This window comes from Nylanderia fulva, unplaced genomic scaffold (assembly GCF_048542155.1).
Source record: "Nylanderia fulva isolate GAGA-0341 unplaced genomic scaffold, ASM4854215v1 Scaffold205, whole genome shotgun sequence".
NCBI lineage: Eukaryota > Metazoa > Arthropoda > Insecta > Hymenoptera > Formicidae > Nylanderia > Nylanderia fulva.
In genome coordinates this window covers 64516-203592 of record NW_028190270.1, presented here as the reverse complement: position 1 = coordinate 203592, position 139077 = coordinate 64516, and the positions used below count along the sequence as shown (strand labels likewise).

Here is a 139077-nt window from a genome sequence, read left to right as displayed (position 1 = left end):
CCCTTTAAAAACAAAAAAAAAATTTGCCAAACCCAAAAAACCTTTTTCCCCAATTTCAAGGAGGGGGTTCTATAAACAAACCTCCGGAGCAGCAATGGGACCCCCCAATTCCCCTATCATTGCAAACATTTTCATGGAACATTTTGAAATAAAGTCGTAAAAAAAAGGAAATTTTTCAAACCCTCTACATGGTTTCAAATATTTTTTAATGACACTTTTGTCATCGGGAAAGGTCAGGGGCAGAGAAAAACCGTTTCCCTAAATTTCTGGGACTTTCTAAATTCCGGTACCGCAGTATTCAGTTCACAAGGGAAAAATAGAACAGAAAATTAGCCCCCTTTTTTTTAGACGGGTTATTTAAAAAAGAAAAAAGACCGGCACCGGGGGGCCATCGGGTTTATCAAAAATCCCACTTCTCAGTCAGAAATATAAGCAGGGAAGAAGCGAACTTAGCACCTCCTTAGTCTCAAACAGAATAGTAAGTAAGATTATTGTTCTTTACCCCGGCAGACAAGGGAACCACGGTGAGTTATGGACAAAAATGAATACTGCGACAAATCAAGGTCATGTTCTCAGACCACAATGTCTATAAAAAACTTAAACGCAACCCGACCTCCAGCATAGAGAAAAAAACTTCTTTGCTTTTCAAAAATGCAGGGCCAGTCCCTCCCCCAAACAACTAAAAAGCTAACCCTTGAGACTCTTCAGCTCTCAGACTTTATGGTCGTTCCAAAAATCCATAAAGATTCAGTTTCATTACGCCCTATTGTTAGCAATATCGGAGGAGCCGCACTTATTAATTAGCTCAGTTTCTTGTCAAACCTCTCCAAATCCTTACAGGACTCAATGATTCCCACATTAAAAACTCAACAGACTTTGTGAGCAGGATTACCAAACTCAAAACAAAAACTAATGACATTCTGGTCAGTTTTGATATATAATAGTATCTTTGTTCACGAATGTTCCAGTACAAGACACTCTAGATATTATTAAAAAATCTGAAAATATTGACTCAAAATTTTTCCCATTAATAAAACATAAAAGAAAATTGCCTAACCTTAACCTATTTCCAATTTCAAGGAGAGTTCTATGAACAAACCTCCGAGCAGCAATGGGATCCCCCATCTCACCTATCATTGCAAACATTTTCATGGAACATTTTGAAAATAAAGTCGTGAAAAAAACGCACCTTTCAAACCCTCTACATGTTTCGATATGTTAATGACACTTTTGTCATCTGGAGTCATGGCAGAGAACCGCTCCCCATCAATTTCTCGACTTTCTAAATTCTCAGTACCGCAGTATTCAGTTCACAATGGAAATAGAACAGAATAATCAGCTCCTCTTTTTAGACGTGTTGAGTTAAAAAGAACAAAGACGGCACCTTAGGCCATCGGGTTATCGAAAATCAACACATACGGATCGTTCCACCCTCCATGCCACTTTTCATCATCACCCCCGGCTCAGAAGAATTCTGTCATCATTTCATTAATATACAGAACCTTAACAATTTCTGAACCAATTTCCTTGAATGAAGAATTAGAACATCTTGACCAAGAATGGGTACAACACCAAAGACATCCATCGAACAACTGAAAGGCTGAAAAATAAAATTTCAAGTTCTACAAATATGAGTGCATCAAGTAGAAAAGAAGAGAAGAAGAAAAAGAAGATAAAAAACGGGACAATTCTTCCGTATTTTCAGGGTTCAACAGAACGCATTAGCAGGGATTCTGGGTAAACACAATATCAAAGTAATTTCAAAACCTTAAAATAAGATTGCGCAACTATTTTCTAATCCCAAGGACCGAAGACCACACTAGAGAAACACCAGGTGTATACAGGATTCCTTGCTTTCTGCGGAAGTGTACATAGGAGAAACTGGGAGAAAGATCAGTACACGAATTAAGAATAACCAACGGAGTGCCAGGTACTGCCATTTTAGTCAATCAGCCTTGGCAGAACATTGGATGGAGACGGGACACTCGGTACAATACGACAAAGCAACCAGACTCCCCCCCCTCGCAAAGCTATTTCGCCAGAAAACATCGTAAAGCCTTAGAAATTCTGAAACATCCCAACAATCTCAACCGCGACAAAGGTTATCAAACAAACCCTATTTGGCACACTGCCCTTAATATATACTCACATCACTAGGCGGCATCATTACGGAATACTTTTCCGTAGATGAAAGACCTCCCATAATATATATAAGGACCACAACTCAAGAAAGCTCAATATCGGAGCTCTCAGCCCTGAAGATGCAAACTGCAACGTTTGCGAAATGTCGGCATTACGCTGTTAAACCACGCGGCATTCATCCGGAAATCTTTTGCATTGATGAAGTATGTATGAATTTTATCTAACTGTGAAATATCAATAGCGAAATTATATAGTTTACTGAACTTCTTGTTCTGTATGTTTTGTATAGTTAATCACTTGAAAAGGACTAAAAAATATAGTCGAAACGTTGTGATTGTAAAATAATAAAAGAAATTAGCCAGTTTAGTCTAAACGATTTGAAAAAGAAGTTAAAATTCTATTAGTTTCCAAAGTTGGAATCTAGATTTGTATGTAGCTGTAAAGCTTATTAATGTAGCTTCTTATCGCATATTGTTATAATTTAATAATAAAATTTTTACAGGAAAAGAAACATCTTTTAATCTTATCTCTTGTTAAGTTAAACTATATATAAATTTTTCCTGATGTAATTCAAATTAAAAATGTATTTTAGAAAAAATAAGTTTTCTATTATCATTATTAAAATAAGTAATCGAATCATTAGGTTACTATTAAAATCTGAATCTATTTGAAGCAAATAACCCATTATATGTATATCTATTCAAATTTCTGTGGTGCAAATAGAGAAAAGATAGAGATCTGCTTGAGAAAGTGCAAGGTCTTTTCTTTCGGATTCCAAGAAATATGATAAATGAAATGAATTACAATAATTATCAGATTGTTTCAAACAATTCAAACTGATAAAAATAATTGAAATAAATTTATACTTTGTAATAGCGATGTTAGGATATCATCCAGGATGGATTTATTACAATTACATAACCTCAAATTTGTAACTAATTTAAAATAAATTATTTCATATAAATCTAAATTGTAAGAAGACGTGAAGAGCTAAACGCGGATGTTGCTGTGAAAACAAATCGTGCACAAGGCACAGATTACTCTAGTGTACTAACCAAGACTTTGAAAATTGAAATAATCTCTTACTTGAGATTTTCTTTCCAAAAAACCCCTTGACCCCCCCTATTGAAAGTTAAAGAAAATCTCTGTGGTGCATTAGCTCTTCACGCCTTCTTACGATTTAGATTTATATTTATATTTACAGAGCCTGTTATTGAATCTTAGTTGTTTAAATTATTTCATATATGTAATAAATAATATTACGTAAATATATTATAAAAATATTCTCTATAATTTCATGTAATTCAACAAAAATTTAATTAATTAGACTAAATAATACAAGCGCGCGCTTTGTGCGCGCCAAAGAAATTTTACTTCGCAAGTGTACATAGTTTTAATTCGCCGAATTTCAATTATTAACATTACTCTAATTCCCAAATTTCTATTATACATATACATAATTTTTATTCGCTGAATTTCTATTATGAACCTAATTTTAATTTGCCGAATTTTTATTTTTTATATGCACATAATTTTAATTTCTTATTTTTTATTATGTACATAACTTTAATTCTTGAATTTCTATTATGCATATAATTTTAATTCTTGAATTTCGATTATTCATTAGAGATAATAAAACAACATGAGCCTATTACAAGCTATGTGAATTCATGTCAAACATATATATTTCCAAACTTTACATCAAAATCGTATAAATCTACTTTACAATGAGACGTTACGACGCTTACTTGCGTCTCTTCAGTCATAATTAGTTAAAACATAGTGAAACGTTGGTTAAGCCAGTATGATGTGATCCGTATTAAGTCAATTCTTCTCTAATATGTCCTAGGTCTCGCGATTTCTATTATTGAAATTTTTTATTACATATAACACTTCTTCAAACAATATAATCGAAATTCAAGTAACTTATAATATAACTCTCACCATAACTTCTAAATTAAAAAACCATAGATTGACACTAGTCACAGAAAGATAGAACATCTTGATATTCATGTTGTAAATACAAAAGTGATACGAGTCGCGACTTGGCACTCTATATATATCTGCCGCTAATTGGTAAACATGTTTTGTAGAAATTGTTTGAAAAGTTTGTTAGGAAGACTCCAATAAAGGAAAATAACTGCTATCTAATGTATCTAAATCTTTAATTTTATTTAAAACCTCTGTTTTGTTGTTTTATGAAAATCATCTCTGATATTAATCATTTATAATAATTGGATTCACGATCAAGAATTTTTATGTTTTCCCAATCAATAGAGTGATTTTCACTGATAATATGTTATAGAGATATTACCAAAGGTTTCGTGTGTAAATATGTAATATTATTTTTATGTTCCTTTATTCTTGTCTTCAATTGTCTTTTTGTTTGACCAACATAAGTCGCATTGCAATCGTTACAATTAATTTTGTAGATAACATTATTGGTCTCCATCCTTGGTGCCGACTCCTTATGCACCGTAATAAATTTATTTAGACGATTGAAACATTTGAAGCCTGTGGCATATTCTGTTTTTTTGAAAATTTTGCATACTCCCTCTGATAATCCACCAATATACGGAACAACTATGAATTTTTTTCTCCTTTTTATTAGTAATATTGTCATTAACCTTAGCATTGTTTAATTTAGTGAATATTAAACTTTTTATTCTGGAAATATACGATTTTGATGTAAGTTTGGAAATATATATGTTTGACATCAATTTACATAGCTCGTAATAAGCTCATGTTGTTTTATTATCTCTAATTTATAAATTAACGAGCTTATTCATTCATTTAATTTATATTTCTATTATGCACATAATCTTAATTCCCGAATTTCTATTATGTACATAATCTTAATTCCCAAATGTCTATTATGTACATAATTTTTATTTGTGATATTTCCACTATTATAATTCGCCGAATTTCAATTATTAACATTACTTTAATTCCCAAATTTCTATTATACATATTTTTAATTTTTATTCGCTGAATTTCTATTATGAGCCTAATTTTAATTTCTTATTTTTTATTATGTACATAACTTCAATTCTTGAATTTCTATTATGCATATAATTTTAATTCTTAAATTTCTATTATACACATAATCTTAATTCCCGAATTTCTATTATGTACATAATATTTATTCCTGAATGTCTATTTATACATAATTTTTATTTGTGATATTTCTACTATTATATACATAAATATAATTCGACAAATATATATTATGTACATAATTTAATTCCCGCATTTCTATTATATACACAATTTTTATTCGTGGATTTCTGGTATGTTTATAATTTAATTTGTCGAATTTCTATTATATATATTATACATATAATTTTAATTAGACGTATTTATATTATGTACAAAATTTTATTGTTGAATTTTTATTGTGTACATAATTTTAATTTTTACATTTACATTATGTTTAAATTTTGATTCGCCGAATTTCTATTATGTACATAATTTTATTGGCCGAATTTCTATTAAGTACAATTTCAGTTATTTACTGTTATAATAGAAATTTGATAGGGGGTGGAGAGGCCGTTAGCCTACAAATTGCCAACAGCATCATTTGCTGACATCCCATTTGCCAACATCTCGTTTAACTACAAAAAGTATTGCCAACAGATCGATTGCCTACTAATGCTATTGCACACAAATGAAAAATGAAGAAACGGACGTACGTTTGCACACATAACAGTTTTGCGTACAAATTGTATTGCACACAAAAATTATCGCGTACAGATCGATTGCCTACAAGCTCTATTGCGCACAAACCGTATTGCACACAAAAATTATTGCCTACAGATCGATTGCTTACAAGCCCAATTGCGCACAAATAACAAAATAAGACCCCGTAAGACCCCGACGAAGTTCCGAAAAGTAGACTCGCAAAGCTTCTCGCCGCTTGACCACGATCGCTCTCGCGAAATCACAAACCCAAAAAGTATTCTTAATAACGGGCTTAGCCCGTACGCTAAATAATTACACTAAATTACACGATCGGGCCAGAATGGTCGAGACTCGGAAATCTACAATGCGGACGTGTTACTTGCGTGATTCGTAGATAGGGTAGCCTCACCGGAAGGAAAATCCTCTCTTGTTCTCGAGCCTCCCGATTCCAAGTCTTTCTCTTTCTCTCTCAGTTTTTGGTCTATCCTTATTCCTTCTCGAACGTCTCATTCGGGCCAATCTGCCGGATCTGCCGACTCGCTATCGGCAGCCGGGCGAATTCGGGGGTAGTACACGTAACAACCAATTAGAGCTTTCCACGATTTTCCCGACTCGCATGACAGTAACGAATCGTGTGGGGTACTTTCGGTACCCTTCGCGACAACAATTTTACAATAGAAAAATCTCGCTGAGAAGGCACGTTATCTCGAGGCTTGCGCGGCCTTGAACTGTGGGCCTCCTTATTACAAGTCGACCGGCGGGATTCTGGTGAGGAGGGAGCGGGGTTGCGGAGATTATAAGGGTCCTTAGCGCCCTTTTTGGTGCCTGCTGGTGGGCGCGCTCCTGCGGCTCCCTCGCCCCGCAACGTCTATTGTTGTGGATAACTTTCTATGATGCCACGCGTTCTGCGCGTGTTTTTAGCCATTTCCGGTTTGTTGTTGTTTGCCGTTCTCGATAATCTTTCCTGATTAAACAAATCCTCTTGGCAAGACTCCCGAAATACATAAAAATATAAAAATAAAACGCGTTATTAATAATATTCTTTCGCGCCGCTAACGATAAGTCTCTCTCTTTCTCTCACTCTCTTGGCGCGGCCGCTCGGCTTTACGGCCTCGCGTCGGGATGACCACGTCACAGTATATAATTTTAATTCGCCGTATTAAATAGAAATTTATGAATAAAAATTATGTACTTAATGAAAATTCGTCGTATTTTTATTTTGTACATAAATATTTTTTATTTTTATTATGTATATCATTTTAATTATCCGAATTTCTATTATGTAAATAATTTTAATTTGTTAAATTTCTATTATGTACATAATTTCAATTAACTGAATTTTTATTATGTACATAATTTAAATTTAAAAATTCGAATTTCTATTTTCCTTTCTAACTAAGAAACTGTAGTCGAAATCACTTAATCACAAAATTAACAAACACTTAGTTATCATATTTTAATAATTATTTACACCAAATCACTTAATATTTATAACTATTCCAATACTAACCCCTCGATACATACAATTGTCAAAATATGAATTTATCGAATATTCATTATGTACATAATTTTAATTTGCCGATTTTCTATTATGTATATAATATAAATTAAAATTATGTAAAATTAAAAAATCATGAATTAAAAAATTTATTATGAATTAAAATTATGTACATAATAGAAATTCGGTGAATTAATATTATGTACATAATAAAAATTCGATGAATTAAAATTATATACATGATAGAAATTCGATGATTTAAAATTATGTATATAATAGAAATTTGGTGAATTAAATTATGTACATAATATAAATTCGGCGAAATAAAATTATGTATATAATGGAAATTTGTTTACTTATATATATTCTATTTTGCTGTCCTTTTGGCAATAGCATTAGGTTAAATAATAGCAAATGTACGAATACCCGCACGAATGTAAAACAAAAAATAATTAATATATCATAATATATTTATATAAAATTTTGACAACTGTCAAACTGTTAATCTTTTCAACAACTGCTCGATGCTATAACAACGGCAAATTGAGACAGCCAAGCGGAAAGCGTCAGCATCGCGGAAAAGCGACAACAATATCAATATCATGCCCTTTTTAGAATAAAAAAAGAAAAAAGATTACCTTCAATTGAAGTTACACTATTCTTAGGAAAATCGTCCCTCGCAGAAATAACTGATCCACACAATTATTGTAGAAAAGATTCTACGGTAACTCCAGCTTAACACATTGCGAATCTCGCATGCGGTTTTACACATTTCACTTATATACATTATAACACTCACACACGCATTATGCGTGAATCAGAAAACACAATAGCTTAGAATATATTGTAAAAGCACAACATGTTAAGAACATATTGTAAGAGTACAACACCATAAGTGTCCGCCAGCAAGAACTAAAAATAAAGGTTACATTAGATTAGGTTAGATTAAGTTAGATGCAAACTTTTGGAGTCGAAAAATATGCGTTTAAAAAACGAAATACCGTGTAATTATTAAATTATATAACACATGTTTTAAAACATTTGTTTTAATTATTATATATGTATATACAGGGTGTCCCATTTTAATGATCCACGTAAATATTTCGAAAAATATTAAGAAAACAGATAATTATTTTAAAAAATATGTAATATTTGATATGCAACTGAATACTTTTTTTATAAGCAACTATGTGTTTTTTTACACCAGTTCATTGATCTCATTATTCTGTGTAAAAAAAGTATTAAGGTATGATTATCGAAAAGTTAATATTTTACAAGATATTTTACATTTCATGTCAAAAAATTGTTAGCTTTAAACCTAAATAATCCAAAGAGTACTCCATGAAAAAATACTTTATTATAAGGTTTTGGAAAGCTCTCGAGATAAACTACAAAAATATGTAATAAAAAATAGGATAAAATTAAAATCCATTAAAAAAATTCAAGGTGACCTTTATGTGACCTACAAACGACTTTCGAATGTCAAACCAATGATACCATCTTATGTCCCCCTCGAAGTCAAACAACTTTTGCTCGAAACATTTTTTTTGTATTTCTAATATTTTTCGAGATATTTGCGTGAATCATTTAAAATGGGACACCCTGTATATATACAATTATCTATATCTATTTATATATATAAGTACCGTCCGTCTGTCTGTGTCTGTCTGTCTGACCGCGAACTACTTCCACATTTGTGGAACAATTTTCATCAAATTGGTACCAAAATTTCGCAAATTTTCCGGGAAGTGTGACGATGGTGATTTTTTGTAAGTTTTACGCCTCCACCCACGCACCCACTCACGCAATCACATATTTATGGACCGATTTTTTTTTGGAGATGACGACAATGTGGTTTTTTCAAGTGTCACACCTACACCCACGCATTCATCCATGTGCATGCGCATTTATGGACCAATTTTCACGAAATTGATACCAAAATGTTGCAAATTTTTCTGAGAAAGCTGCTGTGTGATTTTTTTAAGTTTTATCCCACCCACGCATTCACATATTTATTCACCGATTTTTTCGAAATTTGTACTAAGATTTTGTTGGGGATGGCCACTACATGATTTTTAAAAAATTTTACCACTCTATTCACTCACCCACGCACTCACCTACGCAACCACCCACGCACCAACACATTTAGAGACCGATTTTCTCAAAATTGGTACTAAAATTTTGCATATTTTTCGGAGATCGCTAGTATGTGTTTTTTTTTTAAGTTTTACACTACTATATACGCATCCACCCACGCATTCATACATTTATTGATTAATTTTCTCGAAATTGGATATCTATATCTATATATACAAGTTGCAAATTTTTTGGGGAGTGATGAAATGGTGGTTTTTTTAATTTTTTCATTTTTTAGCATAGAGGAGGCTATGTTCCTGCGAAAAAAAATTTTTTTGCAACATCTGTTGCGAAAGTTCAATTTTTGATTGCTATTTAGTGTGCGGAAAATGGCTTATTTCTCAACGATTCAATGTATGCCTTACTTTACCACACTAGTGCGAGAAAAGCATTTTTGTATTACACGTGCAGGCAAAGTGGCACGGCTTCAGCCGTGGACAATGACTTTGAACGCGGCTATTCCCGCACCGTACCGCCGCAAGATGGCGGCGTGCGATCGGCCATCTCACGCACAGAAAACACGCACAAAGCCTCTTTGCCTGCACTTGTAATACAAAATATCGTGTGTATCAAGTGCGGATTGACAATTGTTCACTCGTGACCAATTGTCAACTTTCCGCACTTGGCACAATATACTATTATTATTTACTTTACCGCACTAGTGCGGTAATGTATTACTATAGTTACACTTTACCGCACTAATGCGAAAAAAAATCATCTTCTCGATTGACATAACAAATTTGAACGTAACGAAATTCACGTGAGACAAAACATCAATTTGTTATAACCTTCACTATTCAAGAAGGATTAAATGGATAAAAGAAACGAATATTCAAGACTGTCCACGCCGTTAGAACTTATAGAAGCAGCTGAATCTGCCACGAAGACTTTATTACCGAAAAAATCAAGAGATGAGTAAAAACATTTCAAATCGAACTTTTCCGATAGGCATTACAAAAAATATTGTATGTGGCATGTGCGGAGAACAACGAATACGTCGCACGTAAAGTTGCCGCATTCGCCTTAGCTTATGATGCATTCACACTCGTACTCGTGTGGTTACAGCACTCGCCTTCAGCTCCTGCTGCAAATCACACTCGTACTCGTGTGAATGCATCATAAGCCTTCGGCTCATGCGGCAACTTCACGCATGATGTAATTCGTTATTTTCCGCACTTGTCACATAAGATACTATTTGCAGGTTTTTATGCCAACGTGTTCGGAATTTTCCAAAATATCGAGAAATTACATTAAAAAAAAAAATTTTGTATGTAAAACTTCCATCTACGCACTCACACATATATTGATTTATTTTCGATACCAAAATCTTGAAAATTTTTGGGGATCACGACAACAGACAGACAGACAGACGGACAGATAGACAAACAAATAGATAGATATTAAATATTATTAATAAGTATCATTAAATATTATATATCTTTGGTTTTGTAAAATAAAAAATTGTGTGAAAACTAATAAGAGCGATGTCAGTGTTGAGTAAAGGCTTTGAGGCCCACGCGAAGCGCGAGCCGAAAAGCTAATATATCTATATCTGTATATATGTATAAGCACCGTCTGTCTGTATGTCTGTCTGACCGCGAACTACTTTCACATTTATGGACTGATTTTCGTGAAACAGGTACCAAAATGTTGCAAATTTTTCGGGGATGGATGTTATGTTTTTTTTTTAATAAAAGATAAAAAAAAACATTTCGGTACATGTTTCACGAAAATCGGTCCACAACAAAAAATTAAAAAAAATAATAAAAGATAAAAAAAATTTTAATATCTGTTTCACGAAAATCAGTCCATAAATGTGTAAGTAGTTCGCGATCAGACAGACAGACATACAGACAGACTTAAAAAGTAGTTAATAACCACATCGTCGCACACCCCGAAAAATTTGCAAGATTAAAGGAAATCCGAAATCTTTTACGGCAAATATTGTATACAAAGAGGTTTTGTGAAATGAAAAATTGTGTGAAATCTATTAATAGTGGGGTCAGTGTTGGGAAAAGATATATATATATATATATATATATATTGTTATATATATATATTGTCCTCGGGACGTCCTTGGCGATGTCTCGGAAAAGCGTCTCTCACACTCACTTACTCGCGCGCAAAATAATTAAGACACGTTTTGAATACAAAAATATTTAATGTAACGACCGTGGGAATACAATAACAAAGAAATACAATGATAATTAAGAAAATTTTATCAGTGGTCACGGAAAATGTCAATATCGAATGACAGCTTGACCAAGTCTGACTTTTTGAAGGAAAATAAAACAAAACTCGAGAATTGTTGATAAATAACTCTCTTGACGACGATCTCCCGGAAACGTATACGAGGTGATCTCAAGGATGAGGATGCAGATCCGAGGAGGCACAACACTGCTCCCCTTCTTCAAGATTGTCGTCCCGACAATCTTCACGGAGATTGTTAAAGACTCAGAACACTGACGCTAATCAGGGCTTCGACGCTCTCCCTGAGCTGCTGCTGTAAGTTACCGAGCAAAACGCCTGATCTCATTAGTTGCGTCGTTACTGTCCGAACGAATCCTGCCCTCCCTGAACTGCTGCTGCAGATTACCGAGCTTCGCTCTCTTCTTCTCCGTACTCGAACTGTGTTTTCCGAGAAAAGTTGGCCAGATTTTTCTCTACAACAGCCGAGTTGATAGAAAATTCCTGCTGTCCTCGTTGTTATTTTACTCCTCTTGCTGAACTTACTCCCGAAGAAACATCGAATCTTCAGACAAGGGGGGAGGGATATTTTCCGTGGACCCATTGTTCCTTGTGAACTCCCCAAGTCTCTGTCCCGGCATTTACCCTTTGTCTCGTAGGAAAACCACGGATCAAAAACCACGAAGGGGACAGTCTTTTTAATCACGAAAAATCAAGTAACCATTCTTCTGAAGATGAGACGGTCTTCTCAGTTGAAGAATTAAACGACCATGGAAAGAAAACGAATGGGAAATCTCCTTCTGAATGGTGTCACCTGTACTCGATGAGTCTCGGCCACAGGAACTTTCTTGAAGAATCTTCTCATATTGGGAATCTAGACAAACCTCCTCTCGAAGATAATCAACTAGAAAAGAAAATATTCCTTACGCAGAATAAATTCGACAATGAAAAATGCGTTTACACACATGTATACACACATACGATTCCGCTATTCTTAATAATCTTTATTCGGACTCTGACCTAATTCTAATTAACAATTAATAATATTCTTATCTATAAATGAAACTAATCTATTCGCGTGCACCACCTTTTTCCGATGTCTGGGTGTCTTCTGAATGCAATGCACCACATCGTTGAATTTCTTCACAATAGAGAAAGATCTTTCTCAATTACTTTATAACTTGGGAGCTTTGCCTTTAACTCTTCGAGGGTTATAAAACCAGACTCTCTCTCCTGAAATAGAATCTTTCTAACTCCTCTATCATACCAACTTTTTACTCGAGAAGATTTAATATTCAACTTTTCCCTGACTTCGAAATGAATTTCGTCTAGTTTTTCTCTAAGAGTACTAGCGAAATTCTCAATTAAAGATTATTTTTTTTCTTCTGACTTAGGAAGGTTTTCTCGTAATAAATCTACTGGAAGTCTTAGGTCTTGAGCGAAATATAATTCTGCAAGGGTCATTCCAGTAGTTTCATGTTATAGGCTAGAAGAAACATGAGAATTCACCGATCTCAATCCTTCTGATTTTGAGAAATATACTTTGCCAAATAGTTGATTATAGTCTGATGTTGTCGTTCGACTTGATCATTAGACTAAGGATGTAACGCGGTAGTTCGCATTTTCTTAATCCCAAGTTGTTTCATCAATTCAGCGATCTTAAAATCTAGATCTTATATTTTCATATCTATGTTCCTTTTGTTTGTAGGTTTTTCTTTATATTTTTATACAACTATTAAATCTTCAAATATAAATTTGAATTTAAGAGCCAGAATATCCATATATAGATAGTAGTATGTCGCAGTTCCAACGAAAATTAATTTTTTTAATAGTTGGGGGTAATAGTGTTGTTCACAGGACATAAATTTTATTAAATTTTTGTTGTGATACTGTTCATTGTACATTTTTTAATACTAAAGTAACTGAGCAATTCAACTTGTAACCAAAATAATTTAAAAATAAGGAGTATAAAAAGGCTTGTAAGAGCTGTGTAAATGGCAATTAAGTTTAATAAGAATCAACGCATATAATAAGAAATTATAAGATACAAGCAAAAAATTAAATAAAACATGGTTAATCGCATATATGGAATTTAACAATTGCAATAAAATAAATTAAATAAATAGACTCATAGTGGACCGTTAGAACGAAGTCAGAACGGACGTTTCGACTTGATTTTTCAAGTCGTCTTCAGCGCAAAATATAAATAATTACAAAAAGAATCAACTAAAACATTGTATCAAAACTAATAACCTACAGGAGTCATAATGTGTATAAAAATATTTTACAATAACCAGATATTAAATACGTTAGCAATAGACAGTCAATTATGTTTAAAAATAGTATATTGTGTATCAAGTGCGGAAAGTTGACAATTGGTCACGAGTGCGGGGGATGGACGCACGAGCCGAAGGCAGTCTCGGCTCGGTGCGCACCGCTCTCGGCCACGCCGCTTCATCCTCTTCCTTCGCTTTTCTCATGGCTACTTCTCTCTAAAACATTTCTCCTCGGGACCACTCACCTCGGACTCCGCCAAATAAATCAGTAATGGCGAGTCGACGACAAAGTCGTCGCTTGCCCGCAAAAATCGAAATCGGAACGCTCTCCGAACCCTTCCGGCCGAATGCGTCCGTCCTTATGACGGGCGCAAAATGCAACGTCACAATAGTATAATTTATGTAAAACATCTTTTGAATATTGGTAACATTGTTACAACATTTATAAGACTAACTAACAATATATAGGAAAAAATTATATTGACCTTTGTAATTTTGACTAAATCTGTTTTGTTTTAATATAATTAATAAATAGGTTTTAATATAATCAATGTATAATCTTAATATATAAAAACAAGTGTTCTGACTGACTCACTTATCAATGTCCAGCCCAAATCTTTGGACCTAGAAAGTTGAAATTTGGGATGTGTACGCCTTGCATGGCGTAGGGGCGCACTAAGAACGGATTTTGCTCTAATCAACCCTTAAGGGGGTGGAAAGAGAAAAATGTGTTTTTACGGATTTCTTAATATCTTCATGGTCTGATAAGATATAGACTTCGTTATTACTACAGATTACTCATATAAATACCTAAAAATCAATTTCTGCATTTTATTCTAATCATTCCTTAAGGGGTGAAAAGGAAAAATTAGTTTTTCCCAATATTTCCGAAGCCTCATAATATATAGACTTCATAATTGCTTACAAAGATTATCCATATAAATACCAAAAAATCTAAATAAGTGCTCGAAATCAGTTGCTCTTCTCAAGTCGATATCAGAAGCGACGCCTTCGATCCACGGCCGAGCCGCCGATCATTCGAGCAACGCTATGTCTCTTTCGCCAAATCGTCATTATTTTGTTAATATGTTAAAAATAGAATTACATTTATAATTATATTAATAATAGAAATTTTAATATTCAATTCTTATTTAATAAAAATAAAAATTATGTAACAAAAAAATAACGATTTAGCGGAACGTACAATCCCAGCATACTTTTTGTACACTGACAAGGAGACTTACGGAAGTGTAACTCACCGATTTTAATGAAACTTTGCATACTTGTAAAACATCGAAAAATAATCGACACGTATTTTTTTATTTCGGCTAAGGTGCGGGTTTAAGGGTAGAAACCCTTTGAACGTTGGGGTGGTCTTCAAGCATAGACAGAAAACAATCATTTAATTTAGAAGAAAAAATACTTGCAGAGAGGTTTTAGTATGGCTATTGGTACAGCTGATTCCGAATCTGACGTCAAAATTACAAAATTTAAAATGGCGGATCCAATATGGCGATTACATCTCATGACAAAAGAATGATTTTTAAAATAGAAATCAGAAAATATTACATAAATAAATTAATTGAAAAAATGCTTTAGAAGCTTCTTATCTGTAAAACTTTTTCTAAATAACAACGTATGAAAGTTATTAGTGGGAATTCGAATACCCTTGTAGAAATTTATCACTAGTAACGCCAATTAATCACTTATTTCAAGTACTTAAATATTAGTACTGATATACAGTAATTTAAGTACTCGAAATAAGTGATAAATTGGCGTTACTAGTGATTTTTTGTAAGGGTATTAAATAATTTTTCTTTTTTTATATACATTTATATGAAAGTAAATTAAATTGGTCGTTTTCATAATTGAAGTGTGAAAGTTCGGCAACATATATAGTTATTAGTGAGAATAGTGAGAAGTGAAGAGACATACTTTAATCAAGCATCCCGTTAAAATAAGTACAGAAAGGGGTTTAAAATCAGTCTGCAACCTTCTCGCAGTAAACCCTGAAAACTATAATTTTTATTGGCTATCTGCAGAGCATTTCAAACTAGAAGAATTTTTGTAATTTTAATCACCATATTGGATCCGCCATTTTTTTTTATTTTTGACGTCAAATTCGGAGTCAGCTGTACTAAAACCCCCTTAAAAGTATTTTTTCTTCTAAATTAAATGATTGTTTTCTGTCTATGCTTGGAGACTATCCCTTCAAAGGGTGGTTTCTACCCTTAAACCCGCACCTTTGTCAAAATAAAAAAAATACGTGTCAATTATTTTTCGATGTTCTACAAATATGAAAAGTTTCATTAAAATCGGTGAGTTACATTTCCGTAAGTCTCCAGCAATGTTTGTTACACGAGCAATCGACTTGACAACTGAGCCTTGAACGGTAGTGGAAGGCCGAAGGCGTTGCTTCTGATATCGGCTCGAAAAGAGCAACAAATTCCAAGCACTGATCTAAATAAATTCTATTCACGCTCGCTATACTTAAATGTAAACGAATTAAGTTTTTTCGTTTATTCGATCGAATGTAATGACTGTGACATCGAATCACATAGTAAGAATATAATCTTATAGTTATATTAACGTTCCCTTATCACGACCTCGCCCAAACTTTTTATGTATAAAATTTGAAATTTATAAAAGTTTATTTACAACAATATGTAATGTCATACGATTATCTACTTAAAGACCTCTTTGTAGACTACATTAGTAGTTTTTCCCTTAAGTGTCAGGATTACCAAACTACTGGGTGAACTTACTCGAGAGCAGACCACGTAAAATTGCTTATGTGAAAAGCAGCTCTCTTTTAAATCAATCCTTGCCACTTTTAGATATTGTCCTTAGGACTTATTTTCATAGCAAAACAGACTTTTAATGGGAACTGCAGTTTTTTAAATTCAAACGGGTAGCCTGATAGTGTGAGTGGTATACGTGGTATGAACACTGACTCTCCCTTAGTACAGCCGGTAAACACTATTGTTTCGATTACATTTTTTTGGAGGGTTTTCACTTGAGAAATTTTGAATTCTATACATGAAGAGTTCGAGCGAAGCCGTGATAGGGGAACGCTAGTCAATGTATGTTTATATTATTCACAAAATTACTATTCTATTATTTAGATAAAAGTTTGCCTTTTATTGATCAAATATGTCTTTCTGTAGAGCAATTTTTTCAAAATAAAACAAGAACATCTTTTTTTCTACAAAAAGATGTGAAAAATTTAAGAAAATGTATAAAAGCACCGACGAAGTATTATTAAAAACGGTCAGTTTTATAAGCCTTAGCGTGCCTAACAAATGAGCTTGTCATACGGTGTCGGTAAGGACCAAAGTCCTATTTTATATATATAAATATTTATATATATATATTTAATTATTAATTATATTGAATATAAAAAATATATAAATAATTTACAATTTAGCAAAATGAATGAAATGTTCTTATTAATTATTTATTGTAATGATTATCGACCGATGACAGGCCTACTTAGTAGAGACAGAAATTTACTCAGAACTGACGGTCTTTAATAGTACCTCGTCAGTGTATAGTATGTAAAAACCCATCTACTATAAAATTGTATAGATTAGATAATAATACTTAAAGATAGTTTCCGTTTCTGGCATTTTGAAGTAGTATCAATTTATTATATATAGTATATATTGTATATGTATATATACACATATATATACATATATATATATATATATATATATACATATATATATATATATACAGGGTGTCCGATAATTGTCGCTTCAACCGTCGTATGCAGGTAAAGTGAGTTAAACCGAATAGGAAAGTCTTCTACCGTTTTTTCGTGATTTTCGCAATAATTATTGAGTTATTAAATAAAAAATCCACGCGAATAGAAGCGCGCAACGAGAAGAGACGTCTTACTGTAACACGATACACGGCGCGCGGCAAAGCGGAGGGAGGAGCGAACGATGACTATGTACAAATCGCGTTCGAAAAATGTTCGTGTATCGTGTTACAGTAGGACGTCTCTTCTCGTTACACGCTTTTATTCGCGTGGATTGGCTGATCTTTCTTATTTAATAACTCAATAATGATTGCGTAAATCACAAAACGGTAGAGGACTTTCCTATTCAGTTTAACTCACTTTACCTGCACACGACGGTTGAAGCGACAATTACCAACCAATGTATACATCATATTTTTTAAGAAACACTTGAAATAAAAATAATTATTACAAATTATAAAAATCTGCTAAGCAATATAAAAATGATTTAAGAATTTTTTTTTCAAATCTTTAAAGACAAATATCTCAACAGAGATACAATGAAGAAAAAAATTTAATAGAAACTTATGAGATTATTATTTTACTTCCTTTATATTACGAGAAATTACCCATTCTTACCTAACATTCCATACATTCAAATTTATAAAAAAATTAAAATACAATATATAGTATAGAAATAACATATTATAATATATAATACTATAATAAGATAATGATAGAATATATGATAAAATGTATTATAAATATATTATAATAAAAGTTTTGTTATTTTTATACATTACTTTATTTGTATCTAGAAACATTGTAATCTCATATTTGATTTTTAGGTCGGTCGCTGCCAGTATTATGTGTCCATCTCTTTCATTGGTACGGACTTTTACAGTACTTCAACTTAGATGTTGTAACAGTATGGAAATTATTTGGTAAGCATATTTAAAAGGTATAAATATTTTAAAATTAAATTTATATATTAAATTATATTATATATCAAATTGGAAGCATTAATATAGATGGAAAATATGCATAGATATATTATATGTTTATATTAAAGCGACCCAATATTATAAACATACTATCACATTATATATAGTATTGTATTGATTATAATTGATTACAATTGATTTTTTAACTGTATATATTTAAAACTTTATATTTGATTTGCAAATTTTGACATTTTCAACATTTTTATTATTAGAATATTCAAGTATTTAAACGACTATAGAGTGCAATGCAATATTCAAATATTCAATAGTCTACAAACATTTGAATAGTTGTAATATTGAAATACAAATTGAATATAGTATATAAAATATCAAATAACCGGGCCTTTAAAATAAAGCGTTACAAATTTTTATCTCCAAAAATATTGTTTCTAGAGAAAAATGTTTTAAATAAAAGTTATATGACTCTTTAAGGGAGACATAGGATAGAGACAATGATTCGACCATGAATTTATTTGAAGGTCACATGAACATCACCTTCAATTTTTTAAATGGAACCTACTATTTTTTAATTATCGTATTTATCTCGACTAAAGAGCCAAACGCGATGTTATTGCGTCAGATTAAGATAAGAAAATTTGGAAACTAAGGAATTTGAATCCTATGATTGGGATCTCAGAAATTCCCCTTGTTCCTTCTCCTAACATCCCCTGTAAAGAATTAGACGAGAAAAATATTGGTCCGAAAGTCGGCTGAATCGGGAATCGAACCCGAGACCTTCCGCTTGCCGGGCGACTGCTCTTCCAGCTGAGCTATTCAGACACTTGCAAATCAATATTTCTCTCAATGTTTATAACCCCCCTCCCCCCACCAAGGCGTCGTAATTCGTCCAAACGCGATAAACAATAATAAGAATATTTTTAAGTCGACTCTTTAGTCGAGATAAATACGATGATTAAAAATTGGAGAGCCGACTTAAAAATATTCTTACTACTATTTTTTATTACATATTCTTGTAGCTTATTCCGACAGCTTTCTAAAAGACTGTAATAAAGTATTTTTTTCTCAAGTACTTTTTGAGTTATAAAGTTTGAAGTTAACAATTTTTTATAAATGTAAAATATCTTGTAAACTCCTTAAGAGCCGAACGCGGATGTTAATGCGTGCGTTTCACGAAAATAAATTTTTTGTTGGAATTAAATAATTGTGCACAAGGCACGTATTTTACTACTATCAAGAATTATATATATGGAATTTTTTTACTTGAGATTTTAATTTCATAGATCCCTCTCTGACCCCCCTAAAAAATTAAATGCGAGAGAAAAATATAGATCCGAAAGTCGCTGAATTGGGAATCGAACGCGACCAAGCGAAAGGTTTCGGGTTCGATTCCCGATTCAGCGACTTTTGGATCTATATTTTTTCTCGCATTTAATTCTTTAAGGGGGCCAGAGGGGGATTTATAAAATTAAAACCTCAAGTAAAGAGATTATTCTTTATATATAAGTCTTAGTAGTAGTAAAATACGCGCCTTATGCACAATTATTTAATTCCAACAAAAAATTCATTTTCGTTAGAATGCACACATTAACATCCGCGTTCAGTTCTTAAGGCCTTTCTCACTTGTATTTATATTTAATATAGCGGAGTATTGATAGTCTTAATCTTATAAACTATTCAGTTTTCGGTAATCTTACCTTAATACTTTTATGCACAGAATAATGAGACCAATCAATTGGTGTAAAGAAAACAGATAACTGTTTTTAAAAAAAGTATGTAATTTGCAACATGTACATCAAGGTAAGATTATTAAAAACTGAATATTTTACAAGATATTTTACATTTTATGTCAAAAAATTGTTAACTTTAATAACTCAAAAAGTATTTACTCGTAAGAGAAAAACCTCTAAAAATATTTAATTACAGTGTTTTGGAAAGCTCTTGAGATACAAGAACATACAATGAAAAATAATAGGTTCCATTTAAGAAATTGAAGGTGATCTTCATGTGACCTTCAAACGATTATCCAAAGTTGAATCACATTGTCACCATCTTATGTCCCCCTTGAAGCCATACAACTTTTATTTGAAACATTCTTTTCTAAAAACAACATTTTGAAGATAAAACTTTGTAACGCTTTATTTTGGTATGTATCACCCGGTGTATGTTATATTAATCTCAAATATTCAAAAATATAAATATTAAAATAAGAATATCTAATCAAATTCACTCAAAAGGATTATTCAATATACAATATACAATATATATTGTTATACAGTACATATAATATGTCTAATAAAATATTTTACAGTTTTTCAATATTGGCAAACATAATCAAAACATTGTGTTTATTTCGTGTTATAACAAAAAAGATCATTCATTATTAGAATTATTAATATATAGTTATGCTATGAATTGTATTACGATCAATAATATAATGCACGCAATATCATAAATATAGTTTATCTAATTTTAGCTTTGCATATGTTATACTATATCTATATAACGGATGCAAACATGGCGCGTTTGTGAATTTATAAAAAAATAAAAATTTATAACAGAGTTTGTACTTTGTTACCTTCCTATACTGTCTTTTCGATTATACGTCGAAAAGAGGATTACATACATACAAAATTCAAAGATGCTAAAAAAATTCTGATAAATAGATCAATAGAAAACAATAGAAACCGATACAATTTGTAAAAAATCTTATTGTTTTCTATTGTAATCTATTGTTTCACTTTTTAGATTCCGAAAGAAATGTTATCGTTTTTTATCGTTTTCTTTTATTATTTGTTAAACGCGGATTCAGTCGTTAAAATACGATAAAAATGTTATAGTGATATATTATTTTTTATCGTTTTGTTGGAATTTATCAAGAAAAAATTATTCAAAATCTATCATAATCAATTGTATATTTATAATAAAAAGACTTTAAGATTTTTAATGTACAATTACAAAAAACCTGTAAATATTAATCATGCATTAACAATAAACGATTGAAAACGTATTTTATTGTAAAATTACAACAGAAAACTTATCCATAATAAAAAATCAATAGAAAACAATAGGAATTGATACGATTTGCAAAGACTCTTATCGTTTTCTTTAATTCTTTGTTGAAAACGGATTCAATCGTTAGAATACTATAGAAATCTTACCCGTACAACACAGTACATATTGCAATTACATTGCAGCATACATGTTACAATTTTGCAAGTTGCATTGTAATATTGTAGGGATATTATAAAAACGCAATATTTTATGAAAAATATTTTATAGCATTTCAAAAATATTATAAAAAAATAGTATTCAGTAATTGTTAGTTCCTTCATTTAACCACTTTGTGACACGCGATTCGCTATCTATCTCGTAGTAAATTTTAGTCAAGAGAATTATATAAAGTTAATGGAATTGGTTCTAAGACACTAAAGGCATCATACTTGTTTCTTAACTTTAAATGTCGAGTAAATACTCAATTTTTTACGCTGTTATAACATGAATAATATTGTAGCATAACATCATCATAAACTAGCATTTATTTAAATTTAAAGTTAATAATTATAGAAATATATGTAATATTAAATTAAATTACTATAAGTAAACATAATTATGAAAACGCGTAGTATATAAAAAAAAAGTATTATTTAATAGAATTATATTGTAATTTTTTTAAAGGCAGACATTTTACTGTTGCCGTAATTTTGTAGGAACATTGCAGAAACATTTTATAATTCCTATGCAATATTATAATATTTCAATGTTAGATCTATGCAATAATATATGTATTTTTGCCATCTTTCGATGCTGTATGGATTAGCAAAAAGAAATGATAAGAAATGATAACATATTAATAGGATATTTACGAGAGGAAACGTTAAAGAATCAATCATTTACGATATTCTTTTGTTAATTTCTGATTCATAACTAATTAAAAACGATGCAATCGCGTTTTCTATTGTTTCTTTATCGATTTTTTTAATCAGAGATATGTATATTTACTAATATCAATCTACTATATATGTATACTGGATATCTCAAACTTACCAGATTATTCGTTAATGATAGATTTTTGGGATTATTTGGAAACGATTTTTTCTCAGTGAAAATGTTGAGGCACTAATAATTTTTTATTTATAAACGATAGAAAATAAAAAGTTTATAACAAACTAAGCCTTGTAGAAATAAAAGATTAACAAAATTACATTTTTTATTTAATTTCGAATTTAATATAATAGAATTTTAATTTAAGACTTATTGTTAGTTACAAAAATTTATGATAAAAATTGGGAGCTTGCAAAAAATGATAATCTCTCAACATTTTCGTTAAGGAAAAATCTCCAAATAACCTTAGGAACCATGAGTGATCCGGTAAGTCGGGGACATTGTATAAGGTACTTAATATTTTTATAAAATATTTTTATTTAAAAAAGAATTATTTTTTTACTTCTTCTGAGACAAAATTACAAAAATAAAGTATAAAAAAAATGTATTCATTCATTCATTACTTTATTTGCCCTCTTAGGGATTAAAGGCGCTTTTATGGAGCGTACCCAAACCTTACAAACTCTTACAATATTAACTTACAAACTACTCTTACATCTACTCTTACATCTAACTTACAATTTCTTTAATTCTAACTTCATTTACCTATCTACTAATTAAGAGAGAGAAAGAGTCGTCCTTAAACTATTACCTCTTTTCGCCTCGGCTTCCAATTCCCCATACATTCTCCAACACTTCATTCATACTTTCACTCATACTCCTCCTCATACCTCCTTCCTCCTCTTCCCCTTCATTCTCCCCTCCTTCCTCTTTTTCTCTAATTCCCTCATCCATCCTTCCCCATCTTCTCCTTCTTGCAGTATTTCCCTCATTCTTTTCCACCAATTTCCCTTATTCCCCTCTCCCCCACATTCTCCTATTACATGTTCCCAAGTTTCATCTTCCATCCCACATAGTCTACATCTTCTTTTCCCCTCTTCTTCCCAGTATCTCGCCCCTCTCATTTCATTGTTAATTCTAAACCTCACTATCCTTCTCCATCTATTTTCCCCCCATCCCTTTCTCAAATATTCCGGTAAACCCTCCTCCTTCCATTCTCCATACCATCTATTATATCTCGACTCTCTTATCTTCTCCCATCTTTCCTCCTTTTGCATTTCTCTGTCTTTCTGCTCCCATCCCTCGTATACTTCCTCTCCCCTTTCTCTTTTTTCCTCCATCTCCTTCCCTTCTATTCCCCTTTTTTCATAAAATTTTGTCCTCTCTTCCTCCCAAACCGTTCTCTTCTTTCTTTTCCTTACCCTCTCTTTCATATCCTCATAGCATTTCCTCGCTAAACTTTCTCCCATTCTTTCCTCTAATTTTTTCTCATACTCTACCGCTCTTCTTCCTGCCCTTATTCTAAATTTATCTTTTCCTATCTCTTCTCTTACCATATACCCCGGCGTACACCAATCCACTCCCAACGTCCACCTAATCCATCTTTCCTGCATTGCCTCTACTTCTCTTCTCTCCTTTCACCCCCATATTTCCGCCCCATATTCCAACACCGTTCCCACCAACCTTTCCATTAACCATACTCTTTTCATCCAGTCTCCTGCAAATCTTCTTTTCCCCATTCCCTACACCTGTCTTATCACCGCTCCTGCTTTCCTCACTCTGTCCTTTACCTGTGCCTTTTGTCCCCCATTCCTTTGTAACTTATATCCTAAATACTTGAATTCTTTTATTTCCTCTAATTTTTTTCCTTTCCACCTCTACTCCATTTTCTTCATTCTTCCTCCTCCCTTTCTAAACCTCATTACTTTTGTCTTATCCACATTCACCTCTAACCTTTTCTTATCCATGTAATTTTCTATTTTCCCTAACATATGTATCATCCCTTCCTCATCCTCCGCCAACAGTACCATGTCATCTGCATATACCTAGCAGTGCACTTTTTCCCCTCCCAGCTTCACCTCTCCCCAATCTCCTTTTTTCAGCACTTCCTCTATATCTGCTATCAATAAATTAAACAGGTGTGGGCTCATTGGGCAACCTTGTCTCACACCCCTTGCCGTCCAAAAGTTTTCTCCCTCCTCCTTCCTCACTCTTACCTTGCTCCTCGTCTCTCTGTACACCTCCTCTATCCTGCTTCTTAATCCTCTATTTCTCATTGCCTCCATTAACACGTCCCTATCCAGTCAAACGCCGCCTTCAGATCTATGAAAGCCGCTACTACCTTACCTCCCTTCTTATTCACTTTTTTATTAACCAGGTAGTTTAGCACATATACTTACTATTTATCACCCCCATTCCCTTCCTAAAACCTGTTTGACTCTCCGATAACATATTCTCCTTCTCTATTTCCTCCTTTAACTTATCTGTTAGAATCCCCACGTATACCTTATATAACGTTGGCATCAAAGTCACCCCTCTGTAATTTTCCACCCTATTTCCCGTTCCCTTTTTTAACAGTGGTACTATTATCCCCTCTTTCCACCTCTCCGGCCATCCTTTCCCTCTCCAGACTCTGTTGCACATTTCCCATACCCACTCCTCTACCCTCTCCCCTCCATATTTCCATACCTCACTCGGTATCTCATTCTCCCCCGCTGCTTTTCCTTTCTTCAGTTTTCCCAATATCCTCTTTACTTCCCCCCTGCTTATCTCCTGCTCCTCATCTCTCTCCCTTTTTTCTTTTCCTTCTCTTACAACTTTAACCTCTACCTCTCCCAATAAGTCCATGAAGTATTCCTTCCACTCCCCCGCCTTTATCTCCTCATTCACCCCTTCTCTCTTATTCCTTTCCCTGTTTATAATTTTCCATACCTCTCCTTCCGTTCTTGCCTCTATCACCTCCTTGTACCATCTTATCCTCTCCTCCTCCCTTTTTCCTTTACACATTAGCTTATATTCCGCCCTTACTTTTCTGTATTTTTCTGTATCCATTCCCTTAACTTTTTCCTCACTTTTTTCCTCTTCTCCTCACATTCCTCATCCCACCACCCTTTCTTTTTCCTTTCTCCACTCTCTTTTTCTCCTCTCAATTCCTCTTCTATCCTTCCTATTTTTTCCTCTAGCTCCTCTTCTATCCCCTCTTTCCACCCCTCTCCCCATTCTATTTCCTCTCTTATTCTTTCTCCTCCCCTCTTCGTCCATCTCCCCTTTTTTCTTATTCCTTTTCTTTCCCTCCTTTTTCCTTTTTCAGCACCTCCTCTTCTTTCTAACGTTACAATCAATGGGTGATGGTCCGATTCTATGTTATCTTCCACCTCCATTCTCTTTATCTTTTCCTTTACTCTATTCTCTTTTTTAACAGTGGTACTATTATCCCCTCTTTCCACCTCTCCGGCCATCCTTTCCCTCTCCAGACTCTGTTGCACATTTCCCATACCCACTCCTCTACCCTCTCCCCTCCATATTTCCATACCTCACTCGGTATCTCATCCTCTCCCACCACGTAATCTATCACCGATTCCCCTCTTCCTCCTGTATATATATACTCCGCCTTCCTATCCCCTCTTATCCCTCCATTAAAAATTCCTCATCCCACATCTTCCAGCTCTTTTATCAACTTCTTCCCCTCCTCGTTGATTTTCTTGTCCTTCGATCTTTTTTACTCTTCCTCCTCTCCTTCTATCACTCCCCCCCTTCTATCTGTCCTTGCGTTGAAATCTCCTAAGATCCGTCCATTTATTTTCTTCTTTCTCCTCCATCCATTCCTTCATTTCCTCCATTTTCCTCTCCATATCCCCGTTAATGTATATGCCTATTACCCTCCACTTCTCTCTTCCTACTTCTATATCCGCCATCATTATTCCCTCCCCCTTTTCTCCCATTCCTGATACTTTGATCTTCCCCCTCTCCTTCTTTACCCCCATGATCATTTTCCCCCATCGGTCTTCCTTTCTTCTTTCTCTTCTTTGCTGTTTGCTTCTCCCATCTATATCCTTTCAGTAATTTCTTTTTAATCGCCTTCCACCCCCTTTCCTCTATCCATGTTTCTATCATTACCACCACCTCCCAATCTTCTATTTCCTTCCAGAATTTTTCTTCCTTGTTTTTCAGCCCTGCCACATTCCAGAAACCTATTTTCCATTTCTCTCTTACTTCTGCTCCTTTTACCTTTCTCTCCTGTTCCTTTCTCCTTCCTGTCTCCGTCTCCCCTTCTTCTTCCTTCTTTCTCTTCTTACTACCCCTCTCTCCTCCTCCTTTCCTTCTTTCTTCTCTCCTCTCTTCTTCTAGCCCTTTTTTCCTCCATTCTTGTCTTCATGCCCCCTTCTTCCACTTCCATTTTCTCTATTCCTTCTCTAATTTCTCCTTTCCAGTTTTTAAGCACCCCTTCTTCCTCTTCCCATCTCCACCAGACGTCATTGATTTTAATCCTTTCATAGCTTGTCCATACATTGTTTCCTTTCCTCTTTTCTACCTCCGCGATCTCCATTAGTCTCCATTTCATCTTTCTTTCTTCCCATGTTAAGTCATCCTCTATCCTCACCTTCTTTTCTCTTAATAGCTTCTTCCTTTCCATTACCTATCTTTTTTGTTCTCTACTGCCTAATTTTACTACCACCATTTCACCTTCCTTTCCCTCCTTTCCTTTCAATTTTCTTATCCATTCGATCTTTGTTTTTGCTCCTATCTCTTTCATTATTTTCTCCACTCTTTCCTTTATATCTTTCTTCCCTTCTTCCATTCTTCTTATTATTATGTTATTTCTTCTTTTTTCTCTCTTTCCATTCTAATTTCTTTCCTATGTCTTTCATTTTTCCCATTATTGTCTCATTTATCCCCTTACTCCCTCCTTCACCCCCCTCTCTTTCTCTTTCTTCCTTCCTTCCTCTTTCCTCTATTCTCGCTTCCAAATCCATCACTTTTTTTTTCAAACTGTCTATCTTTTTTTTCATTTCTCTTCTTTCTTCTCTTTATTCCCCCTCCTTTTTCCAAATTTCTATCTTCAATTTCCTTATTTCCTCACCTACCTTCTCTGTTATCTTCTCTCCTATCTCCTCCATCATTCTCCTTAACTCCTCCTTTTCTATCCCCCCTACTTCTCTATTCAGCCTTTCTGTCTTTTTACTCCTCCTTAGCCCTCTCTCCTCTTTATCTTTATCCTCCTCTTCTCCTTCCTTCCTTTTCCTTTTCAAAAACTCATATATGCAACCCATACTACTCCTCCTCTCTTTTGCTAACTCATCTACTTTCCTCGGCCTCCCTGCCTTCTTTTTTATTTTCTCCTCATCTCCCTTCTTTCCTCCTTCCTCTATCATCCTATCTCTAATAGTCTCTTCACTAAAATTATTTTCCTCCTTATTCATTTTTTTCTTGTCACTTCCCTTACTTTGTTTCTCCTACTCTATGCTCCAACTCGCTAGTGAATTCCCTAGTGAATTCCCTATCTTTCTACTCTACCTACACTTACTCCCTACCTACTCTCTTTCTTCCACGTGTCACTCTCCGTTTACCTCTCTCACCTATTCCTACTTTCTATTTTCTTAGCTCTTTACCTTTTTTCTTCTCCTATCCTTTTTATTGGATCTCCCCTTTTTTCTACACCTTCTCACCCACTACTTCTAAATCTCCTTGCCCCTTTTCTCACTCTTTCCTCCCAAAATACCTGCCCCGCTTTCACACACCTGTCACTCACACTCTTACCGGAACCGGAAGCCTATAAAAAAAAAAAAAAAAAAAATTCATATTTATAATTTTTATTTTTTATAAGCATTTTAAATTCATTTATTGGCGCACTCTTTTTAGTATTATTTATACTTAATAATGAATGATAAATGATTTGATATTTATGAATAGGTTTTTCAAAATAAGTGTCTTTAGACAAAAATAATGGATAATTTAAACACATGAACATATAGCATCATATTAAAATGTTTAATTTAATATTCGCAATTTATGCTTGATTATTTCAAAACTTTATCACATATAAATGTTATATATGGAGCATATTCCACGTCAACTCGCGAGGAGGCAAACCTTGACCTTTTTATTTTTGGCGACTCGTTTTTTAGTAGATACTGTATACATGTAAGAGCGTTTCTATATAATAAATGTAACGCCTGAAGTAGTGCCTGCGCAAAATGAGGAATTTGCAAATCAATTTTTTCGCCTATTAGGCAGTGTTTCATTGTCAGAAAAAATTTATTCAACATAAAATACGCTATTTTGATCATATTTAAAAAAAATTAATAAATTTTTATAATAATATTTTTAAACAAATAACCTGCTAAAAAACGAGTTGATATCGAAAATAAAAAAATCGAGAATTGACCCCTCGCGAGTTGGCGTGAAATGTTTCGTATATATACATGTATGAATGTATGTATGTATGTATATCTATATATATATTGTTGCGTCCCGTGTTACGCCTCTGAATCTATATCTTTGTATCAGGAGATACTTTTCGCGGGATCAACTCTTTACGTCTCCGGGAGATTGTCGTCAAGGGAGTTGTTGTTAAACAACTAGGGGTCTTCTGTTTTCGAGTGACATGACAGATTTGGTCTAGCTGTCGCACCGTGCGGACGTATTCGAGACCAGAGCTTCTTTAGGAAAAGAACACTGGGGAGGAAGATAACATTAACTTCAAGTTTTGAAAAGCACCATCACACTCGTCGTTCCAAATAAATTTGATTTGATTCTTTGTTAAGGCGAAAAGAGGTTTAGCTGTCGAAGAAAAACCCCTAACGAATTTCCTATAATACGAGCAAAGTCCTAAGAAACTACGCAATTGTTTTTTAGTATGTGGTACTGGCCAATCTTTAACAGCAGTTATTTTTCTGGATCGGTGGTAATGCCCTGTTCGGAAATTACATGTCCAAAATATTTTACATTTCTTTGGAAAAGTAAACATTTCTTTGGATTAATTTTAAGATTTGCTTTCCGTAATCGCAAGAATACTTCTTCAAGGTTTTAAAACATTTCAACAAAATCTTTTCCAAAAATAATGATATTATCTAAATAAACTAAACTTTTTCGAAATCAATCCGTTTAAAATCTTTTCCATAAGTCTCTGAAACGTCGCGGGAGTGTTACACAAACTGAAGGGCATAATTGTAAATTGCCAAAGTCCCTTACCGATAGAAAAAGCTGTCTTTTCTTTGTCTGAAGGACGGATCTTTATCTGCCAATAACCACTTTTTAAATCAAGCGTAAAAAACCAAGTGTTACCTGATAACTGATCCAAGATGTCGTCAATTCGAGGGAAGGGATAGGAATCTTTTACCGTGATGGCGTTAAGTTTCCGGTAATCAACACAGAATCTCAAGGTTTCTTTTTAACCATAACAGCCGGCGAAACCCAAGGACTTTGAGATTTCTCTATGATTCCTTCTATTTTCATCTCTTCCATTATATATATTTTATCAACCTCATCTGAAAAGGAATCCTACGGGGTACCTGTCTTATGGGGAGAGAGTCTTTTACATTTATGACATGTTCAATAACATCGCAATTCCCAGCAACAATGTTACAGGAGAATAGATCTTGAAATTTATTTAGAAAATTTATAAAGGTTTCTTTCTGTTTTTCCTGCAAATAAATTGAGCTCTTTTCGAAAAATTCTTTTAAAATAGACGGGATTCCTTTTGAAAAATTCTCTATCCTTGAACATTAAAAATCTTTATTGTCAAAAGTGGATTCATTAAAAACTTTATCGAAAACGTTTTCCACATTAATCATTTTAAGGAAATTCATTCTCAAAATACATTGATCATTAATTTTAGCAACTAATAAAGGAATTTCAATCGAATAATTTCCGATTTTAATTTTTGCTTTCACTAAGAATTTAATTAAAAATTTATCTTCCGTCGGATATTTCAAGTTAACATCATTGACTCGAATCTTTTCAAGATTTTCTCCCACTAATCTACTATTTATTATGGAAATATCAGAGCCCGTATCTATTTTAAAAAGACACCCCTTTTTATTCAATCTACTGAAATACGAATAAGAACCTTTCTTAAAAATCCTTCTAACACTACAATTAATAAGATCAACTAAATCGAACGTCGGGGCGTTTTCTGTAAGAGTTGAATTTTCCCCGAAAAATTCAACTACTTTTAGTTTTCCTTTGCCTCAGGACATTGAAAACGCAAATGCCCGGTTTTCCCGCAAGACCAACATTCTTTCTCTTTGGTCGACAAGTTGTTCGTTTGCGCTTTCCCTTTCGAGTTAAACCGTTCGCTTTTCTTTTTTCCGGAATCGGTTCGCGCGTCGTTTCTCTCTCTCCTTTGATAATTTTCCCGTAATTTCCTTTATTATCAAAATTGTCTCTTTTTCTTTCAAAACTGTCCCCCTGAATTATTTTTATAGCCGTAGCTCTTTTTATAGCCAAATTTAAAGACGTAATTCCTTCCAGTTGAAGGGTTCTTTTGACAAACCCGTCTACCAATGCCGAGACAAATTGCGCGCATGCTATTTTATCACGGACTGCATATGGACATTCGGGGTAAGCCAAACGCGACAGTTTCTCAAGTTCAGTCTCAAAGGAAGCGAAATCCTCTCCATATTTTTGTTTCCGTGTCGTAAAAAGAGAGTAATAGCTTTGCGTCATGTTTCCGTCTCCAAAAAGCAACTTTATAATTTTGATTTTAATTCTGCGAACGTTAATTCTTCAAAATTCTCAACATTTTCTAAAACGAACCGAGCTTTTCCCCTTAAATTTGCAGCGAAAGTAATCGTTTTTGCTCTCTCATCCCAATTATTCGCAACGGCTATTAAAAGAAATTGAGAGAGGAACTCCCGCAGCGGAACCTTTGCATCGAACGTATCAGGCTTCAGTTTTAAGCCCGTTTTCGCACGAAAGTCACCGGTCGTCTCGCCCGCGTTTGTCACGGCACTCGCGGCATTCGCGGCACTTGCGGTACTCGCGCAAGCTAAATTTAGTCGCGTATCCCCGAAAGCTCTTATATTAGAAGGACTTAGCTGGTTAGTTTGCTGCGAGGAGATCCTCAATTCGAGCTGGTGCAGCTGTTCGTCCTTCTCTCGGAGTAGAGCCTCAAAGCGAGCTTACTGATGTTCTCGTTCGGCCCGCATTTCTCGTAGCTCTCGCAATGCGGTCTGCAACGCATCCGTCTCGTTCGTCTCTTTCATCGTTGTTCGGGAACGCGTCGCTTTCGGCGAATGTTGAGTCGTCATTTTTGGCGTTCATTCAGGAAGATATGATCCTTTCAGTTGATCCCGGACGAGCCCCCAAAATGTTGTATCCAACGTGGAGCGTCTTTTGCGCTGTCTCAGGAAAGGTGTCACACACACTCTCACTCGCGTTCGAAATAAAGATACTCGCGTAATAAGAAAATGAATTTTAATATGAAGACCCACAATACACGAAACCAATGAAATACAATAAATAGTGCATTAATGCAAAGAAGCTCTGGTCTCGAATACGTCCGCACGGTGCGACAGCTAGACCAAATCTGTCACCCAAAAACAGAAGAAACCCCTAGTTATTTAACAACAACTCCCTTGACGATCTCCCAGAGACGTAAAGAGTTGATCCCGCGAAAAGTATCTCCTGATACAAAGATGTAGATCCAGGGGCGTAACACGGGGCGCAACAATAACATACATATATATATATATATATATATATATATATATAATCGTTATTTATTTATCCTAAACCCTAAAACACAATATATATATTATTTTATATTAGAGAGATGCAACGAATAGTATAATTCGACCGAATGCCGAATATTATGCAAGATCATATGCCGAATAACTGAATATTCAGAGAATATTACAGGTAAAACGCGAAATTTTTCTCAGAAATAGGTAATATATGGACTTGTAATATATGAACATGTTAAGATTTATAATATTGGACAATACGCGATTGACTTCACAGTATAGTATATATTCTAACACCTGAAATTGTAGTCTTATAGCATATGTTTGAAATTCGTCATGGTGACAATCTAATATTTTATGATTAATTCTTTTGTTCTCATACATACGTTTGTAAGGAAGATATTACGTGTATCATTAAAATGTCTTATATTATTATTTATCTTGTTATTCCATTTGCAATAATCTGCCACGAAACTCTAGCTCACAATACGAAGAGAAAAGAAATAGATTGCTTCCTTCCAATACAAAAAAAAAACTTATTTTCTCGCATTACAACTTACCGTTTCTTAAGGCTCCGTGATCCTCCTCGACTATGTCCAAATCGTGACATTAGAAGCAAGAAAATACATGCTGAAAATTTTTGCGTGCCATTTTTTGTTTAGATAAAAAGATATTTTAACGAAACAACATTACAAAATTTTTTTGCACACTTATAAAATTATTCGAAAATTAACCTTTTCCCTTTATAACACTCAATCAACAGTTGTAAAATGACTAAAATATGAGGTTCAATCCGTCTGGTTCTACCACATACGCAGTCATTTCGCATGACGAAGTTTGATGTTTCAATTATTTTACGGCTGTTGATTGACTGTTCAAGGAAAAAGAATAGTTTTCGGACAATTTTACAAGTGTGCCAAAGAATTTTATAGTGTTGTTTCACTGAAATATCTTTTTATCTAAAAATGGTAAGCAAAAATTTTCAGCGTGTATTTTCTCACTTCTGACGTCATAATCCAATATAGTCGCCGCAAGAATCAAGGAGTCTTAATTTTAATTATGATAAATGTAATTAGGATTAATTTTAACTATAATGAATGATTTATTTTAAAATTATTAATGTGTATTAAATACATTTTATGTAACAATAAATGTGTTTTATTTAATTTTATTAGATATATCAATAAAAATAAATTAGATAATCTAGCATATTAAAACTCTGCATTTGCGGCTATGATGGCAACATTATAAACTATTATTTCCTTCCAGTTTTATATTTAAAACCGAATGGTAGACTAATATTCAGTGTTCGCGCGACCGAATAGTAGAAATATTGCCAAATAGGCAGAATACCAAATAGTTATATATTCGTTGCAACTCTATAATAATATATTATATTATATATTATAATTTTAATAAAAATTATACATTACATGTACGTACAGTAATACCTAGATAACTTTTTTTATAATTTTGATTTTTTTCATGTTTTTTTCTTAAAACATAAATTACATGTATTTTAAACATGCATTTTAAAATCACTTTTTTCACTGAATAATTTAAATATAAATGTAAATATAAAATTATTATTATTTATAAACAATATTGCACATTTATTTATATACGAACATATTAATTAAAATCTAGTATTTTAATCAATGTTTAAAATTTAAATCAATGTTTGTGAAATTATTGTTAAATTATATTTTTAGTATAAAATAAAATAGTTACTTTTAAATAGTTTTAAAAATTAGAAAATTAAAATTAAACAAAAAATAATTTTTCTAATAAAGTTCTCTTATAAGTTTCCTAAATTGTACTGTTATTTAGAAAAGTAAATTTCTAATAAATAATTTTTTAATGAGATTATAATCATGATTCTTATTTATATGATTATAATTATTCAACATATTGTATATTTGAGAAGTATGTATTATAATCTTCTTTGTTCTTCACACACACACACACAAATATATTAAACGAATAAAATCACTTACACTGCTAAATTCTCTTTAAATTATTAAAATATTGATAATGGCAGTGACTCACAAAGCGAGAGAATTTGATGAGAATCATCATAGCAAATAAGCGATAATAATAAACTTTTAACTATTCAACTTGAAATGCTTTAAGAGTTGATCTTAATTTTAAAAAATATGAAAAAGATAGAATAAAAATAAAATAAAAATAAATAAAGTATATTAAAAATGTATTGATTTTAATATTATGTTAAAATAATAATTTATGCAATTATTTAATTGAAGCTTTTATCGAGGAGGGTTATCACAGTACAAATCCTTACCACAACAGTATACATGCCACAGACGTCACTCAAGCAATGCATTGTTTTCTTCAAGAAGAAAAGGTAATTACATATTTATATTTGCAGATTCGCAAAAAAATAAGCAGATTTTCAATTATTTTGACATTTTATAATTTAATTCTTCAGTTAAATAGAATGTGATTGAAAGTTATAATTTTACAGATTAAACCACATCTAACCAATTTAGAAATTATGGCTTCCTTGATAGCGGCTGTAACACATGATTTAGATCATCCTGGTGTCAATCAGCCATTTTTGGTTGCGACGAGTAATCATTTGGCTGCACTCTATCAGGTAGAAACATTTCTAATTATTAAATAAATAATTGAAAAATTTAAGAAAGCAATAATAACAATTTACTTGTTTAGCTAAATATATTTTATTTGATATATTAAATATACTTGATTATACATATTTTCATTCTATTATAATAAATAAAGTTAACTATATTATATTAAGTATAAAAATCGTATAAATAAAGAAAATAATTTAATAATTTTACTAATATTGTTCGGAATATACATATATATTTATTTATTATTGTATTTGCTTAACAGATGGGAATACAAGAAAAATAAAACAGGATTATAATATTATGTAATATAATATATAATTTTAAATGATCTGTTTAAATATTAAATTTATTAATATTAAATAACTTCTTCAATTATTTAGAGAAAATGTAAATATGTAAAGATAGTTTAACTAATCTCTAACGGCTTTAAAAAAAAATCTATTATAAAACTAATAAGTCGAAGCTTCACAGATGTAAATATGAATTTTTTTCTTAACCAAATGTATAATGTGATAAGCAATATTTGTTTATTTAAAAACTTTCCATTCTGTTTACTTTATAATGATTTATTTGACAAATATCACGAAATAAGTAAATTTTTTTCGAAAATAATAATACATATAATATCTGACTTTGCGGTATTGCTGAATTGGTTAACGTTTATATCGTAAATAACAATATAATCAGGTATGACGTACTGGTAGGACACAGCTTTATCGAAAAACCGGGAATTCTTATAATTAAAACAACAGACTCGTTGGCGTTTAAACGCGGTTTCCCGAGTAAATACTCCTTACAGTCAGTCAAGTAAGAGCGTGGTCGATTTTATTGACAGGTAATAAAAGATTTCGCTCTAAATCCTTCGTGAGACTATAAAGGGAAGTTTTGCCCTTGATGCATTGTCAAAAAATATTCAGTTGTCTTTGATTCTTTGAAAGAGAAACACGATAAGCGTCATGAGTGCTAAGTACGCGTCGCGCTACGAGGCTGTGTTCCTGTGTACCCATCCGAAAGGTCCAAAAATGTCACAATCAGCGGCTGCTAAATACATGAGAAAGTCGAAAACATTTGTACAGAAGTGGATACAGCGATATAAAGTGGCAAAAAATGTCGATGATTTACCAGAACGTGGCTCAATAGGCAAAGTGGACAAAAAAGACGAAAAAAAAAATAGTGAATCTGTTTTTGCGAAATCCTTCTTTAACACTGCGACAAGGACAGGCAAAATTAAAGTCGAAAGGTTTAGATATATCGCACGAAACTATCCGAACTCATCTCCGTGCTCATAACCTGAAATTTCGCCCCACAATGAAGAAGCCTTTGTTGACTGAAAAACATGTTACGAATCGACTCGCTTGGGCGCATGAGAATATCGATAGAGATTTTGATAATGTAATTTTTACCGATGAATGTTCTATATGTGTGGGCATATATTAAGCATAAGCTTCGTAGTAAACGTACATACACTTCCAAGCAGTTATCTTGCGAAATTCGTCGTATCTGGAGATTGTTGCCACTAGAATATGCAATTAAATTAGTCGAAAGCATGCCTCGGAGATGCCAGGCAATTATCGACGCCGATGGTGACTGGACACATTATTAATATAATTGCATCATTGTTTATATTCAGTACAATATATATATAAATATAAAAATACCATTTAATAAGTTTTTCCATAAATTTACCCGACCACGCTCTTACTTGACTGACTGTAAATCTACGCGATGATATTGTAGGATGTTATACTAATTTAGGTTTAGGCAATGACGAGAATGGTTAAATTAGAAAATTGTTCGATCTTTAATAAAATATAAGAATATACACGTAAAACCAAAAGAAATCGAAATATAGTAATATAAAACTCTGCGTTTGCAGAACTCTCGCGCTCGCTTGTTGTTTCGTTTCTTTCTCTTCAGTATCACACAAGCGACTCTCCCCCACGCACCTCGCGCTCGCGTCCCTCCCCGAACGATAATTTTTTTGCTTGCTCATCGCGCTAATCATTGACCAATCGATGCCGCATGCGCAATGATTGATCGCCTAATTTGACATCCTACACTCGGCCATTCTGAAATAAAGGTCGCCTCGACCGTTTGTCGTTTTTTTTTTTTTTTTTTTTTAATTTTCCTCTATTTCCTCGTAATCGTCGTCCCGCATCCAAAGCTTATGTAATCGGCTGCTGACGATGTCTGGATTGGACCCTCGTTTTCGCCTACCTTGCGTACGAGATATCGGTGGTTACGCAAGACTCTTATTATCTCATACGGCCCAAGATATTTATGTGCTAGTTTGAGATGAGGACCTCTCTGCGTGCGCTTAATCGCGACAAGGTCTCCTTCATGATAACTCAGGGGTTCCCTCCTTTTCCTATCGTAGGTTCTTTTATTTTCTTTTTGGATCTTCTCGATATTTCTTTTAGCCTCCGCTCGCAGCTTTTTTCGATCATCATCGAAGGATGCGACGATTTCTTCTTCAAGTAGCGCTCTGATGTCAAGGTTCTCCTTAATATGTGGATTAACGCCCAGCAGCACTCGAAAAGGCGTCATCCCGATGCTCCTCTGTATCGTGGCGTTCATACACATTTGTACCGCGTTCAATTGTTTGTACCACTCGCTCGGCTTAGGGGCCGACAGCTTCGTTAACAAAGGTATGAGCGTGCGGTTTATACGCTCAACCTGGCCGTTCGCTCGGGGCACTCCCGTGGTTATCAGTTGATGTTCGATACTTTCTGATTGACAGTATTCTTCAAATTCCTTCGATGTAAAGGCTGTACCTCGATCTGATATAATCCTTCTTGGATTACCGAATATATGTGCCTGTCTTCGTAGTCGCTCGATTGCTTCTGCTGTGCCCGTCGATCTGGTTGCGTATAACCAAGTGAATTTTGAAAATGCATCCACCACAACAAAAATATGGGCGTAACTTTTCTTTGTTGATTGCAAGGAACTTTCGTGATCAATATGAGAAGTATCCAGTGGCGCATCTCCCTTGCTAATCGGGCTTAAAAAGCATTCAGCCTTTCCTTGTTTTCGCTCCGCCAGGATGCACGGGATACAGTTTCGCAGAACACCCTCGACCTTAGGACGCAATTTAGAGATCCAATAGTCCCTCCTCACCAGTGCCTCTGTTTTTGCGATTCCAAGGTGTCCCTGCTCGTGCATCTTCTGGATCATCTGCAACTGCATGGCCTTAGGAACGACTAATCTAAGGTCGCCATTATTTTCCCTGTACAATACTCCACCTCAAATCAAATAACCCTCCGAACAACCTCGTTCAATCGCTTCAAATATTTCTCTTAGATCGCTGTCCGCACTCTGGGCTTTCTTTAATCGCGCAAGCATTCCTCCCTCGCACTCGCTCGCTATCAAACACATCGGCAGTGGATTACGGCTAAGAGCATCAACATGCGTCATGCTTTTGCCGGGCCTATGCTCTATCTCGTACTGAAATTCTTCTAATGCTAATGCCCATCTGGCTACCCGCACGCAAAGGTCTCGCTTTGACATTGTCTGTGCGAACGCTCGACAATCGGTAATTATTTTAAATTTTATACCTAATAGGTACGTGCGAAATCGCTTTAGCGCTTTAACAATTGCCAAGACCTCAAGTTCGTAGCTCGGATATTTTTCTTCCGCCGGGGTAGTCTTGCCACTCACGTAGTATACTGGGTGCAATAATTGGTCTTCGCTGTCTCTTTGCAAGAGTATCGCCCCGAAACCGTACATGGATGCGTCGGTATGCAATTCGGTTTCTGCGCCTACCCGAAACAAAGTCAATACTGGCCTCTCGCTCAGCATGATCTTTAACCGCTCAAAAGCATTTCTCTCAGCTGCACCGAATTGAAACCTCGCCTCCATTTTTAACAGGTTTGACAGCGGACGCGCGATCATACTGTAACCCGAAATAAATTTACGGAAATAACCGCTCAGGCCCAGAAAAGACTGCACCTGTCGCATGTTCGCGGGCTCCGGAAAACATAAAACCGCTTTAATTTTCTCTTCCGACGGCCGTATCGTACCTTCCTCAACGACGTGTCCGAGGAACTCCACCTTGCGACGCAAAAAACAACATTTTCTCCAATTTATTTTCAAACCGGCCTGACTTGCGGTATCTAACACAATCTTCAGATTTTTTAATCCGTCGTCGTCGTTATTTGAAAGTACAATTAAGTCGTCCATATATATTAATACAATTTTTCGTTTTATTAGATCCCTAAAAATCACGTTAATAAATCTTTGAAAGACGGAAGGAGAATTACATAAACCAAAGGGGACTCTTAGAAATTCGTATTGTCCGTCCGGCACAATAAAAGATGTATATTTAACGCTTCACTCGGCCACTCGCACGTGGAAAAACCCGTTCTTTAAATCGAATTGTACTAAAAACTCTCGCGTCCTGTAATTGATCTAATTGGTCTTTGATGAGGGGAAGAGGATATCTGCCTTTAATTATTTTTTTATTTAGCATTCTATAATCTATGCATAATCTATGCGAACCATTTTTTTTCTTTACAAGTACGACAGGGCTGGCAAAATCAGAGACAGATTCTCGTATTATACCCTCTCTCCTCCACTCATCGATTTGAATATTTACAATATTTCTTTCATATTGTGAAAGTCGTCTGGCCTTTTGGTAAACAGGTTCGTCATTTTTCAAAATAATTGTCATTTTAACATCTGTATCTTGTGCTCGAAGCGGCTTATAATTATTTACCAAGCCCGCGACAATACGCTTGTGTTCGGCTTTAGTAAACACACCGACGTCTATTTCTGTGTCCGGGCCGTCAACATCGATCGTAAATATTTCAGGTCGTGACTCGTCGGCCGTTAATTCGCAGATAGGACTAATCGACATTACGCCTTTTTTAATATTAATTTCTACGGTATCTATAAAATCCGCGCCAATAATCAAATCGTATGGCATGACGATATTGGACGCGACTCGAATAAGTATCGAATACGTATGCGCACCGATCAGAACATTCGCTCGAAATTCTCCTAATATTTTTGCACTAAAACCGCCTATCCCGCAGAATTCCGTATCTACCGCTCGCATTCTCGGTGACCCCATCTTCGCATATTCGCTTGCTCGTAATATCGATATATCGCTTCCGGTGTCCATCAATGCCGTAATGACTCGGCCGCCTAATGTCACCTCTTGCATATATTTTTTATGCAGCGTTTGCGAGATCGACGCGACAACAGATTTTTCCGCACCGTTATTATTTTTTTTCGGACATTTAGAAGCTATGTGACCGCGCGCCCCGCATCCGAAACACTTAGCTCCGAGGGCCCTCGTCGGGCAATTCGCGCCGACATGTTCGCGCTTGCCGCAATTAAAGCAGCGTTTAACGTCCGTCGAAGTTTTCTTCCTTTTGTCGCTTACTACCTTATCACCGCTATGCCGACTCGAACTCGCCACTCCACGGTCGCGTAACGCTACCCTCTCGAATGCCCTCAATAGGCTATCCACCGATGAAAATCCCTGGATGCGCGCCTGATCGCGCATTGTGACGTCCGGTATTCCCTCGATAACGTACTCCAGTAGCTCGTCCTTCTCGACTGGTACTTTGTTGCCCATGATAGTCTTCTCGTGCAGGTATTCTTGGAACGTCTCGTCCTTCTTTCATGTACGACCCTCGAACTGCTTGCGCAAATGTAATCTGCTCTCACGGTATCGAAACATGGTTCCCAACTCTTCCAGAAGCCTCTCGAAGGACATCTCGATGTACTCCGGCTTCGAATGAAACCATTCAAACGCTTGTTTTTTCAACCGCATTCCGAGCAAAAGCTTCGCGCAATCATCATCCAGCTGGTAGGCCGTCTTCAGGAACTTCAGTCGTTTCTCCCAGGTATCGAAATTACTGGAGACGCCGTCGAAATCACTCAACAAATCAGCCACCGTCGTCAAGTTCACCCGTGGTCGCATGCGAGATGCCTCTCCATCACCAAGCATCTCCGCCTCCATCGTTCCGCCAGCGTGATTTCCTTCCAATTGTCCACGCAATAGCGAAATTTCGCGCCGTGCGAGATCAAGCTTGCGCTTAGCAAGCTCTCTTTCCCGTTTATAGAGCTCAATCTCCTGCCGCGACATACTCTCTCGCGGGGTGTTTTCTCGCAATCCTCTCTCCTGCGAAATGCTCTCCCGCGCCTCGTTCCTTTTATCCGCGCCACCGCCAGACTCTCCGCTCTCCATCCAGGAACCCGTCGGATCGGATGCTTGCAATCGCAAAATTAGCTCCGTCTTGACACCCGCCGTCGGCAATCTACGCGCCTTCAGTCTCTCCTTCAATTCCGCTACCGTCAAAATACACTCTTCCGACATTTTTTTTTTCACTATCTCCTGCCACGTATTCACTTCCGGGAAGATCGAACCTTCTCGACCTCGAACCCCCCCGCCGCTTGCCAAATCCCGGACGAGCCCCCAAAGTTGTAGGATGTTATACTAATTTAGGTTTAGGCAATGACGAAAATGGTTAAATTAGAAAATTGTTCGATCTTTAATAAAATATAAGAATATACACGTAAAACCAAAAGAAATCGAAATATAGTGATATAAAACTCTGCGTTTGCAGAACTCTCGCGCTCGCTTGTTGTTTCGTTTCTTTCTCTTCAGTATCTCACAAGCGACTCTCCCCCACGCACCTCGCGCTCGCGTCCCTCCCCGAACGATAATTTTTTTGCTTGCTCATCGCGCTAATCATTGGCCAATCGATGCCGCATGCGCAATGATTGATCGCCTAATTTGACATCCTACAATATCACACTGCCGCCGGGGGAACTGATGGTCGTACCGATTTGCTCTGATGTCCATTATTCAGAGCATATGTATGTAAGAGGATCATTACGAGGCAAACCGGGTAACGAATATTATTTAATGCTGGGTGAGTACGAAATACACGGTGGACTGAGCGGGCTGCTAATACAAAGCGTCTCAAAGGAAACGTTAAAATTAACGATGTCGTCGCTAATTACACGGGCCTTGCCAGTTCGCAAATACCGGGACGTGAGGATATTAGCTCAAGGATGTAGGATCCGAATCGATTTTAAGCCACGGAAGTCAATTAACCGAGAAGAAAATTACTAAATTATGATGCGAACGATGCCAACAAAATATAAAGCCTGCTTTTCGAGCAACTTAAAAGATTTAGGATTCACAAACGTTACATAAATGGAGATAAAATTAACGGACACGAGACTTGTCGTATATCGGCCATATTGACTTTCGGAGCCAGAACGAAAGGGAAATGGTATAAGAAATGATTGACGCGGATCTCGTGACCGAGTCTAATTCTTCTTACGCAAGTCCGATTCTATTAGTAAAAAAGAAAACAGGGAAACGACGACTATGTGTAGATTGCCGCTTGTTAATTTGTAAGACAGTCAAGGAGCATTACCCCCTTCCCTTGATAGACGACCAATTAAATAGGTTAGCAAGGAACTCTATATTTACCACTCTTGATTTAGCTTCCGGTTATTATCAAATCCCGATAGCGCCAAAATCGCAGGATAAGACAGCGTTTGTTACTCCGGATGGCCAATATCAATACAAACGGATATCGTTCGGATTAGCGAATGCGCCGTCGGTTTTTCAACGAACTATGAATCATATATTAGCAAAAGTTAAAAACAAATTTGCCTTGATTTACATGGATGATATATTAATACCGGCGCGTTCGTTCGCAAAAAGTCTTGAACGGTTAGAAGAAGTCCTAAAAATATTGAGCGAGAGCGGATTGACGCTAAATTTGAGCAAATGTAATTTCTTTCGCAAAGAGATCGATTTCTTAAGGTTCGAGATTAGCGGAAATGGAATTCAGCCCGGTACGTGGAAGACTATCACCGTTTCAAATTTTCCCATTCCTAAGAACGTACACGAGGTCTGGCAATTCGTAGATCTTGCAAGTTTTTTTAGAAGATTTGTGAGGAATTTCGCTATCATAGCGTGGCCCTTTACGGATCTTTTAAAGACCAAGGTCGAGTGGAGATGGGCGGAGGAGCAAGCCGGGACTTTTAATACTTTGAAAGAGAAATTAGTACGGCCGATGATAGTGCTGTACGGTGCCGCGTTTGAGACGGAACTACACACGGACGCGTCAAAGATGGGGATCGCGAGAATTCTATGTAAAGAAACAATGAAGGTATACTTAGACCGGTCGTACTATAGTCGGAAAACGACAGAGGACGAACAAAAATTACACTCGTTTGACCTGGAAACGCTGGTCGTGATCGCTTCTCTGCAGCGTTTTCGCGTCTATTTGCTAGGCATAAGATTCAAGATGATCACCGACTGTAACGCACTGCGTGCTACTCTAACCAAACGTGATCTCATTCCGCGCGTCGCACGTTGGTAGATCCGTTTTAGGAATACGATTGCAAGATCAAATATAGACCGGGTTTGTGCATGACTCACGTGGATACCTTGAGTCGAAATCCGATAATCGAGATGGACTCGAGTGAAGAAAGATGTATTCTCGACGTACTACAAGTAGAGATAAAAGACTGGATATCGACGATTTAGGGTGCAGACGACGAAATAAAGAAAATAAGACATATTGGAAAATCGAGAGACCGCGAGCATATCGCGGACGTACGCAAGAACTATAAATTAAAGGGAGGCTATGTATACAAGTCAATCAATAACAAACTTAAACGGGTAGTATCAAAGAGAGTTAGGTGGCAGATGAATCACGATAACGCAGGACACTTCGGCTTTGAAAAAAATATTAAGTTGCATCCAAGAGTCGTTTTGGTTTCCGAAAATGCGTAAGTTTACGAAAAAGTACGTGTCGGCCTGTCTTAAATATCAGGGCAGTTAGGGATACGAAAACAACAACGGCAATTAGAATGCTCAAGGAACATTTTGGTTATTTTGAAACACCCAACCGTCTTATTACAGATAGAGGCTCGTGTTTTACGAGCTCAAAATTTGAATCGTTTACTCGAAACTTAGGAATAAAGCACGTGTTAAATGCAGTTGCAACTCCAAAAGTGAACGGTCAGGTAGAACGTTTTAATCGAACTATAATAGATGCTCTTAGCGCTTGATGCCACGGCGAAAAGAAGAACGCGTAGGACGACCACGCAGGCGAGATCCAACTAAGCATAAATACTACGATTAATAAATCTACGGGAAAAAGTCCCTCTGAATTGTTATTCGGGTGTAGATTAGTGAACCCCACCGAAAACATAATTAACAATGTAATCTGTTCAACTAGCAATCGCAGCAATGACTTAATTAATGCGAGATCTGAAGTGGCCGAAAAAGAGAGAAAACGACAAGAATCTGCCAAAAAGAATTTTGATTAACACAGAAAATTATCCACTTCTTACAAAATTGAAGACTTAGTTAGGATCGAAAGAACTTTGACGGACAGAACAGCGTTAGATAAGCCCAAGAAGCTAGCGACAAAATCCCAAGACTCATACCGTATTGTGAAAATCTTGCCAAACAATAAGTTTTTAGTAGAGGATATCCCTATCACGTGAAAAGGGAATAGACGATACGAAAACATCGTAGCCATTGACAAAATACATCCATGGCTTAGCTTTAATAGTCCGACCAGCGACGATAGTGATAGCGACGGCGATCAGAAAAACGAAAAAACGATAACCGACTCCGATTAACCCTACAACCAAGAACCGAACGTCGACAATAGAAGCGCGAAACAAACGTTCACGAATTTTGAGTGATTAACGCAGATTGCGAATAACACCTATGAGCATCGCACAGATGATTGCAGATCATAACGTTCACAGTGGTCACTGCGCGAGTCATAAGCAATCAGTGCAGAATATGAATGGTATTCACAGATAATGCACAGATGATCTCTGCCTGGGATAAGACTACGGCAATCATCACGTAAGTTATGAGTGACCTGTGTAGACCACGAATGATGTCAATAGGTAGCGTGCGGACAATCACAGAATATGATAGATTACTACGGTGTAAGTTATATAAGCAGTCAGTGCAGATTGCGAATCGTATCGCACATATGACAGCAATTGTAACAGATTACACATCACAAAAAAAAATTTCTTTTAGTTGTTTTTTATTTTATTTGTTTTATTTGTTTTTTAAAGTGTAAAACAGGCAATAAGAGCCAAATCGTGGATGACAATGCGTTATCCCAACGCGAAACTAAATTTTTTCGTTAGAATTAAATACCTGTGCACAAGGCATCAAATTTTACTTGGTCATGGCCAAGATTTAAAATTAGAATAATCTCTACAAGAGATTTAATTCCATGCATCCCCTGTTCCCCCCTAAGGAAATAAATGCGAGAGAAAAATATAGATCCGAAAGTCGCTGAATCGGGAATCGAACCCGAGACCTTTCGCTTGCCGGGCGACTGCTCTTCCAACTGAGCTATGGGAACAGGGGATGCATGGAATTAAATCTCTTGTAGAGATTATTCCAATTTTAAATCTTGGCCGTGACCAAGTAAAATTTGGTGCCTTGTGCACAGGTATTTAATTCTAACGAAAAAATTTAGTTTCGCATTGGGATAACGCACTGTCATCCGCGATTTGGTTCTTATTGCCTGTCTTACACTTTAAATTTATATTTATATTACAGAGCTTTGTTAAACTCTTAATTTATTTGTTTTATTTGCTTTATTTTATTATATACAAAAAAGTAAATTTATTTTGTATACACGACAGTTCAGCGGAAAGATTTGTAAGCCGAAACGAACTTATGTTTATTAAAGCGAAAGCATACCTTCTTCTTTGTATTTACACACTACATTAAGTGAGAGGACTCACTTCTTAGCAGGATGGCCGAAGCTGTAAGGCGCGCGCGAGAATATTGTGGAGGCGCCTTAACATTTTGTGAACTAGCGAGGACTCACGCAAGCCGATGTGAGGGGGGGAGAGGGGAGAAGAGCAGAGAGAAAAAAGAGACGAAGCGAGTGCGAGCGTTAAAAACAGAGTGTAAAAGTTTGGACAAATAAAGACAATTGTAATCAGCAGACACGATTCGAGAGTTTTTGATTTCATAAAAAACATTAAAAACTATAAAATTTTTACTTGAAACATTTTTTAATATCTTTTACCGTTTCGACGGTATTAGCTCAGAAATTAAAAAACCGTTTTTTCAGAAGAGTGTTTACCTCCTAAACGTCGAGATACGCCGTATAAAAAATACGGGTCTAATATTTTTCAATGCTTTACAACATATTCAAGGTTCATTAAAATCGGTGAGGGACACTTTCGACTGTTCCTTTGTAAGATTTTCCAAATAATATTATAGTAAGGATTTTTCAAATTGGCCTTTTTCAACTTTAAATAACTTCTAAACAGGTCAACGTATCAACTTCAGATATTTATGCCAAAAATTTTCCTTTTTTATGCTTTTTTAAATGATATAATACAATATGATTAGATTCCATTTGAAACGTTTGAGTTGGGGTCTTCCTGGGGCATCTTCTTGGAGGGATAATTTTTGCAACCCCCTTAAAAGAATAGCTCTTCGAAATGATCAAATACATATTTCGCGGTTCCATAATTTAAACCATTCCCGAAATATAGGAGAGGCAACAGACTTTATGGACACCTTGTATATAATAAAAATTACATATAAATATGCATCTAATAAGGATAAATATTTTACTTTAAATTTAAAAAAGAATTATTTATAAAATGTATATATTTTAAAAAATAAAATGATATATTTTTATACATTTATTACATAATTTTATAATGGATATATAGATTTGTTTACATATACATCTGTATATATTTACGTTATATTTTTTTCTATTCTTTTTTCTCTTTTAAATATATTATTAACAAGAGATAAGATCAAGAGATAAGGAGTTCATTATTTTTATATTATTAACATTTTATATATTTTTTATTAAAATACATTATTTTGGGTTATTAGTTATTATTTATTACCACATGTATCAATGAATCAGAGCAAATAAAAAGTAATAACGAGAGAGAAAGGGCCCATAGAAAAACGTAAACAGTAAGGGTCGGAGCACAAGCAGAGTCCTTCATTTTCATCTCCGGGATAAATTAAGAATACTGATTGATTGAATCCTTTATGTCTTACGCGTTATGCGTTATGTAAAAGTCTGTGCTGTAGCTGTTACTGCTTACGTTTTTTTATGTACGGCTAACGGTTTAATGTACGGTAAACGAGAGAGAAATTTAAATGGTTATCAACTTATTTCGCGTATGTGCATCCCGTTTTGATCAACTAACATAAAAAATGCTGACAGGGAGTTGCACTATTGTATATACTATGATACTACTATCCGCGTCTAGTTCTTAATTACACGAGTAATTTAAAATGTGTTTTTTATGAGAGAGCCATTTTAATTTCTCACGATCAGTGCTAGACTTTAGCCTTTATTTCTAAAGTTTTTATATTTACAAATTATTTTTATTAAAAAATTAAGATTTAAAAAGACAGGGCCAACTATAACGAGCATATTAAATTAGTGAGAGATGTAATGTCAACACATAATTAATTTATTTCTTAGTAAATACAATGATAATAAAAAATAAACGTTTCGGCTGTTACCTCAGCCTTCTTCAGTAAATATAAAAAAAAACAATAAAAAATTCTTTTAAGTAAAATTATGACATATTACGCATTGGAGTCTATTTTTTAATGAACCTTTAGTTTGATGAGTCAATAAATTTAAATTGGGTTACGCTTATATCATTAATTAAAATAGATATTGTTTCTAATCGGCTAACCATTTTTTAACTGAGATGGTAAACTTTTTAATTATGTCAAAAAACATGCAAACGAGCTCACTGTTAGTAGAACAAGTTGACAGTCCATTCCACGTCATCAATCCTTTTGAACATATTAGTTGAAAATATCGTCAGAACCGCTTGATATGAGAATTGAAACATTTAGATGTTATCCAGCATCAAAAAGTTAGTCCCCATCATCAAGCATATTTCCGAGTAAGTTCATCATTGTAGTGTATTTCACCGTGTTTGTTTAAAATTGATGAGTAGTCAAAATTCCGCCAAGTCAATGTGTTCATTATACAGAGTCACAATATGATGTGTCGAATTCAAATCGTGACTCCTATTATTATTACTATTTATTTATAAGACAATTCTTCTAGAATGTCAAAATATGACTCGTCAAGCATATCGGTATCTTTTTTTAAGTTTAGACCGTTTTTTTGTTCCTTTATATGAATCATTTCAGAAACATTTCTCGTCTGAAAATTAGATTCGGAATCTAAAATTTTTATGTCTTCCCAATTAAATGAGTGTTGGTAATTAAGAATATGTTCCGAGATGACCGAGTGCTTTGACGAATCTAACTTTATATTATTTACATGTTCTTTAACTCTCGTTTTAAGTTGTCTTTTGGTTTGGCCAACATATGTCGCATCGCAATCGTATATATATTTTTATTAATTTTATGATTTTTTAAAATTAATTCTTATTGATAGATTTCGAATTGTACTTGTCAAATTGTGATTGTTATTGATAAATAATTTTTTAAATTTAGCCATACATAAATAAAGACTTGATTATTTTCAGAATACCTCTGTCCTGGAAAATCATCACTGGAGATCAGCCATAGGATGTCTTCTAGACAGTGGAGTTTCAGCAGAATTACCGACCGCTGTAAGACCAGAACTTCAACAGCACATTAGTTCATTGATTTTAGCAACAGACATTACAAGACAACAAGAATTTCTTACACGTTTCAGGGTATGATCCAATTAATGTCAGTTTGCACTTTAATTAACTAAATTAATTATTTCGTTGCATGTTACAGGATTATTTAAGCAACAATTCACTTGAGATGAAACATGCGGAAGATCGTCATTTTATTTTACAAATTGCTTTAAAGTGCGCCGATATTTCTAATCCTTGTAGACCTTGGGATATATCAAAAAAATGGTCTTACAAAGTTTGCGAGGAGTTCTTCAGGCAGGGCGATTACGAGCGTCGTCTAAATCTTCCAGTAACACCGTTGTGCGATCGAAACATCACTAGTATCCCGAAGATCCAGGCTGGTTTCTTCAAGCACGTCGTAACTCCTCTTTATATAGAATGGCACCGTTTCCTTGGCGATGGCCTAAGTCTATCATTAATGGAATATTTGAAAGCAAATCAGAAAAAGTGGGAATCATTGATCAACCAAGAGACGACTGAACAAACAGAAACCGATGTTTCCGAACTAGATGAAGCTGAAGGCGCTATTAGTTCAGGCGAGGAAGCAGCTGCCGATGATGATTCAGGCAGCATTGATTTATTAATACCAGCCGCTTACACACAAAAAGCGCGAATGCCTACGTTTCCAGGACGAGTGGAACTTGATCGCGTTGGTAGGCGTCATTCTGTACCTCTAAACATATCGAGACCGTTGAGTGTTTTACGTCAGCCCCCTAGGAGAGAAAGCCTGCCGAGTGAGCAAATCAAAGCAAAGAGTTTCTTGCAAGAACTAGAAAATCAAAGTCTGCTGGATCCAAGCTCGCTGTCCTTGTTGTCCTCCAAAAGTAGCGTAGTTGACTCATCAAATGTAAGCACTACCGAAAGACTAGTTAGCGTGGAGCATCTCTTACCAGAAACGAGTATAGCCAGTATTACCAACAGTACCGAGGTATCAAAATTATGCACAGTTTTGCAATCGGATGATCAATCCGGTACACAAATCAAGCAACTCACACGACAACAGACCTTCCCTCCACTACAAGCACATTTAAGAACGAGGTACATGTCCACAACTGCAGAGATGTCACAATGTTACACTCAAATCTTAATAGAAGCCGACAATTCTTCCAGTTGTTCAACTTCCATGAAGGATAAATCATGTTCAAGCGGTCATTGTTGTTCACCAACATCTTTACATGATCTTGATACATGCCAAAAGAAATCTGATACTCTGAAAGTCTTCTCTCCAAAATTATTAATGATGGATATCAAAAGACGAGGTTCAACTTTGTCAAATACGATTAAACAGAAGCATGCTTTTAACTCGGAGCGTCGTCATTCTATACAAACTGTTCGCACTGATGACTCTTCTTCTAAACATCGGCGCAAAAGATCTTCTTCTGCTCAAGACTCCAATTCTATGCAAGTGTTTTATGTTACGTTAACGGGATCTCACGGTGAAAAGAACAATGTGTCTGATATGTCTGCTATGGAACCTAAACTGAATTCAGATTGTAATGTTAAACTTAACCGTTATAATACAAAATTGATGGTTCAAGAACTACGGACTATGCCATCCAAAAAATTAGATCAATGTACTTCATTGACTAAGAGCGCGTGTTTTGAACAGGAACCGCGAAGATATTCAACTCCTATCACAGAATATAAAACAATGGTTGATCACACAGGTAGACGATACACAACGATACCAATATCTTCTGAGTTTAGTACTCACAAAGTGTTCTTTATCGGTAGTCCTCCCGATTCACCGCCTCATAATCATAGTGTGTCCTCGTCAAGTAATAGCAGTGGTGAATCAAAAAGAAATATTGATGATTCGAATAACGAAGCTATTATTACTGGTAGTAAAAGAGAATTGGATTGCACAAAAGAAAAGAATTCGAAGATCGTAAAATTGAGTTCCGACGCACTGATGAAGGAAAATGTTGATCCCCGTACAAATGATGACTTCGTTAAAACATTAGCGTTGTCTCGTAGGGAAAGTCAGGTAATATAACAATAATTTTTTTATATATTTTACATTATTTATATGCTTTATATTCTTCATGTTTTATTTATTATTTACTAGTATATATAATATAGTAAAATATATGTGTAATGTGTCAAATATTATTTTTTAGTTATCTGTTTTATCCATAAATATTATTTTCATTTAATTCTTTATTAGCTATACAGAATGAAAAATCCTTTACTATAATTAAAGTATTCATAATAACAGATCTGGGCTATTATATGTATATATAGAAAAAACCAAGAAAGTTAAATAATTACAATTTTCTTATCGTTTACGTTATGTTGATACAATGCAAAAGACTGATAGAAAAACTATTATTTAGCTGTTATTTAACTATTATTTAGCTTTTCTTGTTCTTTTTATATTCATATGTAGTAGCTCAAATTTATTATGAGTACTTTTTAATAAAGAATTTTTCATTCTGTATAACCAATAAAGACTTAAATAAAAATAATATTTGTCGATAAAACAGACCTAGTCAGCATCTTCTTAAGGGATTCAAACAACTAAGTTCTTAAAAAGACCAAAGAATTTTTCTCCAATCCAAAAGAACGATAACACTTAAGCAAGAAAAGGTTTAGGAAATATTTGCTAAATATGAATACTTTCTAACCACACTTATCCACTTTTTTCTATTATTTTTTTTCAGCTCTAGCAATTTAAATGCTTTCTTGTAAAGATGATCCTAACGTTCTGCTTTATTGATAGTAGCGCGAAGTTACTGGATTCGATCATAAATCTTTTCACATTAGCTATACAGATTAAAAATTCCTTTTTGCTTCCCCTCCCCTCCCCTGTTTGTTAATATTAATACTTTAATTGTGTAAATTTATGAAATCAAGTATCAGTATTTTAATTTATTATACAGATTAATAAATCCTTTTCCGCAATTAAAGTATTTAATATTAACAAAAGTATTTAATATTAACAAACGGAGCGCGCTATAACTTCAGGTAAAAAAACAAAAAAAAATTAAAAAGTTTATCGGGCTTTAAATTTTATTTCATAAAATAGCGTTCACAGTTTGTTATTATTAGTACTCTAATTGTGGAAAAGTTTTTTTCAATCTGTATATAAAAAGATTCAAATGGTCAAATACAATTTTGCATTTTATCAATAAAATAGACATTTAGGATTCTGTTAAGGAGTTCAAATACATAAAATATATGTATAGATTAGAAGTCTCAAAGAGATCAACTAAATGTCATCTGTATATTACCAACAAAATTACTATTTATTTTTAGGCTTTCGTTTTTAATCTTTGTCATTAATTCGATAAAATTAAAAATGTTTCTTGATAATTGCAATATATACATCAATGATCCCAAAAAACTCCAATTTCATATGGAAACGAGAAATAATTGCAAAATTATAGTTTTCTTTATCTATTTTTATCTCCATATAGCGTTTCGAATTACACAAACGAGCTGTCAACTTATAATATGTGTTTTATATAAAAAGTGTACGCATTTTGTATGAAAGTGTACGCATTTTGTAAGAAATAGGCGAGAAAAATGTTGGTCCGAAAGTTGGCTAAATCGGGAATCGAATCCGAGATCTTCCGCTTGCCGGGCGAATGCTCTTCCAACTGAGCTATTCAGACACTTACGAAACAATACTTTTCTCAATGCTTTCATTCTTAATATTCTTATCATTGTTTATTCGCGTCTGGGCCTAATTACGACGCTTTGGGGGAGGCGGGGGGGCGGTTGAAAGCATTGAGAAAAGTATTGTTTCGTAAGTGTCTGAATAGCTCAGTTGGAAGAGCATTCGCCCGGCAAGCAGAAGGTCTCGGGTTCGATTGCCGATTTAGCCAACTTTCGGACCAATATTTTTCTCGCCTATTTCTTACAGGGAAAGTTAAAAGAGGACCAAAGAGAGTTTTTGAGATCCCAACCACAGGATACGAAATTCCCAGATTCCTCAATTTTCTTACTTAATTTCGCAATAACATCGCGTTTGGCTCTATGGCCAAGAAGAAGGAGGTGTATATCGTGTTTTATATTAAAAAGAGCCGATTTAATATTCTTAATATTCTTATCATTGTTTATTCGCGTCTGGGCCTAATAACGACGCTTTGGGGGGAGGGGGGGGGGGTGGAAGCATTGAGAAAAGTATTGTTTCGTAAGTGTCTGAATAGCTCAGTTGGAAGAGCTTTCGCCCGGCAAGCGGAAGATCTCGGATTCGATTCCCGATTTAGCCAACTTTCGGACCAACATTTTTCTCGCCTATTTCTTGCAGGGGAAGTTGAAAGAGGACCAAGGAGAGTTTTTGAGATCCCAACCACAGGATACGAAATTCCCAGATTCCTCAATTTTCTTACTTAATTTCGCAATAACATCGCGTTTGGCTCTATGGCCGAGAAGAAGGAGGTGTATATCATAATTTTTAATATATTGTACAATTTTTATTTTTTTATTTTTCTATGCTGGGGCGAATAGAAAGAGGAAGCAACTATGAATAAGAATTTACTGAACTTCACAGTGTAGCTTGTAGAAAATGACAGAAGGCAAATTTTCAACTTATCTCAAATTCTTTAACTATGTTAATAATCTCACGTAAGATTGAAAAAAATAATATTTGTGCATAAAATAATGCATCATCACACATTTATCAATACAATATTCTTTAACAATTTTTAGGAAAAGAGAAATACTAAATATTTTTGAAGAAAAACTAAACTAAAATAAGAAAAAATATATAAAACGACCAAGACTGGGACAAATAATAATTCTTTATTGATTTAAATCATGACGTTTCGACTTCTAGTTTAGGTCTTTATTAAATGAAAACTGAAATAAAAATATAATCACTAGTAATATATATATATATATATATATATATATATATTTTAAGGAAGGAAAATTTTAAGATAATATATATATATATATATATATATATATATATATTATTTTAAAATTTTCCTAAAGAAATTTTAAGATAAGCATAAGCACGATTCCAGAGATATAAAGAAATAAAAGTGATAGTTTCTTATCCCTAACTAGAAATTATCATTTTTATCCCCTTGTATCTTCAGAACTGTACCTATGCTCATTTTGAAATTTTACTGGGATTAATGTTTAATTTAATAGTAAGTATTAATAGTAACTATTTGCCATAAAAAAAGTTTGAAATTCGAAGTTCCAAAAATGGGCGAAATTTGCCATCACTCTTTTTTAGAATATTGAAAAATTGCCTATAAAATCAAATTTATTATTTTTTTGTTATTATTTCAACCTTCAATATTTTCCTCTGTTATATTATATCCATATCCATTTTATATTCTATTAATATTTCTTGTATTGCTAAATTCTCAGGGATGGGCAAGAAGACGCGGATCAGCTCCAGTTGGTCTTCTATCAAAACTCGACGATTTTACGCCAATTTCCGCACCTACTAGAATTGATCAGAGTTGTAGACGTGGATCTGTACCAACAGACATCACTAAACATACACATCAAGGTATACATATTTTGTTTGTATTTGATGCACCTAAATACAATGGTTGCGTTCGTTTATGCAGTGACTGTTGCAAATGTCATTCGTTTATTCCGTCTGCGAAAGCGAGTGCAATTTATTGTTCGTTTAAGCAAGGATGTAGCTCATCTGCGCGGCTACTTCGAAATTTCTGCTTGCCGTACTGCATAAACGAACGTATAGATCGTGTTCTAAAATTTATTGCAAGCGAGAAAATGTTTATTTTCGGCGTTGACAGTAAATTTTTGAACACAGCCATATTATAGATACATTTGGATGTGCAAAATAAGTGTCCAAACTCATTTAAAATAAAAAATGTAAAATAGTTGGAAGCTTTCCATTTAAAAATACAAAAAATGCAATATGGCATTTTTAAAATGATTTTTTAAAAATAAAAACAGTTTTTTTTTATATTATTTATAATAAGGATAGAGAATGTATCACTGTGAAGAGCCAAATATAATACTTAGCAATTCGCTAAGACGAGAACAATCTCAAATCGAGATTTAAATTTCTCTTTCCATTACCCCCCTAAAATTGATGTAGACGAGAAAAATATATCGGTCCAAAAATCAATTTTAGGGGGGTAATGGAAAGAGGAATTCAAATCTCGATTTGAGATTGTTCCTCGTCTTAGCGAATTGCTAAGTATTATATTTGACTCTTCACAGCGATACATTCTCTATCCTTGTTATTTACGATAAAGAGTTCTAGCCATATTATTGTTATTATTTATAATATATTTAAAGTCTTATTTTTTATTATTTACTTTTTATAATTATTACTTATATTTAAATTCTTGTTTCTTTAATTATTGATTAACTAACTATGTGTAAATGAAGAGACTAATTGTAAAACAAGGGAACAAGGTCCGTAAATGACGGGGAGAGAAGGAAGGTCATCGCATTCATATTTCAGCATTGGGCCCCAAAATGGCGCTGCCACCCAGTGAGAAATTACTAGTTAAAAAGACGTCCAATCAACGTATTTTACATCAAATTGCGACGTAAAAGACGTTGATTCAACGTCTTTTTAACTAGTGATTTCTCTGGGCAATCCAGCCATCGGACAGCTGTTCAACTACAGGTTTTTTTTTTTACTAACATTTCGTACGACACACACCAACATACAACACACATAACTTCGTGGCCCCAAAATGGCGGTTTATGCGAGGATCTTCTTTCCTCTCTCGTCGTTTATCTGCGGACCTTGCAAAGGAACTGTTTCTCCGCGGTGGCTCCAGCCCGCATAAATAAAAAAAGTAACTATACACAGAGAGGTAAACCTTCGAAAAACCCACTTATATATTGTAAAATAATGGATAAGAATACCCAATTCCTCCTATTTGTGCTTCCTGATTGCGAATATAAAACTTGAAAATGGCGTTCGGAGCAAAAAGTATTGAAAATCGCAAAAAATGCATTAAAAAAATCAACAAAAAATCAGGTTTGGAAATTTCGCTTTATATAAAAAGTTGTAAATGTGACACCTCGCTTCGTGGAAAAGTGTATGCGTGAGGGATACAGTAGTGGGTTCCGTTCCGCGGGGGTTCTACTGCCAAAGAACTAGACACATAGATTTGGGTTAAACTTTGCTTCGCGTGGAAAGTTGCAAATCCATGTGGAACCTCGCTTCGCGAAGAAAATTGTGAAACTTCACTTTTGTTTCACTCATGTAAAGCTTCACTTTTCTTTTACTTGCAAGTCCGATCGCCATTTTTAAGTTCCATATTCATGTTCAGAGGACAAAAATACATAGAAATAGGGTATTCTTAATCTTATTTCATATAGGTGGATTTTTCCCCTGAACGTTCATCCACAGAGATATAATCCTAACAATTGGGAGGTCAGAACTACTTCCGACAGGAGTTTGAAGATACAAAACTATTTTTTTTAATACTATTATTATTATTTACAAAATTATATATAATAATACAATTATGATATTTAATTTCGGCCAATAGAGCCTAAAAGCAAAAATTAATTTTTTCAGAACTGTATCTCTTGGTTTGAAATTACTAAATTCTATATATTAATTAACCTCGAACTTACATATCAAAAAATAGGCGAAAAAAATATAAATCCGAAAAGTCGCTGAAGCGGGAATCGAACCCCGTTCGATAATTGTATTATTATTAATACTTCTTATAAGTATCTTAATTAATATTTCTTATAAAATTATATATGTTTGATGACTGGTCCTGGAGGAAGGGTTTAAAATGGACAGTTCTTTAAAACTTTAAAGTAGCTATGTAAAGTGACTACCCTGTACTTTGACGGTGAATAAAAGAAGCTAAGCAGTATTCCAGCTACAAGTCCCGAGTACAAGTACACTGTGGAACATATTGTATGTCTGACTATATGCTATTGTTGGAAAGCACTCAAAAGCATAGTTGAAAGATGTAAATAGATTATAATATTGTATAATAATACAAAATTTATATTAAGACAATAATATAAATAAAGCAATGATATAATTTTTAATATAACACTAAAAAATAAAGATCAACAAATAAAACGAGATTAACAAGCATATTTTTTATAAATATTGTAAAAATATTGATTCTTTTTTTGAACCACTATTTTGCACACGGAATATATTTCTTTTTAATATTATATTAATACCAAAATAATTATTTAAGAAATTTTAATTTGAGATATTTTTTCATACCATTCGGAGAAAATGTATATAGAAATATAAGTGAACAAATTATTGAAGTGACTAAAGAGGTCAAGACAAGATCAAGACAAGTTTATAAATTCACGTTTTCATTATAAAGAAAAATCAAACTTAATTTATAATGTTTCTTCTTATATAAAATATATTATAAAATTATACTCTTATTTATATAGTAGTCGGAGGAGGTTGTAATCGGCTCGCTTTAGGACCTCGAGAAAACAATTTTTTGGCCCTAAGAAGAGCTAGTCTTCCGCAAGATATTGCACTGGGAAATCTTTTTGGAAATGTCTTGACTTTAACTAGTAAGTATCTTTTATTAATAATATTATAAAACAAACATAACAATTCTGTATTGAATTATTTTAGGCGATCGTGAAAACTTCTTAATCAACAATAATAATGACAACAATAACACTAGTAACAGCAACAACAATGGCATTAGTAAACTATTTGACAGTAACATTTCTGGAATATTTTCCCCGAGACGAGGATCAGTTCCAGCAGACATATCCGAATTACGCCACGATATGTTCAGTAGAAATAGCATGAATAATAAATCGCGAAATCGTAAGAAGATTTTAAAAAGACGAAGTAGTGGGGGCCCGGAAATGTTCACCGGGGAGTCCATCGATGGAAACGACAATGACACATGGCTCAAATGGAAAAAGGAAATAGGAAAGTGTGATCCTGTTCCTGAAGGACTTGTTAAACGAAGAGGATCTCTACCTATAGAGATGGTAGCTGTTTCACATACTGGTCGGTACAACCATAGATAAAAAAGAATATGTTTTCTAAAAAGTACACGTAATTCCTTCTATTGTATTCTTTTTTTCTGTTTAATTCTATTTCTATATTGAAAAACAACTTTATTATAAATAAATTCCCACTAAACATTAATAGTAAGTAACAGTAATATAATCGATGTTATATTACTGTTGCTTAGTGTTTAGTGAGCCCTTATTAACAAAAGTGATCAATGAACAGTTTTTTGAACAATATCGACTGTTTAGAGTAAGTTGGATATTCAAGGAAAAATGTCATGTTTCTATAGATTCAATTTCTCTCTTTCTGATATTTGAGACTTGATATTTGAGATGCAATGTACTTGAATATTAGAATCGATTTTCGAGCTTGAACCACGTAGACTTTTTATTTGATTTCAACGTTTCGTGAATATTTTAGCTCATTTTAGGGAGTAACAGCCTGATACTGAACTGTTCTTTATCAAGTCTTTCTTTGTATAGTGAATGGGTCGAGAAAGAGAGGAATGTGTTGATGGAAAAAAGAAGAAGAAATGGAGAACTTGATTAGCGCCATATTTAAAAACGCTTTAATTGATTAACCAAATTCTCCACCTTTTTTGCCTTTTCCCCTTATCTCACTCCTCTCTCCTGACTCGTTTACTATACAGTGTGTAAACAAAGCACACCATCAGGTGCAAGACAACAAACTAAATCGAAAAGTCCTAAACCATTTTTAAACCTGAACTTTATTTTTAACGCTATAAATTGTTAAAGTTTGCCAATTAGCGTGGCCTTTGTACACCTACTAAGGTGGCGCCTACGCTGTTTTCCGTTCTAGCCACGCGCTAACTGGCAAACTTTAACAATTTATAGTGTCAAAAATATAGTTCAGATTAAAAAATGACTCAGGACTTTTCGATTTAGTTTATTGTCCTGCACCTGATGGTACGCTTCGTCTACCTTTGTTTAGTTATAAAGAAAAACCCAGTATAAAGAAAGATTTGACAAGGAACAGTTCAGTACCAGGCTGTTTCTCCCTGATGAAATAAGTTGAAATGTTTACAAAACATTACAATTAAGCAAAAAATCTATGCGGTTCAAACCCGAAAACCAATTTTAATAATTCTCTCATTCTCTTTTATAAATTAACACAAAATATTTGCTAGCTTGTTTACAATGTTAAAATTAAATTTAAAAAATAACAAATAAAAATAATTTTATTTATTATTCATTCATAATAATTTTTAATTTGTAGAGTTAAAACAACTCTTAACTTTCAAAATTAATTTGATATATTCATTATTATGGAAACCGATATGAAAAAGTATTTGGTAAATATATTAAGAATGAAATCAGATCCAATAATTTTGACTTTGATATATGTTGTCAAACTCTGAGTATCAATCTTCACTTGTTGTTTATTAAAAAGTTATTAACAAATAAAAATCTATATCAAAGAAAAGCGAACTTGATAAAAAAGTCAATTATTAGTTATAGGTTAAATAAATATTAGTGCTTATACTCTATACAGGGAAACATTTTAATAAAACATATTCAAAATCTCAAATATTAAAAGTTAAAAGTAAATGTATATGCAAAGGAAAGAGATCCCATATAAATTTTCCATGTAAAACAAAGAATTATTCCATATTTTCCAGTGCTTTTGTTGCAAAATAAAGGTCATAATTATATATATACAGGGTGTCCCATTTTAAAGGACCCATCCAAATATCTCAGAAATACTGCGTTAAATCGAAAAATGTTTCATACAAAAGTTGTAGGATTTCGAGGGGGACATGTGATGGTGACCTTAACTTTGACCTTGAGGTCAAATTTAAAGGTCATTTGAAGGTCAACTCTAAAATCTTAAATAGAAACCCCTATTTTTTATTCGATATTCTTGTAGCTGACATCGAGATGTTTTCAAAACACTATATTTTGATTGTTTTTGGCTAAATACTTTCCGAGTTATAAGGCTTGAAAGTTACAGTACCGCCAGCATTAGCATTACCTAAGATGTTTGGAGAACGATTCTACTAATGAAGGCAAGATCGGTGGTTGATCCATCCAATGAAGGCAAGATCGGTGGTTGATCCAACCAATGAAGCAAGATCGATGGTTGATCCAACCAATGAAGGCAAAATCGGTGGTTGATCCAACCAATGAAGGCAAAATTGGTTGCTGATCCGGCCAATGAACGTTGAGTGTAAATAATTAGAGTCAATAATAATAAGTAAGAATTAATGGTGAACAGGCTGCATTACGAAATTCATCAAAGAAAACATCATGTAGCTTTAAAAAAAGCTGATGTTGATTATCTGGCTACAGTAATACTTCAATTAATTAAGTGTTCGAAGATCGCACCATTGACTTGTTGGCAGTACTGAATACAGCGTACAAAATATCTAACAGTACGTAAGAGTACATTACGTGAAATATTGCACGCAGCTCGAATTCTCTCCTTCATGTCATCTCTTGTCGTCGGTGTATTCCGGTAGACTACATCTTTGAGGTAGGCCCACAAATAAAAATCAAGAGATGTTAGATCAGGCGATTTTGCTGGCCATTTCACTGGACCTCTACCAATTCATTGATTAGGAAAGGTATTATTGAAAAAGTTTTGACTATGTGGGCAAAATGAGAACCTGCTCCATCTTGTTGCAATCACATTCTCCTTCTTGTATTGATGTCAACATCTCGAAGTAAACCCGGAAGATCATCCCTCAGCAACTGTAAATAAGTCTCACCATTAATCATGGCATCAAAAAAATAAGGATCAATTAAATAGCCATTAATAATTCCGCACCAGACAGTTAGGCTCCAACGATGCTGGTTATCAATCTGCCTTATCCAATGAGGATTAACTAGAGCCCAATAATGACAATTATGTCTATTTAATATTCCAGTACTGTGGAAAATAGCTTTATCACTGAAAAGTACATAATTGAAAAATTCGCCGTCGTTTCGGATTTGTTGTGATGCCCACTGACAAAACAATAGCCGATATCTGTGATCTTGCTCAGTTAAGGCTTGGTTAAGAGTTATGTGATAAGGATGATATCTCACGGCTCTTAGATATCTATCAGCAATCGATTTTGGAATACCCAACGTACGTTGGATTTTACGCAAACTTACATGTGGGTTTGCATGCACCATTGCCACAATTGCCAACAAACGAGGATTCATTACATAATTATTGTTATTATATCTTTTTCGTTGGCGACGAAGATTTCCTCTCTGAATCTTAATTTCAATTTTGCGTATTCTAGAATGATCCGGGTGTTGGCGTCGAGGAAATTGTCTACGATACAATGCTGCTGCTCTTCTGTAATTGCGCCGACATTCTCCTAGGATCAAAAGAATATCGACAATCTCGTTAGGCGAGTAATCAGGCATTTTTTCCGAATTTTGATTTTACAATCGAAAAAATCCAGTAATATCTGAGAATGTCTCGAAATTGGGAACAAGTGAGAGATAAGTTTCACTTAAGATAAGATTCCGTATTCGCAACAGGTTACTTGAATAGGATTATTGGTTCAGGACACGTGACGTCTTTCATTCGAATGCCGAAGAAGTTGTCGGTATGTCAATTGCTATTGAGCTCCAGCAGTGTCGGTTTTACCCTATACATAGGCATCATAAGCAATTGCCTAGAAGTGCCACCAGAGAAGTATTGCCTACGAGCGAACTGATTCTAAAACCGGCACTGGGCTCCAGTTATTCCTTTTTGGATGAGGCAGATTAATAACCAACTTCTGCAAAATATCTTACTATTCGGCATTTTTACGTCACAGTGGAAATAAGAGGAACAACTTCTAATAGCCATGATCTTAACAAATGTTATCAAGATTATAATCTTGAACAATGTTCAAGAAGTTTCAGCCTTAGTCGGTTGATCATTTTGGGTAATGCTAATGCCGGCAGTATTGTAGCTTTCAAGCCTTATAACTCGGAAAGTACTTAGCCAAAAACAATCAAAATATAGTATTTTGAAAACATCTCGATGTTAGAATTGGCCTTCAAATGACCTTTAAATGTGACCTCAAGGTCAAAGTCACCATCACATGTCCCCCTCGAAATCCTACAACTTTTGTATAAAACATTTTTTGATTTAATGCAGTATTTCTAAGATATTTGAGTGGGTCCTTTGAAATGGGACACCCATGAGTTTCACTCGTGAATTTGCACTTTTTCATCAAAACGAAATTCAGTCACATTGTTGGTGCTTTCAACGTGAATTATGATTTATATAATTATTATAAAACTAAAATATATGTAAATTAAAAAATTAACTTTTTAAAAAAAGATAAAAGAAAAGAAAAAAGAGACAAGTATTGCAATTTTTAAGTTTACGTAATTATCAAAAAAATAGACAAAAAATATATGTTATTATTTATTGTTAATATATGTTGTTATTTATTGTTTTTAATTTTTTTATATAAATTATGATAACAGTGCGATAACAAGTACGATAACAGATTATATAGATTACAAAACAGTGCGTGCATGTGTGTGCATGCATGCATGCGTAGTTTATATATATGTTTGTTTGAGAATAATGAGATTGTGTAACACAAAAATTCATGAAAATAGAAATTAACGCACATGTTTGTTAAAAAAATTATTTTTCTTACATATAAAAATTTAAAGTTTGGATAATAACCATGAGCGTTAGTTATAGTCATCTATTTATAATTGTGCAGTGTGCGAACGGCCACCTTTTATGTAGCGTAATTATGAAGTCTCCGACAACTAATATTATAATATACGTACGACACACAGACAGATAAACTTTATTTAAATAATGTTAATGATTCAAATGAATCAAATTAATATATATATGAAACTCTTTCTGTTTATGTATTCAATTTTGTAATATTGTTTTAAATATATTAAAAATTTGTTAAAAGTGCATGTCATATGCATGTATGCGTCCGTGTGTCCGTATATATATATATATATATATATATATATATATATATATGTGCATGCATACAAGCATGTTTAGTATAAGTAATAATACCCTTATAAACTGAATCTAGTATTACATTTTTTTATTATCACTCTAAAGTTTAAAAGTTTAAAAGTTTATTTTTACATACATTTTTATTCATTTATAACATTTTAATAGAAATGAGCGATGGCTAAAACCATTTGGAGCTTACTTATTGTTAGATTTATGATTTTGATGTATACTTGTATAGCTATATATATTGAATATACTGGATGATAAAAAACTAAGTATCATAAATTCGATGATGAAAAATGGATTCAATATAAGCATTTTAAATGTAGGGCGTTTAATTGAATCGTCACAACACCTGATACAATGATTTTATTCCATCAATTTGACATGTTTACAAATGTTTAAAGTTACAACCGTTAATGCTCCAACAAAAATCACAGCGATAGAGCAACTCAGTTACTCACTGTCAGTAGCACAGCTCGATTGACAACGCAATCACTGTAGTTTGGTTGAAAACTAATAATGAGAAAAATGAAAAAAACCTTGCAAGTACCTTGAAAGGTAAACAAACCAGAGGAAAACAAACGTATAGTTGCTTGTATTCAATTAAACGACCTTCACACCGTAATGCCGAAACGACGAAATTTCGCCGACCTATAGTTTCTATATTTGAAATGCTTTGTATTGGTTCCATCTTTTATCACACAAAATGAATGAATGAGTTTTTCATCACCCTGTATATTAATACACATATTTAAACAGGGTGGTTCAAAAGTCTGGAAAGGGTCAATTATCTCCGATAATAAATATAGAAAATAGTGGTCCAATGAAAAAATGTTACAAAAGTTGTAAGGTTTCAAATAAGATACTTGATAGTGACGCTGACTTCTAGAAGTCAAAAGAAGTCATTTCAAGATCAACTTATTTTTTTTAAATAAACTTATTTTTTACTACTTATTCTTGTAGCTCATCTCGAAAGCTTTTCAAAACAAGTATAATTAAGTTATTTTTCATTAAATATTTTCGGAGTTTTATAACTTGAAATTTACAGTATTTTTCATAAAATATGATATATCTTACAAAATATTTAGTTTTCAATAATCTTACCTTAATATTTTTATGTAGAAAATAATAAGGCCAATTGATGTAAAAAATAACATAGTTGATTTTAAAAGATTACATTTTTTTTTAAGCAACTATATGTATTTTTTTTATACCAATAAATCGGTCTCATTATTCTATGCATAAAATATTAAGGTATAATTACAGAAAACTGAATTTTTTTACAAAATATTTTACATTTTATAAACTTACAATTAGTAAATAAATCAAAACGACTTGACTGGCATGTAAATTCTTTAATTAATATCCAATGTATGTTTTGACCATTCAAATTATGGTCTTTATCAAGTACAATAACTGTAACAAATTATGAAATAATAATTTTAAAAAACCAACCTATTAAGATTACATAAAATATTAACAAAGATATTAAATCAGACGTTAATTAAGATATTTAAAAAATTATTAAAAATATTAAAAAGAACATTAAAAACCGCGCAATCACTATAAAAAACTACTTACTTTAACATACTGTCTTTAAGGGTCGACAGGAGGCCCGGTGGAGACGTCTATCGGCCGGCCGGGAATTACAGATTCTTTCATATAAGATATTAGCCAAAATACTGAATGAATCTTATTAAATTTACAATATTCTTAATTAGTAGGATTGTCCGCAAGTCCCCAAAGATTTATTTTTTGGATAAAAGATGAAAATAAAATTAATAATATAATTTGGGGAAACGTGCAGTTAGCAGCGGGTAAGGTTGGGTTAGTCGCGAGTCCGTATTTTATTTATTATAAATTTTTAAGAGCGAAAATGCAAAATCTGACGCTTTGGAGACTTACTTTAATATACGTATAAAGAATATATAAAAAAATATTTCCACGAGGCTACGTGACTTCTTCGATGCAATATCTTATATGAACGAATCTCACTTTTATATAAAGAGCAACTCATGGGGAAATTTCCGTGGTAACATTCTGACAGCTTGACAAGGAGAGAGTATCATTCTGTCTTTGTCCTTCTTGCATCTGAAAACTCGAGTTCAAGTTTATCTGGTATAATAATTTTTTTTTTATAATATATTGGAATATGTAAAAATTATTTTGAAAAAACATATTTTTAAAGGTGATTTTTAAGAATTTTTTAATATTGAAAATATTTCAATAATTTTACAACTACAACACACATTGTATATAAATGCAAAATAATTCCGTAAATAAATTAATCCAATATTTTCTATATTTTAAGAATTCTTTAGTTTTGTCTTTACAAGAAAATATATTTTTAATAATTTTTATATATCCCAACATATTATTAAAAAAGAAAAAAATGTTGATATACCGATAGATTTGAACCCGAGTTTTCACGGTGACAGACTGAACACCTTTGCACTCAGTCATTATGTACTTTTCCTTTATATTTATTTATATAGCAGATATATTAATATCAATATAATTGAAAAGTAATTAATACATATTTATTAGTCTATAAATTTACGACATGTTCTATAACAGACTAGAATTGATAGTTGTCCTCTCCTTGTCTCTATTGCGCTCGTACCGGGCGCCGATTGGCTGATCTTTTATAATTAATATTTCTTTAACTATTGCGAAAATCGCAAAATGGTACAGGACTTTTTTGGGGTGCTTATTAGCTTTGTTACGTTACTGCCTTCTGCTACGGAAGGCCAAAAAGCATTTTCAGGCCGTATCTCGCGTATACCGGCACGGTAGAGGAACAAGAATAACACGTGATTATCGGTGTTTGTTTCTCTACAGTGCGTCCGCATGAGCAATGCAATGGTGTATGTACGTGTACAGACATGTATCACTACATAAAACCCGATAATTGAGTTTTCAGCGTTGGCAACACTGAAAACGGAGTTTCGCGTTGTCACCGCGTGAGGTCTCCAATATTAATTCGGAGTTTGGCGGGCCTCCTGCCGACTCTTAATATACACTCACACCTATGCTCACTAGGGAGCGTCATAACAGAATACTTTCCCGTAGTCCGTAGATAAAAAACCTCCCGCAATATACATATATGTATAAGAACCATAACCCAAGAAGGCTCATTGTCAGTATCGGAGCTCTCAGCCCTGAAGATGCAAATTGCAAGGTTTCCGAAACATCAACGTTTACATTACTCTGTTCAATCACCTGACATTCATCCGGAAGCCTTTTGCATTGATAACTACTTACTTTATTTACTAAGTCTTTAAATTGTCTCGGGCAAATTAAGAAGATTTTGGTTTTACATTTTATATCAAAAAATTAACTTCAAATCTTATAACTCGAAAAGTACTTAATGAAAATATACTTTATTATAGTGTTTTGGAAAGCTCTTGAAATAAGCTACAAGAATATGCAATAAGAAATAGGGGTTCATAATAAAGAAATTGAGAGTCACCTTCACGTGACCTTCAAATAACTATTCAAGGTCAAATCAATGGCACCATCTTATGTCCCCTTTCGCACCAAATAACTTTTGTTCGAAACGTTTTTCCGTATACTTTATATTTTTCGAGATATTTGAGTATCTAAATGGGACACCCTGTATATATTTACCCGCAAAGAAAACGGGCCATTTTTAGCAGTTTTTTAACATTTTTGAATAGCAATAACTCAGCAAAAACATTATCGTATTGAGATGAAACAAAGCTCAAATTAAAGCCTGAACATTTCTCTCAATTAAATCCAAAAAAAATCAAGATTGAATTACAAAAAAATGTTTTACAAAATGACAGACGTTAAAGATAGACATTGAGAAATAAGGAAAAATATCTTTTATAAACTGTTGCATTGCTCAGAGAAATCGACTTCCTGGTACAAAGATGTATGAGTTTTTAAAATCATTTATTTCCTAACAAATCTATATTTTTAATATTACATATTTTTCTAACAGGATATTATTTTTAAATTCAATCTGACAAGATTTTTATTTGATTGTTATAGGATCAACATCGATACCATATAGATCTAGCCTGTGGCGGCTTTAACATACTGTAGAAACACGAGGACCGTCCATGATACTAGTTGAACTTTGACGACAGATTTTCTTTAAATTATTACGAGTAACTATCAGCAACAATTTGATGACTAAATTTCAAAATTGTCGATATTGAAAATTTTCTTATCAATTGTGAACATAAGCGAATAAATATTGTAATTATATTTTCAATGGTTTTAATTTGTTAGATACATTACGATAACGATAAACTGATTTGTATTTGAATTTCAAACCTCTGATTAAGAGGCTCTATATAATTGCGATAACATATTATTCTTGCCTATACTATAAAGCGAAATTTATCAGAAGATATTTAACTTTTTATTATTATTCGAGAAAATGTTACAAACTTATGTATATATATATATATATATATATATATATATATATATATATACAATAAAATCTCGTTAATTTTGGCGAGATAAAAATGGAAAAAATTCTTGAAAAACAAAAATTAATTTCTACAATGCGAGCTACTCAATCGTCATGCACTTGTATGATTTGCGCATACAAAACTACATTATCTGCCTATACCGTTATGTAATCCATCTGACATAAGTAAATATAATATATTATTTAATATATTATATTTACTTAAGTAAATATATTAAATAAGCCTGAAATATTCGTGAAAGCATGCGCGGAGAGGTATCAAAATTAACGAGGTCAAATTTAAAGAGCTTCTACTTTGTATAAAACATCAAAATATTAAATCATGTCAATATAAGTGAGTGAAGAAGTATATGAAGTATATCTTAAAATATAGGACATACTTATTGTTTGCTAACATTCGATGTCGGAAATGAAACATTTGCACGTTTTAAACATTATGCTAGCATTAGAATTAAATAGATGCTGACATAATGATAGCCAACATGTTTACGTCTATTAACAAACTGAAAACATCGTATGCTAATTTTTTGTTAACAGTATGCTTATTCGATATGTTCCTTCTTTAGCTGATTATTTAATTACTACAAAATGTTAACGTTATGCTAGCTATTTAAACCATTCAAATATTTAATTCATAAGGGGGGTTCCTACTATTCTTAGTAAAGAATCAGCATCAGTGCTAGCATTTCATTTTCATATGTTGCTTGGGCATACTTGATTATCTGGAATGTTGTCAAGATCATGATTCTACGAAAAATTAATCTTAAAAAAATTTAATCTATTGACTATACGCACATTTATTATTAAAAAATTATTAAAAAATAAAAATTTAGCTACTCGAGTTACTTATTTTTTAATAAAAAAATAATTGACAAATTGATGAGATATATTAATGAGATATATAATTGTAGTATATAGTTGTAGTATATAATTGTTGTATATAGTTTCATGGACTTGCAATTTTCCATGCAAAACCAAATTTATCCCATTCTTTTATGCTTTTCTCTTATACTCATACTTTTTGTTAATTTTTTCCCCTGCTAAATTTTGAATTTTTACGTTTCATATTATTACTATATTTTGCAAATAATTTTAGAACTTTTTTTATATAATTTTCCCGTGTTTCTCGTCAAAAATACTTTCGCAACTCAGTCAAAATGTGACGTAAAGTTATCGAAATCTTAATAATTTCTAATTTTCTGCGTAAAGCAAGATTCACACTACATTGACCGCATTTAACAGACTCAACGGCAATTTTCCGATGTTTGAAGTTAATTGACTAAATCTGAAAGAAGAAACGTGTCACGTTCGATTGCTACTTAATGGTTGAGTTTGCTGAATGCGCCCTTTGAATCTGAAAATATCGAATAAATGTGAAATTACCTTACTTTGAACCTAAAATTGCAAAAAAGATATATACATATATAATTATCTTAACAATAAAATATTAAATTTCGTTCGCCAGGAATGAAATACTAAGGTAGTAGATATTAAACTGACTACACTGGCTGTCTATTAGATTTGTTAAACTATATTTATTGACGTTTCGACCATACGGGCTGTGGTCCTTTTCAAAAGTCCAGTACAGTGTGTTCAGTCGTGGCAAGATGACACAAGTGAAACGCAGTTAATTTACCATCCGATCTTAAGTTAAGTCTTACCGGAGCGTACTTTTAAATGTCAATAACGATATGCAGTAACTCATTAATGCTTCTATTGTAATTTTGAAAAGGACCACAGCCCGTATGGTCGAAACGTCAATAAATATAGTTTAACAAATCTAATAGACAGCCAGTGTAGTCAGTTTAATATCTACTACCTTATAATTATCTTGTTTTAAAAGCATTTATATAAAAATTAAAATGAATATGGGGTTAAAAGTACGCGTGTATGTACATAGTGACATCTAAATTATGTTTAATATTAAATTTTTTATTGTTTATTTATATTCGAACTCGTTCATCTGCATGAACTTTAATTTATTAATATTATTTTCATAAACAATCTTTTAAACAAATTTTTAATAAACAATGACTAAAACCTTGTAAAGATCACTCATTGTAAAAGCATGATCTTGACAATATATTGTATATCAATTGAAAGATTTTTAAAATTTGATCATATAAAGGTAAAATATTCTACTATTTATATATAAAATATAAAACGTTGATTATAAACATTTCAATGTTATTTTTTATAGTGATTTAATAATTCACAAGAAAAAGATATAAAATAATTTATAAATTTAATGGAACATAAAAATAATTACAATTTAAAAATAAAATAAAATCGATTATGTAAAAATATAAATACATTTATATAATATAATCTATTTAAAAAAAATTAATTTTCGTTGGAGATGTGCGCAAGGAACATCCGCGTATGGCTCTTATATAGGCCTTACTTATTTGTATTTAATATATAATCTATTTTGTTTTTATGTTAAATCTTTAATTTTAAATTTTATGAAATGTATCCTATATATTGAGATATCATTCATGTAAGCATATTATATACAGAATTATATGCTAATGTCTTCCTTGCTGTCTCCATAGGAGAAGTAGAAAAAGCTCATCGAAAACTTCACATCTATTTGTGCCACATATATATGAAAGTTATTCAAAATACGACATTCAGAAAAAACTGTATTTAATCATAGTTTAAGTTAAATTTAGTACTTAACTCATTAAAAAATAAAAAGAAAGAGAGATAAAAAATGGTTATATACAAAAGATAGAATTTATAATATGACAATTTCTTATTAATTAAAATGCTTATAAATGGAGATAAAAAAACTGACAGAGGACACATTCGTCGCTATACTTATGTACTGAAAGAGACGTAGATTGAAAGAAACAAATTAACATTTGCTCACAGCTAGACAAAAATTACGATTTTCGAAAGATTTATAGCAGAATAACATCAGACTATTAATTAATAAAAAAAGCGATGATACATGTTTTAATATTAAATTCATAAATTAACTTTTGGTATTGTTTTTTCTATAATTTATAATCATATATATTCTACATTAAATTAACTTTTGGTATTGTTTTTTCTATAATTTATAATCATATATATTCTACATTGAACGTACAAAAGTTAACGAATTTTATTTTATTTTTAAATCAAGAATAATAATTCATAATAAAAAAAAGTTGCTTTTCTTAAGTTGACTCTAAAATAAATATATCCAAAAGAATGATTCTCTTTAACCACTTTAACCATTTTCTCTTTCCTTAAATTAATAAACAAAGTTCTAATAATATATATATATATATATATATATATATATATGTATTTAAAAAACGATTATTAAGAGCAGACGCAGATTGAAGTGCAAAAACATATACTCATTGTCAATTTAAAATCAAATAGGCAATGTTTCTATTCTTTTATCATCTTTAAACGTTTCTCCTTCGGACCATCTTCAGTGACTACATGAGATAAAAATACATATAACCATGTAAGAAAAAATATTTTAAAAAAGATATAGTATCGTATATGAAAAGTGATATATTAATATAATTTATAATGCAATCAGAAATGTTCCTAATGCGTCGGATGCAATGTGTATTGAGGTTGCAGGTTTGAACTGCCATTTCGGACATTTATAATAAAATAAACAAAATAAAATTTTAAAAACGTATAATTTTTTTATTCTAATCTAATCAGAAATGAAACAGCGTTTAACAAGATTAAAAACGAATTTAATGAAGCCAGATACGAGTTACTTAACAAAAATTGTTCAATGTACGGAGATCTAGCACTTTGTTGCAAAGGTCCGGAAACACTCTGTACATGTTTTTATTTTTGTGCTTCCGCGCTTGCTCTTAATTATTTTTTAGTATATCTTTTTTTATCAATTATTATTGCATATATAAAAATTTTCAGCATTCCATGAGAAAAGTAATATAAAATAAAAATAAAGTAAATAATAATAATAATAAAATACCTAATAATAATAATAATAATACTAATTATTGGTTTCATAGCGTTAAATAATTATAATCAGCAGCACATTGTTGAGTGTTTTCTAATAACAACACATATGGTGTTCAATGAGAGAACGGCCTGCGCTTTAGACGGGCAAAATAAGGAGAGATACCGACGGTTCAATGTTTCGGAAGTCTGGTGTCATTGCACTGACAAGTTAAATAAACAGTATAAAAGAAGACTATGGGCAAAAATCTATCCGAAACGAATTTTTGTCCGATGCACGTTCTTTCGTTGAATGAAGTATATACATATGTGATACTGTGTACATACACAGTGTACGACCCAGTGCTTTCCAACAGTGTCATAACTAAAACAGTATCGTTGGTGCCAGGCGCAAGCTTCGGGGGGAGGGGGGGGGAGGCATAGACAAAATAAGAAAATTTGAACATTTTTTTTAAATTTGTGAAAAAAGTATATTTATTTGCAACAAATAAACGTTCCTTTTATAATCAGAAGTTCAATGTTTTTATTAAATGGTATTTCGGTAGGAGAAACTTTTTGAAAAAATTGAAAAACTTTAAAAATATTTTAAACTTTAAAAAAGCTTTGTAAAGTGATTGCCTGTACTTTGACAATGAAGTAAAAAAGCTGAACAGCGTTCTAACTATAAATCGACACTGTGTCACAGTATATGACTGTGTTCTGTCGCTGGAAAGCACTCACTATTTGTGTTTAATTATTTCTAACTAATCAATATTCAAGTATTAACAATCAAGTTTATAATATTTCCCAAAAACAATTTTCAACACAGGATACATAACATTGCAATATGTAACTATGCCAATAGTGTTTATATTTGTTTCTTCATATATATGGCATACTATTTTAATTAATAATTGCGCAAAAATAATTGTTATAAACATACTTTTGTAAGGTAAACTTTTACTAACTTTTAGCAGCAGTACTGGCATGATTAATAACGATATTCAAGATTGTTGGATCGTTTTTAAATTTTAACGTAGATTTCCTGATGGAAATATTTTACTTTCGAAATTATGATAAAATCATACTGAAATAATTCTGAATATATTGAAATATTTATCAATCGATCTATTTTTATTTTATTCAAATTATAATAAAGATTCATTAAAATTAATTTAAAAAATTATTAAATTATTAAACTGATTTTATTCAGCAAATTTTAATAAACTTTTATGTATAAATTGTTATTGATTTTTGTGAAGGGTTTTATGAAAAATGATTCAGTAATGAAGTTGGCTATTCAAGTTTATTTGAAGATTATTTGTGTTCTTTTAAATGGAACCACTATAATTTTTTTATATAAATTGATTTCTCGTAATTTTCGGATAAAAAGTTATAAGGATAAGATGGCAAAAAATGAATAGTTTATGAGATATTTTATATCTGAATTTGACATTAAAAGTACTATGAAATATCTCAAAAACTATTTATTTTGTGGCCATTTTACTCTTATAACTTTTTATGCTGAAAATTGCAAGGAATTGATTTATAAAATAATTATAGTAATTATAGTGTTGTATAACGATAAAAAATGAAAAAGTTTTTGGGAGTGGTCTGATTAAAATTGGACATTCTGTATATTATACATATGTATGTTATTACCTATATTATACATATTATTTATATTAGTGTAAACAGTATTTCTATTAGTGCAACAAAACATAAATTTCTTCAAATCCAAAGAAAATGTTTATATCTCAAATTAAATAATAATTAAATTTTATTAAGTTTTAACATTTTTTGACTAATTATAAGCTTTAAATAAAATGGTTTAATATAATTTTTTAAACTTATGTTATATATTATTTAGAATATAGCTTTTTTATAGTATAAATTATTGTTTAATAAATTTTGAAATTCAAGTAAAAAAATAGACAAATAAGAACAAATAGACAAATATAGAAATTAGACGCAATACATGTCTTAAATCTATTGTTTCAAAATCTTTTTTATCTTTAATTTGACAACTTTATCTAATTTCTAAAATTAAATAAAGTTTTTAAAACTTTACTTAATTTTAATTTTGCATCTAATTTTTGCTCCTAATTTTTATTAGTCTATTTTCTTACCTGAAATTTTATATTTGCATATACATATATATATGTATATATATACAAAATTTTTTGTATTATCATTAGTTTAAAAAAATTGCTTAAAAACAAAACTTTTATTATTTTATTTCCTGATTTATTTTATAAAATATTATTTAGGGCTATTAATTTTTCTAAAATTTTATTTAAAAAGCAAAATTTTTTTTATATACATATAAATAAAAAATCCAATTCTATCCGAAAAACATTTCTTACAAAACATGAAATCTTAGATAATTCTAGATTTTAAGTATTTAAAGTAAAATTCTACATAAATTTTATTATTAAAAATCAAATATATTATATACAGGATTGGGAAAGTTATTTTATAAAAATTATTTATTATCGTGACTTATTTTAAAAAGTAACTTGTTACCCTTATTATTATTATTACTAAAAAAGTAACAATCATTACAATTTTCTCTGTTACATTCCTCTTTAATGCAATTTTACACAACATAAAATTATTATATATAAAATACATAAAATATATAAATTATTATGTATAATACATAAAATCTACACTCATTAAATATTTTCTGCAAATATAAATAAAGTAAGATAAAAATAAATAAAAAAGGATAAGTATTGAGTAATTTTTTTAATAGATTTGATTATATAGGCAAAACTTTTCCAACATCTTTATATAATTTTAACTTTCTGACATGATATATTAAATTACAAGTCAATTTATTTTTAAATGCAAAAATTAATAAAAATTATATCTAGTTCAAAATAATCGTTAAATTTTATCGAAATTGTTTATTAATTTTCAAAAAAAGAATTTTAATGTTCTAAATCTATGTTTGTTTGGAAATTGTCATATAAGTATTTTAAATTTATAGAACCGAAAAATAATAATAAAATAAATGTAACTGTAGAATACATTATGCGTTACTAAAAAATGTGACAAAATTACATTAACAGTTACAAACGAAATTTGTAATGCTGTTACTATTACCAAAACGAAATTACCAAAAAAAGTAATTGTAGTGATAGCAGTGTTACAATTTAAGTAACGCATTAATTTCCAATCCTGGTTACATACATACATGAATTCTGCTTACAAAAGATATAATTTAAATATAATTTATAAAAAATTAACCTTTTAATTAATTAATTAATTAAAATTGATTTTAAAAACTAATAAAAACTATACATACTCAATTATTAGATTTTTTAAAGAAATATCGTTAAAAAATTATATATTACAATATTTTATATTTATTACTTTATATATATTTATATTGTAAATGTTTGATACAATATTTTTTATATTACATTTTATTTTTAAGATAGTGCAAAGAAAAAATTAAATTTTTCATAATGCACCAATTTGTTACATGTTACAAAGATTTTCATTGTTTTAAGAAACATACATATATATATAGTATATATATATATATATATTATATGTATATGTTGTGTGTAAAATAATAATATAACAAATGTATTATAATTTTTAAAATTTTTTATATTTTTTGCTCTCTTTAATTTATTAATTTTAAATGATTATTTAATAATTTAATTATAACTATTTTCATTAATGTTTCAATAAATTTTACTTAAATAATTGTTGAATCCGCAACTTTTTATTAAATTCTGTAAGTTTTAAATAAAATACAGTTTCCTAAGTTTATCATTAATTTTCAAAAATATTAATTAATTTTCTTGAATGTTTATAGTATTTAATTGTAAAAATTTTGATTTATATTAAAATATAAAATTAGTTATGTTTATTTAAATTTTCAATGAATTTATTGTAATTTTAACTGAAATATTTCTATCAGAGTTGTAATTAATAATCTTTTGGTGCGGGATTCTTTATTACAGGATATTGCCCACGCCTATTTTGTGGATTCAAAAACCACAGGATGGACCTGACGAGCAAAAACCTGACAAATAAATAATAAATAAATAATAATAATAAAACAATAATAAAATAGTAATAATATTAAAAATAATGAAGGTAGCAACAATAAAGTTGTTATATACTATTACTACTTTTATTATCGTTCATAATTTCGCAACTATCAGCATTGTTATCATCATTATCATTGTCGTCGTTGTTATAATTACAACAATGTTCAAATAAATAGATGTTTTTACGATTAGATAATGATTATATCGACGATTATATATATATATATATAATATATACGCTACATGCGGATTATATTAGAGTTAATTAGTTAGCAAAACGTTGTTTAATTATATATAACTATTATTTATTATTGACAGTTGCCATGCGTAGATTTATGGTACGTGAATTGAAATAAATCAAAAGCTACAAGATGCATATAACAAAAATATTTTCAAAATAAATATTATTAAACTGCCTTTGTCCATAAATACAATAGCTAAGGTAAATTCAGAATTTTTAATGATATTTATACGTTATTGGAATTATCACCTGCACCAAGTTTTGATAACATTGTTATTTACATTCAAAAACGTAAAGAACGAATTTAACTACGATCGTTCACGGTTTATTACTTCACGTACTATTATAATCTGTCGTAAGATAATCCTCATAGATGATCCTCGAAAGTAAAATAAATAATATTTTACTAACAATAAGTCTTACAGGAATTCATAGAAAGAATAAAAAATATCAATTATAAGTTTCACTGTAATCAAAAATAATTATTAATATCTATGTCAACTTTATAGATAGATTTTTACAAAAGTATTTGCGAACACAAATAGTGTTTCTCTTATTGATTTTTAAAAATCTCGATCTAGTTTAATTAACAGCGCTTTGTATGTAACCTTTTTTTATCAGAACTAATTTGTTCAATAATGTCATTTTTAATAATGCACATATAATGTATGTATCCTGATATTTCCTATGGCTGCAATATCCAAAATAAATAATTATGTTTTTACAATATCTATTACGGGACAAAAAAACATGATATTTGCATGACATTGAAACACTATAAAAATATGTTAATATATTTACATTAGGAAAGAATTTAAAAATTTCCTATTCTTTTAACTTCATAAAAAAGGTACATACATACGCGTTCATGTAATTACCATATACAATATACAAATATCATAAAAACATTAAAACAAAGAAGGAAACAAAGAAATTTAATTAACGAATTAATTTATTAATAACTTTTTAAGGAACTTATCTTTATCAAATAGACCAAGCAAATGGGACTAAACAAGAAACTTTTTGTGAAAATTATAACTTGACTTAAGCTTACCTGAAATAAATATGACTTTTCAGTATTTTCTATACATGACCACGCTGTCCAAACAAACACTTTTTGAAAAATTTATTGCACCTGTAGACATACATGTTCCCTTTTGTCGAAATACCTTATTACTACTCTACTAAGGCTTAATAATTGATGTTTTTCGACAAAAATGAATAGATAAATAAAAGATCTTTAAAAAACATATTTTTTCTCTTTCGATTTTCAAATACTAATATGTATTGTATAAACATTTTGCAAAATTGTGATTATATTTCAAGAAGAATGTAAAAGGGTATAACGAAATATAATAAGATTCAAATTAAACTTATTGCAAAAAGAATTTCGTTATTGAATTATCAATCTATTATACAAAAACTTGATTAAAATTCAATTAAATTTTATTATTACATTAACAAGAGCGTTTTATTGGTATGCGTTACAATAAAATCTCATCACTGTAATTCAGAGTTGGGAAGTACCGCGTTACTTGTAACGCCGTTACCGTTACAGTTACTTTTTTTTAGTAATGAAGTGGTAACGACGTTACTTTTCATTATTTGTAACGATAATGGTAATGTCGCTACAATTTTTCGCTAACGTTAACGATTTTAACGTTATTTTTATCGTTACTCTACACGGCAAAACAAACCGCTTAGTAGCGAATAACAATCGAACGTGATTGATTCTTACTTTTAGAACCAACAAATCAATGTCAAGTGTTAGTATTGATAAGATGACAAAGGCAACTCATCAGTCGTTCTGCTTAACGCGGCCTCTATATGTAATAGAGTTAAATTGGTTGATCGGAGAAAAGAGAAAAATAACCGAAAACTATTTAGAAAAATTATTGGGAATTCAACCCGATGAAATTATTGTAAGTGTTAGTATTGATAAGATGACAAAGGCAACTCATCAGTCGTTCTGCTTAACGCGGCCTCTATATGTAATAGAGTTAAATTGGTTGATCGGAGAAAAGAGAAAAATAGCCGAAAACTATTTAGAAAAATTATTGGGAATTCAACCCGATGAAATTATTGTAAACATAGATAAAACTAACGATAATCAAGATAATTTTTTTGAGTTTCACGAACAAATGGATGAATCCAACGGAGAAGAGCTACAACGATATTTAAAATCAAAATCGTGTAACGTTGAAATGTTATACGATTTTCCTAAACTTAAAACACACTTTATTAATTACAACACTGCACTGCCAAGCAGTCGAAAGATTATTTAGCGTTAGCGGTAATATATTAAGGCCGCAAAGATACAATCTAAATAATGATTCCATGGAACTATTGCTTTTAAAAATAAATAAAACAAGGTAAAATGTTTTTATTTTTAAGTTTGAACTTTAGTAAAGTTTATTAATAATAAGAAAAATAATTTCAATTTATGTTTATATATTTTATATGTGATTCGAATTCATATTTTGATATTTTATATTATATGTATTACAATATATTTAAGTTAAATACTATACTGTAATTATAGAGTATATTTGTAATATTATAAATTAAAAAGTTATATAAAAGTTATATAAAAGTTATATAAAGATATAAACTTTTTTGTATTATTTTAATTACTCTTATAAATATATTAATATTTTAATTATATTAATTTAATATTACATGTATAGTATATAATAAATAAGCATTTTAAACAAAGTAACGAAAATAGGAACAATTCGTTACTTATTGAGTAACGGTAACGAGTTACTTTTTAAAATCGGTAACGGTAACGGTAACGAGTTACTTTTTACAAAAAGTAACAGTAACGAGTTACTTTTATGAAGTAACGTTCCCAACTCTGCTGTAATTCATATGATAATAATTATATACAGCTATATGCTTGTCGTATCAGTAGGATGTATAACAAGAAATGTAAGCATCTTTTTGGATGTCAATTCAAACATTTATATTTTACTCTGTTTAGACGAGCGTAAATACTGAGCTAATCTTTCTTTTGCTCTTCTTAATATAATCATTTAATTATTATCAATTTCTTCATAAAATTATATTAAAAAAAATGGCGTGTATATATATTATATATATTATATATATATATATATATATATATATATATATATATGTATATATGTATGTCGTCAGTAAGTGAGTTAATTTATTTTACAATACGGATTTTTATGCAAAATAAATCCTCATGTAAAACTCTGAAATAATAATTATTTTTTATAATAATTATAAATGATAAATGTTATCTTAGAGTTGATACCTCATTTGTTGATATCTAAAAATAATAAGCAAAATAATGTTTTGTTATATAGGTATGTATATCTTTAATAATGTTACTAATAGTTTAAATGAGGACATAAACAATAAATAACTTTGGTTCTTATACACTGTTATATTATTTCATATTTTAATAAATATTCCCCAAATTTCAAAATTTGTTTATATTACAAGTTGGTACAGTAGCAAACAAATAATAAATATAATAAATGTGTACACAAAATTTAAGTATTGTATTATTAGGTGTTTCATATTTATAAAATGGATCAATGATTAAGCTCTTCCATTATATGTGAGTAATCTTAGAAAACTTTAATTAAAAATGAATATTTCATTTAAATGGTTTATTATCTTACATATTATATTCAATGCCTTAAAGACACACGTTAACAGTTAGTGTCTAACTTTGACTACGGCAAGAAGCCCAAGACAACACACTTAATACTTTCAAAAATTCAAACAATAATGTAAGTTAAATTATTTATTGCCTACACTAATAACCAATTAGTAACTAACTATCTTGTAGAGATACACTAAAATAATAGACAGTAAAAAAGACAACTTCTCGCCTCGCAACGACGAATTTACTTTTTTATTAACTATTATTATGAAATGGGTCACGATTTCGAATGGGATTATATAATATTAGATGAAGAACGGTCTCTGAACAAAAGATTAATATCGAAAATGATTCATATAAAGAGACAAAAAAATAGTTTAAATAGGCAAACAGACACTGAAGACTTGTCGGATATTTATACTTTTTTCATCGAAAATTTATCTACAGTATAATGTCGAATATGTTTAGTTTTATTTATTATTAGTCATCTTGCTTGTATATATTGAAAGATTTTCGATGCATTATTATTAGTTAGATATATGACTCCATAGAAAGACCGTAAGTAAACTTGAATAATAATCAAAATAATGTCATAATAATTACTGTGGCTATTTGAGACTGTGTATCTATGATAACAACCACGTGCGTGCGTGCGTGCGTGTGCGTGCGTGCGTGCGTGCGTGCGTGCGTGCGTGTAACGAACACTTAATATGTAAGTTTTTGTTTTTTTAATTATTTATTAAATTAAAATTTATATTTACTGAACCTATTTAATTCCGGTTAGGCATTATAATGAGATGTGCTGCGATTGTTGCATAAAGTTGTATCCTTTTTTGGGCTTAATAACCGAGATGACGGATATACACAAGATCTGTATTACTATGTGACGTTTCTTGTATGTTTGGCAAACGCATTCGTTTTTTTACTTTTATTTTTAAGCTTAAAACACGGGGTGTTATTTAAACATTATGTTAAACGTCGTGACTTTTTTTACCTATATGTTAATTATTTATTTGTATGATTCACATTATTGACATTGTTTCATTATGGTTATATAAGCGTTATATAATTATTTATTAAATGTCATGCTGAAGAAGGTTCGAAATATTGGACCGAAACGTTCGCGAGAAGTTTTTACTTAATAAAGGATAAGTGCAAACCAATTACTTCGCGTTGCTCTTTTGGCCTTTTATTCTTCCTCGTTTATTATTATTATAATATTATGAAGCTAATACTCCAACCGATTCATATCAAGTTTTGGTAATGTCGTTACTTTGGAGGTGGATACCGATTGTTGTTTCACTATTACTTCTATTTTACATGATTATTAAAACGCTACTAATTTTAAGAATTTGTAATTTATGATTTTATACACTAAGGAATAAGACTAACAATAAGTATAGTCGAAACGTTTGTACTATTATTCATTTTTAATTAAAGTTTTGTAAGATTACTTACATATAATAAAAGAGCTTAATCATTGATCCATCTTATAAATATTATAGACACTTAATAATGCTCGTTTAATTGGCCAATATTTAACACTTAATTTGTTAAATATTGTATTTATATATACTATAAGATCTGTATATTATAAAATATAAGTTCCTGGAATTAAGGTTAAATAGTGTTGAATTCTAAATGTAATTTTTTTAACTAATTCTTTTTTTACGTTAATATTATTGGTTAATTTTTAATTTGAGCCTGTATATAACAATAAATCATTTATAATATTATTAGTTAATATATTTTTAATTTAATTGAAAATGGAAGTCACAAAAGTGCATATCTGTGTATATTACATTTTAATTTCATTGCTGTGAAACAATAATTAATTATTTGTGTGACACTTTATGCATACTGTATCTGAGGTTCACAATTATATCAATACTGGTTCTAACAATTTCGAATAAGTTAAAAGAGAGTGCCCAAAATCATAGAAGTGAAATGGCTATCGGCGTTCATCAATGATATGGGTGTCATTAGATAGAATCGCCTAGTAGAACAAAAGTTGTAATGATCATAACTCGATTGATGCATGGAGGTCAAGAATTTCAGAGCAAATATGAAAAAAATTGTAATAAAATTCTATAAAAATTTAAACTACCAGACTAGAAGTGTAAAACAAAATATATTTTCTGACTATTACATCTAAAGAATTTGAAAAAATAGGTCGCAGTTGTCAGATGTGACGTTCACAATTTTTTAGAATAAACACAAAATCGAAGTTTTTATGGTCTTTCTTTTAAGTTCCAATACGTACTAGAGAGAGATAATGTCAACTTCATCAAAAGGGCAATCCCAACACCTATTAAGTATAATGACAACTCACATTTATGTAGAAAATAATAAAAGGAAAAAATGCTGATATCCCTGATCTAACTGAGTTAATGCATGGAACTTTTGTTCTATTAGACGAGATCTAGCTAACAACACTCATATTGATGGGCGCCGATAGTCAGATTTGGGCATTTCCCTTTTGACATTAATGATAAACTATACATCTACAAACAACCTCGGAAAATACTTTTAAAATAAGGATTTAGAAGTTCTACTTGCTGGAAATACAATTCAATCATCTGTGGAGCTCACAAAATAACTTGCTGTTAATCACGCGATTATATTTCGGAGCTGCATGCATTGAGAAAGATTCAAAAGAAAGTGAATCCCATATCAACTATATCTGAACCAGCTCAACATCTGCATCTGATCTACAAAACAAGTTTTTTAAGAATAATATTACGTAGATATTACTGGTGATAAGAATTAAATTATTTATTATAATGATCCTGGGCATAAAAGAGAGTAATTATTAAATCTAAGACAACTTTTTACTTCAAAATCAATGCATAATACATACTACATACACAAAAAAAATAGGAAACACATTTCCTATCCTAAAAATTATATTAATTTCAAAAATAAAATTTTTCGCTGAAATTTGGCGAAAAATCATTGTAAATTGAAAATTAAAAATGCATTTTAAAGCTTGTAATTTCAACTTTAACGAAATCGATGGTTTTTACAATTTTTTTATCTTCCTGTTCTAGGCTTTAAAAAAAGATACGTTGTTTTGTTCCTTAAAATTACATATTTTTGATACTTTAAATCTCGATAAAAAATTTTTTTAAGTTCTGCTCAAGTTTCATAACTACAATATTTTGCCTATAAAATGCCATTTTTTAATTTTTCTACGATTTTTTAAAATTGAATTACACAATTTTGTAACTAAATCTGTATTTTTAGAACAAAGAAAATAAAAAAATTGTGTACATCAACGACAGCGCATTAAAGTTGACATTTCAAGTTTCAAAATGTTTTAATTTTTTGCCTACAATAATTTTTCACCGAGTATTGACATCATTCTTTAAAAAAAATGGGTTTAGTTTCAAAATCAATAACTCAGTCAAAAAAGATTACAAAGTTTTAAAATGGCGTTTTGGAGATAAATTTTGCAGTTTATTTTGAGGAAAAGAGTGATGGCAAATAGTACTATTAGATGGAACATTAATCCCAGTAAAATTTCAAGATGAGTATAGACACGATTCCGGAGATATAAAGAAATGAAAGTGATAGTTTCTCATACACCCTGACTAGAAATTATCACTTTCATCCCCATGAGAAACTATCACTTTCATTTCTTCGTATCTCCGGAACCGTGCCTATGGTTAACTTGAAATTTCTCTGGGATTAATGTCTCATCATATAGTACTATTTGGGATAAAAAAAGTTTGAAATTTGAGGTCCAAAAATTTGACTCTATAAAATGGGAGAAAAAACAGATCTTTTTGCCATCACTCTTTTTGAGAAATTTTTTTATCGGGGTCTAAAATATCAAAAATATGTAATGTTAATGAATAAAACAATGTGTGTCTTTTTCTAAAATATAGAATAAAAAGATAAAATAATTTTTTTTAAACTATATCGATTTCACATTAAAGTTGAAACTTCAAGCGTCAAAATAATCTTAATTTTTAATCTACGGTAATATTTTATCGAGTTTCAGAGTGGTTTAAAAATAGCATAATTTTTAGGCTAGAACAAGTATCCCCCCCTCTTTTTTTTTAGAAATAGTCCCACATAGCACAGAATATCCTGTGAATGTTCATTTTATATCCATTTTGGATCCAATGTCCATAGATCTAAAATGGATATAAAATGAACATCCAAGGGCCACTTTGATATACAAATCTGACCAAGCAACTTCCTCTTGGTGTACATCGGATAATGCGAATGCCGCAGGTATGTCAACTTTAAAGTTTCACATCTTGAGAATCGGCTTCGAAGCCGAAGCTCTAGCTATTTCTCACACTATCAACATTATATTGGAAAAAAATATTAACAATGCTCCATGATCTTTTCTGATTCCCTTAGTGTTCTGTCAAGCTTACGAAACCCGATAATATCGAGTAAAACGTACAATCTAACTATAAAAATTAGATATGTTCTTTATCAGTGCAAGCTGAAAAATTTAGTTGTTAAACTACTTTGAATCCCCAGTCATCATCGGCAACGAACGAGCGGACCTGCTTGCAAAAGAATCTCTGCACTTTCCCGAGCCACTTCTCCTCTGTAAAGCCGGATCTATAATAAGTGATGTAAGATTGAAGCCTTTGTTTTTAACTTTAAGGTTGTTTTAAGCCTTAAGCTTTAATTTATATTCTTACGCCAGGCTGTCTACAATGCGCTTTTCAACGAGCAATGAAATCGTTTTATCAAACTTTCACTTATTGATATCCATGCGGCAATATGGATAGTGAAATAATATTACTTATTATTGCTTTAAGTCACTTGCACAATGTATTTTTGTGTACTTATTTTGTTTAAGTCGATCGCTTCGAATTGAATTGCACGCCGAGAAATACCCTATCTCCCCGTGGACCAGGTCTCTAGGATCGAGTAGCTTAAGAACGGGACCAAGGGGAGAGGGAGGCTTTTGCGAGTTTCCTTCGCTTTTGATCCGCGAGTATTACCAAGCCTAGGTACGCTCCGTGCCTTTGTCTTTGCATAGTCGCGATAGTGTGCTTTTTCTTTGTAGTTCACTTATTGTTCATTTATGGTAAATAAAGACTAGTGTTGACGATTATCCGTTTATCTGGATATCCGAGATAGATTCGAGATTAAATATTTTATTAAAGATCCAGATCCAAATAAACGACTTTTGTGCGGATCTGAATCTATTTAAAGTTGTTCAGATATCTAAATCGTTATCCAATTGGTTATCATTAATCGATCTTCATATTTTTCTTTATATATATATATATATATATATATAGGGTGTTAAAAAAGTGTCGCATTTGCTCAGCACCATTCGATAGAGAATGAAAATCTAAGAGAAAATGTCTAATACTATTTTTCGATCTGATGAATAATTTCACCGCAATTAATTATTGTAATCAGTCAATCAGCGCGGAGTTACAAGAGTAAGTCAGGGGCGGGAATATTGTTTATGCTATGAAAAAGTAAAACTGCGTACCATACGTGAGCGCGGTTGCCGCCGCGCCGCAGCTAACTTCGCGCGTCCGCCCCTGACTTACTCTTGTAACTCCGCGCTGATTGACTGATTACAATAATTAATTGCGGTAAAATTATTCATCAGATCGAAAAATAGTATTAGACATTTTCTCTTAGATTTTCATTCTCTATCGAATGGTGCTGAGCAAATGCGACACTTTTTTAACACCCTGTATATATATATATATATATATATATATATAACACCCTGTGTGTGTGTATATATACCTACATATATAATGTGTGTGTGTGTGTGTGTGTGTGTGTGTGTGTGTGTGTGTGTGTGTGTGTGTGTGTGTGTGCATGTGTGTATATATATAGTATATATATATATATATATATATATATATATATACATATAGGGCTTCCGGTTCCGGTAAGAGAGTGAGTGACAGGTGTGTGAAAGCGTGGCAGATATTTGTGAGAAAAGAGTGAGAAAAGGGGTGAGGTGAATAGGAGATAGGAGGTGAGAGGGTGTAGGAAAAAGAGGAGGAGAGATTGAAGGATAGGAGAAGATAAAGGGGTAAGGAGTTAGAAAATAGAAAGTAGGAAAAGGTGAGACACGTGGACACGTAGACACGTGGAAGAAAGAGAGTAGGTGTAGGGAGTAGGTGTAGTAGAGGATAAAGATAAGGAATTCACTAGGGAATTCACTAGCGAGTTGGAGCGAGTTGGAGCATAGAATAAGTGAATCAAAGAAAGAAAGCGATAAGGGAAAAATGATAAATGAAGAGATTATTAGAGATAGGAGGATAGAGACCAATAGAGATAGGATGTTAGAGGAAGGGGGGAAAAGGGGAGATGAGGAAGAAATAAAAAAGAAGGCAGGGAGGCCGAGAAGAGTAGATGAGTTAGGGAAGGAAAGGAGGAGAAGTATGGGATGTATAGATGATTTTTTGAAAAGGAAAAGAGAAGAAGGGGGAGAGGAGGATAAGGAGAAAGAGGAAAGAAGCCTAAGAAGGAGCAAAAAGACAGAAAGGCTGAATAGAGAGGTAGGGGGGATAGAAAAGGAGGAGTTAAGAAGGATGATGGAGGAGATAGGGAAGAAGATAACAGAGAAGTTAGGCGAGGAAATGAGAAAGTTGAAGATAGAAATTTGGAAAAAGGAGGGGGAATGGAGAGAAGAAAGAAGAGAACTGAGAAAAGAGATAGAGAGCCTGGAGAAGAGAGTGATAGATTTGGAGGCAAGAGTAGAGGAAAGAGGAAGAAAGGAGGAAAGAGAAAGAGAGGGGGGCGAAGGAGGGAGTAAGGGGATAAACGAGACAATAATAGGAAAAGTGAAGGATATAGGAAAGAAATTAGAATGGAAGGAAAGAGAAGAGAGAAGAAATAACATAGTAATAAAAAGAATGGAGGAAGGGAAGGAAGGTGTAAAGGAAAGAGTAGAGAAATTAATGAAAGAGATAGGAGCGAAAGCAGAAATAGAATGGATAAGGATGTTGAAAGGAAAGGAGGGAAAGGAAGGTGAAATGGTGGTAGTGAAACTAGGAAGTAGAGAACAAAAAAGACAGGTAATGGAGAGGAAGAGGATATTAAGAGGAAAGAAGGTGAGAATAGAAGATGATTTAACATGGGAAGAGAGAAAGATAAAATGGAGACTAATGGAGATCGCGGAGATAGAAAGGAGAAAAGGAAACAATGTATCGACGAGCTATGGAAGGATAAAAATCAATGATGTATGGTGGAGATGGGAAGAGGAGGAAGGTGTGCTTAAAAACTGGAAAGGAGAAATTAGAGAAGGTATAGAGAAAAGGAGGGGGGAAGAAGGGGGTATGAAGACAGGAATGGAGGAAAAAAAGGGATAGAAGAAGGGAGAAGAGAAGAAAGGAGGAAAGGAGGAGGGGAGAACAATAGTAAGAAGAGAAAGGAGGAAGGAGAAAGGGAGACGGAGGCAGAAAGGAGAAAGGAACAGGAGAGAAAGGAAAAAGGAGGAGAAGTAAGAGAGAAATGGAAAATAGGTTTTTGGAATGTGGCAGGGCTGAAGAATAAGGAAGAAAAGTTCTGGAAGGAAATAGAAGATTGGGAGGTGGTGGTGATGATGGAAACATGGATAGAGGAAAGGGGGTGGGAGGCGATTAAAAAGAGGTTACCGAAAGGATATAGATGGGAGAAGCAAGCAGCAAAGAGGAGAAAGAAGAAAGGAAGACCGATGGGGGGAATGATCATGGGGGTAAGGGAGGAGAGGGGGAAGATAAAAGTATCAGGAATGGGAGAAAAGGCGGAGGGAATAATGATGGCGGATTTAGAAGTAGGAAGAGAGAAGTGGAGGGTAATAGGCGTATACATCAACGGGGACATGGAAAGGAAATTGGAGGAAATGAAGGAATGGATGGAAGAGAAAGAAGAAAATAATTGGACGATTTTGGGAGGAGATTTCAACGCAAGGACAGGTAGAAGAGGGGGGGGGTGATAGGAGGGGAGGAGGAAGAAGAAAGAAGATCGAAGGACAAGAAAGTTAATGAGGAAGGGAAGAAGTTGATAAAAGAGTTGGAAGAGGTAGGATGGGGAATCTTTAATGGAGGGATAAGAGGGGATAGGAAGGGGGAGTACACATACACAGGAGGAAGAGGGGAATCGGTGATAGATTACGTGGTGGGAGAGGATAGAGTAAAAGAAAGGATAAAGAGAATGGAGGTGGGAGATAACATAGAATCGGACCATCACCCATTGATTGTAACGCTAGAAAGAAGAGGAGGAGCTGAAAAGGGAAAAGGGGGGGAGGGAAAAGGAATAAGAAAAAGAGGGAGATGGACAAAGAGGGGAGAAGAAAGAATAAGAGAGGAAATAGAGTGGGGAGAGGGGTGGAAGGAGGGGATTGAAGAGGAGCTAGAGGAAAAAAATAGGAAGAATAGAAGAGGAATTGAGAGAAGGAGTAAAAGAGAGTGGAGAAGGGAAAAGGAAAGGGTGGTGGGACGAGGAATGTGAGAAGAAGAGGAAAGAAGTGAGGAAAAAGTTAAGGGAATGGAGGAAAAAAGGAGGAGGAGGAGAAGGATATAGAAAAGTAAGGGCGGAATATAAGCTAATGTGTAAAGGAAAAAGGGAGGAGGAGAGGCTAAGATGGTACAAGGAGGCGATAGAGGCAAGAACGGAAGGAGAGGTATGGAAGATTATTAACAGGGAAAGGAAAAAGAGAGAAGGGGTGAATGAGGAGATAAATGCGGAGGAATGGAAGGAATACTTTATGGATTTATTGGGAGGGATAGAGGTAAAAGTGGTAAGAGGAGGAAAAGAAAAAAGGGAGAGGGATGAGGAGCAGGAGATAAGCAGGGAGGAAGTGAAGAGGATGCTGGGAAAACTGAAGAAAGGAAAAGCAGCGGGGGAGGATGGGATACCAAGTGAGGTATGGAAATATGGAGGGGAGAGGGTAGAAGAGTGGGTATGGGAAATGTGCAACAGAGTATGGAGAGGAGAAGGATGGCCGGAGAGGTGGAAAGAAGGGATAATAGTGCCACTGTTGAAAAAGGGAACGGGGAATAAAGTGGAAAACTATAGAGGAGTGACATTGATGCCAACGCTATACAAGATATACGTGGGGATTTTAACTGAAAGGTTAAAGGAAGAAATGGAGGGGAAGAATATGATACCGGAGAGTCAGACAGGTTTTAGGAAGGGAATGGGGGTGATGGATAGTATCTATGTGTTGAATTATCTGGTGAATAAGAGGGTAAATAAGAAGGGAGGAAAGGTAGTCGCGGCATTTATGGACCTGAAGGCGGCGTTTGATTCGGTAGATAGGGAGGTGTTAATGGAGGCAATGAAGAGGAGGGGAGTGAGGGAGGGTTTAAGGAGTAGGATAGAAGAGGTGTACAGGGAAACGAGGAGTAAGGTAAGAGTGGGGAAGGAGGAGGGAGAAAATTTTTGGACGGCAAGGGGGGTGAGGCAAGGTTGCCCAATGAGTCCGCACTTATTCAGTTTGCTGATAGCGGATATAGAGGAAGTGCTAAGAAAAGGAGGTTGGGGGGGGGGGGTGAAACTGGGAGGGGAAAAGGTGCATTGTTTGGCGTACGCAGATGACATGGTACTGTTGGCGGAGGATGAGGAAGGGATGATACATATGTTGGGGAAAATGGAGAGTTATATGGACAAGAAAAGGTTAGAGGTGAATGTGGATAAGACAAAGGTAATGAGGTTTAAAAAGGGAGGAGGAAGAATGAAGAGAGTGGAGTGGAGATGGAAAGGAAAAAGGTTAGAGGAAGTGAAAGAATTTACATATTTAGGGTATAAGCTACAGAGGAACGGGGGGCAGGAGGCGCAGGTAAAGAACAAAGTTAGGAAAGCAGGAGCGGTGATAAGACAGGTGTGGGGAATGGGAAAGAGAAGGTTTGCAGGAGACTGGATGAAAAGAGTATGGCTAATGGAAAGGTTGGTGTGGACGGTGTCGGAATATGGGGCGGAAATATGGGGATGGAAGGAGAGGAGAGAGATGGAGGCAATGCAGGAGCGATGGATTAGGTGGACGTTAGGAGTAGACTGGTGCACGCCGGGGTATATGGTAAGAGAGGAGATGGGAAAAGACAAATTTAGGATAAGGGCAGGAAGGAGGGCGGTAGGGTATGAGAGGAAGTTGGAGGAAGGAAGGGGAGGAAGTTTAGCGAGGAAATGTTTTGAGGATATGAAAGAGAGGATAAGAGGAGGAAAGGAAAGAACGATGTGGGAGGAAGAGAGGGAGAAATTCTGGGAAGAAAGAGGAATAGAAGGGAAAGAGGTGGAGGAAAAAAGGGGAAGGGGAGAGGAAGTATATGAGGGGTGGGAGCAGAAAGACAGGGAAAGGCAAAAGGAGGAAAGATGGGAGAGGATAAGAGAGTCGAGATATAATAGATGGTATGGGGAATGGAAGGAGGAGGGTTTACCGGAATACCTGAGAAAGGGATGGGGGGAAAGTAGATGGAAAAGAATAGTTAGGTTCAGAATGAACAATGAGATGAGAGGGGCAAGATACTGGGAAGAAGAGGAGAAAAGAAGATGTAGGTTATGTGGGATAGAAGAAGAAACATGGGAGCATGTGATAGGAGAATGTGGGGGAGAAGGGGAGAAGGGAAACTGGTGGGAAAGAATGAAGGAAATATTGCAGGAAGGAGGAGAAGGGGAAGGATGGATGAGAGAAATAGAGAAAAAGAGGGAAGAGGGAAGAACGGAAGAAAAGGGGAGGGAGGGGAAAAGGAGGAAGGAAGTATGAGGAGGAGAATGAGTGAGGTATGAATGAGGTGGTGGAGAATATATGGGGAATCGGAAGCCGAAGCGAAGCGATAGGTAGGGACGGCTCTTTCTCTCTCTAAAGTAGTAGATAAGTAGGTTAAGGTAGAATTAAGTTATTTGTAAATTAGATGTAAGAGTAGAGATAAGAGTAGATATAAGTAAAGATTGTAAGAGTTTGTGTAAGGTTGGGGAACGCTCCTTCAAAAGCGCCTTCAATTCCTCAGGGGAAGAATAAAGAATTGAATAATCTGATACTATATACAGATGAGTGTGGTAAAAAATCTGCTAATAGCAGATTTTTGAGATCATTTGAAGGCGATTTTTCCTTAGCGAAAATGTCCAGCCATCAATAATTTTCGAGTTATAAACGATTGAAAACTTTTTGCAAATTAAATTAAGTTAAAAAATTATCAAAATTACATTCTTTATTAGTTAATTTAAGATAGAGTTTACTATATAATAGAATTTTAATTTAGTTTAATTATAGAGATATATGATGATAAAAATTGGAAACCTGTAAAACATGATCTCTTAACATTTTCGTTGAGGAAAAATCATCTCCAAATGATCTCAAGAATCTGCCATTAGCAGATTTTTCACCAATTACAGGACACCTTGTATATTTGATATTAAAATAAAAATAAAATAAAATATTAATTAGAAAAACAAAAAAAATGGAATTAATCATTTGGAAAAAATAAAATTTACATTTGTAACAAAAGAACTTAAAATTGAAAATAAAAGAAAGTTATTTTAACACAAATTGCTATCAACATTGCACATCAGTTTGTACCATATTGCTAAAACAGAGTTATTAACGCAGAGTTATATAACGCAAAAGACCAGCAATTATTAGTCAAAAATCATTAAACTATCTGTTGGAACATTACCAGAAAAGTTGTGTGCGGACTAATAATTATTGTATTAAATATATAAATATGTATGTAAAGACAAACATTAAATATTTATCGGTGTTTGCTTTTGTAGGCGTTCTTTCGCGTGTGCTAGCCATATTTTTATGGGATTAGAAATTTGTTCGTCTGTACTTTTAGCATTCTTGTGTACTTTTCTTATTACACCTAAAAAAACATTTTAAAAAATAATTTTTTATTAATAACATTGAAGAGAAATATATTTTAGATTTAATTTAGAATAATTAAAATATAAAACTTTATAAAAAATCTTTAAAAATGTTCAACTTTTATATATTTCTTTTGCTTCATTAAATAAAATAAATAAAGAGTTTAACTAGGCTCTGTAATATAAATATAAATTTAACATATATAAGATAGGCAATAAGAGCCAAATCGCGGATGACAGTGCGTTATTCTAAACGAAACTAAATTTTTTCGTTAGAATTAAATACCTGTGCACAAGGCACCAAATTTTTACTTGGGCACGGCCAAGATATAAAATTGGAATAATCTCTACAAGAGATTTTTAATTCCATGTATCTCCTATTCCCCCTAAAGAAATAAAGTGCGAGAGAAAAATATAGATCCGAAAGTCGCAGAATCGGGAATCGAACCCGAGACCTTTCGCTTGCCGGGCGACTGCTCTTCCAACTGAGCTATTCAGATCCTTTCGATTCTATACTTTTCTCTGTTATATATATTAATGTTGGTAAATAAACGCCTTTAAGCCAGCGTGTATAAATTAAGAGTTTAACTAGGCTTTCGATTCCCGATTCTGCGACTTTCGGATCTATATTTTTCTCTCGCACTTTATTTCTTTAGGGGGAATAGGGGATACATGGAATTAAAAATCTCTTGTAGAGATTATTCCAATTTTATATCTTGGCCGTGCCCAAGTAAAAATTTGGTGCCTTGTGCACAGGTATTTAATTCTAACGAAAAAATTTAGTTTCGTTTAGAATAACGCACTGTCATCCGCGATTTGGCTCTTATTGCCTATCTTATATATGTTAAATTTATAAAATAAATAATATTAAATATTATTGAAATGATATTCGTATGTGAATAATATTATCTTTATTCAACTTATAAAATAATTTTAATTATTTAATTTAACAGTAATACAAAAAATACAAGTAATATAAATTTATATTCATAAATACTTTCTATTATTTATTACTTACACATGATTATTTTGCAGATATTTAACTGCGAAAAAATTTCTTTTTTTTTTGCTCCATACCAACTGTATTGCACTGCTAATTCATTAGAAAACAATTTCTTCATTATCCGTAAAAAAGAAGTTTTTACATCTTGACTTGTCACATGAGTCAATTGTTTGATCTAAAATTATGAAAAGTTGCGTTATAAAAATTTTACAAAAGATTATATTTGTATAACAATGTATTAATGTGGAATATATTTGTAAAATATTTGATACATCTTTGATTCATTATTAGTTGCCTATGTTTGTATTACTTTGATCATGTATCGAAGACATACTATAAGACTAATAATACATCAAAGACACATATAAGCGACAGGCAATAAAAATCTTAATAAATCAGAAAAAAGTACATCTAAATTATTAAAATATAACCTATTTCTTTGTATATACAATATATTGTATATACAATATATATGATTTCTATTACTTTTATCACATTTTACTTTATTATATATTAGCTTCCTCTATTGTTTAATTGTATTATACTTTGATAAATGCATCAAAGACATATTTTGGTACATCATCATCAATATACAAAAAGGCTAATATTAGAATAAATGTACCAAAATAATATGCATGCATATTAAGGAACAGGAATGCAATGAGAAATAAAATAGATTAGACTAAAAAGAAAGTATATAAAATGTAAAATGTAAGTTCACGATAAAACAAATCTGAAGTTTAAGGGTCGATTGCACCAACATTATTTTGGCTTTAAGTCTTGTTTAAAACCAAAAATATGTCTTTCTTTATTTAGAAAGAAACATAAATAAGATATAGGTATACATATTTTTGTTCCAAAAGAAAATGTATTGTTGCAATCGGGCTTGTCCGATTATTAATTTTAAGGTTAACTTGCAGTTGTAAAACATATTTTATAGTGAATTATATAATAATATATTTAGTGAAAGATATAATATATTTTACACAAAATAAGATAAATTTTGAAAGAAATGAAAAGGATTTATATTTACGAAAAATTATATAAAAATATACAGACTTACTTTCACATCGTCATGCGGCAAGATATCACAGGAAAAAGACCGGTAACCCACCATCATAGAAAAAACACTATCACAAACCGCGTGGCGTGTATGTTTACGCGCCAAAACGTTCTGCACTCAAATGGCTCCATCTATACGACATCCTGAACGAATATTCAGCGTAATTCAAAAGTATATCTTGAAAATATACGCGAATATACTAATAATAATATACTGTAAGAAATATTAAAAGTATATTCTAAGAATATACGAAAAATAATATATTGCAAGAGATATTATAAAGATATTCTCAGTATCTTATGTATATTGCGTAGATTAACAGTATGTGTACAGAATATTCGAATGATATCATGTGCTGTGTGGGTTAGTACTACCTTTTCTATTGGTTCTGTGATTATGATTATGCGAATGTAACTTTACTTTAAAATGTCGGGCGGCATCGATTTGATTAATTTCATCTGGCAAACTTTTTGATAATTTTGGAAAATGCCGTATTGTGTAATCCCAAATTGTGGATCTCGGCGTGGAAAAAAAAAATATGAAGCAGAAAATTATGTTAGTTTATTCACACCTCGCACAGTAAGTATAAAGAACTGACGCATATCACTATAATAACATATATCATCAGCATTTCACTCTGTTAGTGTCGATTTTTACATAATATATATGCGTTTTAATATTATTTGTTATATTTATACAGAATGATATGTTATTGACATGGCAACAGGCAATGGACCGTGCTGGAATATGTGTTACGTTACGTAAATGTAGTCACGTTTGTGAATTGCATTTTCGACAGGACGAAGTCGAAAAATATTTCATCACTAATTTACCAAATGGAAATATTTTCAAATTGTTAAAAGAAAGGGCGACTTTGAAAAAGGGGCTGTGCCTTCTATATTAATGAAGCAACAAATTCTTGCAGAGAGCACGTTACTGTCGAGTAACAGACTTCCTGATGATAAGCAAGAAAATTATTGCCAATCTGTAGCCAAAGATTACTCTATTAACAAGGATAATAATAATAATAATATATGTGATGTTGATTTCGTACACTCTATGCAATCACCACCGATGCATCGCAATTCTATTGAGGATTTTCTGGTGATACGAGACAAAGTGGATACGATCCAGCTTCCAACGCAACAGTGGTTTTCGAAAGTTTTTCCTGATAAAGTCTGTTGGACAAATTGGAACGATCCTTACAACACTACAGTCCGTGTAACATTATTAAAAGATATGACAATTACGGTAAGTATCACAAAAGCAGTGGTTTCTGGAAGGGATGTCCTTCACAAAGGCATATTAGTGATAAAATAATAAATTATTAAAATAAATTTAAAATTATATATTATTAAACTATATATTAATTTTACAAATATTTTAAATGTAATAAATATTCTGGTATATCAATTAATGCATTTGGTCATTACTAATCAAAAGTGTACAATAATTTACAATATTGTCATTTTATGTAGCGCAGAGGATATATACATTTATGTGTCGAAATTGAAACCTTTCTTTGTAATCAAATTATAATTTGTTGCAGGTATTTATCGAAGACAAAGAGGTGCATGTAACCGAATTGGAAGAAATATCTAGCATCGAGGAAATGTTCGATGTATAATATTAAAAAAGGTATCAACTTTACTTCCTTGTCCAGGAGTAGGAATAGGAGATGAAAAAAAGTGAGTGTATAATAAAAATGTCCTGTACCTTTAATTTAATAAACACCTAATGTGTAATATACTTGAAGTAAAAATTATTTGTATGTTATACAGGGCAGAACATTGTGTTGGATATATTTGGCGAAAAACTGATGGTGTACCCGGTCGTCCTAGTCGAAGGTGCGCAGAGTGCAATAAAACACGATGCTTGGTTATTAGACGAAAACGAGATACGGCTAAGAATAAGTGCAATGGCGAGAAAAAGACAAGAAACATGCGTAATAAAGTTAAAAATTGGCTAAAAAAAATTATGAGATTCCGACGAAAGGTACGTGTAAACAAATTTAGCATACGTACAAGACAAAACTAATTATTGAATTGAAGACAATTGATTCTTTTGTACTAAATTATCAAATTTGCAAACATTTTATTTTATTTATTAGAGAAATAGTCAACAGTTGAAATAAAAAGAAGTACTCTTCGATTAAATCAAATATTCTTGATTTTAGTAATTTATTTGATAAATACCTATACTTTCTATATAAATATCTATATTTGCAGATTACGGGATTAAAGCAACGCATTACTTCTTTACGAAATAGATGTGCTGCGGCTGATGCAGACGTTGTTGAGGCGACAATTTCAAAGTTGCCGGAAGCTCAAAAAATGGCAGTGCGAGCTTGTTTTGCTGCATCAAATGTTAAAAGTATGCAAGGCATGAGGTACAATAACCAGTGGATTTTTGAATGCCTTCTTTTAAGAATTAAGAGTAGGCGTGCGTATGAGCACATTCGGAAACACAAAATCCTTGTTTTGCCGTGCAAAAAAACCCTCGATCGATACATTCAAAACATGAAAGGCATGTACGGGTTCCAATAAAGTACATTCGATGTATTGAAACAGAAGACTGCACACATGGAAATTACAGAAACGCACGGTACGTAGTCTATTTTGAATAACGTAATCTTTCCAGCACTATATATTATATACATATAATATAGCACCAATATAATTGTAACCGTTTTGCCATAGGAGTGCTGCTTATTGATGAGATGAAGCTGTCGCAGACAGTGTCTTTTAGCAGTGCAAGACTGGAGATGCAAGGTTTCACGAACCTAGGAAAGTACACTCCTCTGCATGACCGAAGAAAAAGAGGTGATCACGCGCTCGTAGTAATGTTTCAACCTTTCCGAGGAAAATGGGTGCAGTCGCTAGCTTGTTTCCTAAGCAAAGGTTGTGCATCAGGAACTGTGCTTCATCAAATTATAATGGAGTGCATTATACTTACGGAAAAGTCTGGATTGCACGTGGATGTGGTCACAACGGACGGAGCTACCTGGAATAGATCAATGTGGGCTAAATTCGGAATAACAGCGGATAATGTCAGCTGCGAACACATTGTGGACAATTCTCGTAGACTCTGGTTCATTTCCGATTTTTCCCATCTGATTAAGTGTCTACGAAACTTTCTCATTCAATTCGCAGAAACATGGGTAAAGAAAACAATACATACCATTCATAAGTCGATTGCGACATACGTACAAGTGGTTGCTTGCAGAAAAGAAAGTAGTTTTCTCGCGTTTTTTGTGATTTTTCTTCAATATAGAATTGTACTGTATCGTATAGGTTCTCATATCTACAAAGATAAACGTAGAAACAAAAATGAGCATGTATTCCTCATTTTTCACTATTTTCCAATATAGTAAATAACTGAATAAACAATTCTGTAGTATTCCAACCTTATCTACACATCGTGTTTTGTGATGGATTGTTGTCATTATTTTCAAACTCCTGACGGTATAATCAAGCTTTCGCACTGGTACACTATAGTAAAAATAGAAAACCGAAAAGGTTTTAATTTGAAGGTTGCGTACAAGCTTACTGAGGACCACATAAAACCGCAATATTTTCAAAAAATGAATGTTGCTTTGGCATTTGAAGTACATAATTTTTTTAGACGTGTAATTTAACATGATTGTATATGTAATATTTGACGCATCTAACTTAACTGTAACATTTTTTCTAGTTTTTCGGAGCAGCAGACGCTATGGAACTTTTTGAATACGAGCCGGACCTACGTGATTCGAAGCCAGCACAATCCTTTTCCCGCAGAATGAAACGTTTAATTCAGGCTATGAATTGTCGAACACCGTATGGTACTATGAAACCAGGCAGTGAATCTTGGAAAGTAATAACACACTTCATTGCTTTTACTTTATACTGTACTTTACTTTATAATAATACACAATGTTATACACTTACTTTATACGACTTTAAACTTGTATTGCAGATAGTAGAAGATTTTATTACGTACATAGAGAAATGGGAAAATGAGGCTAAAAACAATGGCTATCATTTCATGTCGGACTCAACATTCTACGGACTTAAGGTTTCACTGACAGCTACGTTGCAAATTTGCAAATATCTCACTGAAGACGTGGGTTTTAAGTATCTGATGACAGCGAGGCTAAATCAGGATGCTTTAGAGGTACTATATTGCATACTGAGTGTTGCTGTTATTGTAAATGTTCCCTTTGAATTATGTCATTGTTGTATTCACATTTTGATTGCTTTTATAGCGCTTCTTCGGAATGATGCGAAGCTGCTGTGGGTGTAACGATCATCCAGATTCCTCTTTATTTATACAAATATATAGACTTGTATCAACGTACTCATTGGTGAAGCCGCCAAAAGGAAGCAATATCTCCGGCGGAGAGATATTAAACGTCTTAATTAACATCAAAGACCTTCCAAATGCAAATGACAGAAAAGCACAGTGGAATGCTCAACTAGACACGATAATCGACAGAGGAAATAATATGGATATTCTTCCTGAAGCAGTTTCTATATTACAAGAACACGACTATTCTAGTTGCAGTACATCTGAGTTCGTCTTGGCGTATGTGGCTGGATATATTGCTCGAAAAGCAACAAGATTCGCAATATTTCAGATCGATGGTGTAACTGCAGTGTGTGAAAATTGCATACAAAGCACGCAATTACCATCCTCCGAAGATATGCCAGCGAGTTACAAACTCATTGCATTACAATCAAGAGGATCTCTTATATACCCCTCTGTAGCGTTGGTATCATTAATATCAGTCCTTGAAAAGGCTACTTTGGACACGCTGAATCTTCATATTTTGAATGCGGAAACTTTGTTTGAAGTCACTAAAGCCATCGAAAGTATTTCACCACTTCCATTCGTTGGATGTCCAGAGCACGAAAAGAAGTTAACTCATGCAGTGTTACGATTCTTCTTAACGACCCGTATGCAATTTATTTGCAAACAAGCAAATAAAAACACAAATACAGAGAATCTGCAGACTAAAGAAAGGAAGAAAGCGGCTAAGTTGACATATACAAAGGCAGGTTCTGAAACGCGGAAACGAAAAATACTCCTATCAACAGAAAACACAAAGCCAACAAGCCAACATGAAAATCGGAAAAAACAGAAAGTACAGGGAAAATGTTAATTGTTAACAAATACTTTTACTTTTATTTAACTTGTCTCTCATTTCGTCTTTTTATTCAACACGTACAAAATATACAATTACAATAGATGCTGCTTTCAGAAATACAGTCGCTTCTTATTTTAATTAACCGACAATGGTTTCAAATTATTTACAATTTTACTTCACGATATAATGTATAATTTAAAAACAGTAAATGAATGTAGAGTAATCTCTATATCCCTTATAAAGTTAAGTTGTTGACATCTTTCAGAAGATTTATTAATTCTTTGACACATCCAATCTCTTTATGTATTTTGTCAAAGGAAATGTTACACCGCCCAAGTAAACCGTCACTCTTAAATCTAAATGGACAGTCACTCTCTTCCGAAATTCACAAGTTCGTTTAATTTGACGAAAACGAAGAAATTTGTCATCTCCTGAACAGACCCAATTTGTGCAGGGCAATTTTACTGCTTCCTTGTGTTCCACTAGCCATGTAAAGCTAAATTTTTCTGTAGCACTTCGTACAGGATTTGCCATTAATGGATCAGATAGATCTGTAACTTTTCTGCAACAACAGAAAATAGTGCAATTAGCCATATAAACAGAGTAATTGCTGGCACATTTGTAGCATTTTGGAGCATTTCACATTATAGTGATAATACATACATGTATTTCATAGAATGCGATTAATCTTAAAACAATAATAATACTTTACGCATAATTGTTTTGTTTAGATTTACATATTAAATTACAATATAAAAGATCCAGGTATACTTTTCTCTTACCTCGAGTTGCTTATTGATGTGCACATGATTCTGTACGAAAAATTCGCCAATTATTGCATACAACGTATAAAATTATATGCCACAGTCAGATAATATTAAAATTGATGCCGTCACGATTCGCCTGACTTTTTTAACCGAAAGACGCTATTCTTCGTTCCTGCATTTATCGATTATTTGCAGACATTTGCAGAATAGGTTATAAGGTTATATTCGCATAATCGCAGAACCAATAGAAATGGTAGTATTAACGTTTCATGCGACGCGAGTGGCCAAATCTCGAACTCGTTTTTACGACGGAATTCGGGTCCACTTGTTTCACCCAAAGTTCGCTCTCCTTATCCTACTTCATGAAAGAAATACTTAAAACGTTAAAACGACATGCAAGCTTTTGTTTTCGTTTCTTATTTATATCGTTATCATGGATATACATATAATATACAAGGTATGTAGTAAAGCTTGAATAAACGCTTAAGGACGGATTTTCTGACCAATTTTAAAACTCGTTTCTCAGTGAACATGTCAAAAAGATCATCATTTTTTGCAAATTTCTAATTTTTATCATAATTAATATTTAATAATTTAATATTTTAACTCAAAGATTATTATCTTTAATTTTCTCCAACATTTTTGCCGAGGAAAAAAGAGAAATCATTTTCAATTTAGTCAGAAAATCCATCCTTAATTCATGATTCAATCTTCAATGAATACCCTATAATAATTAGTGTTGCTTGCTTCTCAAGTCTGACATAAGCAAAATTTGTCGTAATTATTAATCGCTAATTAGCAAAGACAAGAGTGTTTAGTTTTATTTTTTATTTCTTGCTCTCTCACACACAGAAAAATTCATTATTCGGATACAAATTAGAAATCAAATCCATAAGATAATGGCCCGAAAGATTTGATTCGAATCAATTCGGATATTCGGATTTTGAACTTATGGATTATTCTATTCAAATATTCGGATTTAAAATTCGGATAATATCATTATCCGAATAATCGGATACCCGGATATCTATAGATTCGGGCAAAATCGTCAACTCTAATAAAGACTGTGATAGACAAATTCTCTGCTTCGCTTTTATTACAATTCTATGTTTGTACGCATGGGCGTCCGCAGAATTTTTTCCAGGGGGGGAGGCAATCACTTTCAGATTAATTGATAAAAAAATTTATACTTCAATATTTTTATATAATTTGTAACAGCTCTTTAGAAAATTTTAATCTACAAATAAAAAGGCAATAAGAGCTAATTAAGTTCTATACTAGAAATTTATTTGCGAAAAGATTTATAACATAAAATATTAAATATTAGACAGAAATAAATTCGTTCGTATGTTTCGGTTGTCTTTTTCAACCTTCTTCAGCGCATCAATTAAAATTAAAGATTAGTAGAAATTAACAATAAATTATTCATCACTGTCATTATAATAAAACTATACGGAGTCAAGCTATATTCTAACACACGAGATCAACGCATTTATAAAGCATGAGCATTTTTAGTATATATTCTATTCCTCATAACGTCATTATATGTAATTGTCGCGAAACAGATCTCTCGCTAATTGTTCTGTTAGGAGGTCGGTTGCGAATCACGATAACAGCCATTGTTAATATGTCTATAAAATCATAAGTATACGAAAAATTAACATTGAAGATAAGTAAATTAATAAAAATAGACTTACAGCTAAATCGAGTAAGATATTATATTGTGACGTGGAGGCACAGATGTTGATTGCTCGAGGTTACAATAACGAATGATTTTTATCTCCCAAAGAGACGACCACACAACTGAGAAAATAGTTAGTTGTTCATATTTTTTAATTTTTAAATCTTAGGTAGTCTATGTATTATATCGTCATAAATTACTGGCAAGCCATCAATATCTGTTTTTAAATTAAGACTGTTATTTTGCCTTTTTATAAATATCATCTCTGAAATCAATCTTTTGTTATATTGTGATTCTTTGTCAAGTATTTTTACATCGTCCCAACAAAATTCATGATTATGTTTTAATCTATGGTCAGTGATTACAGATTTTTTTACGTTTCTGTGTATATTAGATCGATGTTCTAGTAGATAATTTCCTACTAGTCTGACCAACATACGATGCATTGCACTCTTTACAGTCTATCGTATATATCACATTGGTGTTTGAAACCTTAGGAATAGGATCTTTGTGTACTTTGATATATTTATTCAATTTGTTAAGACTTTAAAAGAGAGTTTAACATTCGTATCTTTAATGATGTTTCTATATTGTTCAGTGAGTGTCGGTAAAAATGGGATGCAAAAATACGAGACTTTCACATTTTGGTCATTCTTGTTTGTAAGAATATTTCGTTTTTCTATTAAATGTTTTAGTCTTTGGTTCATTGTGTCAAAAATTAATTTCAGAGGATAATTATTTTCAAGTAATATTTTGATTAGTAACTCTAAATTTTTTTTATGAAATTCTGGATTTGATAATAAGAAGGCTCGATCAACTAGCCTCATTATCGTACCTCGTTTTTGACTCATAGGATGTTGAGACAGGAAGTTCAAATATCTACCAGAAAATGATTTTTTATGGTACCAATCATATATAATGTTGTTATTTTTTAATATCAATGTTAAGTCGAGAAAATTAATTTTATTATTATCTTGAATTTCAAGAGTAAACTGGATTCTTTCGTGAAAAGAATTAAATAGATTTAATGTGTGATCTATGGAATCCGATGGAGCAGCCATTATTATATCATCAACGTATCTAAAGTATATGGGTGGACAAAACTTTAGTAGTTGAAAAGCTTTATTTTTAAATCCTGTAATACAATATCAGCTATGATAGGAGATAAAGGACCCATTGGTGTGCCGAAGGATTGTCGATAAAAAACATTGTTAAAAGTAAAATACGTAGAATTTAACACGAAGCTTACTCCAATTAAAAATTTAGACTTAGGGAGATTGCAATTATTTTCAATATATTGCCATCTATTGGAAACACTCGAGAACTAAATCAATAGGTACGTTAGTAAAAAGTGAGATAACATCAAGAGATAATAATTTGTAGTCATCTTGGATGTAAACCTCTAAAATTTTGTTAACCACATCGAAACTATTTTCTATGTGGCTGTTACAGACAGGGAAACAATTATTCATATTTAATATTTTTACATCTTTTAGTATTAAAGCTTTTTCATCGCGACAAGGTAGATGTAAATCGAGAAAGGTTTTTGTTTTTTTTTTTTTGTATTTTTAAAATTTTATTTTAATTTTTTTAATTAAAAAATTTTCTATATTTTTTTAGAATAAAAATAAAAAGTAATTTAAAACTTTTAAAAGTAAAAAAATAAGTATTTAAAAAATTTGAAATGAAAACAGCGGATATATTTTTAATTTTAATTAAACATAAAAATCAGTTTTCTTTCATCCTAACCGAACTTGTCTATAACTTTATTTATGAATCCTTCTTCGTCATTTTTAATCATTTTCCTATGAATGCTTAACATACAGTCGCTTAATTTTAATTCATATAAAGTAGAGCGGAGCCATGTTTTTACCCTCCGTAATGTACTGAATGACCTTTCTATTGTTGTTGTAGTAACTGGCAAAGATAAAGATCTCAGAAGTTCATGTTAAATTGCAGATACAAAGGCAGCTATAAACATGTCCTCACTATTGCTGATTTCACTTATAATCTTATGCTATACTGGTCCATCATTAAACAAGCTACCACTCTTGTTGATTTTGAACAATTTTTTTCGCTCTTTTGGTGTCAAAGCTTTACAATTAGATGGATATAACTGGAAAATATTAAATATACACTTATTTTCCTCAGAAAATGTAATTGTAAGAGAACTAATGAGTGAGTCTATATATGGCAAAAACAGACTAAATTTGAAATATTTTTTGGGAATATTTGTTGTATAATTTGCTCTTTTGTTTTGAAACAATCCGAATTGTAATATCTACTCCAATTGATTGAGTAAAGCTTTCGCATTCTGTGAAAATGTTACCAAATTTATCCCGCTCATCTTGAAGAATATTATGCGCCTAATGTGATTTTGACAACCCAGCAAATTTATTTGTGTATTTTGCAATTATTTTCAATATATTGCCATCTATTGGAAACACTCGAGAACTAAATCAATAGGTACGTTAGTAAAAAGTGAGATAACATCAAGAGATAATAATTTGTAGTCATCTTGGATGTAAACCTCTAAAATTTTGTTAACCACATCGAGGGTCACTATTTATATTTCGGGAATTGGCAACACTGATGTCATGTGAGTCCATCTGACGGTTCCATCGTAAAGTTTGACATTTTTGACGATATACGTACTCAGAACATTTTGTCATACGGACGCTATTTGTTTATTTTATATTTAGTTGAAAGTTTCGTCTCGGCAAAAAATGGAACTGAATCGTGAACATTTTCGTGCGATGATTTTTTACGACTTTCGACGTGGATTATCACAACAAGAGTGCGTCAATCAACTTAATTTGACTTTTGGCGATGAAGCTCCATCAAAAACCACTGTGTATCGCTGGTATAGTGAATTCAATCGTGGTCGTAGTTCGCTGTCCGACGAGTTTCGTGAAGGTCGTCCAAAATCGACTGTAGTGCCAGAAAACATCGATGCTGTGCACGAAATGATTAAGCAAGATCGTCATGTAACCTATTGTGAGATTGAGGCATCCCTAAGCATTAGTTCCACCAGCATATATGCGATTTTACATGAACACTTAGCTGTGCGAAAGTTATGTTCGCGTTGGATCCCACATAATTTGACAATTGCTCAAAAAAAGGCTCGTGTCGATTGGTGCAAAGAAATGCTTAAGAAATACAATCGCGGTGCTTCAAAAGACGTTTATAAAATCGTGACAGGTGACGAATCATGGATATATTCGTATGAGCCCGAAAGTAAGCAGCAGTCGACTGTATGGGTGTTCCAAGATGAACCAAATCCAACAAAAGTTGTTCGCGCACGAAGCATTTCAAAGAAAATGGTGGCCTGTTTCTTCGGAAAAACTGGTCATATTGCAACAGTGTCTCTAGAGGATCGTAGAACAGTAAATTCTGAGTGGTACACAACCATCTGTTTGCCAGAAATCTTCGGTGAAATAAGGAAAACAAACAAGAGACGTCGGATTGTTCTTCATCATGACAATGCGAGCTCACACATCGGCTCAAACAAGAGAATATTTGAGCACTCAAAACATCGAATTGATGGGTCATCCGCCGTACAGCCCTGATTTGGCACCCAATGATTTCTTTTTGTTCCCATCCGTGAAGAATAAACTGCGTGGTCAACGATTTTCATTGCCCGAAGAAGCTATTGAAGCGTTCAAAAATCATGTTTTGGAGATACCTCATTCGGAATGGAATAAATGCTTTGAAAATTGGTTTAAGCGCATGCAAAAGTGTATCGATCATCGTGGCGAGTACTTTGAAAAACAATAAAAATATATTCGCAACTTAACTATTTGTTTTTGTTCCTATTCCCGAAATATAAATAGTGACCCTCGTAAAACAGAAATTTGTTTCAATATTTCAGAGTATTTTACCATAATAAAAACGCATATTAAAAATGTAGGTTTAGTAGAAACATTATATAAATAAAATGCTTTTTTTGTCTACCATTTGTTGTCCCTTCTGAGATTTTATGTAATTGCTCTTATTTTTAAGTGCCTTTTAAATAATTCAATAGTTTTATGCTTCTCTATTCAGCGGGTTTCGCATAGTATAGGGATTGAAGGAAGAAGCTGTCTACGGATGTTGTTTTCTCTAAAGAAATTTATTATTTCTTTTATGGTCCTAATAGTATTTCTAATTTCATTTAATTTAACAAAATTAAACAAATCAAATATAGTAGGCCAACTGAACGAGCAAATAAATAAGGTGTAAAAATTTATTAATAGTTAAATAATTAAATTAACATTCCGTTACAGAATCGATATAAATTGTAAACGTTTCGACTGCACTACAGTCTTTATCAATACATAAAAGTTAAATATTAAAATACAAAGTTAAATGTTAAAAATACAAAGTTAGTTAAATATTAAAATATAAAATTAAAACGATTCTTCGCTGTTGACCAATAGATATGCAAGGCGATTGGTCTGAGATGCCAAGTTATGCGGCATTTAAACATGCTGCGGATATAATACGCGAATTAAATCAATGTCAGAGAAAATTAAAAAATCTTTCAACTTACATTATCGTTTTAACAAGTCCTTTTTCCCGATATTTCAAGTGTGTGTTGCGAAGTCTGAATAACAAATGTCAAAATAGAGAGCGTGATGTATTTATTTATTACCAATGTTTTTTCTAAATTATGATTCAGCAAGTTTTTTAAGTATGTCAAAATAACTACTGTCTAACAATTCGGTGTCTTTATTTAAATTAATTCCATTTTTCTGTTCTTTAATGTGGATATATGCAACATTCTATTAGGGAAAACAATACAAGATTCCGACATAATAGTTTCATTGGACGTTGTTTCATTATTTACTAATGTTTCCGTAGATCTTGCATTAAACGGTATTAATAATAGATGGCATTTTATAGAGTCACACACAAAGATTCCCAAAAATGAATTCATAGGTATGATAAAATTTATATTAACTTCTACATTTTTCACTTTCAATAACATAACTTACAAACAAATTTATGGGACTCCTATGGGTTCCCCACTTTCTCCGATCATTGCCGATATAATCATGCAGGACTTGGAAACATTGGTAATTAGTAATTTAAATTGCGAAATGACTTTTTATTTCCGTTATGTAGACGACATTATTTTATGCACTTCCGCTGACAATATTACATATGTTTTGAACGAATTCAACAATTATAACGATAGACTACAATTTACATTGGAAAAAGAGGATAATCGGTGTATAAGCTTTTTAGACATAATGATCAAAGTAATAGATAATAAAATTTATTTAGATTGGTATCACAAAAAGACATTCTCAGGTAGATTACTTTCATTTTTTTCAAATCATCCGACTTGTCATAAAATAGGAACAATTTATAACTTGGTAGATAGAGCTTTATTACTATCACATCCGCAATTTCACAAAAAAAATATAGAGAAAGCTATTAACATTTTGCTATCCAACGGTTATCCTCTTGATCTAATTTTCACAGAAATAAAACGCAGATTAAAAAATCTCTCAACTAAGAAATTTAACAAGCCTAATAATAACAATATAACAGATACTAATAATATTAATACTAACATTAAATATTTTGTCATACCATATATAGAATCAATATCTGAGAAAGTTGCTTCAGCAATAAGAAGACCTGACGTAGTGGTAGGATATCGTTGCAGTAAAAAATTGAATGACTTCATAAAAGTTCAAAAGGACAGAAATAATTGCCCCACGAATTCTAACGTTATTTATAAATTGAATTGCAACGATTGTGACGCCACATATGTCGGACAGACAAAAAGACAGTTAGGAACGAGACTTAAAGAACATAAAAATAATATTAAATTAGACTCTGCTAGACATTCGGTTGTCACGGAACACATTCTAAACGAACAACATACATTTGACTGGGACAATATTAAAATTATGGATCATGAAAAGAATTACCATAAAAGACTAATATCTGAAATGATCCACATTAAAGAACAGAAAAATGGAATTAATTTAAATAAAGACACCGAATTGTTAGACAGTAGTTATTTTGACATACTTAAAAAACTTGCTGAATCATAATTTAGAAAAAACATTGGTAATAAATAAATACATCACGCTCTCTATTTTGACATTTGTTATTCAGACTTCGCAACACACACTTGAAATATCGGGAAAAAGGACTTGTTAAAACGATAATGTAAGTTGAAAGATTTTTTAATTTTCTCTGACATTGATTTAATTCGCGTATTATATCCGCAGCATGTTTAAATGCCGCATAACTTGGCATCTCAGACCAATCGCCTTGCATATCTATTGGTCAACAGCGAAGAATCGTTTTAATTTTATATTTTAATATTTAACTAACTTTGTATTTTTAACATTTAACTTTGTATTTTAATATTTAACTTTTATGTATTGATAAAGACTGTAGTGCAGTCGAAACGTTTACAATTTATATCGATTCTGTAACGGAATGTTAATTTAATTATTTAACTATTAATAAATTTTTACACCTTATTTATTTGCTCGTTCAGTTGGCCTACTATATTTGATTTGTTTAATTTTGTTAATTTATACGAGCCTTTCATTAATTAATTTCACTTAATTTGTTTAAATCATGGATAACCTAGTTTAGCCTATGCGATAAACAGTGAACAAAATAAATATTGGGATATTTTCTTTGAATAATGTTTTTAACTCCATTTTCATTTCCAGCCATTGCAGCGCATCCGTCATATCCCTGTCTGTGGCGGTACTCGCCACAAGAAGCGCGGCGGCGTTTAATTCCGCCGCTGCCGCTAGGCGGCGCACGCCCGCGAGACAAACCGGTACACGAGATACAACGCGCGCACTACATAAGTAAGCAGCACGGAGTACCGAGTCTCTCCGCTAGGCGTCGCGCGCCAATGTTGCTTTTCCGCAGTTAAGATTCCCGCAGGAAGAAATATAAGTAAGACAGACCTCCTGCGGAATCCACAATAAGTTTTTAGCGCATTTTCGCTCAAGAGATCTCCGGCGCCTCGATGTAGGGATGGGCGATACAGTCCGAAGTATCATCAAACATTTCATTGTTTGTATTAGAAGAAACATATCGTTTTGTTTCTTTTATTAATGTTTCATGATAAGCCCAAAAAGAAAATTGTTTTGATATACAGAATCAGAATGAAAATTATTTTCCTTTTCTTTGTGTGCATTATTTTTAGTGGCAATATTTAACATATCTGTTATTTTATTTATTGCATGACAGCATGCAATTCTATCTACAAAATGAATTTTTTTGAATCTAGGGTCTAGAATAGTAGCAATCGCAATGAGAGATTTATGTTCAATATTTTTAAATCGTGCTTTAAATTCTTGTATCAAAACTTTTTTTTATATAACACCCTACTTCACTAATAGGTTTGCATGATTCTAACTGATTTGCTAATGTGTGTATTATCGGTATAACTTGACTGCCAGTAACATACATTTCACCAGAAAATATAGTTGTTGCTGTTTTAAATGGTTCCAACAATTGCATAAATTCTTTTATAGTTTGCAATTCTAATGCCGATAACATTGGTGGAGTTGTAGGATGTTGTAAAAGAATCAATCCAATTTTGTCGGATAATTGGATAAATCGATGAAGCATATCAAACGTGGAATTCCACCGCGTGTCAACGCTTTGAATTAATGTTAGATTGGAATGTTCTCGCAATAAATCTGAAAGAACTACACTTTTTTTAAAGAAAGTTACAACAGATTTGACTTTTTTACATAATGAATTTACAATTTCATCTTCTTCTATAATTTTAGCAAGAACCAAATTCAATGTATGCGCATAACAACCTAAATATTTTTTAAAAAACTCCATCTTCATCTCGACTAAGAGCCAAACGCGATGTTATTGCGACAAATTAATATTTAGAAATTTTTGGAAACTGAGGAATTTGAATCCTATGGTTGGGATCTCAGAAATTCCCCTTGTTCCTTCTCTTAACATCCCCTGTAAGAAAAAGACGAGAAAAATATTGGTCCGAAAGTCGGCTGAATCGGGAATCGAACCCGAGACCTTCCGCTTGCCGGGCGACTGCTCTTCCAACTGAGCTATTCAGACACTTACAAATCAATATTTCTCTCAATGTTTATAACCCCCCACCCCCCACCAAGGCGTCGTACCTGGTCTAAACGCAACAAACATTAATAAGAATTTGTCAGTCAGCTCTCCTATTTTTTAAAAAACTCCATCTTCATCTCGACTAAGAGCCAAACGCGATGTTATTGCGACAAATTAATATTTAGAAATTTTTGGAAACTGTCTTTTTCTTACAGGGGATGTTAAGAGAAGGAACAAGGGGAATTTCTGAGATCCCAACTATAGGATTCAAATTCCTCAGTTTCCAAAAATTTCTAAATATTAATTTGTCGCAATAACATCGCGTTTGGCTCTTAGTCGAGATGAAGATGGAGTTTTTTAAAAAATAGGAGAGCTGACTGACAAATATTCTTATTAATGTTTGTTGCGTTTAGACCAGGTACGACGCCTTGGTGGGGGGTGGGGGGTTATAAACATTGAGAGAAATATTGATTTGTAAGTGTCTGAATAGCTCAGCTGGAAGAGCAGTCGCCCGGCAAGCGGTAGGTCTCGGGTTCGATTCCCGATTCAGCCGACTTTCGGACCAATATTTTTCTCGTCTTTTTCTTACAGGGGATGTTAAGAGAAGGAACAAGGGGAATTTCTGAGATCCCAACCATAGGATTCAAATTCCTCAGTTTCCAAAAATTTCTAAATATTAATTTGTCGCAATAACATCGCGTTTGGCTCTTAGTCGAGATGAAGATGGAGTTTTTTAAAAAATAGGAGAGCTGACTGACAAATATTCTTATTAATCTAAATATTTTTCTTCACCAAAACCTTCTATTATAGCTTTTTTATGTTGGACGCATTATCAGAAACAACAACTATACGTTGCAATGAAATACTCCATTTCTCAACTATATCGAGCAACCACTCTTTTATATTATCAGATGTGTGCCTATCATTTAATTTAGTGACTCCTATCATAACAGTTTTTTTATTATTATTTATGTGATAGTGTGCGGTTACTCCGAGGTAACTTTTTGTATTTACATCAGTCCAAATGTCTGTCGTAAGCGCTATGTCCTCTACATTAGATAATTGCTCTTTTATCAAATTTGATAAATAAACATATTTTTCTTCAATTAGAGACGTTATCACTTTTCTACTTAGAATGGTGTATAAGGGACTCACACATTTTATAAAAATCTGAAAGCCTTCTTTCTCCACTGTAGACAAAGGCATATTGTCCTTTGCTATCATAAATACGAGTTTATTTGTGATTTCCGATGCTTTAGATCCTCCATCTAAAAAAAATGAAAATTAAATTACCACATTTCCTTATCTGAACAAATACTTTCTTTATGTTCTAATAAAAATGTATTTTGTATACATATATTAAATATTTATTAAATGTCTTAAATATCTTTATTAAATATCTATTAAATATCTATATACGTTAAAAGATTATTTATTTAATTTAAATTTTAAATATTTGAATAGTATTTAAAATTAATAGATACAAAATTTGGTATGTTAAAAAAACAAATTCTAGCAGAATCAATAACAAATATAATTGATTTAAAATGCAAAACAATATAATTTTATAAGTGATATTTTTTTTCTCTATTTCTTTTTCTACAAGATATAAAATGCTAAAGTTTATATACCTTGGAATGACTTTTGTTTCGAAAAGGCGTCTATAAGTTTCGGTTGTTTTCTCTTGTATTTTAGTGTATTTATAAATGTAGATGATGAACTTGTTGACGGAGACAACGTTAATTCTTCATCGTTGTCTTCTTCATACAATGCAATATCTTCACCTTCACTTGACTATTAATAAAAAAATTTTGTATTATAAAATTATTTTTCAAATTGTATATATCAAATTACATTATACATATATAAGAATATATTTTTTAATTTACTATAGTTATATTAGTTTTTTCTGTTCTCAATTTGTATAAATTGTCTTAACATATATATTTAACATATTATATAAAGATATAGAAATATTACTATTTCTTTCCGTTTTTGTGACTCATCAGAAGAGCTTGTCATTTTGATATTACAAAGGTCCGGATGCTTTTGTTTTAAATGAAATCGCAAATTGGTTGTGTTTCCGCTGGTTTTTATAAATTGTTGGCACAAATTGCATTTTGCGCCTCCCAAACTTTTTATAAAGTGTTTCCAAAAAGTACTCTTTGGCGGCACTAAATATGAAATATAATAATTAATAAAATAAAACAAAATAATACAGTATTATAATATGTTAAAAAGCAATTATTAAAATTATTCTAAAAAATCCAAGGAAAAAGTTGCATTGGAAGAAATTTAAGGAACAATGGAATTGTATGCATACTTTTTTATAGTTAAAAAAGATAGAAGAAATGTAAAGTAAGGATATGTTCTGACGAAAATTAGGACTTTACTTCACACCAAACCAACCAATACTGAAAAAGTAAAACGAACACATTAATCACATGCAAATAATTATTTTTTGATTAATAGCTATACACAAGCAAAGAACAGTTAAATGCAAAATAATAAAAATTGTTAGTTTCTAAAATTTGCTTCTTTTTAAGAAAAATTGTAAAAAGAGACGAAGACATGCTATTTGTCAGATAAAACTTACCCAAAAGTTAGAAGTGTTGAAACAACCGGCTCTTTGTCTTTGTCCAAAGGAGGTTATAAAAATAAACATCAAAATAAACGCAGTAATATTAATCGTTAATGTTAACTGTAGGCATTAGATGGCCTTAGGGCCACATCCACCATTTTGTCACTATAATGCCGACGCTCGAGGCGCATGTGCCATGTATATAAAATAAATAATTTGTCTTTGTAATAAAAGGCGTATCGAAAACCGATATAAGCAAATCTCGTATCGATATACCAAAATATCGGTACTTGAATTATCGATGTTTTATATCGATATTTTAGATCATTAATATTGATATTTACAAATATCGATACAATATCGCCCATCTCTATCTCGATGCCTACTTCTCCCACAAGAATCGGATAAACTACGATAACGGCGGAAAAGGAGAACCTTCCTCCTGGAGAAAAAGAGATCATCGTCCGACGACGGAATCGGTCAACGTCTCTACATTTCCTGGCGAGGAAAGGCTCCGGCCCTCCGAGCCAAGATCCCGGCGCACTTTCGCTTGGCACCTTCCCTACATCGGGCGCAGTGTTAGACGGGCTAGGTTTTCCGCGCATGCGCATTGAATGTAGTATCAATGAAGTAGTCACTCGCATAAAATGGGGTCCTGATTTCCCCCTCTGTTTAATTTTTCTTAAATTATTGAAAATTTTTAAAAATAATTAATAAATTGTATAAAATTATAAATGTAATAAATTTAATTAAAAATGTTAAATATAAACATACAATAAACAAATAATGAAATTATAAAATATATACATATACGTATACCTATGTTATAACACGCAAATTACGAGTTTAGCTTTTATTTATACAATTTATAATTTGAATTATTGATTAATTTTAATATACATAAATTATAATAATATACACGTAAAGAAAAATAAAAGGTTAAGAAGTTTTAACACAATTTAATTTAAAATTGAAATTTATTTGGCAGAAATCAAAGAATACCAACATTTGTTGCATGGGTAAGGAAAACTGCCAAAAATCTTACCAGTATTCTTAACAAGTACGTATTACACATTTTTATAATGGCAAAATACATATTTAATGAAAATAATAATAAACATTTTATTTAATATCTAAGATAAAATACTATATATGCAATATATTGTTACGTCTCTGGTTTACATCCCCTGGGCACCTTCATCCCTTTTCATCCCCTGAGCATCATTGCTAGGAAGGTTGTTTATAGAAAACCAGCGTTCGGATGTTTTTCCGGCGCCATGACTAGATTTAGTCTAGCTGTCGCACCGTGCGGACGCTTACGAGACCGATGAACATTCTGGCCTATTACATATTGTATTTTTTTACTTTATTGTATTGGGTCGTTTCATTAAAACTCCTTTCCATATTACGAGAGTTTGTTCATTCCGGGCGAGAGTGAGAGTGTGACACCTTTCGTGAAACAGCGCAAGAGACGTCCCGAGGACGTAACATTTTGGGGGCTCGTCCCGGGATCGAACAAACAACGAGCTACGAAAAATAATTAAGAAAATGACTACCCATTATTCGCCCAGACTAACCCGTTCACAAGCTCCGCTGCAAACACCACTGAATACGCAGACTCTTTTGGAGGAAAATGTACTGCAAACTGCGCTCCGGAAAATCAGGGAGCTGCAAGAACAACGAGAGCAAGAGCGCACACAATTTGAAGCTTTGCTCCGACAACGCGACGAGAAGCTGCGCCGGCTGGAGCAGAGAATCACCTTGCGGGAGGAAAACGAGCTAAGTCCTTCCAATAATATCGCTTCTTGTATTGTAACTCCGATAATAGAGCTTGCGGGGATATTAGTAGTGATCTTCGCGCAAGAATCGGTTTCAAAGTAAAACCCGATACGTTTGACGGGAAAGTTCCGTTGCGGGAATTCCTCTCCCAATTTCTTTTGATCGCGCGCGAATAATTGGGACAAATCCGCGAAGACCGTTGCTTTGGCCGCGAATTTAAGAAGAAAAGCGCGAACTGTTTTAGAAAATATAGAGAATTTAGATAACCTCAGTTTTGCCGAGTTAAAATCAAAATTAGAATTACTTTTTGAGGAGGGAAATCTTATTCAAAACTATAATATTATTCTTTATTTACGAATCGGAAACAAAAATTCAGGGAAGATCTCGCTTCTTTTGGTGTCGAATTGGAAAGATTGTCGCGACTTGCATATTCCGAATGTCCTTACGCGGTAAGGGATAAAATCGCGTGCGCGCAATTTATCTCTGCTCTCTATGATGGTTTCTTGAGGAGGACCCTTCAATTAGAGGGGATAACCTCTTTAAATTTGGCCATTGAGAGAGCAAAGACTGTAAAAATCATTCAAGGAGAAAATTTTGAAAGAAAGAAAGTTACGGAAAATTTAACAGCGCAAATTTCCAAAAAGTGGGGAGGAACAACGCGCAAAAGGATTTCGATAAGAAAAACGGGAGCAATAATAAGAACAATGAAAACAGCGCGCGAAAGTCAAATCACGAAAATAGAAAACCTTTGAGATGGGGATGGCGAAGAAATAATTTTTCCTCGAAAAGCAAAGAATACTGGACATGTGGAAAAACGGGACATTTTTTATTTGAGTGTCCTGAAAAGAAGGGAAACGCGATTTAGTTGAGCTGTGCGGGGTGAGCTCAACTTTTTCCGAAAAAGCCCCGATATCGAATCGATTTGTAGATTTTAGTGTTGGTAGAATTAGAGAAAATGATTTTTATTATCTCGGAGAGATTAACGATAAAAAATGTTCTTTAAAAATAAACACGGGCTCCGATGTTTCACTTATAAATGAAAAATTGTTGAATAAGGATGTAGAAAAAATTCAAATTAAAAATTGTAATTTAAAATATCCTACGGGAGAAAAAGTTCTAATTAAATTTCTAGTAGAAGTTAGAGTAGAGATTGGAAGATAATGTGTTTCTATTCCTATGTTTGTCGTATTGTATTATCATAAATGATAATTGTATTTTGGGAACAGACTTTCTTAAAAAGATTAATTTACAAAATATTTTTGATGATGAATTTAACGAATTAAAGTCAAAAGAAAATAAAACTTTTAATTGTGCTAGAATTAAAAACTCTTGTAAAGTTCCAACTATTTTAAAAAATCTTTTTGAAAATAATTCTTTAAATTTAAAAGAAACAGAAAAAAATTTTGGCAAACTTCTTAAATGATTTCTCTAATGTATTTTCTGAAAACATTGTGGCTGGCAACTGTAGTGTTGTAGAACATGTCATTAACATAAAAGACTTTCTCCCCATTAAGCAGGTACCTCGTTGAATTCCCATTTATTTAAGGAAGGAAGTAGATAAAATTATTGAGGACATGAAGGAACAAGGAGTAATAGAGGAATCGCAAAGTTCATGGATCTCTCCGGCCGTTATAGTGAAAAAGAAAGACGGCAGTATAAGATTTTGCATTGATTATCGGAAATTAAATAATGTGACGATAAAAGATTCATACCCTCTCCCCAGGATTGACGATATTTTAGATCAACTCTAAGGTAACTCTTGGTTTTCCATTAGATTTAAAGAACGGTTATTGGCAACTAAAAGTCCGTTCCGAGGACAAAGAAAAGACGGCTTTCTCTATCGGCAGGGGTCTGCGGCAATTTACAGTAATGCCGTTTGGTTTATGTAATGCTCCCGTGACTTTCGAACGATTAATGGAAAAAGTCTTATATGGCCTTTTATCGAACAAATGTTTAGTATATTTAGATGATGTAATAATTTTCGGAAAAACTTTTGATGAAATGTTAGAGAATTTGAATTTAGTATTTTTGCGATTAAAAGAAACTAATTTAAAAATGAATCCAAAAAATGTATTTTTTTTTCAAAGCAATGCGAAATATTTGATACATATTATTTCAGAAGAAGGCATTACTACGGATCCCGAAAATATTATAGCCGTGAGAGATTGGCCGGTCCCCCATACTAGAAAACAGTTACGAAGTTTTCTCGGTTTTTGTTCGTATTATTGTAAATTTGTGAAAGAATTTTCTTCTTTGGCAAAACCCTTTTACGTATTAACAGAGAATCAAGTTAAATTTGTTTGGGGAAAAGAATGCCAAGATGCTTTTGAGAAATTAAAATCGATGTTATCGTCTTCTCCAATATTATCTTTTCCTAAGGAAGAAGATAAATTTATTTTAGATACTGACGCGTCTAATATCGGTATCGGTGCAGTGTTATCCCAGAGACAGATGGGAAAAGAGAAAGTGATCGCTTATTTTAGTAAAACGCTTAGCAAGACTGAGCGGAATTATTGTGTGACTAGAAGAGAATTGTTAGCAATAATAGATTCTTTGAAATTTTTCCGTCATTATCTTTTAGGTAGAAAATTTGTAATTCATACAGATCATGTATCGTTAAAATGGTTGATGTCTGTTAAGGATCTAGAAGGACAATTGGCTCATTGGCTCGAAAGACTTCAAGAATTTGAGTTCGAAATTATTCATCGAAAAGGACAATCTCACGGGAATGCCGATTAATTATCTAGGCGGTTATGTGAGGCTTTTGGATGCGAATACTGCGCTAAAATCGAGACGAAAAACGCAGAAGAAACAGAGAAAATGGCCGCTCGCATTATACTTGCAGGAGAAAATTTTGAAGAGTGGCGTCATAATAAATAATTTTAGCTTTTAAAAAACTCAATTGTTTAAAAAAGAAATCTTTATAAGGTAAACGCTTCATCATTTCTTTAACTGCTATTTTATAAAATTCTAAACAATTTAATTTAATTTCTTTCATGCATTCTAAAGACTGTTTTTTTAAAAAATCCTCACACTCTGGTCCCACATATACATCAGTCAGATCTTTAATATTTTTCTCATTGTCTACATTTAAAGTAGCGATGTGCATCAAAGCCTCCGAAGTTACAAAATTTTGAGTTAATTGAGAAATTAATTGATTACTAGTATTAAATAATCTATGAATTAAAATTTTACGAGACTGAAACAGAGCGTTAAAACTATTAAAAAAATTTAAGCAGTATTTTAAAAATAACAAGTAAGCTTTAATAGATCATTGTTTAATAATGTTAAAATATTATCGGCAGATTTTAATTTATCTTCAAAAACAGTTAAAGCAAAATAACTACGTAATACATCCCAATTTTCAAGTAATCTAACTACACATTTATGCAAACATAATCATCTGGTATTGGATAATTTTAAAATCTTCTTTTTTTCAACATTAAAAAATTTTGAAAATTTTCTAGAATTATACAGATCTCTTTGCACTGTCCGAAATGTAAGTAGCAACTTCTCTAATCAAAGTTTCACAAAGCGAGGGCAATTTTTCACAGACTTTACTTGCTAATCGCGGAAGAATGGCAAATACAATTTAACATGATTAAATTCGGTACTTCTAATTTTAAATGTGAATAAAAGAAATTGTTACATCCGATCATTACTGACGCGTTATCGCTTGCCATTTCAACAATATTCTGTTTTCGGAAATTTGTTTTTTGGATCGGAATTTTGTTTTTTTCTAAGAATGTTTTAAAAGTTTTAAACATGTTTTTTGCGATAAAATTTGTGGCATCTAATGATAATAATTCTAACAATTGTGTTTTTACTTTTTTATTAATAGGGCAAACATATTGTACGAGTACGCACATAAATTTAGTATTTGTGACATCTGTACTTTCGTCTATTAAAATGGAAAATTTACACGTTTTTAAAATTTCTATCAATTTTTCTATTACGCGTTTTGCAATTATTTCTTTAACGATTTGAGTGCACTTTATTTGGTCTAATGAAAGATCTCGTACAATTCCAGGCTCAATACAAATATCTTTTAATAAAGAAACTAAATGATCTACATTTCCAAAAGCAATATTATTATATGTTCCGCGAAAAAGAATGCTAATTTAATTTCCGCGTGTTTTACTTTATCATTATATGTTAAAGTATTATCGACATCGGGAGGACTTTGATCATTTTGATGTTGACTTATTTTTGTCATATGTTTGACCGATTGTGAGTGAGCTACTAAATTTATCTTACAACAAGCAATCGTTTTTTTACAAATATTACAAAATGCTTTATTTGGTTCAGAATGAGGAGCCAACCATCCTTTAAAAATTTTTTCGTCTAACCATGAATTTTGAAATGCGCGGATTTTTTAAATAGTTCCTTTACTAACGTTTGGATCCATAATGCATTTTTATATTACATAAATTGTAATAATTATTTATTTTTACTTACGTTATAATACGTTCAATTTATCTGTCTTCTGCGATTCCGCCAAAACTCCGTGGTCCAGGGTCTTGGTCCGTAGCTTCGCGCGCAAACATTATACGTTACTGTAGTTGTCATGGTTATGTCACGGTAATACGCGCATGCGCGAAAAAACCTAGTCCGTCTAACAACACTGCTCGGGCGTACCCTCGCTCTGTGGCGCTTCCCCGCCTACTTCCGGCGCTCCTCGTCTTCATCCCGACGTTTCCTCACCTCCGTCTGGCGTTCCTTGCCTAACTCCCGGCGCTCCACGCCATTCCTCCGGCGCTCTCCGCCATATCAAAGGCATCTCCCGCCAAGAATCTGGCGTTTCCCGCCTCGACTCCGGCGCAACCTTGCCGACGCCGCGATACCGGCACAGCACGCCAAGACACGTCCCGCCGAGGCCCGGACGATATCTCGCCTTCATCCGGCGCTGTATGCCACGGCCTTATAGGACCTACGCTTCCGAGGAGGAAAATACTCCTGCTGGACAACGTGCCGCTGTCTCGGCCCCGATTTGACACTCGGCGCGCGGGTCACGATACCAAGCCTACGGCCCCTGGCACCAAACGGAGGAAGTCCGGTGCCAAACGCTCTCACTCCAAGAAGACTGACGTCAAGCGCAGCCGGGTCTCGTCAACGAGGCCACAGCTGCAGGAGACGCCTCGTGTGGTGTCCCTTCCAACCCCAGTTTCTGATACAACAATATTAGAACCGGAGTTGGAACTTCATTCGTCGTCGCCGATCAGCCTCTCGTCCGATGACGGTAGTCTTAAGCGACCTAGGACCCCGAGGTGCCTGACATCGACGACACGAAGGACGAAGCCGTTAACCAGGTCCATGAAACCCAGACGGAGGAGTGGCTGACAACGAGGACCCAGGAGCTGGTCACACAAACAGAGGAGGTCTACAGCAAGGACATCCGGGACCAGTCAACGTAAACTCAGAAATGTGGGGGCCAGCGGCGCTACGTTCCGATCGATTTTTTTACCTACACATACACGCCTCCACATGTATAGAGAAATAAACATTTATAATGTTTGATTAAATACGTGTGAATCAATGAAACACCTTGCGACTCCCTAAGCGTCTTATCCTACCTAGCGAGCGTACAAACCGTAGAGTAAGTAATCTACGCTGCCTAATGCATATTTTATATTTAAATTGAGACTTTCGCACTTTTCTAAAATAGCTTCAGAAATAGAACATCAAATTTCTTAAGGAATACGAATCCACGAAACTCTTCTCTAACTAACATAACTAATTTGTCATTAAAATTAGCAAATCTGACGTCTAATAGAAGCTGTTCTAGTCCACCAAAATTACTGGTTTTATCTGTCAGAATCGAGAAGCATTTGTTGCCGATTCTGTTATGATTTTAGTACCAGTACTCGGCGTTATCTTCACTGTCTTGGCGATGATGTGAACGTCCGCGGTTGCTTGATCGTCCTCGGTTTCCGGAACGTCCATCCGATCTACCCGCCTGTATCTATCTCTTACGAAGAGTTTCTTGACTTGCTTCCTCAGCTCTATATTTTTAAATAGCTATATAGCTATATATTTTTAGATTATAAATTTAATTATTTTTATTTTGGTATGTAGATTATTTTAAAAAAAATTATTATATACGTGTGTACGTATGAAAGAATGCAATGTAGAAGAGAGAAAATAGACGAGATATAGAGACAGATAGATCGGTAGATAGATAAATAGATAGATAAACAGATAGACAGGCTTATAGATAGATAGATAGATAGGTAGATCGATAGATAGTTCGATAGATAGACAGACAGATTGCTAAATAAATCGATATATATATATATATATGTGTTTAAATCTTGGCCGTGACCAAGTAAAATTTGGTGCCTTGTGCACAGGTATTTAATTCTAACGAAAAAATTTAGTTTCGCGTTGGGATAACGCACTGTCATCCGCGATTTGGCTCTTATTGCCTGTCTTACACTTTAAATTTATATTTATATTACAGAGCCTTGTTAATGTATCCCTCTTAATGTATATATACATATATAGGGTGTCCCAAAAAGATCAGAACACTGAAAAATCTCGAAAAGTATACGTTTTACAAAAAAAAGTTTTAGACAAAAATTGTAGAGAAAAAAAATCTATTTACTAATCTCATCAATTTGACCTTGGACGGCGTTACCAAGGTCAGAATAAGGTCACCTTGAATTTCTTAGATGGAATCTAATTATAAAATATATATATATATATATATTAGAATATCGCAAAAAATTTATAGATGGAGAAAATCTTAAAAATTTTTAAATCTTAATTTTTAGAATGATCTCAAGAATACAAAGTTTCACTGTGGACATCAGTTACAGGACATCTGTATATACATACATACATGCATACATACATACATACATACATACATACATATATATATATATATATATATATATATTGTATATATGTATATATAAGTGTATGTATGTATGTATATATAGGGTGTTCTGTAACTGATGTGTACAGTGAAACTTTGTATTCTTGAGATCATTCTAAAAATAAAGATAATTTTGAAATTTTCAAGATTTTCTTCATCTATAAATTTTTTGCGATATTCTAATGATTCCCCCTTTATTCTTATTCAACATTTATGAGGTTCAATTTTTATAAAATTTTTTTTACATAAATAAATATATATATATATATATATATATAATTTCGAAAAACAACAATTTCTGAAAAATAAAGCACTCTTGTTTATTTTAAATTTTATTTAAATTTTATTTTAAATAATTTTTAGTAGTAAAAATATTATAATAGTAATAAATAGTAGTTACAATAGTACAACAGTAGTAATAATAGTTATAAAGTTGCAGTAGTAACAAAAAAAGATATTTCATGCCAAAGACAATCCATTTGTCTGCTAATTGCTTCTAAAATATCTTCTCCGAAAACGACTTGCATGTGCGTTCTAGTTATTTAAAAAGATATTTTATACCAGAGACAATATATTCGTCTGCTAGTTGCTTTTAAAAATATCTTCTCCCAGAACAATTTGCATGTGCATTCTGGTTATTAAAAAAGATATTTTATACAAGAGACGATATATTCGTCTGCTAGTTGCTTCTAAAAATATCTTCTCCCAGGACGATTTGCATGTGCGTTCTGGTTATTAAAAAAAGATATTTTATATCAGAGACGATATATTCATCTGCTAGTTGCTTCTAAAAATATCTTCTCCCAGAACAATTTGCACGTGCGTTTTGGTTATTAAAGTTAGTATCCAATCGTTAGTACCCACGATGCAATGCCTGGAGTCAAATTCAAATATAGGTACGTATAGTAAAAATGTCGAACTTTGCGAAAATAACAATCATTTTGTTATCCCGAGAATAGTCTCTGGATATAAATTGTATCCAGGAAAGCATGCCTCAAGGGCGTCGCATTGTCGTCTTTTCTCATATGTGAAATGAACTTCAGAGATCATTCAATAATCATATGAAAGAAATAGAGTGCCAAAATTTAAAGATTGGAAACTCATAAAAACTACAACCAAAGGCTAAGAAGAAAATGACTTTAAGAATAGCACATATAAGAAAATTAGCAATGAATCCATCGATTTTCAAAAATTGGTGGAATTATTCTCAGATACGATGGATTTTACAGTTAGTTTTCAAAAAGTGTCGCCTTTTCCTAAATAATAAAAATTTATCAAATCAATAATTTGTATTTCAATTCCAATACATATCGTTGCAAAAAGACGCCTCAATGCAAATGTCTCGTTTGCTATAATTGGGGAGACGAAAAAAAAAAACATTTTGTGGCTGCGTTCTCACGGGAATGAGCGATGGAGGGACTCATTCTATTCTCGATATTTAAAAAAATTAATTTTTTTAAATTATCGAGTTACATGTAATTATCAATATAATTACTTATCATTCACATGTGTGTGTATGAATATATTTACTGAGCATTTACATGTATGAATATATTTACTGAGTATTCTAAATATATATAACTACATGTAGCAAATTATATATTTTTTTTACTATGTATCTTTTTTATGATTTGTCTAATTATTCTATACATAAAAGTTGTGACGTGATTTTTTCGTCAGTCACAAAGGCCGACGGCCCGGCCGGGAAGGCGGGAAATTTGGGGCCTGCGTCCTTCTACCATTAATTGAGAGAGAGCGCCGAAACTAATTTCCGCGATTTCTTGCGTGCGTACGGGATGTGGCCTTTATACCCATCCCGCGTATTATTTTTATTTTTAATTTTTATTTTGGTTTAGCGATTTTTGCGCTTTTCTTTTGCGAGCGGCTTTCACTTAGGGATACGTCTCGACCGGAGAGGATATAGAGGAAAGAAGAAGAAGACCACGGATCGAGCCGAGGCCACCGTTGCCGGATCACGCCCAGTAAATATACTTCCACACACCAATTTTTCTCATTTGCTCCTCACCCTAAGAACCACGATACCGCCATTAAATACTCCCTCTTCTGCAGAGATTCCGGAGACATAAGGGGATGGCCACTCTCTCGCAAGGTGCGAGAGAACCCCAAGCACGAGAGTCGCGGGAGATGCTCTGCCCCTGGATCAACCTACCCTGTTGTAAAATTCGTAATTGATCAATCAGTCGATCTAGCGAATTTTGGAGGATCGGCAGAGACATAAGGTACTTGGCGAACGCCAGGAGGCACCCCGACGAAAATTGCACTAAGGAATACCGGAAGGAAAAGCGGGAGGAACGGAGGAACGGCGAGGGAATTTATCACGGATCGAATTCACGGGGTCCCGCGAGACGCCCGGCGGCCCTGCCAGGCTAAGGAGCGCCACAGGTGGAAAATGTCGAATTATTATCGGCGTGATTCCGGCGGGCCTCACGCTCATCACTGTCTGGCGGAACGTGGTTGAGCACAGAGGTCCCGATCCCGGATGCCGAAGGAGAGACATCAACGATATCAGTGAGACGAACGACCCTTGTGTAAAGCCGCTAATTTCGCGTGAGTAGTTCGAGAGAGGCGCGTGTCACGCTCGTGGTCGTCGTGGAATTGTTAGAGTCATTCTTTTTTTGCGAGAGATTACCAGAAAGTGAGAGTATTGCGCGTATAATCTTTGTCCCGGCGCCCGACCGACTACGCGCTCTCTCCCGTGAGTAATTAAGGAGAGGCTCTCTCTCTCTCCCGCGAATACGCCGACAGTCAATGCGATTTCTTATCTTTCTGTCTCGAAATAAAGCATCTCATCCGTATTAATTGTGTCGTCTATCGTTTGGTAGAGTTCTATAAAGCCTTGTGTCGAAAGAGTATACCGTCGCGTATGAGACATATAGTATGTTTTCGTTAGATGCGTATGGCGAATTCTCTCTCGCGCGTTCGATGATTCGAGCACGTTATTTCTTTGATGTGTAACTATGCGAATTACGCCCCTCGTACAAGATATCAGGTGGTAAATCGCGCGGAACATGCTCGAGTTTACGGGAATTTTCTTAGTCGGTGTTAGGAACTCTCTGCATTAATGATTATTCGCCTCACGTAAGGGCAAGTTTACTCCCGGGTCCCGCGCGTAACCTGATATCTCCGTGTCAAGTTGTAACAAAGTCGCAGACTCGAAACACCGCGCCGCGTGTCAGCCGTATCCTCGCAGTACAATTGTGGCTACTGTTATATTCTATGATTTCGACTTCCTCCGTGCTTCGGCATTGTATACGATTTTCGGTCCGCTGCTAGCGATCCGTTCACAGATCGCCCTTATTATAATATATAAAAGATATTTTTTTTTGTATCTACGATATCACTCGATTAATTATATTATTTTTTTTGTCATCTATAATAATATACCACATTTAATATTTCACTTGGAGATTCTAAATAGCCACTCTTAGATACCGCTCTCTCTCCTGTCCGGACTTCCCTCTCTACCCTTTGACGCTCTGAGTGAGTCGAGTATTGCCGTCGCGGAATCTTTCGGGATATTTTAAGGAATAACGAAGGCGATTATCTATTTGTGGATTTTTAGCGTGGCGCGAACTTTGCTCCTGGCGCCCAAGAGAACAAGAATTATTGTGTACGCGAATTTCCCGCTATCTGCGCCGAAAGTGTGCCGTCGGCCAACAAGATCGGCCCTACATTTTTGGTTAACTATTTATCCAATAATATAAAAAATAATTTGACCGTTACAAAGTATTATCGAACACTAAATATTTTATTTACAAAATATTTTTTATTTGATATCAAAATATGTTAGATTATGTAGAATATCTCGTAAACCGGTCAATTATTGACTTTTACACTTATAATTTTGTATGCAAAATATGTTACAACCAATCAATTTACATAAATACTTAAACTAATCAATATAAAATCAAGTTGACTTGATCTTCAAGATTGCCTTCTACAAACATTTCTGTAATATCAACTTATGTATATCTTCGTTGAAATACTGGAACTTTTATTTGCAGCATTATTTTCTAAAAATTATACTTTTAGAAATAAAAAATTGTAACATTTTATTTAGAACACTCAGTAAATATATTCTTACACACAGTGCGGTTTTAGCAACATTGGCGCCCTGGGCAAGATTATCGTGGCGCCCATTCAGCCCATTCAAATTTTTAGACTACATAGCAGCTTTACTAATCTAAACGTATATAAACGAATGAAAGCATATGAAATTTAAAGAACTTTTCTTTAGCTTTACCCAGAGCTAACGACGTGGATGTAGAAAGTTTTTGTAGCTCCTTTTTTGTTTGTTTTTTTATATTTTTTTATATTTTTTATATTTTTTGTATTTTGTATTTTTTATTTTTTACTGATCCTCTAAAAAATAAAGGTTAAACTAAAGTTTCCAGAGTTTAATAAAATTTGACTTTTCGGGCCTTTTTATCAGCAAATACTCAAATCAATTCGATAAAATTCAAATCTTTAACAATTTTATTTTTAATTAAAAGAATAGCAAAATTAGTAAGTCTTGTTTGTGAAATTGTTGATCGTAGATGTCTTTATTAATTTAAGTTTTGAAAAACTGCATTTTCCACTAGCTACCGTTACAGATATAGTTATCAAAATGCATAGCGCAATCCATACATTTAGATATAATTCTTGAATATTGCGCTATTTAATAAAATTTAAAACGTAGATAGGAGTAATATCATCATTATATTTTCAGAAGAAAATCTTTAAGGCTTATGAGTTCATCACACAATAAATAACCATCTATATCGGAATCGAAATCAATAGTAAGTTTTCGTTGGAGATGAGCACAGAATTTTAGAAGTTCATTTTTTCTGGTATCTTTTTTACATTGTACAAAAAAAACCATGTTTCTGAATAGTCGTGCAATTGTTTGAATCTTTCTTTCATCGACATTAAAGGTGTCCAATAATGTATTGAAGAATTCAATTTCAAACTTTTTCTCTGGGGACTTGATGGGTTCGTTCATGGCCATTTCATCAACCTGGCGTTTTATGCGTTGTATTCGTTTCATTGACTTAAAACAGGTTCGATATACAGTTCTTTTGCTAAGTCACTCGCTGTCAAAAGAGCTTTTTTAAAACCAGTTTTTCAATATTTTTCTAAAAAGTTACAACAATTTTCCACCATTTTTACGCATTTGCCGAAGTCCAGGTTTTGATTGCAGAGATTTACTAACGACATTGATTTGAAAAAGGATCTTGTACCAAACAACTAGGAAAACTATGAAGCCAAAATCTTTCAACTGTTCTGCTAGAGTGATTGCCTCATGCGAGATAGCAACATCACTTTTCTTAGTTTTATCAGCTAAAGTAATTAAAGCATCATGAATGTCACAAATTTGATAACGGACTGCTTTTACACTGTTTATTTTTACTTCCCAACGTGTGTCGCTCAGTTTTTTCAAACTATAGAGTCCTAAGTGATTGGTTAGGATTTTCCATCGATTAACAGAAGCAGAAAACAATGTGAACAATCTCTGCAAAACCCCAAACAAAGTAATTGACTTTACTGACGATTTAGCAGCGTCGCACAGTACGAGATTGTAGCTGTGACAGCCACACGGTACAAAGAAAGCCAAGGGGTTTAAATCTAAGATTCTTTTTTGCACATCAATATTTTTTCCCTTCATATTTGTTCCGTTATCGTATCCTTGACCCCTATAATTGTGGAGTTCAAGTCCGTGTTTATTTAGCACGTTTAGAATCACTTCAGTAAACCCTGCTCTACTAGAGTCATCGACAGGAATGAATTCTATGAAATGCTCTTTTCTGTTTATATTGTCATCTGATAAATCAGCGAATCGAATTGTTAAAGAAAATCGGTCAATATGACTTAAATCTAGGGTGCAGTCACCTATGATAGAATAATATTTGGAGTTTTTGACTCACGAGATAGATACATGAGCTTGACACAAAATTTCCGACAGAGTTCACCCGGTATAACGAGCGTAGAAATACCGCGACAATCTATGCTTGGAACATCACGCCGACTTTACAATCATCGGATCCGCGACAACTCTATAATATAATACTCGCAAGGAGAGAGCGTAACAAATAAGTCTGCAATCAAGAGAGTGATGATTTCGATTCGAAAGATTCTCCGTGATAACCAGAGAGCAAAAGCATAGAATTTCAGATTTGACTTTTTCGCCCATCAGATTTATTAATTCATTTTGAATATTCTTTCCGCAATAATAATCCGAAATATCACCTGCCATTGCCAACTTCAAATGTTCCTGCATAATCGGATCAAACTTGCTTACTAGTTGTACTAGTCCCAAGAACTTCCCATTATTCGGTGTGTATAATTTGTCCGAGGTTCCTCTAAACGCCATATTATTTTTAGCGAGGTAAAGAGTAATATTCATTAACCGAAACAAAACATTATTCTACCGCAAAGTTTCTTTGCTAATCAATTTTTGTTCTTCGCGATCAATCGTTTTTCCTCTTTTTAATCTTATTTCAGCTTCGATCCATTGATGGTAAAATTTCTTATGGGATATGCTGTTTTCATGTCTTTTCAGAATTTCAGGCAAATGTTTCCAATTATTATATCTTTCAGATACTAAATTCGATGCCAATTGATTATTGAAAAGCCGACAACAAAAACAAAAAACCTGATCTTTAGAAATAGAATAAACTAACCAACGATGCCGGATTGTGTCATTATTTGCAAGTTTCCTATAGTAATAAGAGCTTGCGAAATGACGACCGGTTTCATCTTTTGGAAAGTTATCTCGATCAATGTAATTTTGCATTGGACTCATAATTATTATATGGTCAATAGAGGCGGCAATAGTCCCTAATTTAGTAAACAAAGCGTAAACCTTCCCCCACCATTAAAATTTGGCTTCGTGTCAAGACCTGTGTGTACGACCATGACTTTAATCAACAAATATGTAATTCTACTTGTAGTATTTATCTAATAAATAATCTAAATAAACAATACTAAAATAAATGTAAAACATTGTCCATATCTTACAATTAAAAAAAAATACAATTTATTTTTATATGTTAAAGACTAACTTTATACAAAATAAAAGTTTGTAATATTAACAAAGTTATAAAAGAAAAAAGTTTAGAAAATAATAGTAAATGGAATTAGAGAAAAATTTGTAGCAATTTAAATGCGTTGAACCTGTTATATGCAGATTAATAAGTCTGTTACATACAAAAAATATTAATAGTAATTTTACTCACTTTTTTTTCTACTTGTACATTCAAATTATCAACATCCATATCTAAGGTATCCAAGTTTAATATTTGGCTTTCCCCTTCATTATTATCTAGTAATGCTTTATTATTATTATTATTATTATTATTTAATATTTTAATATTTATTATTATTTTATAATTCAGAATTTCCTAGAAATAGAAAATATTCTCATTTTTATATACAAATTGTAGTTTGTGCAAAGTAGTATTGTGCAAATTTTTAACATGTACTATTTTTGAAATTAAAAAGAAAATAAATAAAATTGAAAAGATCTTATTAATGTTTCTTTAATAGACTTCATTAAATTGACATAATTTTAAAAAATAAATGATTATACCTGTTCCGATAATTTGTCCTTTATTTTCTAGTTTTGAACATTTTTGTTTTTCATATACTGATGCTTCAAATTCGCAATTATTTATAGATTTTTTTGATACTTTGTGTTGAGCAGAGTTTGTTCCAACTTTTTTTATTGGCTTATAGTTTATAGGAAATTTTGGAATACTTATTAGTAGTATATGGGGCACTATAGTGAATCAAAACAAACCCCCACTCCTCGGCCATTGGCGCTGACTCCCTGTTGTGTCAGACGGTTTTTTATGGTGTGACAGACAATGGCCTCTGCTGTGAGGGTCAGTGACCCCTGTTGCAGGTGTCAAAACTCAGTCCGGACACGAGGCCCTGACGTCTGAGGGGGTGTGGCCAGAATTTTTTGATTGGAGATTGGTCTATTTTTTATCGGGGCATTAGTCTTCGGCGTCTGATAGGCTGTACCTATACTTGCCGGCCCTCTGATTGGGTGATTTTTATTTTGGAAGGGTAGAGGGAAAGTAGGTGGGTTTGAAAAAAAGCCGACAAAATGGCGAGTCGTGGTATACCGAGGCTACGTGGAGGGCGACTATGCACCTCGCTCTTCGAACTCTCTTACGCGATAGAGAGGAAGGGCCGCCGGAGTGACAGCGATGAAAAAGATTAGCAAAAAATACAGACTCGCACTGATTTCGGGCTGATAGCTTACTAGACGTTGCACTATCGGCTAATGTTGGTATCATCATCGGTAACAAAGGAAACAAAAAAAACAAGGTATATAAAAATTACAAACGCCTCTAACGTCTGACCACGATTTCGCTTGCCGTATACGCGATATCAAGTATTATCGACACCTCGGTAACAAATAAGACCTAACAATAAAAAACAAAAAGAAGCATGTGTACAATTTCGGCTGAACGTCACCTCGACACCAAGAGTAATAAAAATAACTCTAATAGAAAACACGCTTGCTCGGGTTCGCATTCAAAGTTTTCATTGCTGGAAAAATAAAATAAAATTATTTCTTGATATACGGGGAAAGAATAGAGAAAAAAGCATGTTAAATCAATTTGAGATACAAAATTTTATTCTATGCTAATTTTAAATAATTTAAAATTGGTAACGTTATTATAAAAAACGTACATAAAATTTATTTTTCTTATTACATATATTACAGACTTATATTATTACTATTATTAACACTACTATATTACAAAATTTTACGCAAAAAAAATATTTCCTAATATGCGTATAAAATATTTGTACAAAATGCGGGAGAAAATACAGAAGAAAAAGAATATTATATTTCGCATTCAAAGTTTTTATTGCTGGAAAAATAAAATAAAATTATTTCTGATATACAGGGACAGAATAGAGAAAAGAATATATTGAACAATTTGAAGTAAAAAAGATCGAATTTCTATTTCGCTATGAGGTAAATGATAGAGAATATAGGAAAAATATAAAATATTAAGTAAAAAGTTTCACACAAAGTTTATTATTACTAATTCTTCATATAAATGGATGTTACATAAAAGTTAAAAGCGTTACATAGAAATATGTTATTAAAATTATTGAATTGAATATAATATTAGAATTAGAAATTACGTTTCTATTTTAGCGGAAAAAATATTTTTTGAAACGTACGATTAATCTGTCGTTGCGTGTACAATTTTTGGTAAAAAGAGTAAGAAATTGATTAAGATCGTATCCGATAGACATAAAGTAAAGAAATACACAACTATAATGTCCGCAAGTTTGTGAAAAAAGTCCTTGTAGTTGACGGATATTCCATCGATGGATGACGGAGTTTCGTCGAAGTCGACGGAGAAATCCTGGTTCCAGAGGAGGAAGTCCGTAGCTATCGAAGAAGGTGCCTGTTCCATGATCGTCGAGGAAAAAGGCGACCCAGTGTTCACCAGGTCTATTATGATCGTCTGTATTAGCGACGATAGCCGTCGACCTTGTCCACACCCTCGGAACTCTGTCAGCGGAATAAACTCCCGCATGCTTGGCATCGATACGAGGGTCACTATATATATTTCGGGAATTGGCAACACTGATGTCATGTGAGTCCATCTGACGGTTCCATCGTAAAGTTTGACATTTTTGACGATATACGTACTCAGAACATTTTGTCATACGGACGCTATTTGTTTATTTTATATTTAGTTGAAAGTTTCGTCTCGGCAAAAAATGGAACTGAATCGTGAACATTTTCGTGCGATGATTTTTTACGACTTTCGACGTGGATTATCACAACAAGAGTGCGTCAATCAACTTAATTTGACTTTTGGCGATGAAGCTCCATCAAAAACCACTGTGTATCGCTGGTATAGTGAATTCAATCGTGGTTGTAGTTCGCTGTCAGACGAGTTTCGTGAAGGTCGTCCAAAATCGACTGTAGTGCCAGAAAACATCGATGCTGTGCACGAAATGATTAAGCAAGATCGTCATGTAACCTATTGTGAGATTGAGGCATCCCTAAGCATTAGTTCCACCAGCATATATGCGATTTTACATGAACACTTAGCTGTGTGAAAGTTATGTTCGCGTTGGATCCCACATAATTTGACAATCGCTCAAAAAAGGCTCGTGTCGATTGGTGCAAAGAAATGCTTAAGAAATACAATCGCGGTGCTTCAAAAGACGTTTATAAAATCGTGACAGGTGACGAATCATGGATATATTCAGTATGAGCCCGAAAGTAAGCAGCAGTCGACTGTATGGGTGTTCCAAGATGAACCAAATCCAACAAAAGTTGTTCGCGCACGAAGCATTTCAAAGAAAATGGTGGCCTGTTTCTTCGGAAAAACTGGTCATATTGCAACAGTGCCTCTAGAGGATCGTAGAACAGTAAATTCTGAGTGGTACACAACTATCTGTTTGCCAGAAATCTTCGGTGAAATAAGGAAAACAAACAAGAGACGTCGGATTGTTCTTCATCATGACAATGCGAGCTCTCACACATCGGCTCAAACAAGAGACTATTTGAGCACTCAAAACATCGAATTGATGGGTCATCCGCCGTACAGCCCTGATTTGGCACCCAATGATTTCTTTTTGTTCCCATCCGTGAAGAATAAACTGCGTGGTCAACGATTTTCATCGCCCGAAGAAGCTATTGAAGCGTTCAAAAATCATGTTTTGGAGATACCTCATTCGGAATGGAATAAATGCTTTGAAAATTGGTTTAAGCGCATGCAAAAGTGTATCGATCATCGTGGCGAGTACTTTGAAAAACAATAAAAATATATTCGCAGCTTAACTATTTGTTTTTGTTCCTATTCCCGAAATATAAATAGTGATCCTCGTATGACGTAATGCCCGTAGAATTTCGCAAGAGTTCATTTTTTTGACGCGAAGATGAACGCGCGGATCCTGGTATTATTTGAATAAACTTGGCAAAATTGATTTCGACGTAACTAGCAATTTTATTCAATATTTTCACGACGTTTTGACCATTTGGTTGTGGTCCTTATCAAGTGAGAATTCCTTCAATTAAAATGAGATTAACGCAACATAAAACCGATCTTATTTAAAATTAATAGTTAAAAGAGGAACACGTCCCATCGCTATGATGTTTTGTCAACGACACATCGCATGAAAATTTTTGAGAGAACTACAACTAGTGGGTTGGCTAACACTGAGAATATCACTGCTGACACTATTATTTTGCTCCAGTAGTCAGCGCTTCAATTTGTAAGCGTTATGTAATGCGCAATGAAAAATTTTTTGAAATCCGTGATGCGTGCAATATTGTCCGCACTCTCCCTCCACCGTTAGATTTTTGAATGCTGGAGAAATATCTTCTAAATTATATATCTCTCTGAAAAGTAGATTCCGCAAGTAATATGCTTTTTCGCTGCCTCTGACGTATATGTGCCTCGAGTATCTTATAATTTCTCGTAAACGCAACGTAAAATATTTTGAATTAGCTTCGCTGTCGAACCATTCGATACCGTGTTAATTTCGCGTGAGCCATGTGTTTTGCCGCCTTACTTTTTTGGGTAATTCTCCAAACGGATACGAAGCCATCATAATCCAATGGTCGACGATCGCTGCGTCAATCGCGACAATCGCGATTTCCTTAGGTAGAAACTTCTCGTCCGCATCGCGGAAGCCTTGTATGTCGATGACTATATCCATGTTGTGATGAAAAATTTCTACGCTTTTTAGCGAGGTTTAAGCTTTTCACGAACCGTCAACGTGCGTGTCTTGAAGGAAACTATTTCTTTTCGTAACGTCGTAAGATTTTCTTCTCGTAAAACTTGTCGACGAATGGAAGTGGAAGAGAAGGGAGGGGTAAGAAAAATACAGAAAAGTTTTAATTGGGTACGCTGTGACGTGAGAGTTGTAAATGCGGCGATAAAAATTTTAACCGGAAAAATCGACGATGACTTGACGCGACGAGTCGATTTCAATTACATTATCAAATTCGGCGTAAACAATACAGTTAATTGTTTCGGTAAGTGGCTTTTCGAATCGTACTTCTAATCGTAAACTGCCATGTCTCACGAGATTCCAATGCCCGGCGCAATTGGCGGACAAATTGGATGTGAGATCAAAAGCGAAAAGCATGTATCCCTTGGAATAATCGTCTCTACTTATAGAATTTCCCTCATTCAAGAAATGGATACCCGTTCCCGCAAAGTGTTTGATAAACATCGACGTAAAGCGGTTCTTCCGACGAGAAAATCGGTTGTAATGGCCTACTGGGAATTTGCACACCGTCGACGTACAGAGAGAAGAAATTTATACCGTAATTTTTAAAATTAAACGAATTTAATTTTTTATTTCTTTAAATGCTTTATTATTAACGAATCCTACTATTATTCGTTTCGGTAATTGGCCTAGTATTACATTATCTAATGATTCACCCGCAATGCCACTGTGAATTGTGAATGTTTTAACCTCGACTCTCGTAAGCAGATACTTGGCCGTAACTTTACTCAGCATTCTAGCATGCGCAAGTAACACTTCAGGGTATCGATTCTGTAAGTAAAATATGGTGAAAATGTTAAAAGTGAGCAGTGCGCGCCATTCTATAACTTTCATCATAGTGAGAAAGTGAGCCATCTCACGGGAGTTAGTTTGGCAAGAATATTCGTGTCGAATGGTGAAAGAACTGAGAAAGTGTAGAGAGTGATCGTGATGTGGTGATAAGTTTTGTATATATTTATAGTTTGAGTTATATATAGTTTTGCACAAACTATAAAAAAATTAATTATAAAGAAAATGGCAATGTACATGGCAGCTGCTTTGTTACTTGGAAAGGATAATGTTTTTGATGAACCACGTAATGAGGTTATGAGAGTTACACGAAGATTACTTCGAGATGTATCGAATCCATTCTCAATTTCTGAGAACGATTTTCGTAAAATTTATAGGTAAACTTTCGTATTTAAATTTCATATCAGTGGCAAAATTTTATATTACAGCGCGTAAGTATATGCTTTTTTATGTTTTAGATTTACAAAGGATGCATGTCGTCTGTTGATTGATGAATTGATACCATATATGTCTCGAATAACACGAAAAACTGCAATACCTCATCAATTGCAGGTAAATATTATATTTTTTTAATTCTATTTGAATCTTTTTTTATGTAACAATTCTAATTGAATTTTTTAATTTTTTTAATTATGTTATTTTATTTCGATACATTGGTAAACTTTTTTGCATCGGGGTCATACCAAAGAAGAGTAAGTCAAGATTTTATTGCGTGTATGTCACAAACCTCACTTAGCCGTTGTCTTTATGCAACTGTAAATGCACTAATGTGTGTTATGGATAATTGGATCCGCTTTCGAGTAACTGCAGACAGAACTCAAAAAATCAAACAAGGGTATAATGTATATAAAATGCAGATTAAATTATATTTAATATAAGTTAATTAATATAAATTTAGCTTGATAGGCTTTTTTAAAAATTTTGTATTAGAACAATAACTTTTTTTCAGATTTTTTCAAAACGGTGGTTTTCCGGGGGTTATTGGAGCAATTGACGGAACACATATTGCCATTTTCCCACCCAAAATTGAGAGGGAACTTATTTATAAATAGGAAGTTATACCACTCGTTAAATGTATTAGTCGTATGTATAAATATTTTATGACGCTGAAATACATAGCAGAAAATATAATACAATAATGCAATAATGCAATAATACTGTTACGTCCGCGACCACCCTTCTGATTATCTCGAAGAAATGTCGCGCGCACTCAAACTCTCACACGCCGGAAATGAATACACTCGCGTAGTAAAGCAATAAACTTTAATATTAGAAGCCAATAAACCGTAACGATACAATATAATATTACGTGCATTAATCCTAATGCAAATATATCCGCCGATCAGCTGTCAGAGGATACGTCCTCACCGCACGACAGCTAGACCAGAACAAAACGCATCGATAGACATAAACAGCTTCTTAGCGACGATAGAAGATCCTGATAGAAGACCCTGATAGAAGACCCTGATAGAAGATCCTAATAGAAAATCCTGACGATCGTATAATACAGGGATGTATCGTCAAACGGGCGGGACACGGACATAACACTTGCCCCCTCCTCTTCAAAATTGTCGTCCCGACAATTAATTCAATAGGACAGATCCAGAACAATTCCTTACAGGAACCTCGCCGAATTACAGTCCCCGATGTGACTCCATGTTCTCCCCGAACTGCTGTTCCAGGTACAACGAACTGCACACCATCTTGGGTCCAATCGACTTCATTGATTCCAGGAATTTTCCTCAAAGTCCCAAAAATTCTTCAGGCAAGAGAGGGGTAACATTCCGTGGACCCAACGCCCTTTTAAAGGACTCCTCAAGCCTCTGCCTCGGCATTTGCCCAAAGCCCCCGGGAAAAACCACGGATCAAAATAACCACGGGGTGAGGCAGTCTTCGTCCCTTTTTTGTGAGGTAGTCTTCATCCCTTTTATCTCTCTCATCTTCATCAGGTCCTTTTTCTTTTTGTTGCCAAATAAGATTTTCCTGAAAAACAAATCTTACGGCAGAAAAATTGAAGAATACACAATTTTATTAAAAGTACAAGTAACCTATCGTGGGTTCCGATTCTAATGCAAGTTTCGACTATAAAAAGGAGCTAATCTATCCGAATGCACAATTTTACATTTGTGTTTATTTGACCTTATGATTCCAAAAACCACATCGCTAAGCTTTTTGATTATTTTATAAGGCCCCTCCCAATTACTTTGTAATTTAGGAGATTTGCCTTTTACTCTATGAGGATTATAAAACCATACTTCTTGACCAATATTAAAATTAATCTTCCTAGCTCTACGATCATGTCGTATTTTAGAACGAAGAGATTGAAGATTCAAACGCTGACTAGCACTTCTGTGAATATTGTCCAACTTTTCCCTCAATCTGTGTACATATTCTTCGGAAGAATTATCTTTTTTATCTACTGGAGGACTCCCTCGTAATAAATCCAAAGGTAGTCTTAAGTCTCGTGCGAAATACAATTCAGCAGGGGAAGCACCCGTAGCTTCATGTTTCGAAGAACGATATGCCAACAAGTACATATGAATCCAGTCATCCCAATCCTTCTGATCTTCTGAAACAAATTTAGCCAAGTAATTAAGAATCGTTTGGTGATGACGTTCTACCTGCCCATCTGACTGAGGATGTAGAGCAGTAGTCCTCGTCTTCCTAATCCCTAAAAGATGTGTTACCTCTTGAAAAATTTTAGATTCAAAATTTTTACCTTGATCGGTATGCACTTCCAACGGAACTCCATGTCGAGAAACAAATTGTTTCACGAAAACATCAGCTACCGTTTTTACTTTAATATTTTTTAAAGCAAATGCCTCTACCCACTTGGTAAAACAATCAATAATCACTAACAAATATCGATTTCCAGCTGTGGTAGTCGGAAGAGGGCCAAGTATATCCATTTGTACCCTCTCAAATGGAAATCCAGCATCAAATACTTGAAGAGGTGACTTCCCTTTTCCTGATGGACCTCTCCTTGCTACACAAACCTTACAGGAACGGCACCAATCCTCCACATCATTCTTACATGTGGCCCAATAAAAACGCTTTCGGATCTTCTCTAACGTCTTATTTACACCAAAATGGCCACCAAACGTAGAATCATGAGCCTCCTCCAAAACTTGATTGATGAAGTTCTTAGGAACAATAATCTGGAAAATTTCTGATTTAAGGTTAGGGGATTCCCATCTTTTATATAAAATTCCATCTCTAATAACCAAAGCATCCCAGTAGGACCAATAAACTTTCGCAGAAATATCTCTATTAATTTCTTGCAAATCAGGACGTCTATTAATTTCTTTCCCTTGAAGGAACATTGAAATAATAGGATCTTCTAATTGTTTATTCCGCCATTTCTCTGAACTATTTTCTCCAAGAATAATTCTAGCAACAAAATTTTCTTTCAATTCTACTTTGGCACAATAAACACAACCGAGTTCTGAACAAGGGCGTCTTGACAAACCATCAGCATTCTGATGCAGTCGTCCTTTTCGATGAATTATTTCGAACTCGTACTGTTGCAATCTCTCTAGCCATCGAGCTAATTGTCCTTCTAAATCTTTGAATGACAAAAGCCATCTCAAAGAAATATGATCCGTTCGAATTTGGAATTTCCTTCCATATAGATAATGATGAAAAGACTTCATTGATGCCACAATTGCTAATAATTCCCTTCGTGTAATGCAATAATTCCTTTCTGCTTTATTCAAGACTCGACTGAAATAAGCAATGACTTTTTCTGAACCATTCTGAACTTGCGATAATACCGCTCCTATCCCATGATTTGAAGCATCCGTATCCAAAATGAATTGTCCGTGTTCCTTCGGAAAAGATAAAATTGGCGAAGAAACTAATCTCTCTTTCAATTCATTGAATGCCTCTTCACAAGATGAATTCCATTCAAATTTTACTTGATTTTCTGTACAAACAAATAACGGTTTAGCTATTAAAGAGAAGCCTTTAATAAATTTCCTATAATAAGAACAAAATCCTAGAAAACTTCGAATTTGTTTCCTATTCTGAGGAACAGGCCAATTTCTGACGGCAGAAATCTTCTCAGGATCCGTCGTAATTCCATGTTCAGAGATAACATGACCAAGATATTTTACTTCTCTTCCAAAAAGCGAACACTTCTTAGGGTTCAATTTCAAATTTGCTGAGCGAAAGCGAAGAAAGACTTTCCTCAAATTTTCCATCATCCCCTCGAATGTTTCACTGAAAACAATCACATCGTCAAGATAAACTAAACAGATCTTCGATAAAACATCTTGAAGAACTTTCTCCATCAACCGTTCAAAAGTAGCGGGGGCATTGCAAAGTCCAAATGGCATGACAGTAAATTGCCATAATCCATTTCCCACAGAGAAAGCCGTCTTCTCCTTGTCTTTGGAGTCCAGCTTTACTTGCCAATACCCGCTCTTCAGATCCAGAGTAGAGAACCAAGAATTTCCTGAAAGTTGATCCAAAATATCTTCAATTCGAGGCAATGGATATGAATCTTTCACCGTGACAGAATTCAGCTTCCTATAGTCGACGCAAAATCTTAATGATCCATCTTTTTTCTTTACCATTACGACAGGAGAGACCCACGGACTTTTAGATTCTTCAATAACTCCCTGAGACTTCATTTCTTTAATGATTTTATTGACTTCCTCTCTTAAATGAATCGGAACTCTACGTGGAGCTTGTTTAATCGGCCTAGAATCCGTAACCTTAATATCGTGTTTTAAAATTCCACAGTTCCCTGCAATCAAATCCTGAGAAAATACATCCTGAAATTCTAATAAGAAATTGGCAAAAATATCTTTTTGAGAGAAATTCAAATTTTTAGAATTTTCCCCGAAAAATGTCTCAAGAAAATCAGGGACTTTCCCTTTAATAATTCGAAAACAAGAAAATTCATTTCTATTATTCTCTTCAATATTTCCAAATTGGGATTCAAAAACTTTTTCTAGATTTATTTTTTCAAGAAAATCTATCCCAAGAATGCAATCATCAGAAATGTTAGCAACAATTATAGGAATCTCTACTTCATGTTTTCCTAATTCAATCAAAACGTTAACTTTATATTTAACTTCAATTAATTCCCCTGTAGGATATTTAAGATAACAATTGTTTATTTCCAAATATTCTTTCGATTCTTTCAAAAATCCCTCTCTAAGAATAGAAACATCGGAACCCGTATCTATTTTAAATCGACAAATCTTTCCGTCCAATTTTCCTTTATAATAAAAATTATTTCTAGTTCTACTTATTTTAGCACATTGTAAAACATTTGGGGCTATCACGCAATTAGCCGAACCTGCCCCGCGAAGTTCGACTAAACCTTGTTTTCCGTAAATGACGGACATTCAGAACGGAAGTGTCCCTCAGCGCCGCAATGCCAACATTCCTTTTTTGCCTTCGGACCGTTCCTTTGAAAATATTTATTATTATACGACTTCCCTTTTTTGTTATGTTTCTTTTTTGTTTCCTCGTTTTTCTCTTTGTTCTCTAATTTATTAAATTTATTAAATTTATTATATTTATTATATTTGTTATATTTTTCAAAATTTTGATTCGGGAAATTTTTATTTTTTTGAAAACTATTTTCTTGAATAACTTTTACTGCCATTGCTCTCTCTATGGCAGATTTTAATGAAATAACGCTTTCTAATTGAAGAGTTCTCTTCAAAAAGCCGTCTGATATTGCAGTAATAAATTGTGCGCAAGCAATTTTATCTCTAACTTCATGAGAACACTCAGGATAGGCTAATCGCGACAATCTGTCTTAATCCGCGCCAAGAGAAGCCAAATCTTCCGAACTCTTTTGTCTACAATTCGTAAATTGCGCGTAATAAGACTGAGCCGAATGCCCTTCACCGAAACGTAATTCTAATTTTGACTTTAAATCCGCAAACTCTAAATTTTCAATCTCCGAAATTTCATCCAAAACGGTTCGCGCTTTCCCTCTTAAACAAGCGGCAAGAGCCAAGGTCTTTTGAAACGAATTCCAACCATTAGCTCGCGCTATAAAATCGAACTGGGCAATAAATTCGCGCAAGGGTACACTCCCGTCAAAATTCTCGGGTTTGAGCTTATATCCGAGCTCAAAATTATTGTGTAAAACATTGTTCGATTCGCTATTTCTACGTGTGGTGTTGTTCGGAATTCTATTATGTGTGTGACTTAGCTGGTTATTTTCCGATGAGGCGAGACTTTCCTGTAATCGGTGCAGTTCCTTGTCCCGCTGTTGCAGCATCGTCAAAAATTGAGCCTGCTGTTGCGAGCGTTCCTCTCGCAATTCTCTAATTTGTTCTAACGCCTCCTGTAAAGCGTCCACGCGCTCGGAAGTTTCCTCGCTGTTAATCGCTCGAAGTGGAGTCGACTGTTGTTCTTCGCCGATCATTGCTCGTGACGAAGCTTGCGAACGAGTAATCCTCGGAGAATGCACTAAAGACATCGTAACCTTTTCACCGCACACACACACGAAATATTTGTCCTTTTTTTACTACGGTTCGTGGCTCGTGTTACGTCCGAACGATCCCGGACGAGCCCCCAAAATGTTACGTCCGCGACCACCCTTCTGATTATCTCGAAGAAATGTCGCGCGCACTCAAACTCTCACACGCCGGAAATGAATACACTCGCGTAGTAAAGCGATAAACTTTAATATTAGAAGCCAATAAACCGTAGCGATACAATATAATATTACGTGCATTAATCCTAATGCAAATATATCCGCCGATCAGCTGTCAGAGGATACGTCCTCACCGCACGACAGCTAGACCAGAACAAAACGCATCGATAGACATAAACAGCTTCTTAGCGACGATAGAAGATCCTGATAGAAGACCCTGATAGAAGATCCTAATAGAAAATCCTGACGATCGTATAATACAGGGATGTATCGTCAAACGGGCGGGACACGGACATAACAATACTAATAATACTATGTATAATAATATGTATAATAATAAATTGTAAAATAACGTATTTTAGATTTGTGATAGTAATTGCGAAATCCTTACTGTAAACAGCGCTCATGGTGGCCGAACACATAATGCTCGA

General features: G+C 33.2%; 3 protein-coding genes, 1 long non-coding RNA gene, 1 other non-coding gene and 1 pseudogene across 7 annotated transcripts; 3 read left to right on the top strand and 3 right to left on the bottom strand.

Moving 5' to 3' along the window:
* Nucleotides 1-18513: 18513 nt before the first annotated feature.
* Nucleotides 18514-66599, top strand: LOC114942108 (uncharacterized; the record flags this gene model as incomplete). The annotated part of the gene is made up of 9 exons (XM_085482457.1): nucleotides 18514-18609; nucleotides 34463-34563; nucleotides 34684-34815; nucleotides 48341-48514; nucleotides 48582-50468; nucleotides 53813-53957; nucleotides 56825-56953; nucleotides 57018-57407; nucleotides 66381-66599. Coding segments are annotated over 9 exons (3098 nt in total), but the record flags the coding sequence as incomplete, so codon positions are not given.
* Nucleotides 66600-82046: 15447 nt separating this feature from the next.
* On the bottom strand, nucleotides 82047-92675 carry LOC114928060 (uncharacterized). The gene is made up of 4 exons (XR_014924626.1): nucleotides 92563-92675; nucleotides 91515-91674; nucleotides 90307-90495; nucleotides 82047-83290 (listed from the first exon to the last, which is right to left on the bottom strand). It is a non-coding gene; the product is annotated as an uncharacterized LOC114928060 (long non-coding RNA).
* On the top strand, nucleotides 92409-98934 carry LOC114928061 (uncharacterized). Of its 3 annotated transcripts, XM_085482452.1 has the most exons (9): nucleotides 92409-93141; nucleotides 93263-93813; nucleotides 94112-94250; nucleotides 94344-94557; nucleotides 94791-95166; nucleotides 95262-95722; nucleotides 96256-96417; nucleotides 96520-96717; nucleotides 96809-98932. In XM_085482452.1, the coding sequence occupies exons 5-9, from the start codon at nucleotides 95145-95147 to the stop codon at nucleotides 97703-97705; spliced, it is 1740 nt and encodes a 579-aa protein (XP_085338578.1). In that variant the 5' UTR covers nucleotides 92409-93141; nucleotides 93263-93813; nucleotides 94112-94250; nucleotides 94344-94557; nucleotides 94791-95144; the 3' UTR covers nucleotides 97706-98932. The 3 variants fall into 3 exon arrangements, with proteins under 3 accessions (XP_085338578.1, XP_029154993.2, XP_085338579.1); XM_029299160.2 differs by having other exon boundaries at nucleotides 92409-93813; XM_085482453.1 differs by lacking the exons at nucleotides 92409-93141; nucleotides 93263-93813; nucleotides 94112-94250; ... (1 more) ...; nucleotides 94791-95166; nucleotides 95262-95722 and adding an exon at nucleotides 95731-96169 and having other exon boundaries at nucleotides 96809-98934.
* Nucleotides 97726-98863, bottom strand: LOC146723350 (uncharacterized). The gene is made up of 2 exons (XM_085482454.1): nucleotides 98473-98863; nucleotides 97726-98252 (listed from the first exon to the last, which is right to left on the bottom strand). Exons 1-2 carry the CDS (start codon nucleotides 98496-98498, stop codon nucleotides 97964-97966), a joined length of 315 nt encoding a protein of 104 aa, XP_085338580.1. The 5' UTR covers nucleotides 98499-98863; the 3' UTR covers nucleotides 97726-97963.
* Nucleotides 98935-108685: 9751 nt separating the features above from the next.
* Nucleotides 108686-108758, top strand: TRNAA-GGC (transfer RNA alanine (anticodon GGC)). Its single transcript has one exon. It is a non-coding gene; the product is annotated as a tRNA-Ala (tRNA).
* A 6550-nt stretch (nucleotides 108759-115308) lies between these two features.
* On the bottom strand, nucleotides 115309-116973 carry LOC146723348 (uncharacterized; annotated as a pseudogene).
* Nucleotides 116974-139077: the final 22104 nt, after the last annotated feature.

What these genes read in the sequence shown, in the direction of transcription:
- LOC114928061 (XM_085482452.1), top strand. Translation starts at nt 95,145, where the DNA reads ATGGAAATTACAGAAACGCACG. An exon ending in GGAAATTACAGAAACGCACG is followed by an intron (nt 95,167 to 95,261) that starts GTACGTAGTCTA and finishes GTTTTGCCATAG; the next exon opens with GAGTGCTGCTTATTGATGAG. An exon ending in TAAATCAGGATGCTTTAGAG is followed by an intron (nt 96,718 to 96,808) that starts GTACTATATTGC and finishes TTGCTTTTATAG; the next exon opens with CGCTTCTTCGGAATGATGCG.
- LOC146723350 (XM_085482454.1), bottom strand. Translation starts at nt 98,498, where the DNA reads ATGTGCACATCAATAAGCAACTCGAG. An exon ending in ACATCAATAAGCAACTCGAG is followed by an intron (nt 98,253 to 98,472) that starts GTAAGAGAAAAG and finishes CTGTTGTTGCAG; the next exon opens with AAAAGTTACAGATCTATCTG.